We start from the raw sequence: 144179 nt of genomic DNA, 5'->3' as shown, positions 1-144179 counted from the left end.
CTTCAGGATAATGTTCAAGCATCAGTCACAAAGTTGAAGTTACGCAGGGGTTGGATATTCCAACAAGACAATAACCCAAAACACAGTTCAAAATCTAAAATGGCATTCATGCAAAGGGAGAAGTACAATGTTCAGGAATGGCCGTCACAGTCCCCTGACTTGAATATCATTGAAAATCTATGGGATGATTTGAAGCAGGCTGTCCATGCTCAGTCCTGCGGTGGGTTGGCACCCTGCCCGGGATTGGTTCTTGCCTTGTGCCCTGTGTTGGCTGGGATTGGCTCCAGCAGACCCCCGTGACCCTGTATTCGGATTCAGCGGGTTGGAAAATGGATGGATGGATGGATGTCCATGCTCGGCAGCCATCAAATTTAACTGAACTGGAGAGATTTTGTATTGAAGAATGGTCAAAAATACCTCCATCCAGAATCCAGACACTCATCAAAGGCTATAGGAGGCGTCTAGAGGCTGTTATATTTGCAAAAGGAGGCTCAGCTAAGTATTGATGGAATATCTCTGTTGGGGTGCCCACATTTATGCACCTGTTTAATTTTATTATGATGAATATTGCATATGTTCTGTTAATCCAATAAACTTAATGTCACTGCTGAAATACTACTGTTTCCATAAGGCATGTCATACATTAAAAGGAAGTTGCTACTTTGAAAGCTCAGCCAATGAAAAAACAAAAATCCAAAGACCTTTTTGCCCGCGAGCTGAGCTCCATCAAGGTGGGGGATGGGACAGCAGTCTGCTTGCGCTGATCGATGCATTTACTAAACAAAAGACACTGATGGTAGAGGTGTGAAGGGATTTAAGGTGGGCTTTTTCAGGAATTCTAGTGTTATATATTTTCACACATATCAATACAAATGCAACACATTATTAAACATAAAGTTTCATAGCTTTAGTTTTCTTAATAATGGAAATTATAACACCACAAATAACATTGCATAAAGTATTGACAGTTGACAATATATGAGAGAAAAAAATCCATTTTACATAGTTTTGGAAAAAAATTAAAATCTCAAGTCATCAAAAGTGAAAATCCAATCGAGTAAGGCCATTTGATTGCCCAGTTCTTCTGTGGGTATTCTTCAGTTTAGTGAGGTGAACTCATGTGTACATAATTATGGTGTAATCATGTAAATATTCAAAGCTGTATCTTTATTTTAAACTTAAAGTAGTGTAGAAAAGATAACACTGTACAACTGGAGAATAAAGCAAAGCAAGCAATGATTCTACTTGATACAAAGTTAATAAAGTACGTTTTCAGTGTTGTTTAATTGTAAAAAATCACTTTGTTTCTTAGCTAGAAAAGCCAGTTTTTTATAGTGTAATCATAGGTTCAATAAAGTATTGTACAGTGTCAAAGGCAACACACAAACTGTAAGCAGATTCAGCAAAAACTAAAATTCAAGTAGTGGACTATGATACATGACAAACAACTATGTGGTCTAAAATGTAACTATATAGTTTTAAGTTTAAATCCTAAGAGTTTTCTCATATTAACCTGGGATCTTTTGAAAGTATAATTATGTGTATTGCAAAGCATGTTGACGTACGTTTGACCATTTCCTAACATAATAAGTATGATGTCACTCAGCTATTAAATATTAATAACTGGTGAAAAAACAAGAACAGTTGGCTTTTGCAAAGTGTCAGGAGAGATGCTGGGAGAATGCGCTGACATCACGTTGCTACACCCACTACGCGACAACTCATCTGGATTGGGACATGAGTGCAGCGGGTGGCATCTCAACATCACACTGGTGTGAGATTTTTTTTATGATGGTTGGAGTGCCAATCCCGCCAGCAACCCCCAAGTTTTTCCTGTAAATTGGAAGACCTACTTGCTGGGCTGGATGCAGATTAATGATATACCCAGTGTGTTATCGTCTATTTACCCCTTACATGTGTCAAGTTCATTTTTGGATTGGTCTACTCCCGCACCCTAAATAATAACACACACATACAGACCCTAACCACAACAGTGCCCTACAAATGACACGCACAGTTGGCTAACTTTTAGCACTTTAAACCACACAAGTGCTATAAGAATAACACAACTTGTCACTCTCTCAGCACATCAAGAGACTTATTTATTATTGGCACAAACAACGTACGATGTTTTAAATAGATCTCAGACCTAAATATTACTTTTGGTCTCCAAGAAAATATTAAAACATACAAAGACTCAGGATCCTTGACTATAGGCCATTTATCAGCCAAGAATACCTTCTTTACATACTGTCCCCTACTATTGAGTGGAGCTCTCACTTTCAGCCTTAAAACCTTGCAGCACAGAGGTAATGGCAAATCTCCGGGTACACCACGTGCTCAAAGAAATCTACCTTATTATTTCAATCACTCTAGACATTAAGACAAAGCATAGAAAGATGAAAACAAGTTACTATTTATTAAAGAACAATAATAAGAAATAGAAAATAAGAACGATAGTAAAGTCTGGATAAAACAGTCTTAAAATAAAAACTTACTGAAAGGAATCAGTGATGTCAAGGATGAAAGTCCCAGAGCAACATTTGATTTAACAATCAATATTCATGAAAATGCTGTTAACTGATGATCGGATGAAAACTGGTCACATGTGTCTTTGTTTATTTTCTGATGTCGCTCTTCCATCGTCGTTGTTTCTCTTCTTCTAACGTTGCTTTCAAATGGGGCATATTTATTATAAAGTTTCATGCCGTGGTTTCACAACACATGAATGTTCCATGCACCTGATTGGCTGGCTGTCAATATGATGGATGAATTTTGCTCTAACTCTTTAATCTATCTTTTCCCAGATAACAAAGTTCTTTGATATTGCCTCATGTCCTCCTTTCCCAGGCTGTAAACCAAATTGTTGTCCCAGATGTCTATCCATAAAGTAATCAATAGCCTGAGGTATCGGCAAGTCTTCCTTTCCCAGGCTGTAATGCCAATTTAGCACTATGCTCCTACATCTGAATTATAATGCCTCCTACATCTGAATTCATCTTGTTGGGATTGAGAAAAATATAATAATAAAAAAATAGAGAATAATTTGTAGATTTTACACACCATAACACCCAGGATGAAGCAATTGTAGGTTAAGGGCCTTGTTCAAGGGCCCAATGGATTAGACTCACTTCATGCATTTACAGGATTCAAGCTGGTAACCTTCCAATTGGTGGCATAGATCCCTAGCCTCAGAACCACCACTCCATATCAAAGTATGAGGAATGGAAATTAAATAACTGTGTAAGGTCAACTAGATTATCAGATTGTAGTACTTAAACAATACAATTTCTCTGACTATTAGAATGCATAAAATATTCTGTACCATAATTGTAACTTTATAAATATTTGTTTATCTGTATTGGCAGGTCGTATCGACAGCTCTGGCCTTCGATTCTACTACACTCCTCATGTACGTCAGTATGATGCAGGAATTCTAGAAACTGGAGTGGATGTTGACCAAAACTATTTAATTCCTCCTGGAGCAAATATATTTAAAAGCTATGGCTTGTGTAAAACCAGCAAATTTCCTTCTGTGAGTACTCTTAGTGTTTGATAACTTGCTGTGCTGCTTTATCATGACTTATAATTCACATATTTTTAAAAGGCAATGGATAAGTAAAATAAGAGTGAATGTTTTAAACAGATATATTCTAGAAATTCAGCATTTATACCATATGTGAAATTTAGTTGCAGTTTTTGCAAAGGAAACATCTGTAATTAATAAATAACATTTCAAAATTTAAAATGAGGTGTAAACTGTCCAAAGAGACATGCGGATAGTTTGGATTTCAGCAGGGAAACCTTGTTTAACTGCTGTAGGCCACAAGGTGTTATTTAAACTAAAACTAAGAGTCACAAGACTCTTGCATTGACATGCTCACTGACAGAATTGGTTCTTCACTGAACGCCAATTTTCTGTTAGAAGGTCTTTTTATTCAGTTGCACCAGAAGGGTGAAGGTCTGAGATATACAGGAGATGATGTCACTATTGATGTCACTTTCTTTAAGCAGAACATCTTCTATATTAAGGGCAATAGTGAAAAGCAAATCCGTGTCAGTGCAACACATTTTTCCTTTCCAATGTGCCCTCTCAAACTAGTCCCCATAAGATTCCAGGGGTTTAATCTTTTTTTAACATTGTTTATTAGCATACAAAACTCACTTTTCTTGAGAAGCTTACTGTTGTATAAAACTGTTTTCACACTAGAATCCCTGAATCCTCCGAAAATATTTGTAATGCCAGACCACCTTAAACTCCCTTTCACCTCATTGTCAGCGTCTTTATTTTGCAAATGTGTCAATCACCACAAGCAGCAGGCAGCCTGCTCACTCATCCTCCACCAAGGCAGCTGAAGTCAAGTCGGACACAAAATTCTCAGAGCTGAAGTCTGAAGGTGTCTGGAATTGTATAGGGTAAATAATATATCGTTATTTGGAATACTTACATTTCATTTGAGTTCCGTGTTTACAACGATCTGGGTAAATGTAACATAGCAGAAAATGTGAGGCAAGAAATGCTGAACGCATAACTAAAACAGAAACGTTTTTCATATTATAGTAATAATGACAAGATGCTAATGTAAACTGTATAATCTGGGAACTCCAAATATCAAATAAACACTTTCACAATAGGTATAAAAAAATAAGTGGGCTTTTATTCAAGAATATAACCAAAGAAAAGGAATTATTAAATTTACATGTTTCTGTCAATGTGTCAAAATCAAAACTGAAATATACATGTAGATAGACAAAAAGTAGACATGTACACTTTGGTGGTGCAGAGGTAAGAACTGCTGTCTCGTAATCCAGAGGTTGTGGGTTTGATTCTAAGTCCTCTCTGCATTTACTGTATTCAGTAGTGAGCTGCTATTACTATCACCATTACATAATAAAAACATACATTTGATTTGAGTCTGTAACACTCTGTAAAATTTTTGCTACTTGTAAAAGGTAGCTTTTTTTTTATTCAGTTTTATTCTCTCAATCATTTTCACATGGTACAACAAACTTGCCTCTTCCTCTTTGAGTTGATTGCATTTATTTCCATTCTTTTCACAAGAGCAGTGATGACCACAGTTGGTTCTGTGGTTGATACGTGGTTAGAACTATTTTTTGTACTGGCAATCAAAGATATGATTCCCCATAACCGCTAATAGACTTTCATGCGGCATTTGCGCTTTGACAAACAAAGACACCCATGCAGAATGGGTAAAAAAACGACTGTTTTGCTGTGATCTCAGACTATCTAGCAGCATTTTGTTGAGAACTGTGTTTTGAGTTACAACCCCGGGCAACATATTACTGTTGATGACCAACTGTTTTCAACCAAGGTCCATTGTCCTTTCTTACAATACGTCTCAACCAAGCCTGAAAAATTTTACATAAAGTTTTGGATTGAGGCAGATTTGGAGGCAAAGTTCATGTGCAATGCCACTCCTTATTTAGGAAAAGATCCCAGTTGTCTCATGGAAGAAAGACTTTCCAAAGGCTGTGGTTATAAAGCTTATGTAGCTGTTACTGGACAAAGGCAGAACCGTAACAACAGCCAACTTTTTCACATCACTTTCGTTGACTAATAGACTTCTGCACCGCAATACAACTCTGTTTGGCACAATAATTAAAGTGGGACTTCCACTTGCAGCTAAAGTCACTTGTATGTGAGCAATTCTCCATGCTAAAGTTTAGATCTGGCAGTACCATGCTGACAGTGCATGCCCCCAAAAAGAAGTCTGGCGGCATTCTCAGTACCATGCACCATAACGTGAAGATTGGGCAAGATCGAGAAAAAAAATGTTCAAATGACAACTCATGCTCAAATGATATAGCATTTTCAAATAATGACATTTTCATGTATGACTGTGTATGTGTAGAGAGACATAGGTACAGATTTGATGTCATTCGAGTGGTTACTGGAATATAAACTAAACACTTCCACAAAGGTATAATGAAGCAAGTGTGCTTTTATTCAAGAATAAAACTGAATTAAAAAAATTCATATGATAACAAGACACTAAGAAGACATGATTCACAGGCATTTGTGTGTCTGCTTACATCCCTTCAGTGATATCTTTTACAAGTAACAAAAACTTATACTGGGTGTTACAGACTCAAATCAAGTTTATGTTTTTATTATATTTTATTATTTATAGTATTAATAGCAGATCACTACTGAAAACTGTAAAATCAGGGAGGACCCAGGATCAAACCTGCAACCTTTTGATTGCGAGACAGGAGTTCTTACCTCTGCACCAACCAAGTTGGTTATGTTTAGTTTGTGTCGATTAATATTTGGGCTTCATTTTTTAATACATTGACAGCAACATGTAAGTTGAATAATTTATTTTTCTTTGGTTATATTCTTCAATAAAAGCCAACCATTTAGTTATTCCTTTTGTGAAAGTGTTGATTTGATATTTGGACTTCAGTCTTCACATATTATACACTTCACGTCAGCATTTTGTCATTATTACTATAATATGAAAAAAGTTTCTGTTTTACATACGTGTTCAGAATTTCTTGTCTTGCATTTCCTGTCATTATACACTTACATAGAACTTTGTAGACACAGAACACACATGACATGTATGTATTTCAAATAACGATATATTACTTACTCTATACAATTACAGACACCTTCAGACTTCAGCTCTGAGAATTTTGTGCTTGACTTGTCTTCAGCTGACTCGGTAGGGAATGAGTGAGCAGGCTGCCAGTGCTGATTCACACATTTGCAAAACAAAGATGCTGATGACGAGGTGCATGAGGATATAATGTGGCCCAGCATTACAAATATTTTGTAGGCTTCATGGATTCTAATGTTAATTAATTTAACATTTCTTTCTCAGGCATAATATAGTCTGCCTAAATATAATATTTTTAATTTTTTACTGACCTTGTAGTGTTCTAAACTAGTACATACCCCATATGCTTATGTTTGAAAAAAGAAGGCTAGAACTACCAGTAAAGAATCAAATATCAAAAATATTATCAAATTCATAATCCACAAACTCAAAATAGCATTAAAAGGCACTCCAGATGCCTGAATTACCAATACCAATTTTTTAAAGATTTGTGAAAAGGAGCAACTTTTACCCCTTGCATCCCATTAGTGGGTGAATACCTGCCATTAGTTGATGTGTAATGCACATCTTCAAGACTCTTGTAGCTACAGTAGTTTTAAGATGGTCTTTCCTTCCAGGTGGTGAAATTTTTCTTTACTGAGTCTAAAGGCTGATTCACAGTAGCTTATTTCATTCTCTGAAAAGACTCTCTAATATACAGATAAAAAGATAGCATAGAATTTTAATTGTCCCCAAAGGGAAATTTGGCTTTAAAAAATAAATACATAAATAGGTAGTTAAGTAAGTAAACAAATAAATATGCACATACACCTTGGTCTGAACAAACACCATGCAAGAAAATGTAAAAGAAACAAAACTTCTGACTTGGCTGTCACAGTCAAAGTGAAGTATTATGCAGATGTATTGTTATTGGTAGAAAGGAGCCCCAGTAGCGATCCTTGACAAACTTCAGCTGAATAATTTGTTAGGTAAAAGTACTCAGTGTTAATATGATGGAGTGAGGATGTGTAGCATTGTTCATAATTGTTCGGTTTTGTTTTAATTCTGTCCTTCACGACTACCTCCACCGCAGCACACCACACCATAGAAAATCACACTGGCCATCACAGTGTTATAGAAAATATGAAGGATGTTACTTCCCATATTAAAGAAATGTGGTTTCCTAAAAATATAGCCTGCTCTGCCCATTCTTATATAGTTTGTTTGTGTTCCGTGACCAATCCAACTTGTAATTAATGTGGATCCCCAAGTACTTGTAGGAGTGAATAGTGACTCTTTGGTGTAATGAAAGTTAATTCCTTGGTTTTGATGAAGTTAAGATGCAGACACTTCTCACAAACTGTATCCTGCCCATCAGACAGTCCATTACCCAGACACCGTAGACTCATCCACATGCATATCTCTGAGTTTTCAGGTTAACAGAGATGATTGGATAGTATTGAAGGTGCTGGAGAAATCAAACAACATAATCCTCACAGTACTGCCAGCTTTGTCCAGGTGAGAATAAGCCATGTGGAGCAGATAGATAATTGCATCCTCCACTCCTATAGGGAAACTACAGTGGGTCCAAGTGGTCTTCTACAAGAGGACTCATATAGTCTAGGAACAATCTCTCAAAGGTCTTCATGATATAAGACATACGTAAGTAACACTGTCATTAGTCATTAGGTGAAGAGGTGCCTGCCTTCTTTGGAACTGGAACAATGCATGTTATCCATAGCCATGGCACTTTCTGAAGCCTTATTGGCAGACTGAACAGGTGACAGAGGACACCACAAAGTTGGTCACACAGGCCTTAAAAACTCGAGGACTGACTTCATCTGGCCCCGTAACTTTTCCTGTGTGTAGCTTCCTCAGTTGTCTCCTTACTTGGTTTTCAGTTAAGGACAGTCCACACTGATGGTCAGAGGTGTACTTGTCACTGGCTGTTCCAGTTAAAATGGTAGGAGATGTTGATGTAGAAGGGATGGTGGAGGGAGACTGGTCATTGGAAGAACGTGGCAGTGGGAAGGAAAATCTACTTAAAAATTGGCGTTAGCTTTGTCCACATTCCCTTGTAGCACCCAAGCCCTGGATTACCTGAGTCCAGTAATAATACCCAGTCCATTCCAGGCATCCTTCATATTATTCTAAAGTGAGCTATAACTAGGTTATTATCTGGTTTACAGTATCGCTCTATAAGGCATGCCCATCCTGTGAGTGCTGAACTATGAAACTGAGAGCTACTTCACGGGTACTGAGCCATACGAAGGGATACCAGTTTGATACACTCTTCTTAAATAACAAATTTGCCAGTTTACCTTTAGTTATATATTATTATTAATGATTAATGATACTCATCTATGTGAAGACACTGATCACATTTATGATTTTATCAACAATGACTTAACAAGGTGGGACACAGATGATATCAATATTCAACACTTTATATTAATCTCAGCAATTGTTTAAATTTTCGAATGATCACTTCTACAACATTTCATAGGAAATCACCATGTCCCATTTTCACTAACCACCGACAAACCCTTTAAACAAATCATGAACTATGTTGCACCACGTTTGAACAAGTTATCAATTATGTGATGTTTAACAAAAAACTTTAAATTTTAAATAAATCTTGAACTAATGACCAAATCTGCACCATTTTTAATAAAATTATTATATCTGTTACATTTCATGAACACACTTTTGAATTGAACACAATTTTTCAATATTTGAATTCAACCCTTCCATGGCACTGCCATGTTGCCAATGACAACATCAGGTATCTGTTTCTTTGTCAGTGGGAAGACTGGGGTTGCATGCTGTTCACCAGTGTATTGTAATCTGGTGTGTAACTTGACACTGCAAATCTGAGTGAGTCCTGCAGATGTGCATCAGTGAGGTGTGTTCTGTGTTTGTTCTTGATGAAGTTCATGTCAGAAAATGCTGATTCACAGAGATACTGTAGGTTGAACCAAACAGGCTGGCAACCTTCATAGCTGCTATGCATACACCATTGTACTCTTCTGTGTCAACAAGGCGCCAAAAGTTTGGTGCAGCCTGGTAGGCTTTGAGGTGGAGGTAATTTTGCAATATTACATTTTCGATCTCCACTTGTCCAGCATCCAAGTTGAACATTGCACTTAGTTGCTTAGCAATGCATGTTATGTCCATGTTCATGAAAGGATTGGAAATAAATGACACACATGGCTCAAGATGATCAAGGTCACGAAACCTGTTCTCAAACTCTTGCCTTTAAATCACAAGTCTGTTTATGACTTGACAGTACTTTTCTGCAACTTTGTCAAATGTCTTGAATGCATAAGCATTGTCTTGCAGCACCGACTGCTCAGAGAGAAAGTGCAGCACCTTTTTTCTCTGTATAATGCACAGACGAAATGTTCATCTTGGCTTTAAATGCTTTTAAAGTACTTATCATATCAACAACAGTCTTAACCTTGCCTTGCAGCTCGCAGTTCAGTAGGTTTAGTTTCCCAGTAATGTCCTTTAAAAATGCAAGGTCAAGTGTCCACTCTGTGTCCAACAGCGAGACGTCTTCGCCCTTGGACTGCATGAACTCTTTGATTACACCCAAAAATGACAAAAAACGAAGTAAAACTCGTCCTCTGCTGAGCTATCGGATTTCTGTGTGTAGCAGCAGGTCACCATATTCAGCTGACATCTCCTCCAATAGCACCTTGAATATCCTGTGCTATCTCGCTTTGGAGTGGATGCCATTTATGATTTTCACAACTAGAGTCATCACATGCTCCAAGCCGATCACTTTTGCACATATCACCTGCTGGTGAATGATGCAGTGGTAATGCAGAAATTTTGGGAAGTCTGGGTCACTTTTACAGTGAGCAATGAAACCTGTATGTCGGCCGATCATAGCAGGAGCCCCGTCTGTTGTCACCAATACCAGCTTTTCCAATGGAACATTTTTCTGCACGAAAAACTCCTTCACCATGTTATAAATGTCAACTCCCCTCGTAGTCATCTTTAGTGGTAGTAGTGTCAGGAGTTCTTCTTTTGTGGAGAAACCATCAAACAACATCCGGATAAAGACCAACAGCTGACTGGCTAAGTTACCGAACATAGCCGACACCCATCTAGCCATTGTAGATGCCCCCAGTTGGACATCAGAGAGAGAGGAGATAGATTAGTTCCATTTTTCTCATCTTTAAGTACAGTGTTAGCAATTACGAGGGCAATCCCAAAAGTAAGGTTTCCTATTTTTTTAGAAATACAAACAACCGTTTATTTTCTATAATATTTACATCATTTTAAAGGTTAAGGAATTATTTATTTTTCTACATAACTGCCATATCGGTCGATGCATTTTTGTAGACGCTGTGGTAAATTTAGAATGCCCATGTCATACCAGCTCACTGCCATGTCCTTCAGGAAGCGTTGAACTTCATCTTTTACCTCTTCGTCGGAGCAGAATCTCCTTCCAGACAAATGTTCTTTCAACGTAGGGAACAGGTGGTAGTCACTGGGTGCCAAGTCCGGACTATAGGGTGGGTGGGTGATGAAGTTCCAACCAAAGTTTTGCAGGAGAGTGACGGTTTGACGGGCGATGTGTGGACGAGCGTTGTCGTGGAGAATGCTTACACCTTTGCGCAACATTCCTCTTCTCTGGTTCTGAATTGCCTTTCTGAGTTTTTTCAGTGTTTCACAGTACCTGTCAGCGTTTATTGTGGTCCCAGCAGGCTTAAAGTCGACCAACAACACCCACTTCCAGTCCCAAAACACAGTTGCCATGACTTTTCCAGCAGACTGTGTTTTTTTGAATTTTCGCAGCTTGGGCGAAGAGGGATGCCACCACTCGCATGTTTGTTGTTTGGTCTCAGGTGTAAAGTGGAATGCCCAGGTTTCGTCACCCGTGACAGTCGAGTCCAAGAAGTTGTCCTTTTCGTTTGCATAGCGGCGAAGAAATTCACGGGAAGAATCAACTCGTTGCCGTTTGTGGTCTTCTGTCAGCATACGTGGTACCCATTTTCCGCACACCTTCCGATATTGCAACTTTTCCGTTAAAATCCTGTGAATGGTGCTTCGGGAAACCTCAGGAACCAAAATGCAGGGAGCATCCAGAGTGATCCGCCGATCTTTACACATGTTTTCCTCAACCTTCGCGACTGTCTCATCGGAAATTGATGGTTTCCCGCTCCTTTGTTCGTCATGAATTTCAGTACAACTGACTGTAAACTCTTTACACCACTTGCGAACGTTTTTGACATCCATGCACGACTGTCCATACACTTCCTCAATTGGCTATGAATTTCAACCGGTTTAATGCCTTTTGCGTTCAAAAATCGAATAACTGCGCGAACTTCGGACTTGGCAGTAGCGTTCAACGGGAGCTCCATTTTCAAGGGCTGCCAAGCCAAGATTGAGCATCCCAGCGAAGCTGTGCATGCTTGTTTGGGAGTGGAGGAAGCACCAATCACAACAGTGTGGCCAACAGCCGTACGAACAGTTTCTGTATGTCCCTACCGCTTTGGAGACCTTACTTTTGGGATTGCCCTCGTATCATCATTGCTTCTTTGAAAACGTCCCCATCTGAAAATGTCTTTTTCTTATTTATCAGAAAATGTGTAGCTCTAAATGAGGCTTCGGTTGCTTTTTGAGAGTTTTTTGCCGGTCTTGTGAAAAAAGACTGCTGCTTGACCAAAGCTGCCTTTAACTCGCAGGCTTTTGCTGCCCTCCCATTCACTGTGAAAATGACACATTTTCTTTCTTTTTTCTGCCATGTTTTTGGGATAAGACATCGCATTCAGCTCCCCATCTTCACTGCACCAGCTAGCTTACTCTCCATGAATGCTGAAGTTTTGTCATACGCACAATACTGACTGTTGAACTAAAATAGAACAGAGTTTACCTAAACTTATCTAAACTTCATGTAAAATAAACATGTTTTAAATGCTTTTTTTAGATATTGTAATTTTCAAATCTATATAAATGCAAATGTGATTAAAGAAGAATAGCAAAAGGATAAAATTTAATTTTAGACGCTGCTCACTGGTGAATTGTGCTATTTTTAGAACAGATCCGCGGGCGACTCATGTGGTCCTTGGGGGCACCATGTTGGTGACCCCTGCTGTAAACAAATCAAATAAGAATGCTTAAACCAAGACAGACTATTAAACCTTAACCAAAATAAAACAAAGACAATCTGTTAACCAAATCAAGCAATTCCAGTAACGTCAGTTCAGTATTTCAGTCTGTGAGTTCAGCAATTTAATCTATACAAAGAAGTCCATGTATTTTCTCTTGTGTATACACGTCTATTATCGGAATGTCACAATTTAGTTGCAAATTGTGAAAACTTTCAAAATTTTAATTCATATATCAGTAGCCAATCACATTTTCTGACCCATATTCCATTAATGTAGCGTAATATAATAACTTGCTATTTCTTCTTTCAATTCCATGCCCAGGTGTGCCACTGTTTTTTCCAAATCACGTTGATTATGACAAGCTGCAAGGCACAGCTGCATGGATAAATCTCCCATGACAGCTATCTGCAGTAACCAGGAAAACAAATCGCTTTTTGTGGAGTCTATCAGCTATCTTCCTTCCTGTACTGAAATTTTTACCAGCAATTCAAGTCTCTAAACACAGCCTCAGGACTCTCCAGTAATTATTTAGACAAGGCCACCAATTTCATTTTTATTCTCTGGGATGATCAACACTTTCCTAAGTCAGATTGTTGGTCTAATACTTTTTTGGGTTATGTCATCAATATTGCCCTGCACTCTGCGTGCCAACACTGACCTGGAACTGCTGCCACATTAGTATTGCTTCATACTCACAAAATCTATATTTTTGTCTTGATTACAGTCCTGATCCCAAAAATCATCTGTGAATTTACTAAGAATTTTTTTTCAAGTTAAGGGTGTCTCCAATGTGTGAAATTGTTGAACTGGACTACTGAGCCATTGTTAATTTCAAAGGGACCAGACCCCTCCCCTATACATAACTTTGATAGGCCTTTTAGCAGTTTACCTAAAAAGCCTCTTCTTTGTTCAGGTGCTGCACATTGTTGGGCATCCTTTTCTAAGTAGTAGCTTCTGTGTCTTACTTATTGAGCTAACTGAATGTGTTTCCTTAATGTATATTTCTCTTTTCCATATATATTTATTCTCTCAATGTTCAGATTCAGGGCAATAAAATGCTTGAGTTTTTAAGTAGAAAATGTAACAGTGGTGCTAGGCAGAAGTCAGTGATTTGTTAATTATTTCGTCATCAGGGCAATTTAATTTATGTGAACTTTCATAATTGCTTGTGCAAGAAGTTTATTTCTGTTTCTGATTACATTTAAGATATGTACTGAAAAAATAACCAAGTGTAATTATAAAACTGCAGATTGGAACAAGATATAAAAACAGAAGCCAGCCTTAGGACCCATCATGACCTTACTATAAATGCAAACACCCAACTGCTCCATACCTTTTCTTCACGAAGTTACCTTTGCAAGCATGAAATGCAAATCACTGTCTGGTATTTGATGCATACAACAAGCTTTTAACATACCAATGCGACAATATATTAGGTGCCATGTGCTCTATGAAACACCAGTATGGCTTTTAGACCAACCATATGATATCAGCAACAGTGACTGAAGGAGTAGGCAGTGAAAATTGGTGTTAGCAACATAATGACAACAAGATCACTTCCATCAGTCTACAAAGCGGCCCTGGAAAATTGGCCATAAATGTTTGTCCAAACTGGTGCACCACACTTAGCCCGAAACCAACTATTCTTTACTCTTCAGTGCATGTCCATATATTATTCCCTATTTTTTTTTAAAGTAAAGTGGTGGGAGTGCAGTAAAGTAGTGGAGTCCAGGACTGAACTTGGAAACCACTGGTATAGAGAACTCACTGCCATAAAGACACAAGCTGTTCAGATCCCACATTGTACTCCTGCCTTTCTGACAATTCATTAGCTGCTTGTCCACCTTCCTATAACCAGTTCTGTTTCTCCATTGCAGATGATACATTTGATCTTATAAAAAATCAATGTGTGAGGGATCAAGGCATGGAAAAAGAAAGGTTTTAATCCTACCTGAGTATTTGTTCATGGCTTGCCAGCCCCATTTCACGTGTTAGAAAGTTGGGGTTCTCCTAAAACAAAGCAAAAGACATTTTAAGTAAAACGAGACAAAATAAAATCAAAGAGTGCTGCATTTCTCTCTTGTTTCTGGGCTTGCGATGTTTAAAAGTTTGTGGCTCGACAGTGCATCACAGAGGCAGAGCATGGTGGGGCTTGTCCTGTCATTCCCAATAGCCAGTCCATCCCTGTAGGTGATGGAAGGTACATTTGTACAGTGTTAGTTTCATTTTTCTAAAAAGCTATAAAACTGCCATTAAAGAAATTAATCCAATTACTTTCTTCTTTTTTTCTACAACAGGGCTCTATAGTTACTCAAGGCCCATAGTAGCCTATTATTTAAGTCACAAACTTTAAATCACAAATATTTAAAGTATTACTGTGGTATTTTTCTACCTTTGGCTAACATCTTTATCCAGCATAAGTTGGATACAGGATAATAATAACAATAATAATAATAGGGGACTTCAATTTCTGCTTCCAAGTTTCAATTTTTTAAATACTTTAGCCACTTCATTGTTTCTTCTTATAGTTACCTCTGTTGCTGGAATTTGAACAAGAACCACCAGGATGTAGTCTGGGAATTTTAATCAGTAAACCATATATGTAGGCTAACTATCAATGGTCTTTATAATATGCCACCATACAGTATTACCAGCAAAGCTTGCTGATTGAAAAAAAATAGTTTCTGTTTCATTCCTTATTATGAATGCTCTTCCATTAGGTTCTTTATGGATATGCATGTTTGACCATTCATTTGAAATATGTGTGTCAGTTTTTAAAAAGTGACATTTTGTCTTTTTGTCTTCATTTGTTATCTGGTCCCGTTTCTGATCTCAATGTTTTTGCATCATTGCTGCACACCCATCTTGCTGGAGTGGCTATCAGAGTTGGTCATTTCAGGTATGATCCTTGTATTTTATGCAGTACAAATCAGTTTATTTCACTTCTATTACTCCTAACATATTTAGCTTATTTGATTATTTAATTTTTTATTTGCTTTTGTTTATTACAGGAACAAAAGACAGATTGGATTTTTGGGAGTAAATGAAAACTATGATTTCAGTCTACAAAGACTGATATTTCTAGGGCAAACTGCAGTAGTTACAGTAATAAGTACAGCAGATGAACCCAGAATAAGACACAGCAGCTGCCACTCAAATTTTAAGAATATTATATTGATTTCTGATCCCTGGTTGTTCTGGTATTTAAAAAAAGACTTCTTGTTAAAAACATTTCCCAGTAAAAATTACTAGTGTGTGTTTCCCCCTACATTATTTCTTTTGAAATGAAAACATTTTTAAGGTACTAAACATGGTTAAATAAGTTTCTGTTCATTAATTGTATGAACAAATATGCTTTATATTTATTATGAATATATTAAACGTTAACTGGTTTTGAGTACTACCTTGTTACTAAATGTTTGAGAGGTCTTTTGAACTGTCAATATTTTTTCAGAAAGTATACTTTACAAATAAAATAAAAGCTTTCCTATTAGGCATTTTTGGAATTGGACAGGAGCTGATTTAACTTTACTGAATATCTGATAAATTACAGTATACCTTGTAAACATAATGTAGCAAACTTTCCAATAGCCTTAAGAACAAAAATAAATGTAATAATGAAGGTATTTAGTAAAGTTGCAATATAAAACACATAAAATAATAATTTTTCAGAATCTTTCATTTTCCATTGTTATTATGTGATTGATCAATCAGTTCACATCTCTTTAATTTTATATTAAAAATGTGAGAAAAGTGCATACAGTATGCATTGTCCAACATAGAAAAGACCTTTGATTAAAGGTACATAGCAAATTTGGATGTACTGTTAATGAAACAGACAAGAGCTGGTGGTATATAAATAAGTATTAAGAAGATAAATCCCTTTAAAATAATAAAAACATGCATGCATCTCTATGTGCAGTTAATAATTGTCACACCTCTCGTTCATTACATACTGTATACTTGGCTAAATGACATCCCCTCACTGTACTTTTTCTCTATCTTTCTTTATTTCTTGGATGCGTTTCTCCTTTCCTTCTATTGAATGTTCATTGTTTAAATAAAGCACCTGAAAAATTGATTTCCCCTAACAGACAGAAGGCTCTTAAGCTCCATTCTCTCCCATCAATTTTGTAAAGGCATGTTAATGGAAATATGGAGTTAACTGCACTGAGAAAACACATAATACCCATAATAACAAATATGGAAGGAAGGAAATGAAATCATTCACTATGAGGGTCAATTTTCTGTCAATGATATGTTAAAGAATCTCAGACAGCACGCAGTCAGTCAGAAGACGCAACTAGGCAAACTGTATTAGACCCAGAAACTAATAGAATTTTATCATGGGAATGGTGGTTAATTTCAAATTATCAGACATTGAGCAATTATATAAAATGTTGGTTGGCAGATAGGTCTATATTAACATATTACATCTGAATACTCTGCAATTGTCCACTTATATTTTTTAGAATTAGAGCACGAGTAGATTGAGTGGTTTTCTTAGAGTTACACACTGAAATAGGTAGTTTCACGATTTATAATGAAAGGCTGTTGTCACTACATCAAACTACCTTTTAATTTTGTCCTTAGCTGTCTAAGGTGTTGAAGTGGGGTTCTCAAATATTTTTTATATTTTATTGATTAGATCAAAGGGAGTATATACAAACGGTGGTTAATACTGTTCCAATACTACCTTTTGACCTAGATAAAGTAACCAAAGCAGTTCAGTCATTGTCATTGTGAAGTGTACACTTTCTCCCTATTTTTTATAGGGTTTTCTTGTTTCCTCAAACATCTTAATTACCTATGTGTCATGGCAATTGTTAATTTTTAACTGGTCCAATGTGCAAATCCTGCAATATATTATAATTCCTTCTAGCTTACTTCTTACTTTGCACTCTGTGATGCTGAGGAATTCTGCCGCTCAAACAATCTTGCCATAGAGAAAGTGGATGCAGAAGATCAGAGAATACTTACAGAAAATCAAACAGCATTTTATATAGTACATTACACATTAAAATACATGCTGAACTAATTTGCACAGACACTACAACACAAAAGACCTCATATTACTGTACAATTTTGGTCTTATATGAAATTAGTGAAGATTGTCTGGCTTTGATTATTATGTGGGAGTAAGAATTCAGAATGTAATATTTTTCATTTCCAATAGTTCATCCACTAGAAAACTTTGCCTGTCTTATATTACCATCTACAACTCATTTTTGTTTATTTTTTTATTGCACATTGAGTTTATTCAATGTTATATTTTAGGATGATAAAATTGTAGTGGAATGCACCTACAATACAACCAACCGCAACCATGTTACCACAGTAAGTACCATGCTGTAGGCTGGTATCCTCTGTTTTAAGTTTGGTGTTGTTCGATGTATATGCTTTCTTGCTGCTTGTCTCAATTAGCTTCACCTTCAAGTTCATCTCTCCTTACAGTTGGGGCTTTCAACCACCAATGAAATGTGCCTTGCTTTTCTGATGTATTACCCCAGAAACACTATTGCCAACTGTAACAGTGTACCACGGGTCATTTATAACTCAAGGTCAGTAAACCTCTTTTGTAATTGTGGTGTGGGAATAGTAAAAAAAATAATTTGCTAAAACTATTTAGTATACTCAAATGTAATTTGTGCAAAAGTTGAATTGAATCTAAATCAATCTGAACTGCAAGACAATTCAGGAACATTAATGTCCTTTTAGTCTTTTTGGGTCTTCTGTAGTTCTTGAAAATAAAGAATATGTCCACAATGTGACAATAGTCTGGTCATCATTCTATAAACTTTGACTTATCTCCGTTCATGAGTTAGGAAGATTCTCATTCGTTCATTCATTTGCTGCAATGACTGCAAAAGTCGCTGCTATTTCTGGTATTTTAGACATGACTCTAATTTTCATAGTTCAGTGAAGACTTAGTTACAAAGATGTATGAAATTAAAATAAAAGTTTGCCTTTTCAGTAAATGTTTTTTCAACTCAATCTTTCAGCATAATGAGTCAAACAACATCAAATTGGAGCAATAATTCAATTACCTCATTCCAACAGCTGCTTAAAACAAGCACCCAAGCTGTGGTGGTGATCAATCTAACTGTAAGTAGATCTTTTTGCAAGACACATTCTACATAAAATTCTCATACAACAAAAATGAACAAATTATATTATGAATCAGGAATATTTGACATAACTTTATTCTGGATTATAGCGCTGAGTACTGAGAAAAGCGCTATATAAATGTAATGAATTATTATTAATATTATTATTAACATTATTCAATAATAAAATACATACTGTATGTTTTACATATAGCCAAAACTGCAAAAGTTAGAAATTGAAGCAGAAAATGACCGATTTCCACATGTTCAATAATTACAAGCCTTGCATTATATGAATATACTGCATGAAACACATAGAAAGTACTGGGCAAGGCTTAGTGGATAATGCACAGAATTCCTAGTAATCACGGGTCTCATAATAACTATAAATGTGCATACACACAGTTGCATGAAACTGTGTGTAAGCAAAGTTCCACACACTTCCCCTTTACAAATCCCAATCAACATGAATTTTAAAAACACGTGCAAGTGTGCATATTCAAATAAACGTAGCTCTGAGATGAGTCAGAGTGGGGCTGAAGGCACATGCATGTGTGTTAAACTTCATGTTGATTATGATTTATAAAGAGGAAGTTTGTGGAAGTTTCGTTACACACAGTTTTATGCATCTGAATTTTTTTTTGTAATCAGATTTTCCAATTTTGTACACTATGTTTTAGTGAATTCTATGCACCGTGTTATACATGAGGCCCCTAGTGTTATTTAGACAGTGTAATAAAACAGACACAATAAGCAAGGTTTGGGGGTTTTAGCCCCACATACTGCAACAAAAAAAGCTTGGGTCCAATAATATTTCAAAATCATAAGGCAAAAACAGATGGGTGGACGGACAATTTAAATTGGTGGACCGGAAGTTAGAAGTGAGGAATGCTGGGAAAACACAGACACAATAAGCAAGGTTTGGGGGTTTTAGCCCCATATACTGCAACAAAAAAAGCTTGGGTCCAATAATATTTCAAAATCATAAGGCAAAAACAGATGGGTGGACGGACAATTTAAGGTGGCGGACTGGAAATTAGAAGTGAGGAATGCTGGGAAGGCATGGTGGTGTATGGGTGTTGAACGTCATCATTGGGGGACCAGAGGAAAGACAGGAACCCGGAAGTGTTGCTCTTTGGGCTGTCTGAGCAGGTTTATGGCGGCGGCGCTTCATCCTTTCTACGGGGAAAGAGAGAGAGAGGTTAGTACACTGCCTTTGTCGCCAGGCACAATTTGTCGCAGTGCACGTTGGGTCCTTAAGCCGCTCCCCATGCGCTCGTGCGTGATATGACCCCCCCTTCAGCCCAGACCCATCGGGTTGGGCGGCCCGAACTGAGAGGTTGTGAACCCGGGAGAAAGCATCAGCGTTGGCTTGGAGGTTACCTCGGCGATAAGTGACAGTAAACTTGTAGGGCTGCAAGTCCAAAAACCACCTAGTGACCCGAGGGTTTGAGTCCCGGTGCAGAGCCATCCACTGGAGAGTGGCATGGTCCATTACCAGGGAGAACTCTTGACCCAATAGGTAGTACCGCAGGTACGTTACCGCCCACTTGATGGCCAGGGCTTCCCATTCCACCACTGCATATCTTGTCTCCCGGTCCAACAGTTTCCGGCTAAAGTATATGACGGGGTGTTCGACACCATCGATGCTCTGGCTCAGCACGGCACCTAGACCTGTGTCCGAAGCATCGGTCTGGAGGAGAAAAGGAAAAGTAAAGTTAGGTGTTCTCAAAACAGGTGCCGACATGAGGGCCATCTTTAGGTCACTGAATGCTCACTCCGTCTCGCTATTCCACACCACATGAAAAGGGACCCGCTTCTTTGTTAAATCTGTCAAGGGTGCTGCCCTCTCAGAAAACCGAGGTACAAACCGGCGATAATAACTCGCTAGTCCTAAGAAAGCTTGCACTTCCTTCTTGACCATCGGACGGGGCCATTTGAGGATGTCTTTAATCTTAGAACACTGCAGTCTCACCAGTCCCCCACCCACCAGGTAGCCCAAATATTTGGCTTCTTTCAAGCCGAAAAAACATTTCTGAGGGTTGATACGAAGCCCGGCTCTCGTTAGTATCAGGAGAACGGCGTATACCTGCAATACATGTTCCTCCCAGGTGCCGGAAAAAATGACGACGTCATCGAGGTAGGCGGCACAATAGGACTGGTGGGGCCATAGCACTCTATCTACCAGACGCTGGAAAGTTGCTGGTGCCCCGTGCAGCCAAAATGGAAGGACCTTGTATTGCCTGTGTCCACTAGGGGTGCTGAAAGCTGTCATTTCTCTTGTGGATGCCGTTAAGGGAATCTGCAAGTATCCCTTGGTCATGTCAAGAGTAGTCAGATAACGGGCCGTCCCCAGCCTCTCGAGAAGTTCATCTACTCAGGGCATAGGGTAGGCATCAAACTTGGAGACCTGATTGAGACGTCTAAAGTCATTACAGAATCTCCAGGAGCCATCTGGCCTAGAAACGAGGACTATAGGACTGGACCAGGGGCTATGGCTTTCCTCGATAATTTCCATGTCCAACATTCATTGTACCTCTAACTCCACCTCAGCACGTTTCACCTCCCGGAGGTGATAGGGTCGTTCCCTGACTACCACCACTGGGTCTGTCACAATGTCGTGCTGAATCAGCGAGGGCCATCCTGGTGCTTCACTGACCACTTCTGGGACAGACCGAATTGCTCCCTCGAGCTCCTGTCGCTGGTGGGGATTCAAATTGGGACCGAGGTTAAGGTGGGTTTTCTCTGAGAAAAGGGAGCGGGATGGCCCGGGGAGATTTGGCTCCTCCCACTCTCTCCAGGGCTTCAAGAGGTTACCATGGTAGACCCTCTCGCTCGGTCGACAGTTTGGCTGGAGCACCAAATAGTCTATGAGTCCTTTCCTCCCTTTAACCTCATAAGGGCCCTGCCAATGGGCCAACAGCTTGGAATGAGAAGTGGGCACAAGCACCATTACGTGGTCTCCCGGCTGAAATTCGCGTAGGGAGGAATTTCTATTATAGTTCTGGGCCTGCGCTGCTTGAGCCTTAGACATGTGTTCTTTTAGGAGGGGTCGAATTTTCTCTAGCCTATCGCGTAACTGCGCGATATGTTCTAGGATATTGGTGGAGGGAAGAGCCTCCCCTTCCCAACCTTCTTTTAATACATCCAAAATGCCCCGGGGCTGGCGTCTATACAGGAGTTCAAAGGGGGGAAACCCAGTGGAGGCCTGTGGCACCTCCTGGTACGCGAAAAGTACCAGGGATAAAATTTGGTCCCAGTTTCTACCGTCCGTGTTGACTACCTTGTGGAGCATCTGTTTCAGGGTCTGATTAAAACATTCCACCAACCCATCTGTCTGGGGGTGGTACACTGATGTCCTGAGATGCTTAATGTGGAGTAACTTGGCAACCTCCCTGAACGTATCCGAAGTAAAGGGCTACCTTGGTCCATAAGGACTTCTTTAGGTATGCCCACTCGGGGAAAAAAGGGCCACTAGTTCAATGTTTTTCAAATTGGCAGCTCGCAGGGGAACCACTTCGGGATATTGAGTTGCATAGTTGACCATCACCAGTATATATTTGTGGCCTCGTGTCGAAGGGTCCAGGGGTCCTACTAGATCGACACCGATCCTTTCAAATGGCACGTCTATGAGGGGAATCGGGACAAGAGGAGCGCGGTACCTCCTGGGAATCTGGCGTAGCTGACAGACCGGACAGGACTGACAGAAATGCCGGACCTCCTCATTGATCCTGGGCCAGTAAAACCGGAGCTTTACTCTTTCCAGCGTTTTTTCAGCCCCGAGGTGGGCGCCTAAGAGGTGGGCATGTGCTAGTTCACACACTTGCCGCCGGTAGGTCCGTGGGACTAACAACAACTTCCGCACCTCACCTTTGTGTTCCGCAACTCGATAAAGCAATTTGTTATCCAATACAAAGTGGGGTCCCGGTGGCGTGGAATCAGCTAACGATATGTCGTTCATGGACATGATTGCATTCCGGGCAAACTTCAGGGAATCATCGTTCCACTGTTCTCTCTTAAAGGACGCCGCCGTGGACCAAAACTGATACTCCACGTCGGCGAGTGGATAGGGGTGAACCTTGTCTCGACCCGGAACCTCTTCCAGTTGTACTTCCGGGGTGAGGTCTGTGGCCGAAAACGGTTCCCCCGGACCATCCACGTCATTACTAGTCGCCGAAGAGCACGGCGTGGGAGCAGCTGGGACGGACCCTTGCCCTTCCATAATCAGACCCAGCTGGGGCTACGGAGTGGTAACAGTTTTACTGTTGTTACTTTCTGACCATTCTTGTCCCAGTATAACCGGGAATGGGGGTTCGGGCAACACTGCAACAAACATCTCTCTAGGTTCCCCTTCGCATTGTGGAGGACGGCCAGGGTCCATGCCCGGCCAGGACGTCCCTTCTACTTGTATTCCGGGGGAGCAGCCATGGACTCCTCAATACCTCCCCCGGGACGCTTGGTGGCAGCCTCCCTGGTTAATGATGATGCCTCAGTTTCCCACAGGGTTTCATGGGAGATGGTGTTCTTCCCAACCCTGTGGGGACCTGGGATGGCCGCCAGGGGGCGAGGTGGAGATAGTTAAGCCCAGCTGGTCTAATCATTGGGCCCACACGGGAGTGCAATTGGGAACAGGTGAGCAAGCACCAGGAGCACTCCCGGAAGGGCCATAAAAGAAGCCAGCAACTACCACTCAGGGCCAGAATCGGGAGGAAGAGGACAAGGTGCCTGAGAAGAGTGGTGGTGCCAATGGAAGGATTGCTGTCATTATAAAGAGGTACTTTGGGACTGTGTTATACCTGTGGGGTTCATGGGGAAGACTTGCCCCACAGGTGAAGAAAAAGATTTATTTGTGTTGATTGTGTTAAGTGCTTGTGGGACTGTGTTGGGCCTGTGGGACACGGGGAAGACGTGCCCCACAGCTGAAGAGAAAATAAAAAGATTTGTGTACAATTTATACGTGCCTCAGTGTGAATCTGTGCCGGGTCGGACGCTTATATAGCGCCTTATTCACACCAGGTTATGAAGCACTTTGCAGACCTGTACAACCTGGTCTCCCCATGTATACAAGTGACCTTCGAGTTTGGTGCTCTCCACTGTCGCGGTAAAACATAACGGCGAGCAACAATGGTAATGTTACTCCCGGAATTGAATAACGCCACCACCGAGTACCCATTTATTAATACCACTCCCGTTTGTTGACGGCCAGAGGATTAGACAGAGCACAATACTTCTCACCCTTGGTCCAGCTGCAGTCCATGGGTTCTTGGTTGAGGGGATAGGAGCTGATGATATTTCCCACCTCGCCACACTTGAAACAGCACGGCGTGGTGGGCAGCCTGTCCCTTGGTTTAGCCGGACAGTCCGGAGCCCGGAGGGTGGGTTCCGGGGTGGCCACACGTTCCTGTCGGACCCCGCGAGCTGGATTCTCAGACTCTCCGAGTTGGGACACCACCAGCTGTCACTCGAGCACCTCCAAAAGGCCATTCATATCCTTAAAGGGATGTCTCCTGATCTGCTGGGCGAGGTAGTCTGGCATGGCGTATATAAACTTGTCAAGCCTGGTTGACGTCTGGCCATAGCCAGTGCCTGATCTTGCCCCAGCACTCAAAGGCCTGGGCCCGAGCTGGGCCGCTGGGGTTGAATCTCCAGTGCCGCCATTCCCTCACCTGCTGACTGGAGGTTACACCGTAGCGCTTATAGATTTCAGCCTTAAGGAGATCATCGGGAAGATCATGATAGGCCCGCTTCCCCGGGCCTTTTAAGTATAGGGCCAAAATGGAGGCCCACTCCGCCCGCTTCCACTGATTGCGGGTGGTCGTCCTCTTGAATATGGAAAGGTATGACTCAATGTCATCCACCTCTGAGAGTGGAATGATAGGAGGAGGCGGAGGTCGTGCGGGCTCCAGCTTTACCGTCTCTGCCGCTGCCAGTCGTCTCCTCGTGTCTGCGAGCTCCACCTTCGTGGCCGCCTGGTCCATCTTGAGCACCTGGAGCTCATTGGCCAAAGTGGTTAGGATGCTGTTTAAATCCTGCCCTTCTGTCATCTTTTCGGGGGTTCAAAATCCTGCCGACTACGCCACTGTAATAAAACCCAGACACAATAAGCAAGGTTTGGGGGTTTTAGCCCCATATACTGCAACAAAAAAAGCTTGGGTCCAATAATATTTCAAAATCATAAGGCAAAAACAGATGGGTGAACGGACAATTTAAGGTGGTGGACCGGAAATTAGAAGTGAGGAATGCTAGGAATTCGTGGTGGTGTATGGGTGTTGGATGTCATCATTGGGGGACCAGAGGAAAATAAAGGAACCCGGAAGTGTTGCTCTTTTTGCTGTCCAAGCAGGTTTATGGCAGCAGCGCTTCGTCCTTTCTACGGGGAAAGAGAGAGAGAGGTTAGTACGCTGCCTTTGTCCCCTGGCACAACTTGTCGCGGTGCGCGTCGGGTCCTTAAGCTGCTCCTCATGCGCTTTCAAATAACATGTTTTTAAATTTTTTTTTGCTCTCATACATGACCACAATAATAAGTAAAGAATTTAAATGTTTGGGGAATTGTGCATAGTTTTTTCATTTGCCTGACTGGTGCTTTTTCTCTGCTTAGGCTTTTACTCCCTTTAGATATACCTGAATGTAGAGTGGAGTGAAATGAGAATCCCTTGATCTAATCATATGAATTTTACTTCTGTAAAAACAGCACTTTAGCATACACAACAAAAGAATGCAATGGGTAAACATGACAGAAAATACATGATTTGGTCCAACATTGCCATATTATCTTTGCTAAACATTAGATGAGAGTTGATCATTAGAATTAGGATGATTTATTTAAGTAAAAAAAAAAATCTCCTGTGGTCTTAAGCAAGTCCTTAGATGCCCATACATTCCTGAGAACATTTTTTCCAGTACTAGATCACAGAAAGATGGGGTCCCACCCAGGTAGCATCAGAAGCAATGCAGGAATCAAGCCTAGATGAGATGCCAGCAAATTGGAGAGCACATTTATTTTCTCAAAGAGGGTAATTCAGACTTAACCTGCAGATTTTTTGAAAAAAAAAAAATTAGCTTTCATTAAAATTTTATCTTGACTTGCCTTGACTTTTATGCTTTATATTTCCAACTGAGCATATTTTATATATCAGTCATTTGTACTATTTTGTTCAATGATATTTAAATGCAGTCATTACTTTTTATATATTTGTTTTGTAGGCTGGAGTCAATGTGCAGGAAGGATCAATTCTTGACATGCAGCCATCTCTGGCGGCAGACTGCAAATCTATCCCCATTGGCCATGGCAATTCAATTTTGAACAACTATTGTTCTCTACTCTATCTGATATTGTTAATTGTTGTCATATATTACCTTGAAGAAACACTTTAAAGATAACCTACTACATTGAAGTGATATGAATAACCATACTTTCATCTGCCTGCATAACAATAAACTTTAAATAAAAAATAGTAACAAAAGTAAAAGATGCAGTAAGAAACAAAGCTGATGTAGCAGAACTGGAATTTCCCAGAAACAATAGAGATACAGAAATATTAAATATGTTTCCAAAGGTGTGGAATACAAGTCAAGAAATAAGATGGAGAAATAACAATGTACTTACAGAAAATAAATATTTCTACATTGAGCTTTGTTGAAAATTAAAATAAAATGTAAGATATATCTAATTACCTTTGCCTCTTGTCTCTTTCTTGAGATGGTTATGAAAATTATAGTGCTAAAGGTCAATTTGCCATCTTTGGAACACCTGAGTAGTCTTTAAAAAACTCTTATCAAGAGTGAAAACAAAACATCACTCATTTATGTCTTCCTTAAAATGTTTCCAGACTAATTTGTTGATAATCAGCTTCAAGAACCATAGCCACTCACATATAATCAATAAGTATTGGCAAGATCACATTGATTGGTTTTGAACACTGTGAATGAGTGTATTACATAATAATACTCTAAAACCTGCTTAATCCAATGCTGTGTCCTAAAGGAGCTACAACCTGTCTGAGCAGCACTAAGGCAGGATACAGCCCTGGACAGAGCATTGGTCTCATAGGGCCCTCGTTCACATACACTCACATTCACCTTCATAAAAGGGCCCATTTTTTTTTTCAAGGAAAGGAGAGAATGTGCAAACTCCACATGGGCAACATCATTCATGCAGTGGGATACAAACCTAGGACAATGAACCTGTGAAGTGTCAGGGATTGCAGGTTTTGTGATAGTACTATTTGTAACAATTTGACATGTGACATTTCATTGCATCATCTAAAAGGGAACAGTAAAGATAAAGTATTATCAATATATAAAAATACTGCCGGCTGTCCCAGCATAGCAATGCAATAGTAACTGGAAACAGTTTTATGATGAAATGGTTGCTCCCATAAGAAACAAAATGGCATCACAGGACAATAGAAGTATAAAATGAAAATAATTCAAATCAGTTCAACAACAAAATCGAAGGTAAAATATGTGACAGAACTTAATTTTGCGACAAACAAAACCCCAAATGAGAACAAATTGGAATATGATATACCCAAATTACTAAAAAGAAAGCCTAGCTGTATCAAGAAACCATTTCCATATTACACTGCTCCCACTGGCCTGCAACTTTCACATCAAGAAGGTTGGATTCATAGGTAAATGCTGTTTGTGTCAATTCTGAATCTTCCATCGTGTTGCTCAGAAGTTGACATATATCAGACCAGGGAATACTGTTCTATCTTCCAGTTTTCAAGATTATTTGCGGACTATAATTTCATGTTTCTGTTCTTAGCTAATAGGAGTGGCAAAAACTTTGCATTGTTCTTGTTGCTGCAGCCCTTATGCTTCAGGATCCAAAATGTTGTACATTGAAAGGTGCAGACTGTTGCTGTAAAGAACTATTATTGGAGTATTTCTGTGCTTTCTTTTAGCTTTAGCAAGCCTGGTCATTCATTGCTGATTACTCTCATGAATATATATATATATATATATATATATATATATATATATATATATATATATATATATATATATATATATATATATTGTCCACAAAAATGCCTCTCGCTAGATTGTTTGTAAATAAAGTAAACCCAGTATGTTGGATTTGGGTTCTTACTCTAGACCCATGTTACTCGAAGTGCTTTGGACCAAAGACTACTGTGCTAAAGTGAAATCTCCACAACAGTTAATTAAACTGACCTATATATATGGATAACCTGTTGTACATTCAATAGTACCCCAATTCGCAATACAACTTAGTCATTTAAAAAATACCACATATAGAAAAAGAAAAAACTCCTCATGAAATGTATTAGTAAAATATCAGTAATGAAGACTTCATGATCACAAGAAAAAAGGACTCGATGGCAGGTTATAAATAGCATTAAAGCGATGAACATAAAAGAAGAGGATAAACCATAATAATAACTAAATATTACATAGACGATAATTACATGATACTGGAAATATCAACACCATCAAATGCCTACTATATGCCATTCAGCACATGGTTTATCATATAACCAGTCCTGGTGTGCAATCAAAAATTTGCATGAAAGAAAAATAAATTTATAAGAATCACATGATCTCCAGTGCTTTCTTTAAATTTGACCCTATTTTCTCTAGAATCTATTTGCTGGTGTATGTCACATATGCTGTCTGTGTGTGAGCATTGTTGGATATTTGCCTGTTAACAGTTTATTCTCCTTTTATGTACTGTGTATCACTTTTTTCCTTTTTTTCCATTTTAATCCTTAACTTTAGATTATATATAAATTGTTTTCTGCATGTAGGGCTTTGTTCGACATTTAAAAACAGGTTTCTGCAGACTTGGATTAGAAGATCCTTGAAAAAGGGACCAAGAAGGTTTTATTCCTATAATAATAATAATAATAATAATAATAATAATAATAATAATAATAATAATAATAATAAATTTTATTTATATAGCACCTTTCCCATGCTCAAGATGCTTGATCCATTTACAGCAACTATTCATACTTCAAATTCAACGTATATACCCTGGCCTCTTTAGTCTGCAATTTGGAACATTTTTACATTGTCCAGTAGACTTTGTGGGATCCCAATACAAAGGCGGAAACATTTAATTTATACTCATTTTCCAGATCCACTGTCTATTGGATGATTTCGGTAGAATTAGTTTTAGACTTTATTATTTTTCATGGTTTATTGGTGGTGATTGGTAAACCAGGACATATTTCCCTGGAGTATGACATAATCTGTTTGGAATAAATTTGATTGTTTGTCATTAATGTAATGGTAGGGATATTTTTCTGTTTCTTATCCTAATTCTTAATTGCACATCAAGATTAGTTGCTGTATACGATGAACCATAATAGCAAATTGCAAAGTTTAATTGTGTTCCGATTTCCAGTATCCTGTAATTATCTTTTATGTAATATTGTGTTATGATTATTGCTTATGTTCTTCTATGTCATTGCCTTAATGATATTTATGTCCTTCTTTAGAGTTCTCTTTCCTTGCAACTGGTGGAGTCTCTATGTGTGATATTTTGAATAATTCAGATCATTACGTGTTAGTTTTTTTGTATTTGTGATATTTTTTATATGTGATATTTTTTGACTGTGCAAGGTGTACTGTGATGTGGGGTACTAAAAGTCAAATCTAACACCAGACCATCCTGTAGGTGTAATTCTGCATGCCTTTTGTAAAATAAATTTGGGAAAAGTATTTACATGAAAAAAATATTAAAATCCAGTGTTGTTGTATTTGTGTTTCAAAGTTCCGTATTTCAGTCACTGATCCTGAATAGCATCTTAGCAACAAAGATTGGTTAACAAAAGTCAGCCTGTCACCACTGATGCACACATGTCATTAGGAGTATGGTCTGAAAGGGTTGCCTTGAACAGATGTGGGCTCTCCAGGCTGACGTCCAAGTGAATTTTGAAGATAGTCCTGTGCACTGATGGAAATCAGGCAGCATGGTTGCCCAGTGGCAGTGCTGCTGCCTTGCAGTAAGGAGACCTGGGTCCTTCCTGCATGGAGTTTGTATGTTCTCAGCTTGGATTTCCTCTTTGTGTTCCAGTTTCCTCCCATAGTTCAAAGACGTGCAGGTCAGATGAACTGGCGATCCCAAATTGGAGTGATGTTGCTGGGGTGGATGTGTGTGTTCACCCTGCGATGGACTAGCGCCTTCTCCAGGGTTTGTTCCTGCCTTGTGTCCTATGCTTGATGGGAGTGGTTCCAGCAGACCCCCCACAACCCTGCTCAAGACTAAGAGGGTTAGAAAATGACTGACAGACCAATGGAAATCAACTGGATGTTTGAGACAATGAGCTTAAAGAGGTGCTGAATGTACAAAAATAAGAAAGGGTGAGAAATACAGAGGGACAGCCACAACTGGAAAACAGGAATATTACTATTCACAAGAAAGTTTTATATTGTACTCCATGTCTAATGCATGTCTGTATATTCATTTATTAGTGTCAATGGTGGCTAGCAACTTTAATTCTGTTTTGTCTTCCACTTTGTGCTACCCCCTGTGTTTTTCGCTCCTTAAGGTTAGTTTAGATCAATAAAGCTGCCATTTTGGTTACCTTTTTTTTGCCTCCTGGGTGTTGTCTGAGTGTTAAAAACTGCTATAAGTTCTCCCTTATATCTAAATATGAACATTTATATATTAGTATTTTTATATATTGGTAATACTTTATCTTTACTGCTCCCTTTTAGTTGATGCAATGAAATGTCATATGTCAAATTGTTACAAATAGTACTATCACAAAACCTGCAAACCCTGACGCTTCACAGATTCATTGTCCTAGGCTTGTATCCCAGTGCATGAATGATGTTGCTGTGGTATAGCGGGTCCACAGCTCCTGTTAAAAGGGCCACTTTTAAAATAAATAATCACTGCACTCGTGGCTTAGAGAGGGGGCGTGGTGGTTGTGTGGCTGAAGCAGTTCCCGGGATGATTCGTGATGTGGGAGTTTCTCACCTAAGTGCACAGGTGAGAAACCATCCACATCTGTGATTGTTCCCTGGGGCTGTTGATTTCCTACAGCTGCCACATCCTCTTGATAAATAGAAGCACAAGGCGGCTAAAAAGGGAGAAAGAAGAGATGAAAGAAAGAAACAGAGGTTGTAGGAGTGTAGAGGAAGAAAGGCAGGCACAAGATTATTATAGTTAACGAAAACTAAAATCAAAACTGAAACTATTATTAAAAAAACATTTTCGTAAACTGAAATAAAATAATTAACAAAACCGAAATGAAAAACTAAAACTAAACGAAACTATTAAAGTAGCTGGAAAGACTAACTGAAATAAAATAATAATTTACTAAAATATTTTTAGTTGTCGTTTTTGAATGAATATTCTTGCCGTTAGTCTTTAACCCTTGCAAGTTTTAACTCTAAAAGAGAAACTCATCCACCACGAGCCGTCCCCATATTCATCCAGTGAACGGCACGAGTGAGTAACGTTTCAGTTTATTTCTCAGGTGACTGCTTTTTGTTGACAGCAATTCATCTGCCACTTCGCACGGGAGAAATCATTTTTACTTTCTTATATACGAAGTATTGAGAAAGTATAGTAATCATGAAAAAATTCAACCTCGATATTTTGATGAATCTTGAAGTTATAGACCACCCAGAGTACAAAAATACTGTTTTTTAGAATTGTGTGTATGTGCGTGCGCACGTGTGTGCGTGTGTGTGTAAACACGATAACTCAAAAACGCAACTAGATAGATGGATGAAGTTTGGCATGTGGTTGTTACACCACAATTTGCAGATCTGTATTAACTTTTGGGCCAAATTCATCACTCGGAAGTGGTACTTTACCTAAACACATACGATTTTTTTTTATTTATGCAGCTGCAGAGTCCGATTTATTCAACATTACTTTTATAATAATTGTTCAATATATTATTAATTTGATTTGTTGGTGATGGTTCCTTAATGTACATAATATAAAAATATAATCATTGTCTTGCGGTTTACTCCTCAAATATCCATCCCCATATCTGAGTATACAAGAAAGTCGAGGGGAGACCACTCCCGAATTTTTGAAAATAAAACTGCACTGATCGAGAGACTGACAAGGTTGTCATACAAGATCAGCATATTGTTGCTGACCAATCACTTTTGCTTTAAAAACATCGTTTAACAACGAAGCAATACAAACAGAGAGTCTGACAAGTGATGAAAAACTAAACATACTAATGGGTTTTTGTATTTATTCTAGATTTATTCATTTATCTTTTTCAGTTCATATTCACAGCTCAAAATACCTGATATTGTGAAAGTAATCCATTAGCAGAATTATATTTTAAAATTTGTCTCCCTTTTTTCAATGTTTTTCTCTCTCTCTCAAAATAGATATTTCAACTATCATATTCTTTTTGTTCTTAACATCAGCCATATAATACATATTGCATACCAGGGAGTTTTCCCGCCTTACATTCAAACCTGCTGAGGTAGGCTCCAGGTTTCCTGTAATCCTGCTCTGGATAAACAGGTTTAGATAATGTATATATTGTTCTTAATCTCAGATGCTGTCTCTATTGTTTTGTGCCTGTCCGTATTCCTATTACCTGCTCTTGCCCTGCTCATTATGGGTTTACTGTTCTTATGGTAGGCTATTCAAATCTCACTGCCCCTAACCTTCACACTACATGCTTGTTGTTCTTTGTTTCCCTCAATACAGTGTGGAACGAGCCCCGGACACAGACAGGCAGACATGTTTAAAGTCACCACCACACGTTTATTTACAAGTCCTGTTTACAAAGTTCAGTGCTCCACAACCCACAGACTCCCCAAAGTCCAGGCCAACCACACTGCCTTTCTCTTCAGGCCGCCTCTGTGTCTCCTCCTGAGACCTTGTCCACCTTCTCTCCCGATTCCAGCCTCCTTGTGAAGGGAGGCAGCCCCTTTTATCTGCACCCGGATGTGCTCCAGGTGTGCACCGGCAATCTCCCACCGACACGCCCCAGTGTGGCGGAAGTGCCGGCTGTATCTGGGTGTCCCCACACATCTTCCCCCCAGCACTTCCGGGTGTGGCGGAAGTACTGGGGTCCAGGAACCTTCAGGCATGGGGGCGCCCCCTGGCAGTGACCACGGGTCCCTACAGGGCTGAGCTTTCAAGCTCTGTACCCGTGGCCCCCAAAGCAACCAGGGCGGTCACCCCCTCGTGGTCTGGAGGAGGCATGAGCCCTCTTCCTGTCTTCCTGGGCGTCCTGGCTGGGTGCCACCCCCAGCCGCGTGCCACAACAGCTAAGTGGGGTCTGCACACTCATTCAAGTCTAAGAGCCCTGTTTTTGCTAAGCCCTCTGTGATTTTAATGAGAAAATATTTTAAAAATTATACAATTGTGTAAAATTATTCATATTCAATATCTAGTTTTGATTATGCTTGTTTTTATCAGACAAAAAACAAAACCAGATAGTAAACCATGTAGTGTAGTAAGCTTCCGCTAACATTAAACTCATAACCAAATCTGTTAAGTGTATAGTTCTGTCTGATTATGACACAAAACTAACTCCGTAGGTGCTCCATGCCATAATTACTAATTATAATAAAATAGAAATGTTTTTGTGAAATAAAAACTAAACTAAAACTAAAAATACACGATGAAGGAAAACTAAAACTAAACTGAATTTCCAAGTAAGGTCGTAAAAAAATATAGAAATAAAAACTAATATATAAAGGCAAAACTATAATAACCTTGGGCAGGCAGGAAGCAGCAGCAACAGCAGCAGCAGCAGGAGAAAGCCGGTGCAGGAGAGTGAGTGAGTGCAGCTGAGCAGGGAGCTTGGATGTTTAGCCGACACCTGAGGAGCAAAAGTAGTGGTCGCTCCCACTGACTTTACTTTGAAGAGTGGGTGTGACCGCATAAGGCCACGGAAGGCAGCGGGAGTTGGGACTTGGGATGTGCATTCCCCAGTGTGGGCACCCTGGTTGCTGTGGAACCCATGTCGCTGTTTGGAGGAGCCTACTGGAGCCAGGGGTCGGTGAGGCGATCCGATCAGCCGTAGCAGGCAGAGCAGGTCAGCTGCAGCTAGGGTGTCTCCCCTGTTGCGGGGCCAGTTTGGGAGAAGCAGGGGAGCCGCCAGCAGAAGTAGAAGGATGCACCAGATTGTTGAAAGGACTGCTTCCAGCATTGTTTTAACCTCGTTTTAAAGGATTTTTTGTTTTTCTATTTATTGGTATTAACCTCCATTTCACAACTGTTTTTATGGATTATTTATTTGATGATGATTTTGGAAGACACTGCACTTTATTTATTTGAACACTGTTTCTTTTTGTTGTTGCTTTTAAATAAAAGCACTTTGCACTTTTTACACCATCCCCTTGCTCCATTGTTGTGCCTCACTGTGAGCTCATTACCGTAACATTACCGACGGTGCAGGGTTCAAGGGCTCCCGGACAGAAGATAGAAGCATGCAGCAAACCCACATCATCACAGTTGCCCATGTAGAGTTTGCACATTCTCTCCTTTTCTTGAAAAAAAAAGGGCCCTTTTATGAAGGTGAATGTGAGTGTATGTGAACGAAGGCCCTATGATGGACCGATGCTCTGTCCAGGGCTGTATCCTGTCTTAGTGCTGCTCGGACAGGCTGTAGCCCCTTTAGGACACAGCATTGGATTAAGCAGGTTTTAGAATATTATTATGTAATACACTCATTCACAGTGTTCAAAACCAATCAGTGTGATCTTGGCAATACTTATTGATTATATGTGAGTGGCTATGGTTCTTGAAGCTGATTATCAACAAATTAGTCTTCTAATGAACAAAAAAAACATTTTAAGGAAGACATAAATGAGTGATGTTTTGTTTTCACTCTTGATAAGAGTTTTCTAAAGACTACTCAGATGTTCCATCCATCCATCCATCCTCTTCCGCTTATCCGAGGTCGGGTCGCGGGGGCAGCAGCTTGAGCAGAGATGCCCAGACTTCCCTCTCCCCGGCCACTTCTTCTAGCTCTTCTGGGGGAATCCCAAGGCATTCCCAGGCCAGCCGGGAGACATAGTCCCTCCAGCATGTCCTGGGTCTTCCCCGGGGCCTCCTCCCGGTTGGACGTGCCCGGAACACCTCACCAGGGAGGCATCCAGGAGGCATCCTGATCAGATGCCCGAGCCACCTCATCTGACTCCTCTCGATGCGGAGGAGCAGCGGCTCTACTCTGAGCCCCTCCCAGATGATTGAGCTTCTCACCCTATCTTTAAGGGAGAGCCCAGACACCCTGCGGAGAAAACTCATTTCAGCCGCTTGTATTCGCGATCTCGTTCTTTCGGTCACTACCCATAGCTCATGACCATAGGTGAGGGTAGGAACATAGATCGACTGGTAAATTGAGAGCTTTGCCTTATGGCTCAGCTCCTTTTTCACCACGACAGACCGATGCAGAGCCCGCATCACTGCGGACGCCGCACCGATCCGCCTGTCGATCTCACGCTCCATTCTTCCCTCACTCGTAAACAAGACCCCGAGATACTTGAATTCCTCCACTTGGGGCAGGATCTCGCTCCCAACCCTGAGAGGGCACTCCACCCTTTTCCGGCTGAGGACCATGGTCTCGGATTTGGAGGTGCTGATTCCCATCCCAGCCGCTTCACACTCAGCTGCAAACCGATCCAGAGAGAGCTGAAGATCACGGCCTGATGAAGCAAACAGGACAACATCATCTGCAAAAAGCAGTGACCCAATCCTGAGTCCGCCAAGCCGGACCCCCTCAACACCCTGGCTGCGCCTAGAAATTCTGTCCATAAAAGTTATGAACAGAATCGGTGACAAAGGGCAGCCCTGGCGGAGTCCAACTCTCACTGGAAACGGGTTCGACTTACTGCCGGCAATGCGGACCAAGCTCTGACACCGATCGTACAGGGACCGAACAGTTCTTATCAGGGGGTCCGGTACCCCATACTCTCGGAGCACCCCCCACAGGATTCCCTGAGGGACAGGGTTGAACGCCTTTTCCAAGTCCACAAAACACATGTAGACTGGTTGGGCGAACTCCCATGCACCCTCCAGGACCCTGCTAAGGGTGTAGAGCTGGTCCACTGTTCCGCGACCAGGACGAAAACCACACTGTCCCTCCTGAATCTGAGGTTCGACCATCCGACGGACCCTCCTCTCCAGAACTCCCGAATAGACTTTTCCAGGGAGGCTGAGGAGTGTGAGCCCTCTGTAGTTGGAACACACCCTCCGGTCCCCCTTCTTAAAGAGGGGGACCACCACCCCAGTCTGCCAATCCAGAGGCACTGTCCCTGATGTCCATGCGATGTTGCAGAGACGTGTCAACCAAGACAGCCCTACAACATCCAGAGCCTTGAGGAACTCCGGGCGTATCTCATCCACCCCCGGAGCCCTGCCACCAAGGAGTTTTTTGACCACCTCGGTGACCTCAGTCCCAGAGATGGGGGAGCCCACCTCTGAGTCCCCAGGCTCTGCTCCTCATTGGAAGGCATGTTAGTGGGATTGAGGAGGTCTTCGAAGTACTCCCCCCACCGACCCACAATGTCCCGAGTCGTGGTCAGCAGCGCACCATCCCTACCATACACAGTGTTGACACTGCACTGCTTCCCCCTCCTGAGACGCCGGACGGTGGACCAGAATCTCCTCGAAGCCGTCCGAAAGTCGTTCTCCATGGCCTCCCCAAACTCCTCCCATGCCCGAATTTTTGCCTCAGGAACCACCGAAGCCGCATTCCGCTTGGCCTTCTGGTACCTATCAGCTGCCTCCAGAGTCCTGCAGGACAAAAGGGACCGGTAGGACTCCTTCTTCAGCTTGACGGCATCCTTCACCGCCGGTGTCCACCAATGGGTTCGGGGATTGCCGCCACAACAGGCACTGACTACCTTACGGCCACAGCTCCGGTCAGCTGCCTCAACAATAGAGGCACGGAACATGGCCCATTTGGACTTAATGTCCCCCACCTCCCTCGGGACATGGTCGAAGTTCTGCCGGAGGTGGGAGTTGAAGCTACTTCTGACAGGGGGCTCTGCCAGACGTTCCCAGCAGACCCTCACAACACGTTTGGGCCTACCAGGCCTGACCGGCATCCTCCCCCACCATTGGAGCCAACTCACCACCAGGTGGTGATCAGTTGACAGTTCCGCCCCTCTCTTCACCCGAGTGTCCAAGACATGTGGCCGCAAGTCCGACGACACGACCACAAAGTCGATCATCGAACTGAGGCCTAGGGTGTCCTGGTGCCAAGTGCACATATGAACACCCCTATGCTTGAACATGGTGTTCGTTATGGACAATCCGTGACGAGCACAGAAGTCCAATAACAAAACACCACTCGGGTTCAGATCGGGGGGGCCATTCCTCCCAATCACGCCCTTCCAGGTCTCACTGTCATTGCCCACGTGAGCATTGAAGTCTCCCAGCAGTACGAGGGAGTCCCCAGAAGGTGTGCCCTCCAGCACCCCCTCCAGGGACTCCAAAAAGGGTGGGTACTCCGAACCGCTGTTCGGTGCATACGCACAAACAACAGTTAGGACCTGTCCCCCCACCCGAAGGCAGAGGGAGGCTTCCCTCTCGTCCACCGGGGTAAACCCCAATGTACAGGCTCCAAGTCGGGGGGCAATAAGTATGCCCACACCCGCTCGGCGCCTCTCACCGGGAGCAACTCCAGAGTGGTAGAGAGTCCAGCCCCTCTCAAGGAGATTGGTTCCAGAGTCCAAGCTGTGCGTCGAGGTGAGCCCGACTATATCTAGCCGGAACCTCTTGACCTCGCCCACTAGCTCAGGCTCTTTCCCCTTCAGAGAGGTGACATTCCACGTCCCAAGAGCCAGCTTCTGTAGCCGAGGATCGGACCGCCAAGGTCCCCGCCTTCGGCCACTACCCAACTCACACTGCACCCGACCTCCTTGGCCCCTCCCATAGGTGGTGAGCCCATGGGAAGGGGGACCCACGTTGCCTCTTCGGGCTGTGCCTGGCCGAGCCCCATGGGTGCAAGCCCAGCCACCAGGCACTCGCCATCGAGCCCCACCTCCAGGCCTGGCTCCAGAGGGGGGCCCCGGTGACCCGCGTCCAGGCGAGGGAAAACGCTGTCCAAATTTTGTATTCATCATGGAGGTTTTGTTGAACCGCACTTTGTCTCATCCCTCACCTAGGACCAGTTTGCCTTGGGTGGCCCTACCAGGGGTATAAAGCCCCGGACAACAGAGCTCCTAGGATCATTGGGACACGCAAACCCCTCCACCACGATAAGGTGGTGGTTCGAGGAAGGGTCAGATGTTCCAAAGATGGCAAATTGACCTTTAGCACTATAATTTCCATAACCATCTCAAGAAAGAGACAAGAGGCAAAGGTAATTAGATATATCTTACATTTTATTTTAATTTTCAACAAAGCTCAATGTAGAAATATTTATTTTCTGTAAGTGCAGTGTTATTTCTCCACTTTATTTCTTGACAAAAATGGCCATGTTACTTTACTTGTATTCCACACCTTTGGAAACATATTTAATATTTCTGTATCTCTATTGTTTCTGGTAAATTCCAATTCTGCTACATCAGCTTTGTAGAAAATACTGTTTCTTATTGCATCCTTTACTCTTATTACTATTATTTTTTATTTATAGTTTATTGTTATGCAGGCAGATGAAAGTATGGTTATTCATATCACTTCAATGTAGTAGGTTATCTTTAAAGTGTTTCTTCAAGGTAATATATGACAACAATTAACAATATCAGATAGAGTAGAGAAGAATAGTTGTTCAAAATTGAATTGCCATGGCCAATGGGGATAGATTTGCAGTCTGCCGCCAGAGATGGCTGCATGTCAAGAATTGATCCTTCCTGCACATTGACTCCAGCCTACAAAACAAATATATAAAAAGTAATGACTGCATTTAAATATCATTGAACAAAATAGTACAAATGACTGATATATAAAATATACTCAGTTGGAAATATAAAGCATAAAAGTCAAGGCAAGTCAAGATAAAATTTTAATGAAAGCTAATTTTTTTTTTTTTCAAAAAATCTGCAGGTTAAGTCTGAATTACCCTCTTTGAGAAAATAAGTGTGCTCTCCAATTTGCTGGCATCTCATCTAGGCTTGATTCCTGCATTGCTTCTGATGCTACCTGGGTGGGACCCCATCTTTCTGTGATCTAGTACTGGAAAAAATGTTCTCAGGAATGTATGGGCATCTAAGGACTTGCTTAAGACCACAGGAGATTTTTTTTTTTTACTTAAATAAATCATCCTAATTCTAATGATCAACTCTCATCTAATGTTTAGCAAAGATAATATGGCAATGTTGGACCAAATCATGTATTTTCTGTCATGTTTACCCATTGCATTCTTTTGTTGTGACATATAATGAAGCACTTTAGATTTCTAAAAACGGGTAAAGCAGAAAGTATGAAGTACCAGTATGCTAAAGTGCTGTTTTTACAGAAGTAAAATTCATATGATTAGATCAAGGGATTCTCATTTCACTCCGCTCTACATTCATGTATATCTAAATGCAGTAAAAGCCTAAGCAGAGAAAAAGCACCAATCAGGCAAATGAAAAAACTATGCACAATTCCCCAAACATTTAAATTCTTTACTTATTATTGTGGTCATGTATGAGAGCAAAAAAAATTAAAAACATGTTATTTGAAATCATTTTAAATAGTTAACCTGTGTAAATAAGACTAGGGGTCTCATGTATAACACTGTGCATAGAATTCACTAAAACATAGTGTACAAAATTGGAAAATCTAATTACAAAAAAAAATTCAGATGCATAAAACTGTGTGTAACGAAATTTCCACAAACTTCCCCTTTATAAATCACAATGAACATGAATTTTAACACACATGCATGTGCCTTTAGCCCCACTCTGACTCCTCCCAGAATTACGTTTATTTGAATATGTAATTCAATATAAATAGCACCTTCCATTTAGACAATGGCAAAAGCATGTATAAAAAAGAAGAATTTCAGCAAAGTGAAGTGGAATCAAAGAAAAACGTACTTAAGCAGTGGTATAAACAACAAAGGAAAATTGATAGAGTAGCACAGTGTGACGAAGGCACTTAAAAGTTCAAGTTCAGAAAGTTGCACAGTGCCCAATATAAGAAAGAAGTGGTCAGATATCAAAGTCACCATGAAAAGGCGAGTCGCAGCCTACTGTCTGAAAAAAGGTCTATATTAAGATTAAGGTTGAAATGTCGACTGAAATCTTGAAATTTCCACTTTAATCTTATAATTTATTTTTTCATTAAAGTAGAACATCGTAAACTTCATCTTAAAAGCGATGTTTAATTTACTAGAGCTTCTCAAACCCCATCGTATCTAAAGTAGCATGTTAAATGCTTTCTATTCTATGTGTTCCTCGTCCCAGTCATTAATCGCTACATGCTTCTTAAACAGACTTTCTCTTACACCGACAGGAGCGTGCAGGCAGTGATCACCACATAGAATACATTACATTCATGATATGTAATGTGTATACTTGATATAACTTTCATGAAGAAATGCATTGAACATGTGGCGGCATAGTGGCACAGCAGTAACAAAGAGCTGGCACCGCGTCCAGGGATTGTTCCTGCCTCCTGCAAGATGCTTACTGGGACGTGTGTGACCCTGGATGGAATAATTTATTGCAGCAGTACTGTGCCTGTCAAACGTACCAAACCCCAAATCCTGTCCTTCTGTTTTCTGTCTCCACGTAACCAATTTCCACAAAATAAGCTTGTAATAAATGTAAAACCAGCCATAAGTAGAATGCTGATTCTTCAAAGCTTTTAAGGAGCATTGAAAAATCTTCGTTATACATGTTTAACTATTACATCCATCCTGTGTTGCACCAGTCCCAGCAAGCATCGAGGCAGGAACAATCCCTGGATGCCAGCTCATTGCTACCGCACTGTGCCGCCACATTCTTAATTATTACAGTACAGTATATATTATTTAAATTAAGTTAACAATTTATCTGTAAAATGTTATATACATACTTTAATGCATTTCATCATAAAAATGATATCAAGTACAGTATACATCCTAGTATTCTAATCACTGAAGTTTACAATGTTTTACATTAATGACAAAATAAAGTATGAGATTGAAGTAAAAATTTCAAGATTAACATCAACTTTTTTACCTTAATTTTTTACATAGACCTTTTTTTTCTTCATGGTGTCCCTATTTTTTTTTCCCTAATATACTTCCATATGACACTCAGTTATTTGCCTTTTCATGTCGACTTTGACATCTGACCACTTCTTTTTTGAAATTCTTTTTTTTTATACATATTTTTACCATTGTCTTTTAACAAAATTCTGCATGGAATGGGCTATTTATATTGATTGGCATATTCAGCAATTCTGTGAGGAGTCGGGGTAGGGCTGTAGGCACTTGTACATGTGTTAAAATTCATGTTGACTGGGATTTGTAAAAGGGAGTGAGTGGAACTTTGTTTACACACAGTTTCATGTAACTGAATTTTTTTGTGCGTATGCACATTTATAGTTATTATGAGACCCGTGATTATTGGGAATTCTGTGTATCATCCACTAAGCCTTGCCCAGTACTTTTTACATGTTTCATGCAGTATATTCATGTAATGCAGGGCTTGTAATTACTGAACATGTGGAAATTGGTCATTTTGTGCTGCAATTTCTAACTTTTGCAGTTTTGATTATATGTAAAACATACAGTATGTCTTTAATTATTTAATAATGTTAATCCAGAATAAAGTTATGTCAAATATTCCTGATTCATAATATAATTTGTTCATTTTTGTTGTATGAGAATTTTATTTAGAATGTGTCTTGCAAAAAGATCTACTTACAGTTAGATTGATCACCACCACATGTTGGGTGCTTGTTTTAAGCAGCTGTTGGAATGAGGCAATTGAATTATTGCTCCAATTTGATGTTGTTTGACTCATTATGCTGAAAGATTGAGTTGAAAAAACATTTACTGAAAAGGCAAACTTTTATTTTAATTTCATACACCTTTGTAACTAAGTCTTCACTGAACTATGAAAATTAGAGTCATGTCTAAAATACCAGAAATAGCAGCGACTTTTGCAATCATTGCTGCAAATGAATGAACGAATGAAAATCTTCCTAACTCATGAACGGAGATAAGTCAAAGTTTATAGAATGATGACCAGACTATTGTCACATCGTGGACATATTCTTTATTTTCAAGAACTACAGAAGACCCAAAAAGACTAAAAGGACATTAATGTTCCTGAATTGTCTTGCAGTTCAGATTGATTTAGATTCAATTCAACTTTTGCACAAATTACATTTGAGTATACTAAATAGTTTTAGCAAATTATTTTTTTTGTACTATTTCCACACCACAATTACAAAAGAGGTTTACTGACCTTGAGTTATAAATGACCTGTGGTACACTGATACATTTGGCAATAGCGCTTCTGGGGTAATACATCAGAAAAGCAAGGCACATTTCATGGGTGGTTGAAAGCCCCATCTGTAAGGAGAGATGAACTTGAAGGTGAAGCTAATTGAGACAAGCAACAACTTAAAACAGAGGATACAAGCCTACAGCATGGTACTTACTGTGGTAACATGGTTGCGGTTGGTTGTATTGTAGGTGCATTCCACTACAATTTCATCACCCTAAAATATAACATAAACTCAATGTGCAATAAAAAAATAAACAAAAATGAGTCGTCGATGGTAATATAAGACAGGCAAAGTTTTCTAGTGGATGAACTATTGTAAAGGAAAAATATTACATTCTGAATTCTTACTCCCACATAATAATCAAAGCCAGACAATCTCCATATAAGACCAAAATTGTACAGTAAAACGAGGTCTTTTGTTTTGTAGTGTCTGTGCAAAGCAGTTCAGCATGTATTTTAATGTGTAATGTACCATATAAAATGCTGTTTGATTTTCCGTAAGTATTCTCTGATTTTCTGCATCCACTTTCTCTATGGCAAGATTGTTTGGGTGGCAGAATTCCTCAGCATCACAGAGTGCAAAGCAAAAAGTAAGCTAGAAGGAATTATAATATATTGCAGGATTTGCACATTGGACCAGTTAAAAATGAACAATTGTCATGACACATAGGTAATTAAGATGTATGAGGAAACAAGTAAACCCTATAAAAAATAGGGAGAAAGTGTACACTTCACAATGACAATGACTGAACTGCTTTGGTTACTTTATCTAGGTCAAAAGGTAGTATTGGAACAGTATTAACCACCGTTTTTATATACTCCCTTTGATCTAATCAATAAAATAAAAAAAGAAATATTTGAGAAATCCACTTCAACACCTTAGACAGCTAAGGACAAAATTAAAAGGTAGTTTGATGTAGTGACAAGAGCCTTTGAATATAAATCATGAAACTACCTATTTCAATGTGTAACTCTGAGAAAACCACTCAATCTACTCGTGCTCTAATTCTAAAAAATATAAGTGGACAATGCAGAGTATTCAGATGTAATAAGTTAATATAGACCTATCTGCCAACCAAAATTTTATATAATTGCTCAATGTCTGATAATTTGAAATTAACCACCATTCCCATGATAAAATTCTATTAGTTTCTGGGTCTAATACAGTTTGCCTAGTTGCGTCTTCTGACTGACTGCGTGCTGTCTGAGGTTCTTTAACATATCATTGACAGAAAATTGATCCTCATAGTGAATGATTTCATTTCCTTCCTTCCATATTTGTTATTATGGGTATTATGTGTTTTCTCAGTGCAGTTAACTCCATATTTCCATTAAAGTGCCTTTACAAAATTGATGGGAGGGAATGGAGCTTAAGGGCCTTCTGTCTGTTAGGGGAAATCAGTTTTTCAGGTGCTTTATTTAAACAATGAACATTCAATAGAAGGAAAGGAGAAACGCATCCAAGAAATAAAGAAAGATAGAGAAAAATTACAGTGAGGGGATGTCATTTAGCCAAGTATACAGTATGTAATGAACGAGAGGTGTGACAATTATTAACTGCACGTAGAGATGCATACATGTTTTTATTATTTTAAGGGGATTTAACTTCTTAATACTTATTTATATACCACCAGCTCTTATCTGTTTCATTTACATTCAAATTTGCTATGTACCTTTAATCAAAGGTCTTTTCTGTGTTGGACAATGCATAATGTATGTACTTTTTTCACATTTTTAATATAAAATTAAAGAGATGTAAACCGATTGATCAATTACATAATAACAATGGAAATGAAAGATTATGAAATATTATTATTTTATTTGTTTTTACCTTGTAAGAATGTGTTTTATATTGCAACTTTACTAAATACCTTTATTATTACATTTATTTTTGTTCTTAAGGCTATTGGAAAGTTTGCTACATTATGTTTACATATATATACTATAATTTATCAGATATTCACTAAAGTTAATCAGCTCCTGTCTAATACCAAAAATGCCCAATAGGATAGCTTTTATTTTATTTGTAAAGTATACTTTCTGAGAAAATATTGACGGTTCAGAAGACCTCTCAAACATTTAGTAACAAGGTAGTACTGAAAACCACCTAACCTTTAAGAAGCATATTTGTTCATAAAATTAATGAACAGAAACTTATTTAACCATGTTTAGTACCTTAAAAAATGTTTGCATTTCAAAAGAAAGAATGTATGGGGAACTACATACTAATAATTTTCACTGGGAAATGTTTTTTCCAAAAAAAGAAGTCTTTTTTTAAATAGAAAACAAGGGATCAGAAATCAATATAATATTCTTAAAATTTGAGTGGCAGCTGCTGTGTCTTATTCTGCGTTCATCTGCTGTACTTACTACTGTAACTACTGCAGTTTGCCCTAGAAATGTGGGTCTTTGTAGATTGAAATCATAGTTTTCATTTACTCCCAAAAATCCAATCTGTGTTTTGTTCCTGTAATAAACAAAAGCAAATAAATAATTAAATAATCAAATAAGCTAAATATGTTAGGAGTATATACTCATATTAGAAGTGAAATAAACTGATTTGTACTGCATAAAATACAAGGATCATACCTGAAATGACCAACTCTGACAGCCACTCCAGCAAGATGGGTGTGCAGCAATGATGCAAAAACATTGAGATCAGAAACGGGACCAGATAACAACTGAAGACAAAAAGACAAAATGTCACTTTTTAAAAACTGACACACATATTTCAACCGAATGGTCAAACATGCATATCCATGAAGAACCTAATGGAACAGCATTCATAATAAGGAATGAAACAGAAACTATTTTTTTTCAATCTGACAGCTTTGCTGTAATACTGTATGGTGGCATATTATAAAGACCATTGATAGTTAGCATATATGATTTACTGATTAAAATTCCCAGGTGGTTCCCATCCTGGTGGTTCTTGTTCAAATCCCAGCAACAGAGGTAACTATAAGAAGAAACAATGAAGTGGCTAAAGCATTTAATTTGAAACTTGGAAGCAGAAATTGAAGTCCTCTATTATTATTATTGTTATTATTATCCTGTATCCAACTTACGCTGAATAAAGGTGTTAGTCAAAGGTAGAAAAATACCACAGTAATACTTTAAACATTTGTGATTTAGAGTTTGTGAATTAAATAATAGGCTACTGTGGTGTCTCCGTGGTGCACTGTCGAGCCACAAAGTTTTAAACAGTGCAATCCCAGAAACAAGAGAGAAATGCAACACTCTTTGATTTTATTTTCTCTCGTTTTATTTAAACTGTCTTTTGCTTTGTTTTAGGAGGACCCCAACTTTCTAACACGCGGAATGGGGCTAATATTAGCTGGCAAGCCATGAACAAATACTCAGGTAGGATTAAAACCTTTCTTTTTCCATGTCTTGATCCCTCACACATTGATTTTTTATAAGATCAAATGTACCATCTGCAATGGAGAAACAGAACTGGTTATAGGAAGGCGGACAAGCAGCTAATGAATTGTCAGAAAGGCAGGAGTACAATGTGGGATCTGAACAGCTTGTGCCTTTATGGCAGTGAGTTCTCCATACCAGTGGTTTCCAAGTTCAGTCCTGGACTCCACTACATTACTGCACTCCACCACTTTACTTTTAAAAAAATAGGGAATAATATATGGACATGCACTGAAGAGTAAAGAATCGTTGTTTTCGAGCTAAGTGTGGTGCACCAGTTTGGACAAAAATTTATGGCCAATTTTCCAGGGCCGCTTTGCAGACTGATGGAAGTGATCTTGTTGTCATTATGTTGCTAACACCATATTTTCACTGCCTACTCCTTCAGTCACTGTTGCTGATATCATATGGTTGGTCTAAAAGCTATACTGGTGTTTCATAGAGCACATGGCTCCTAATATATTGTCGCATTGGTATGTTAAAAGCTTGTTGTACGCATCAAATACCAGACAGTGATTTGCATTTCATGCAAGAAGAAAAGGTATGGAGCAGTTGGGTGTTTGCATTTATAGTAAGGTCATGATGGGTCCTAAGGCTGGCTTCTGTTTTTATATCTTGTTCCAATCTGCAGTTTTATAATTACACTTGGTTATTTATTCAGTATATATCTTAAATGTAGTCAGAAACAGAAATAAACTGTTTCCACAAGCAATTCTAAAAGTTAACATAAATGAAATTGCCTGATGAGGAAATAATTACCAAATCACTGATTTCTGCCTAACACCACTGTTACATTTTCTACTTAAAAAACTCAAGCATTTTATTGCCCTGAATCTGAATATTGTGAGAATAAATATATATGGAAAAGAGAAATATACATTAAGGAAACACATTCAATTAGCTCAATAAGTAAGACACAGAAGCTACTACTTAGAAAAGGATGCCCAACAATGTGCAGCGCCTGAACAAAGAAGAGGCTTTTTAGGTAAACCGCTAAAAGGCCTATCAAAGTTATGGATAGGGGAGGGGTCTGGTCCCTTTGAAATTAACAACGGCTCAGTAGTCCAGTTCAACAATTTCACACATTGGCAGACACCCTAAACTTGAAAAAAAAATTCTCAGTAAATTCACAGATGATTTTTGGACCAAAATCATCAAGGCAAAAATATAGTTTTTGTGAGTGTGGAGCAATACTAATGTGGCAGCAGTTCTAGGTCAGTGTTGGCATGCACAGTGCAGTAAATATTGATGACATAACCCAAAAAAGTATTAGACCAACAATCTGACTTAGCAAAGTGTTGATCATCCCAGAGAATAAAAATGAAATTGGTGGCCTCGTCTTAGTAATTACTGGAGAGTTCTGAGGCCGTGTTTAGAGACTTGAATTGCTGGTTAAAGGAAGGAAGATAGCTGAGAGACTGCTACTCCACAAAAAGCGAGTTGCTTTCCCAGACACTCTGGGAGCGACCAGACAGGAAGTCCAGTATACAACTGCACATGAGTGATGGAAGTCCCAGATCTACCAGTTTGGAAACCAATCGTTGTGGGAGGATAGTGTTAAACGGCGAGCTGAAGTCCACAAAGAGCAGTCTGGCATAACTCACCTGCTGCTCCAGGTGGGTCAGGACAGCATGAAAGGCTGTGGCCACAGCATCCTCCGTGGATCGCTTTGCTTTTTAAGCAAATTGAAATGGGTCCAGGTCTGCTGGCAGGCAGGCGATGATATGACTCCGCACCAGTTTCTCAAAGCACTTCATGATGACAGATGTGAGTGCCACTGGGCGGAAATCATTCAGATTGTTTGTGATGGATTTTTTCAGCACTGGAACAATGATTGAGGATTTGAGGCAGGATGGGACAGTGGCCTGGGACAGGGACTGGTTGAAAATCCAAGTGAAGATTCCAGCCAGTTGATCCGCACAGTCTTTCAGCACCCGTCCAGCCACACCGTCAGGTCCTGCAGCCTTCCTCGGGTTTACCTTCCTCATCACCCGCTTCACCTCACACTCTTCCACCATGAGTATGTTGCTGTTGTGAACAGGCGGCTGTGATGAAGCTGCTGTTGGTGTCGCCTCAAAGCGGGTAAAGAAGATGTTCAGCTCCTCTGCCAGATAAGCGTCTCCCTCAGCGGCCGAGGAGTTGCTGGATTTGTAGCCGGTGATAACAACAACAACAACAACATTTATTTATATAGCACATTTTCATACAAATAATGTAGCTCAAAGTGCTTTACATGATGAAGAAAAGAGAGAAAAAAAGACAAAGTAAGAATTAAAATAAGACAACACTAATTAACATAGAATAAGAGTAAGGTCCGATGGCCAGGGAGGACAGAAAAAACAAAAAAACTCCAGACAGCTGGAGGAAAAAAATAAAATCTGCAAGGGTTCCAGACAATGAGACCGCCCAGCTCCCTCTGGGCATTCAACCTAACATAAATGAAGTCCTTTTTTGTATTTAGGGTTCTCATGGAAGGACTTAATGATGATGGTCATGTAAACTTCTCCTTCTGTACGCTGCCTTGGCCTCTCGGATGCTTCTCTTCAGGTTCACTCTGGCTACACTGTAAAGAGCCCCATCCCCACACCAGAAAGCAGTATTCCTGGTTTTCAGCAGACTCTGGACATCCTCTGGGCTTCCTGTTAGGATAAATCCTTATGCGTCTGTCCCTGGTGACATTGTCTGTGCAGAACCTGATATAAAACAGGACTGCCGTAGTGTGGTTCTCCAAGCCTTGGTGATCAAAAACCTCCCAATCGGTTCTCTGGAAGCAGTCCTGCAACTGTTGGGAGGCCTCCTCGGGCCATATGGTAACAGTCCTGGTCATAGTGATAGCTTGTTTCCTGAGGTGGGTATATGCAGGGATCAGAAGCAAGGACATGCGATCAGACTGGCCAAGGTGTGCTAGGGGTTTAGCCCTATAGGCCTGTCTGATGTTTGTGTACAGCTTGTCCAGTGTTTTTACTCCCCTGGCTGCACACTTTATGTGTTGATGGAATTTGGGGAGAACTGCTTTCAGATCTGCATGATTAAAGTCTCCAGAAATTATGTTAACAGCCTCAGGATACTTGCTCTGTTTACAGCTTATGGTGTCATGCAAAAGCCCCAGAGCCGAGTTAGCATTAGCACCTGGTGCTATATACACAGCAGTTAGCAGTATGGCTTTGAATTCACGGAACAGCCAGTGACAAGTACACCTCTGACCATCAGTGTGGACTGTCCGTAACTGAAGACCAAGTAAGGAGACAACCGAGGGAGCTACACACAGGAAAAGCTATGGGGCCAGATGAAGTCAGTCCTCGAGTTCTTAAGGCCTGTGCTGACCAACTTTGTGGTGTCCTCTGTCACCTGTTCAGTCCGACAATAAGGCTTCAGAAAGTGCCATAGCTATGGACAACATGCATTGTTCCTGTTCCAAAGAAGGCAGGCACCTCTTCACCTAATGACTAATGACAGTGCCACTTATGTCTTGTATCATGAAGACCTTTGAGTGACTGTTCCTGGACTATATGAGAACTCTTGTGGAAGACCACCTGGACCCACTGCAGTTTCCCTATAGGACAAAGATTGAAGTGGAGGATGCAATTATCTATCTGCTCCACAAGGCTTATTCTCACCTGGACAAAGCTGGCAGTACTGTGAGGATTATGTTTTTTGATTTCTCCAGCACCTTCAATACTATCTAATCATCTCTTTTAACCTGAAAACTCAGAGATATGCAGGTGGATGAGCATATGGTGTCTGGGTAATGGACTGTCTGGTGGGCAGGATACAGTTTGTGAGAGGTGTCTGCATCTTAACTTCATCAAAACCAAGGAATTAACTTTCATTACACCAAAGAGCCTCTATGTGCAGTCACTATTCACTCCTACAAGTACTTGGGGATCCACATTAATTACAAGTTGGATTGGTCACAGAACACAAACAAACTATATAAGAAAGGGCAGAGCAGACTATATTTTAGGAAACTACATTTCTTTAATGTGGGAAGTAACATCCTTCACATTTTCTATAACATAGTGATGGCCAGTGTGATTTTCTATGGTGTGGTGTGCTGCTGTGGAGGTCGTCGTGAAGGACAGAATTAAAACAAAACCGAGTGCTATTATGAACAATGCTGAACATCTTCACTCCGTCACACTAACACTGAGTACTTTTACCTAACAAATTTTTCAGCAGAAGTTTGTCAAGGATCACTACTGGGGCTCCTTTCAACCAATAACAATATATCTGTATAGTACAGTGGAACCTCGGTTTGCGAGCATAATTCGTTCCGGAAACGTGCTCGCAGTCCAAAGCACTCGTATATCAAAGTGAATTTCCCCCTAAGAAATAATGGAAACTCAGATGATTCGTTCCACAACCCAAAGCTATTCATATAAAAATGATTAATACAAAATATAAAGTAAAAATACATAAAACAAATTAACCTGCACTTTACCTTTGAAAAGAATCATGGTTGGTGTGAGTGAGTGAGTTTCTAAACTCTTTTGGGATTCCACCCAATGGGACGACACGGGGAAGAGCGTCCCAAAGCAATCGCAGTCTCCCAGCGCTGTAGCAGTTCACTGTAAAAGCAAATCCGAAAAGATCGCTAACATGCTATAAGCGCCTGCTGTCGATGGGTGATACAAGGAACAAGGAACATTATAAATGCGCAGAGCAAAGTACTACTTGGCCACGACCCTGCCTGACTGCTGTGTCTGTGTATAGGAGAGTGGCAGATCCCGCTACAATAAATAACCACACTGTTGCTGTTTCAAGCTGAATAAAGCTGGTGCAAGACAGGGACAGCACACGCGCACACACACACACACACACACACACACACACACACACACACAGAGTCACAAAGCTGTAGTAAACAGTATACGCTCGTACGGATGTTGACTATATGAGTGAAGCACGCCGATTCAGACGGAGAATAGGAGACGATTGCCCACACAATCCCGCAGCGAGAGAAAGAGAAGAACCATCTGCTCAGTTGTGATTACATGACACTCAGCAGGCAAAGCGTGTATATACTACTCGTATTGCAAGACCTCGCTCGTTTATCAAGTCCAAATTTATTAAAAATTTTAGCTCGTCTTGCAAAACGCTCATAAACCAAGTTACTCACAAACCGAGGTTCCACTGTACTTCACTTTGACTGTGACAGCTGAGAAAGCAGAAAAAACATTATTAACTGTAATGATTATAAGTATCCATCTATCCATCCATTATCCAACCTGCTATATCCTAACTACAGGGTCACGGGGGTCTGCTGGAGCCAATCCCAGCCAACACAGGGTGCAAGGCAGAAGGCAGACCCCAGGCAGGGCTAGCCCACCGCAGATGATTATAAGTATTTAACTCACAAAATACCAATGACTGTATTTTGTATTAATCATGCTGCAGACAGCTATATATACAGTATCTTCGGAGGCATGGGGGGGCAGTCTCGCAGTTTCTCTCTAACTCACCAAGAATAATGAAATTGCTTTTTATTTTATATATTGGGGTCCTTTGTCGTTCCCGACTTACAGCGACCACACAGCCAAGTCAGAAGTTTTGTTTCTTTTACATTTTCTTGCATGGTGTTTGTTCAGACCAAGGTATATGTGCATATTTATTTGTTTACTTATTTAACTACCAATTTATGTATTTATTTTTTAAAGACCTTCAGTAGAAGAGCCAAATTTCCCTTTGGGGACAAATAAAGTTCTATCTGTCTGTTTATCTGTATATTAGAGAGTCTTTTCTGAGAATGAAATAAGCTACTGTGAATCAGCCTTTAGACTCAGTAAAAAAAAATTTCACCATCTGGAAGGAAAGACCATCTTAAAACTACTGTAGCTACAAGAGTCTTGAAGATGTGCATTACATATCAACTAATGCCAGGGATTCACCCACTAATGGGATGCAAGGGGTAAAAGTTGCTCCTTTTCACAAATCTTTAAAAAAAATGGGTATTGGTAATTCAGGCGTCTGGAGTGTCTTTTTATGCTATTTTGAGTTTGTGGATTATGAATTTGATATTTTTGATATTTGATTCTTTACTGGTAGTTCTAGCCATATAAGAGCCTATCACAGAAGGTTAGAAATGACAAATTTCAAACATAAGCATATGGGGTATGTACTAGTTTAGAACAGTGCTCCGCAACCTTTTCTCACCTACGACACACCAAAGTTCTTCCTAGAATTCCGCGGCACGTCAAAAGCTAAAATATATAGCAGTGGCGTAGCTTGGGTCCGTTCCGAGCGGCAGCTATTTAGGGGCGTCCAAACTACGGTACTTTCCTTTTTTTTTTTGTTCCTTGAGGAGGCGCAAAAAAAAAAATTTCTTTCAGCTTTGGGGCGTCAAATTTTTCACCGCCCCGGACAACATGAACTCCAATTTATTTTTCAGCTTTAGGGCGTCAAATTTTTCACCGCCCCGGGCAACATGATCTCCAGCTACGCCACTGATATATAGATATTCATTTAATACACAAATTTTACAATAAATTTTCATTTTTTATTATAAGTATACATTTATTATAAGTATACATACATAAAAACTATACTATATTAACTTTTATGAAATCTTAATAATTATTATAACATAATGACTGATTAATGTGATACCTGCGCTTGTTTCAATGAACACAAAAGTTTTATATTCGGCTCAATATTTGACAGCGCAACCCGAAGTTCTTGGTCAAGCTCTTTTAAGCATGACCGCTTATCATTTTTAATTAACACAAGAGTTGTTTGTCTTTTTTGGCGTAACTGGGATGGTTTGAATTTAGATGGCGATTTAGTTTACTGGGTGCCATTGCCTCGTTTGATAGCTGATCACCGCAAATGATGCATTGTGGCTTTGGAGCCGTTTTGTCACCACACCACGAGAATCCATATCGAATGTAGTCTTCGTTGTACTTCCTTTTCACAATCTTCTTTGTTTTTTTTTTTTTGCAACACTTGTGCTGGGTTCTTCATAATCTGTACGTGAAGACGAATCTTTTCCACGTAAAAATGTATCCATATTTAAAGGGGTATAAAGCTAAATATGAATCACACGAAGAACGTTAACCATACACAATTCAGCAACACAACCAATAGTAATGAATGATAACTACTGTCGCAAGACGAGTGAATGCGACGTAGCATGACTAATACGTCGGCTTGAATTGAATCTAGGTGAGGGCACGGAGCGCTCTGCCTATCAAAGCATACTACGGAGTTGTCTGGCGACTACGTAGGGCCTACATCGTAGGCGACAGGCGCCAGGCGATGGGATTTATTATTTCAGAGAAATGACACATAAAATTATGAAACCTTTAAAAGGCTATTTACGCGAATATTTCATTGCACGTATTCTCGTTATTGTGTTTCTAAGGAGGACCGTTGAAATATTATTTAGTTAGAAAATTGTCTTATTTGACCGTGTCACACCTGTATCGGCTCAAGGCACACCAGTGTGCTGTGGCACACCGTTTGCGGAGCACTGGTTTAGAACATTACAAGGTCAGTTAAAAATTAAAAATATTATATTTAGGCAGACTATATTATGCCTGAGAAAGAGATGTTAAATTAATTAACATTAGAATCCATGAAGCCTACAAAATATTCGTAAAGCTGGGCCACTTTATATTCTCATGCACGTCATCATCAGTGTCTTTGTTTTGCAAACGTGTCAATCAGCACTGGCAGCCTGCTCACTCATTCCCTACCGAGTCAGCTGAAGACAAGTCAAGCACAAAATTCTCAGAGCTGAAGTCTGAAGGTGTCTGTAATTGTATAGAGTAAGTAATATATCGTTATTTGAAATACATACATGTCATGTGTGTTCTGTGTCTACAAAGTTCTATGTAAGTTTATAATGAAAGGAAATGCAAGACATGAAATTTTGAACACGTATGTAAAACAGAAACTTTTTTCATATTATAGTAATAATGATAAAATGCTGACTTGAAGTGTATAATATGTGAAGAGTGAAGTCCAAATATCAAATCAATACTTTCACAAAAGGAATAACTAAATGATGGGCTTTTAGTGAAGAATATAACCAAAGAAAAATAAATTATTCAACTTACATGTTGCTGTCAATAACTGAAGCCCAAATATCAGTCGACACAAACTAAACATAACCAACTTGGTTGGTGCAGAAGTAAGAACTCCTGTCTCGCAATCAAATGGTTGCAGGATTGATCCTGGGTCCTCCCTGATTTTATCGTTTTCAGTAGTGTTACTATTATTAATTTACTATAAATAATAAAATATAATAAAAACATAAACTTGATTTGAGTCTGTAACACCCGGTATAAGTTTTTGTTACTTGTAAAAGATATCGCTGAAGGGATATAAGCAGACACACAAATGCTGGTGAATCATGTCTTTTTAGTATCTTGTTCTCAAATGAATTTTTTTTATTCAGTTTTATTCTTGAATAAAAGCGCACTCGCTTCATTATACCTTTGTGGAAGTGTTTAGTTTATATTCCAGTAATTACTCGAATGACATCAAAGCTGTACCTACATCTCTCTACACATACTGTACACATTCATACATAAATATGTAATTATTTGAAAATGCTATGTCATTTGAGGGCGGCACGGTGGCGCAGTGGGTAGCGCTGCTGCCTCGCAGTTGGGAGACCTGGGGACCCGGGTTTGCTTCCCGGGTCCTCCCTGCGTGGAGTTTGCATGTTCTCCCCGTGTCTGTGTGGGTTTCCTCCGGGCGTTCCGGTTTCCTCTCACAGTCCAAAGACATGCAGGTTAGGTGGATTGGCGATTCTAAATTGGCCCTAGTGTGTGCTTGGTGTGTGGGTGTGTTTGTGTGTGTCCTGCGGTGGGTTGGCACCCTGCCCAGGATTGGTTCCTGCCTTGTGCCCTGTGTTGGCTGGGATTGGCTCCAGCAGACCCCCGTGACCCTGTGTTCGGATTCAGCGGGTTGGAAAATGGATGGATGGATGGATGTCATTTGAGCATGAGTTGTCATTTAAACATTTTTTTTTCGATCTTGGCCAATCTTCACGTTATGGTGCATGGTACTGAGAATGCAGCCAGACTTCTTTTTGGGGGCATGCACCATCAGCATGGTACTGCCAGATCTAAACTCTAGCGTGGAGAATTGCTCACATACAAGTGACTTTAGCTGCAGGTGGAAGTCCCACTTTATTTATGGTGCCAAGCAGAGTTGTGTTGTGGGGCAGAAGTCTATTAGCCAGCAAAATTGACGTGAGGAAGTTGGCTGTTGTTACGGTTCTGCCTTTGTCCAGTAACAGCTACACATAAGCTTTATAACCACAGCCTTTGGAAAGTCTTTCTTCCATGAGACAACTGGGATCTTTTCCAAAATAAGGAGTGGAATTGCACATTAACTTTGTCTCCAAATCTGCCTCAATCCAAAACTTTATGCAAAATTTGTCAGGCTTGGTTGAGATGTATTGTAAGAAAGGACAATGGACATTGGTTGAAAACAGTTGGTCATCAACAGTAATATGTTGCCTGGTGTTTTAACTCAAAACACAGTTCTCAACAAAATGTTACTAGATGTCTGAGATCACAGCAAATCTGTCATTTTTCACCCATTCTGCCCGGGTGTTTTTGTTGTCAAAGCGCAAATGCCGCATAAAAGTCTGTCAGCAGTTATGGAGCTATATCTTTGATTGCCAGTACAACAAACAGTTCTGACGATGTATCAACCACAGAACCAACTGTGGTCATCACTGCTCTTGTGAAAAGAACAGAGATAAATGCAATCAAGTCAAAGAGGGGGAGGCAAGTTTGTTGTACCATGTAAAAATGACTGAGAGAATAAAACGGAATAAAAAAAAGCTACCTTTTACAAGTAGCAAAAATTTTACCAGGTGTTACAGACTCAAATCAAATGTATGTTTTTATTTTGTAATGGTGATAATAATAGCAGCTCACTACTGAATACAGTAAATGCAGGGAGGACTCAGAATCTAACCCACAACCTCTTGATTACGAGACAGCAGTTCTTACCTCTGCACCACCCAAGTGGACATGTCTACTTTTTGTCGATTTACAGTATATTTCAGTTTCAGTTTTTACACATTGACAGCAACATGTAAATTTAATAATTTCCTTTTCTTTGGTTATATTCTTGAATAAAAGCCCACTTATTTTTATATACCTATTATGAAAGTGTTTATTTGATATTTGGACGTCAGTATTCACACATTATACACTTTACATTAGCATCTTGTCATTATTACTATACAGTAATCCCTCCTCCATCGCGGGGGTTGCGTTCCAGAGCCACCCGCGAAATAAGAAAATCCGCGAAGTAGAAACCATATGTTTATATGGTTATTTTTATATTGTCATGCTTGGGTCACAGATTTGCGCAGAAACACAGGAGGTTGTAGAGAGACAGGAACGTTATTCAAACACTGCAAACAAACATTTGTCTCTTTTTCAAAAGTTTAAACTGTGCTCCATGACCAGACAGATGACAGTTCAGTCTCACAATTAAAAGAATGCAAACATATCTTCCTCTTCAAAGGAAGAAACAAATCAATAGGGCTGTTTGGCTTGTAAGTATGCGAAGCACCGCGGCACAAAGCTGTTGAAGGCGGCAGCTCACACCCCCTCGTCAGGAGCAGAGAGAGAGAGAGATAAAAAAATCAATACGTGCCCTTTGAGCTTAAGTATGCGAAGCACCGTGCAGCATACTTAAAAGCTGCACACAGAAGGTAGCAACGTGAAGATAATCTTTCAGCATTTTTAGACAAGCGTCCGTATCATCTAGGTGTGCGAACAGCCCCCCTGCTCACACCCCCTACGTCAGGATCACAGATAGTCAGCGCAAGAGAGAGAGAGAGAGAGAGAAAGAAAAGTAAGTTGGGTAGCTTCTCAGCCATCTGCCAATAGCGTCCCTTGTATGAAATCAACTGGGCAAACCAACTGAGGAAGCATGTACCAGAAATTAAAAGACCCATTGTCCTCAGAAACCCGCGAAGCAGTGAAAAATCCGCGATATATATTTAAATATGCTTACATATAAAATCCGCGATGGAGTGAAGCCACGAAAGGCGAAGCGCGATATAGCGAGGGATTACTGTAATATGAAAAACGTTTCTATTTTAGTTATGTGTTCACCATTTCTTGCCTCACATTTTATGTCATCTTACATTTACCCAGAATGCTGTAGACACAAAACACACATGAAATGTAAGCATTCCAAATAATATTATATTATTTACCCTATACAATTCCAGACATCTTCAATCTTCAGCTCTGAGAATTTTGTGTCTGACTTGACTTCAGCTGCTTCGGTGGAGGATGAGTGAGCAGGCTGCCTGCTGCTTGTGCTGATGGACACATTTGCAAAACAAAGACACTGATGACGAGGTGCAAGAGAGTTTAAGGTGGTCCGGCATTACAAATATTTTTGTAGGATTCAAGGATTCTAGTGTTAAAACAGTTTAATACAACAGTAAGCTTCTCAAGAAAAATTTGTTCTGTATGCTAATAAGCAATGGTAAAAAAAGATTAAACCCCTCTCAAACATGTAGGCCCGGAGTCTTATGGGGACTTGTTTGAGAGGGCACATTGGAAAGGAAAAATGTGTTGGACTGACATGGACTTGCTTTTCACTACTGTCCTTAGAATAGATAATGTTCTGCTTAAAGAAAGTGACATCATTAGTGACATCCATCCATCCATCCATTTTCCAACCCGTTGAATCCGAACACAGGGTCACGGGGGTCTGCTGGAGCCAATCCCAGCCAACACAGGGTGCAAGGCAGGGAACCAATCCTGGGCAGGGCGCCAACCCACCGCAGGACACACACACCCACACACCAAGCACACACTAGGGCTAATTTCGAATCGCCAATCGACCTAACCTGCATGTCTTTGGACTGTGGGAGGAAACCGGAGCACCCGGAGGAAACCCACGCAGACACGGGGAGAACATGCAAACTCCACACAGGGAGGAACCGGGATGCGATCATTAGCGACATCATCTCCTGTATATCTCAAATCTTCACCCTTCTGGTGCAACTGAATAAAAAGACTTTCTATCAGAAAATTGGCATTCAGTGAAGAACCAGTTCTGTCAGTGAGCAAATCAATGCAAGAGTCTTGTAACTCTTAGTTTTAGTTTGAATAACACCTTGTTGCCTACAGCAGTTAAAAAAGATTCCCCTGCTGAAATCCAAACTATCCGCATGTCTCATATGGACAGTTTACACCTCATTTTAAATTTTGAAATGTTGTTATTTATTAATTACAAATGTTTCCTTTGCAATAACTGCAACTAAATTTCACATATGGCATAACTGCTGAATTTCTAGAATATATCTGTTTAAAACTCTAATTTTACTTATCCATTGCCTTTTAGAAATATGTGGTGTATAAGTCATGATAAAGCAGCACAGCAAGTTATCAAACAATAAGAGTACTCACAGAAGGAAATGTGTTGGTTTTACACAAACCATAGCTTTTAAATATATTTGCTCCAGGAGGAATTACATATTTTTGGTCAACATGCACTCCAGTTTGTAGAATTCCTGCATCATACTGACGTACTTGAGGAGTGTAATAGAATCGAAGGCCAGAGCTGTCTACACGACCTGCCAATAGAGATAAATAAATACTTATAAAGTCACAATTATGGTACAGAATATTTTATGCATTCTAATACAGTCAGAGAAATTGTATTGTTTAAGTGCTACAATGTGATAAACAAAAATAAAGTTGACCTTACACAGTTATTTAATTTCAAGTCCTCATACTTTGATACAGAGTGGTGGCTCTGAGGCTAGGGATCTATGCCACCAATATCAGCTTGAATCCTGTAAACACCTTACGTGACTCTAATCCATTGGGCCCTTGAGCAAGGCCCTTAACCTGAAATTGCTTCATCCTGAGTATGACGTTAATCTGCATTCAGCCCAGCAAGTAGGTCATCCAACTTACAGGAAAAACTTGGGGGTTGCTGGCAGGATTGGCACTCCAACCATCATTCATACCAAAAACCATTTTTTATTTTTGTTATGATATGGATTTTTCTTATACCGCGGGAAACTGTTTAAAGGGGGACCTTAAAAACTGCTTGACCGCTAAACATGCATGCAACTGAGTACATGCGTTAGCGGAGGTATTGAACGGTGAAGATGGACAGAAAACATTCTGAAACTGAAGCTGTAGCAGGCGATAATGTTGAACATGATGACACAGAAGAACTTTTGCCAAAAAAAGGAGCCATGTCTATTGTCTGGAGATATTTTGGTTTTAAAAGGTTGAATGTGAACCATTATGTTCAAATGTGTGAATGCTGTTTCTATACTACTGGATAATACTGCAAGCCAACTTGTACTTGTTTTATTTTTTTTCAATACTGTGTAGTGTACCTGGGTACTGTGTAATAGTGTGACAACATATTGACTTTATTCTCGACATTTCCACTTTAATCTTGACACTTATGACGAGAATAAAGTCGACATATTGACTTTATTCTCGACATTTCTACTTTATTCTCGCCTTTTATGTCAAGATAAAGTCGACATGTTGACTTTATTCTCGTAATTTGTCATTAAAGTAGAACATCGTAAACTAAACTTTATCTTAAAATTAATATTTAATTTACTAGATTTCTCAAACCCCATCATAAGTTATGTAGCACATTAAATGCTTTGTGTTAAGTGTTCCTCGAGCCATTTTAATCGCTACATGCTTCTTAAACTGACTTCCTCTTGCACTAAGAGGAGGTGCAGGCAGCGATCACCACACAGAATACATTAATTTCATGATATTCCTGCTCCCTGAACATTTAGAATGCTAAGATAAATACTTGGTATAATTTTCATGATGAAATGCATTAAAGCTTCACAGCAAGGAGGTCCCTGTTGTTCCCTGCCTTGAATTTGCATGTTTTTCTGGTGACTTTACTTGGCGCTCCTCAGTTTACTTTCAAAGTCATGTAGGATGTGGGGTTTTGTTATGCTATATTGACTGTAGTGTATGTATTGCTTGTATTCACCCTGCGATGTGCTAGCACCCCATTCAGGATTTGCTCCTGCTTCACACACAATGCTTGCTGGGATGGGACACAACCCTGAATGGATTGCATAATTAAACATGTATAATGAAGATTTTTTTAAAGTTCTGAACATTCCACGGTCTAAGTTTATAACTAGGTTTAATTTCACAAAGATGTTTATCGTGTGGTGATTGGTTATGTGGAGAAAGAAAAAGGAAGGATAGGAACTGGGGGTTTGGTACGTCAGACAGAGACAGAACGCATACAATAAAGAAAGCCCGTTCTGAAGAACATCCATTGAATTCTGTGTTTGTGTCTCCGACCACAAGCTCACGAACCCAACATTTACACAATATTTAAGTTAAACCTGTGCGATACCCAGTCATACATCCAGTTTTTTGGAGCCTTGTCACACCTGCCATAAAGTTCTCTACACTGAACGTACACCTGGGTACCTCTTACTTTGAGTGAGCAGCACTACCGCCACACTACCGTGCATGTTTAATACCTGCTTTAATGCATTTCATCATGAAAATGATATCTAGTATTTATCTTAGCATTCTAAATTTTCAGAGAGCAGGAATATCATGAAGTGAATGTATTCTGTGCAGCGATCGCTGCCTGCGCCTCCTCTTAGTGCAGAGGAAGTCAGTTTAAGAAGTGCATAGCAATTAACAACTGGGTCGTGGAACATTTAACACAAAGCATTTAATGTGCTACATTAACTTATGATGGGGTTTAAGAAAATCTAGTAAACATTGACTTTAGGATGAACTTTACTTTACAACATTCTACTTTAATGACAAAATAAACTATGAAAATAAAGTGGAAATGTCAACTTTATTCTCAAAATATAGTTTTTTTTTCTTCACAGTGTCCATATTTTTTTTTTCTTTACCATGGCCCTAATACGCTTCCACAGGGCTATACCGCAAATAGCATTATAAATGCAAGTTGCAGTTTTATTATTTATGTATATAGCTGAGCTTGAAGCAAGGTCCATATTAATGCAATTTGCCTTAATGATGATTCAGTTGGTAAAGATGTCATCACCAAGTTGCACATGTTTTATTTTATTTTATTTTTATTTGGTGAATACTGTGTAATGCACCTGGGCTTGAAGTCTTGAAGTAATAGTATTATTACTGGAAGTTGCACTATTATTTATTTTATTGTTATTATTTGTTAGTTTAAATATTATGCAGTTTAATGATGGTAAAGTTTTTTAAAAAGTCACATTAACGTGTCAGTGGACAGAGATTGTTAACATTAACAGAAAGTGTAGTTGGTTTACAAAAAATATTTACTATTTATTCCTTTTCTAAGACATGTTCAGTGCAATACAACTTTTGACAAGCACCTCTGGATATTTTACTAAATCTAAATTCTTTTTTGGATGGTTGAATATATGTTGTCAAAATTTTAGTTTAAGTTGTTTGCAAAATTTGTTCAATAAAAAGGTTCTATATTTTGACTGCAACTATCAGCTGTATAGCGCCCAGACTCTGGAATGACCTACCAAAATTAATCAGGTCAGCTGACTCCATGAATTCTTTTAAAAAACAACTCAAAACTCATCTGTTCAGGAAGGCCTTTAGCTCTACTTGACTTTATTACCTTTCTCTCAGTTTACTTCTCTGTCAAGATGCCAATGTAACCTGTATGTGTGTGCTAGACCATCAATTATGTTGTCTGGTTTTTTTTCAGAATTTACTGTCTTAATCTTCTTTATTTATTTATCTGGTTTGTACAATGCTATATACTGTATATTCTGCCGTTCTTTATTATATTCTGTAAGTGCCTTGAACATGGGAAAGGTGCTATATAAATAAAATGTATTATTATTATTTATTATTATGCAATGTGATTCCTTCTCTTCATTAGTGCCACCCCCTTGAAAATCATCATTTATCAGACCATGCAAACGTGTATTAATACTTGTATGCACATTAAAATGTTTTTTTGTACAATGTACAATGCTCATGATAGTTGAATAGGTTATTCTTAGCCAGTTTACTGCAGTAATTGCAGTGCAAAATGTGGTTAACATCCACTTATGCATGGGAAAAAAATACCGCTGAATACCATGAAACCGGTATAATTTTGAAAAATATCGTGATATAGAATTTTGGTCATACCACCCAGCACTACCAGTGTGGTGCTGAGGTGCCACCTGCTGCACTCAAGTCCCAATCCAGATGAGTTGTCGCGTAGTGGGTGTAGCAACGTGATGTCAACGCATTCTCCCAACCTCTCTCCTGACAATTTGCAAAAGCCAACTGTTCTTTACCAGTTATTAATATTTAATAGCTGAGTGACATCATACTTATTATGTTAGGAAATGGTCAAACGTACATCAACATGCTTTGCAATATACATAACTATACATTTAAAAGATCCCAGGTTAATATGAGAAAACTCTTACGATTTAAACTTGAAACTATAGTTAAATTTTAGACCACATAGTTATTTGTCATGTATCATAGTCCACTACTTGAATTTTAGCTTTTGAATCTGCTTACAGAATCTGCTGTAGAATACTTTATTCAGCCTATGACTACACTATAAAAAACTAGCTTTACTAGCTAAGAAACTAAGTAATTTTTTCACAATAAAACAATGCTGAAAACGTACTTTATTAACTTTGTTTCAAATAGAATCATTGCTTGCTTTGCTTTATTCTGCGGGTTGTACAGTGTTTAATTTCTAAACTACTTTAAGTTTAAAATAAAGATACAGCTTTGAACATTTAAATGATTGCACCATAATTATGTACACATGAGTTCACCTCACTAAACTAAAGAATACCCACAGAAGAACTGGGCAATCAAATGGCCTTACTCGATTGGATTTTCACTTTAGATGACTTGAGATTTTAATTTTTTTCTAAAACTGTGTAAAATGGAGTTTTTTTCTCTCATATATTGTCAACTGTCAATACTTTATGCAATGTTATTTATGGTGTCATAATTTCCATTATTAAGAAAACTAAAGCTATGAAACTTTATGTTTAACAATATGTTGCATTTGTATTGATATGTGTGAAAATATTTAACACCCAAATTCCAGAAGCCTACGAAAAAACTTATAATCCTGGTCCACCTTAAATCCCTTCACACCTCTACCATCAGCGTCTTTTGTTTAGTAAATGCGTCGATCAGCGCAAGCAGCCTGCTGTCCCATCCCCCACCTTGACGGAGCTCAGCTCATGGGCAAAAAGGTCTCCCAGCTCAAGCCAAAGCTCCTTATCTGCGTGTGGGGTGCCTGGAGTTGTTTAGGGTAAATAATACAATATATTGCTATTTGGAATACATGCATTTCATGTGTGTTCCGTGTCTGGGTAAAGATCTGGGTAAGTGTAGGATGAAAGGAGATTGAGAAATGCAGAACACATACCATCCATCCATCCATTCTCCAACCCGCTGAATCTGAACACAGGGTCACGGGGGTCTGCTGGAGCCAATCCCAGCCAACACAGGGCACAAGGCAGGAAACAATCCTGGGCAGGGTGCCAACCCAACGCAGGACACACACAAACACACCCACACACCAAGCACACACTAGGGCCAATTTAGAATCGCCAATCCACCTAACCTGCATGTCTTTGGACTGTGGGAGGAAACCGGAGCACCCGGAGGAAACCCACGCAGACACGGGGAGAACATGCAAACTCCGCGCAGGGAGGACCCGGGAAGCGAACCCAGGTCCCCAGGTCTCCCAACTGCGAGGCAGCAGCGCTACCCACTGCGCCACCGTGCCACCCACACATACCTAAAACAGAAACTTTTTCCATGTTAAATTAATAATGATAAAAAGATGTATAATGTGTGAAGACTTTAGTCCAAATATCAAATAAACATGTGAGGTTTTATTCAAGAGTATAACCAAAGGAAAAAAAAAGCATTCGAGTTATATGTGGCTGTCAATGAGTTAAAAACTCAAGCTCAAATGTCAATCAACAGGGAGTGTGCAGATATTCTTGAATAGTGTAGAGGTAAGAACTGCTGCCTTATAACCCAAAGGTCCTGGGTTCGAGACCAGGTGCTCCGTATTTTGAGTAGTGAGCTGCTATTATTATTATTATTTCTACAATATAATAAAAACATACATTTGATTTGAGTCTGTAACACCCGGTGTAAATTTTGGCTACTTGTAAAAGTTAGCGCTTGTTTTTTTATTATTTAGTTTTATTCTCTCAGTGAAGTTCACATGGTACAACAAACTTGCCTGTCCCTCTTTGAGTTGATGGCATTTATCTCCATTCTTTTCACAAGAGCAGCGCTGTGACTGATGCCTGCTCAGAACTGTTTGTTGTAGCGGCAATCAAAGATACGATGTCCCGTTACAGCTATCAGACTGGACAAAGGAAGGACCGTAGCAACAGACAGCTTCTTCTCAGCGCTATGGTCAGCTAATAGACTTCTGTAACGCAACACAACTGCTTGGCACCATAAGTAAAATGGGACTTACACCTGCAGCTAAAGTCACTTCAGTACGCGAGCAATTTGCCACGCTAGTTTTTAGATCTGACAGTGAATTTAAAACAACTAAAAAGTGGGACTGATTAATGAAATTTGCTTCAGAGAGTTTAGAAGCAAAATAGTTGACTTTGACCAATTTATCCTTTAGCCAGATCGTTTTCCAAAAGACATACATAGGTCTAGGATGAATGGGAGATATAACTCTGTGCATTTCTTTGAAAAATGATAATATCAGCATCAACGGCGTAGCAAGGTTCACAGGGGCCCGGGTGCAATCATCATTGAATGGGCCCCCAAACCTGCGCGCTTCGTGCACTCGCGCTCCGGAGGGGGGGGCTCTCGCTGCTGAAATGCTTGAAGACAAGATAGATTGAGAAGGAAACCATTAAAAACGATGTTCGGAGAAAAATATAGTTTTGTTTTATAAAGCGTAAAAACAGACGTGTGTTGGCGACTTGGCATTATTGCCTAATAGTGTATATACACTGTACTCGTCTGTACTCCTCCTCTTTCTTTTTCCTTCTTTTCACTGCACCACTCTCGTGTTTTGGCATTTTCCAAGGACCCAGAAAAATCTACGAAATGTAAGAATCCGTTAAGTAGGCTATTAACAGAATTGTACTTTCTGTGCAGAAAACCTGAATCTGACGCTACAAAATACGTTACGGTTACGCGTGCACTCAACCTGCGGAAGTGAAATCTAAGAAGAAACAATAGGCTAAGCCGCCAAGTGGCTAGGCCTAAGAGCCTAAGATTCACTAATTTGGCAGTTGGCACACGGCATACATGATTGCGCTGTTCGACATACGGCCATTTTGATGTTGATCGATTCACTTACCTAACAGAACTGACTGAGAAATAGACGGAAGCGGGAAGCCGTCCGTCGACGATCGTGGGAAGCTGCTTGCCTGCTTCATAACTAAGCTATAGCCTTTCGGAGAATGAAGCGAACTTGTCGCTTTGTTTTTAGCCGCCGCCGTCTGTACACAATGTGCCGCCCCGCCCGGCCGAGTCGGACGGCGCTAATGAAAATAATGTAATTGTGGGAAAATGTAAAAATGCTGACTGATGGTGGCTAAAATCGCTAAATACGGACATGTGAAAGTCCTTACTACAAAGTTACTTAAATTAATAAGCAATACGATCAGTCTAACTAATTTGACTGTGACTGATGGTCTGATGCCCTGATCACCTGATGAGAGCGCCGCAAAAAAAAAAAAAAAAAAAAAAAAAAAAGAGGCCTGATGGGCCCTCCCGAGGCCCGGGGCCCGGGTGCATTGCACCCCTTGCCCCATTGTAGCTACGCCACAAATCAGCATAAAGAAAGGATCTATTGAATGTGCTGTGTTATGATATTGCATTAATTGAGGAGTAGAAGCAGATGCCAGTGGTTCAAGTGTGAGATTCAAAAATAGTGAGGAGATACTGCATCCCTGTCTGCCACCTTTGGATATAGGAAATGGATAAAAGATTGCCCCTATTGTCATTATTAGTGTTGTTACCTGTCAGAATTTCAGTTGAGAATGTCCTTATTTCTTTAAATTTTAGATGTAAATAATGGTATTATTTTTGTTGTAATTTACAGACTCCAAACTCAACATGCTTTACCTAACAGAAACCTGTCAAAAAGCAAATGATTTTACATCTCTCATGGAGGAAACACCATTTACTTTGCAGAACCTCACAGCTCAAGACAAGAATAAGGAGTCTCAATAATTGTTAAAACTAAACTAAACATCAAAAGAATCTCAATTGACTACCCATTGTCTTTCAAGTGTCTGGCGCTCTTAAGCTGATAAAGAAATCAAGTCTTGTCTTACTCATTGTTCTCTATTGCCCCCCAAAATACAATGCATCTTCTTTATCTGATCTGGTTGAATTATTAACCCACTTAAGTTCCCTTTCACAGAGAGTCATTCTTCTTAGCAATTTCAACATCCATATTAACATTACTACATGCAAACTGAGAAATGAATTCCTGCCCTTACTGGACTGTTTTGACTTGGTGCAACATGTTGGTTTTCCTACTCACTCTGGTGGTCATATATTGGTCTTGATCTTCGCAACTGGCTTCTCTGTCTGTAACACTTATAGCTATGATTTTGGACTCTCTGATCATAAAACAGTGCTTTTCACTGTCTCATTACCTCTCCCTCCTCTTACCTGTAAACATCAAATTTCTTTCACAAATCTTTAAAATATCTGTCCTTCTATCAACTTGCTAATTCTATGTCGGATCTTTTCTGTCTTCACCTATTCCATCAACACTAGATAGCCTTGTTAATCACAATAACACAGCCCCTCTTTCAGCACTAGACAAAACAGCTTATTTAAAGCATAAGGAGGTTTTGTTTTAGCACTCAGCTCCATGGCACATTTCAGAGTTACGGTGTCTGAAAATAGCTGGCCGAAGCCTTGACAGAATGTCACTTAAGACTGGCCTCACCATGCACATCCAGGCTTTCTCTGACCATCAAAGGGCTTAAAGGCAGAATAATAGAACGTGCTCATGAAAACCCAAGGGTTTTTCTTCTCTGGAGTTAATAAACTATTTCAGTCTGCATCTGTCCGAATTATTTCCTCTATCGAAGTCTGTGAAAAATTCCTGCACTTTTTCTGCAACAAAATTAAAGATGTAAATAATTCAACTAACATAAATCCATCATCCATTTATATGTTTCCCTGTCTTCCCACTCCATCCAGCTCTTTTTCTAAAATTTCACCAATCACATCTTCATTTGTTAATGACCTGCTTTATAAGATGAGGCCCACTACCTTTGTACTGGACCCTATCCCCACTACACTTCTTAAATCATACCTTCATGCCATAATCCCAATGGTTACGGCAATAATAAATACATCCCTGGACACTGGCTTTGTTCCAGCCACTTTTAAATTTGCTTCTGTAACCTCAATGTTAAAAAAAAATCTGGTCTTGATGCTGACAATCTTAACAATTTTTGGCCAATTTCTCATGTGCCTTTTCTGCCGAACATTTTTGAGCGTGTTGTAGCCTCCCAACTCACCAATTACTTAACCTCTAATAAATTGATGGAACCAATTTCAGTCTGGTTTTGGGGCACAGCACAGCTGTGAAACTGCTCTGATTCGGGTAACTAATGATTTTCTTATGGCTGCGGACTCGAGACAAACCAGCAAATTAATTTTGTTAGATCTTACTGCTGCATTTGACATCGTTAGACATGACATTCTACTGTCCAGAATGGAGAACATGCTGGGTATCTCTGGCACTGCCCTCCAGCAGTTTAAGTCCTATCCGACTGACAGGCAAGAGTTTGTTAGTCTTGGCAACAGCATATCCACCTCAGCGCCGGTCACACAAGGAGTTCTTCAGGGCTTTGTCCTCGGCCCTGTGCTCTTCTGTATCTATATGCTTCCCTTTGCCCATATCATTCGTAGCAATGGACTGGGTTATCATTTTATGCAGTTGACACTCAACTCTATTTCAATCTTAAAAATGAAACTGTATCAGGGCTTTCTCAGCTCACAACTTGCCTCAATGAAATTAAAATCTGTTTGGAGCAGAACTCTTTAAAATGAAATTGCAACAAAACTGAATTCCTACAAATTGGCACTAAAGTGCAGCTTATGAAAATGAGCTCCTTCTCAGTCACTCTTGATGGAGATCTCATCAGAACTTCTTCTAATGCAAGGAACCTTAGTGTCATTTTTGATTCCTCTTTTTCTTATTCTGCCCTCACAAACCACATTAAGAAACCTTCCTACGTTCAGCTCTGTAACATATCCCATGTCTGCTCATTCCTCTCCTTTTCTAATGCTGAGAAACGTTTCCATGCTTTTATCACATCCCACAACTCTCTACTGGCAGGTGCTCCTTCTAATTTTATATCACAACTCCGGCTGATTCAAAACTCTGCTGCAAGAGTCTTAACATGAGCCAGCAACAACAAGCACATAACACCCATCTTGCTTCACTTCTACTGACTCCCTGTGTCTTACAGAATTTGAAAGTAAAACTCTATTATTAACTTACAATGGTTTAAATGGCCTTGCACCGCACTACATCAGTGATCTTCTCCATCACTATGCTCCTGTTCGCCCACTATTGACCTGTGATTCTGGCAATCTTATTGTGTGCAACACTAACATGCACTCTATGGGTGATAGGGCCTATAGCTATATAGCACCCTGATTTTGGACGCTCAGTACAATTTGAGTGTGTGTTATATGACAAATGATGTTATTTGTTAGGCTTTTGTTTAGTATTAAATGTATTATTTTACTCTAGTTTATTGTCTTTTATTCCATTTAAGGCCTTTGTATGTCCTGTATCTATCTGTTTCTAATGTTCTATTTAGGAAACAAAAGTTTGATATGTAACTATGTTACATATACCTTCTGTTTCTTTATGAGACTGTGTGAAGTGCCTTGAGCATGTGAAAGGCGCTATATAAATAAAATGTATTATTATTATTATTATTATTATTGTTATTATTGTGAACAGTATTATCATTTGTTTATCACATTTTCTTGGTTGCCGCTGTTTCACATGTTATTTTTTATAGGTGACTCAATGTTGTTAGTGGGTGCAATGCCTGTTGCTAGAGACGTGTGCCAGTGGCAATGTTGAGTGTGAGATCATTGTGCCATTGTTATGAAACACGGTGATACTCACTGATTGGTATCCACATTTCCCTTAAAATAAGGAAATTACCTTGCCATTGTTAAAGACAGTATCACTTGAAAAAATAAAAGAAAGATTTTTTTTTTTTGCTTTAGCTACCTAAAGAATTTAGTACTAGGGTGTTGTACCATGTTAGTCGTTATGAATGTAGTGAGAAGTCAAGTAAATGACACCTTTTATTGACTAACTAAAAAGATTACAATGTCCAAGCTTTCGAGGCAACTCAGACCCCTTCTTCATCTTGCCTGAAGGTCATTTGGTCATTTTGGTCATTTGACAAAACTCATGAATCTCTGATTTTCAGATCCCAGACCTGTTTGAGCACTTTGCCCAAGCCTAGTCACCTGACAACTGTGTCGTAGCCCAGATCATTGTGATCCGTTTTATGATCCTCCAACAGTATAACAAACTGTCTGTGATTTAATGCCCTAGCTCTAATGAAATTAGCTGCTTTTGCAGTTTAGCTAACAATTTCTCTGCAGTCCTCACCTTCTACTCTTCAGAAAAATTTATTTATTTTTCAGTGTGCTTGATTTTAAGTGATGGCTCAAATTGAAGTATTTAAATGCAGCAATGCGATCTTTACATGCTAAACAGATTGCTTCACCGCTAACGTTTGTGAAAAATACTTGGGAGTCCAGAATTTGTTGAATGATTTGTTTTCTGCATCAACTTTTTGTTTTTTTACCACTTTCTGTTTTGTCTTTGCACAAAATGCAGATGGGATGCAGATTAACACAGGTGCCATCTTCCTTTATTCAGTATAACATGAATAATCTCTGTATCACCTCTTTCTCTGATGGAATCTCCCACAGTTTTCCTCTTTTATATCCCATCCTTTCTGACACAATCTCCCACAATTTCCCATACATCTCAATTCTGATCTGCATCTGCACATCTAGCTGTGATAAAGACTGACACACCCAGACAAGTATTTCCATCTGAACCTTCAATGGGCCAAACAGAACCAGACCACGGGCTGCATTCAGCCCACGGTCCATGGAATGCCCAGGTCTGCTCTACACCTTACCTCTACTGGGAGAGGCTGGTTAGGCCAGGCACATTGTTCTGCCTCAGCTGCTATGTCTGCATACTTATACATAAGAATTTTGTATTCATATGCTTCATCAACTGCTGCCTCCCATGACACATTTAACCACAATAAACAAGAACTTTTGCAAGGTTGACCATAAGATCAGGTTCGGCCTAAGACTAGATGCAATAATTTCTGGTAGAAAAATGAGCTTCTGATTTAGATCAACTTGCATCTTCCAGTCCCAGGAAGTCCCCAGGAGGGTCAGTACCTTTCTTGTACGTGGTTTCACTGGAGGTTGTTCTGCATTTACGAAGGGTAATTGCCAGTTGTTGTAGAACTTGTTTGTGCCTCCAGGTATAGCGGCGTTGGGACAGACTGGTTTTGCAGCTGGTGAGGATGTGCTTTAACGATGCTGGGGTTTAGCATGATGGGTCTTCTTCAAACCATTAATGTAGGTTCATGGTTGTGGGAAGAACATTGTAGGTGGCTTTGCCAATGAAGCTGATGTGACTTCCATTTCCTACAGATCCCTCCAGGTGAGCTTCCAATGCTCCATATTTTCCCAGCTAGTCCACTGGACCTGTTTGCACTGTGAGGCTGCCCTTACATGTTTCTTTTCCTTTTCTTGCTGCCGGACTTCAGTAACCATCAGCTTTCTTCTCTGGATAGTTGTTGCCCTATGTCATGTGGGTTGACTTGTCCCTAACCCAAACCAACCTTTTCCTTGTTGCAGCTGTCCCACAATGTCTCTATGGCTAAGAACAGATATTGCTGACTGTACACCATCAGCTGGAGTCTATTTCCTCCCAGTTGCCTATCTAGGAGCAGCCACTAATATTGTAGCATCTTGAGACTCTGTAAATGTCATGTCCAGTCCAATCTGCAGTTTTCCTAAGCATTCTTTTAGGTTTGTCTGCAGGAGGTCGATGCCCTCTTTCTCCTCCAAAAAGGATTTCTACCATCATTTCCTCAATACCCTTCTCTCTTTGATGAGGCACTCAATTTCTTGTTGCCTTGTAGACTTAGGAGGGATTGCTTTTTTCTTTTCTGGTTCTTTTGTTCTGAATCTTTCTGCACCATAAGAATATGTCATATTGCCCATTTGGTCCAGTTTCTTCTCCACTGTTCCTCGGAGATCACTCAAGTTCTTGCATAGGTCTGTGTCTGATATCCATTCTTCTTTGCTGCTGGATTTTGGCTACTTCACTTGTGGTCTGTGGCCTTGGAAGTTCTTCTCCAAAGCAAACTGCTTCTGGCTGGGTTCCAAGTTCTCAGATGTTGTGCTTACATTACACTCCTTGGCCACGGGAATATTGATGCTCAGTGGACTATTGATTAAATCCTGTCACTGAGCTTGATTCAATTGACTAACCTTTCTCTTAAGAGATAATGGTCAAAGAGAGGTCCTGGTCTCAGGGACAGGGACAATGCCGTTTATCAAGCATATATTTATTGTGTGCTGTAAGGGCCAAACAAAACAAAGGAAGGCAGTTTTTCAACAGACTGCTTGTATTTGGATCTGCAAGGCAATTGTAGTTTAAAGTTTTCCTTTTAGAAACCAGCTATTAAATTTCCTGTTCTGTTGCTAATTTTAATTTATAAAACTGCAGTTTACAATAAGTAACATGTTGCATTACGATGTTTTAGACCTGAAGTTGACTACTTCATAATCAAGTTTACAAAAGAAAAAATAAATTAGTATTAAATTAAATTAGTATTAGCTAAAATTGTGTCAGACAGTTCATATTTGTAATTTGTCATCTCTATCTATATATAAAATCCAACGTCTGTCTGTATGTCTGTCCGCTTTTCATGAGAGAACTACTGATTTAGATTGGATTTTTTTCTATAACTTACTTGAACATTCCTGTTGATTTTGTAACCTCCCTCACTGTGCTACGTATCATAGTTAGCTTGCGGTACCAATTTATTTGCACGAATCCAAGAGAGAAGCAGCGGGCCGAGGGGAGGGGGAAGCGTGACATTAAGAGAGGGGAGTCGGTCGACCTCTGCATTTTGGAGTGTACCTTGCCTCCGCTTAGCTAGCAATACCTTTTTGTTTATTGATATTTAAAGTTTGTCCTGTTTCACTACTATGCAGGCGAAGCCGTGGGGGGCGGCTAGTTCTAAATAAAATTTTACTTTTCTGTATATGTTAATATGTTGCATGTTTTTTCCTTAAAGTTTAATATTTGTTAGTCTATGTCTGCTCTCTTGAGACTGTTCTCCAAGAATTCAGCTATTCAAAAAGTAAATCACTATGTAGTGGGTCAGCACCTATATACTGTATATGGAAACACTTGTGAGGTCCTAAGCTCATTGTCAACCACTCTGCTTTGTATCAAATCTTAGTCCAGACACTTTTAATGTGTAGTTCCTGGCTGGTGGAATGAGTTGTCCACCTCCGTTCGAAACTCTGACACCATCAGTGTATTCAAGAAGTGTTTGGAAACCCTTATTTGCTGAATTTCTGTCTAACTAAAAGCTATTAGATTTTGTAAATCTGGTAATTGTAACTAACTTATATTATGTTTTGAGATTTTCACTTGTAGAAATTTAGTGCTCTTGTCTTGTAACTCTTGTTCTCAATCAGTTCCCAGACTGATGTTACTTAATTAGGTTGACCTCTTTTGTAAGTTGCTTTGGATAAAAGTGTCTTCTAAGCCAATAAGTGTGAATGTATACACAGTGGTTACACATGCAAACAGTTCAAGCTGTGTCTTGATAATCTTCTGAAACCTGCCCATGTTGAGACATGGAGAGTAATAAGCAGATTCAGCTAAGCTGAGCAATATCTTCTTTTGGTGCAATGCATATAATAAATTAGAAGTTTCTAGCATTTAAATGCTTTTGTTATTTTGTAAGGTCAGTCTTTATAATTTATATTATCTATTAAATCCTTATTATAATTACAATCTATTATCATAGTATATTACACAAATACAATGAATTTCTTACGTGTGTCACTGTAGAACAATTCATAATAAATTATCAACAAATAGGCAAACACACACATAAACACAGACTCAAAACGAATAACTGAAATACAGTACATGGTAGTTGAAGTATACAAGTAAAGACACCTCAGCTTTGCTTCCTCCCACTGCCAGTGCTAGGTTATTTTATGCCCTATGCCAAGCCTATTAATGCACCAGCCTGAATGTTCAGTTGCTAACCCATGGGACTAGGTTCTCTCCCATTATGATATGAGCCCTAGGTGAATTCCTAAGTCAACATAATGATGGTGCCAGCCCTGCTTCCACCATTAGGTCATCATTCAGACCTTCAATTTTTTTTATTGTCCAATGTCTAGCTATCTGTCTCTAAATGTAATATCTTTTAAAATTCTTGAAAATATTAAAATATTCATAGTTCAGCATGAGATAATACATGACAATGATGTTTCAGTTGAAAATATGCAATAATTAAATTTTTTGTGAAGGAGGAATTACTGTGGGTGACACACACAGACAAATTAAAAGTGCATGTACTGTTGAGATCCCATTATGAAAATTAGCAGGGACATATGATTTATTAAAGTTCTTTAATGTTGGGAATGCAGTGGATCAGTCTCTAGTGAATGACAGCAACAAAGTAGAAAGCTGAATTCATCAGACAAAACTGATGTGTGATAATCTGAAATGACAGTAAGGACTGGTAATAGGCCACAATGTACAGTAGACTGTTTGCTTATGCATGGATAGAGTGAAGTTCTTCTAAAAGAGAGTCTAGAACAGTGACAAACAAGTCTCAATCCAAGTGAGTATTTTATTGAAAATTATATAGATTTGATTATCGTATGATTATAAGTTAAATGAGCATTAAAATACACATGCACACTAATTTTTATATAATCCACAATTAGTTTGCAGTCACCATAAGTATGTTTAAAAGTCACTGATCTTCGAGATGGCAGATATTCAAAATAATTCCATAGAGTATTTTATTTTGTGTGGTCTAACTATCAATTTGTGTAATAAACATTTTTTTCTTTATCCAAAGAGCCTCAGTAAAGCACAGTGAGTAGAAAGTATATCTCCAGTATAGAGAATTACCTATCCTTGTGATAGTGGCATGCCATAGATTTGTCAGATTCACAATATGAACATTCCAATACATTCATATGGTGTATGTCCTACTGTATATGATCCTAACATACAAAACATTAATGGGTCCGATCGTGACATGAGAAAATTGTTCAGCCATTATGTGTAGTTTTTCAATATTGTCCTTCTCCTTTCTTTTTTTTTACCAGAACACTATTTATGAGCATTTATGCTTTGAAAAAATACATCTACTTTAACTTTTTTCCAAATGAAAAGCAATAATTTGGTTTTGTCTCTACACATTATATTTTTTACATTGTTAAATTATCATGGCAATAAAGTATATAAAGACAACTGGACCACATTGCCTAACATAAAATTAGCCGTAATCATTTGGAAAATAGCATAACATTTTCCAAAGCCCTTAATCCAATTCAGGGTAGTGAAGTGCCAGACCCTACCCCAGCACTGCTGAACACTAGGTTGGAAACAGCCATGGACAGAACACTGCCCAGTACACACAGGTCAGGCTGAAATTGCCAATTCATGTCTTTAGGAATGTGAAATGAAAACCTTTGTAGACACAAGAAGAACATGCTAACTGCACACAGTTGTTTACCTGGCATGGGATTTGGGACCCTGGATCTGTGAGTTAACAACACTGCCCAATTGTGCCACCATATCAAATTTGGGAAAGCAATCATTGTACTTAAAAATATTCAGTATTGCAATGTAGCTTTGGCTCCTGTCAGGTCAGACTATACCAACATAAAAGAATAGTACAGATACCTCGCAGTGAAAGTTTTTTAGGGAAATTTACTGTGCATTGAGTCTTTTAGTGTTGTAATAATTGAGAGAGTTTATGAGCACAGAGTTGATTTAGGACTTGACAGCCCTAAGGAACTCCATTGTGAAGTTAGCATGCATTTCCTGCTAATTTCAGCCACCAATTGAATCTTGGTTGATTAAGAAAGTGAGTTGGAACAAACACTTACTGGCACAATGGCTCTGTAGCCAGGAATTTGGAGAGGAAACCAGTGAATGCTGGTAGCATGTTTTTGGTTAGAGAAGTAGGTGATTTATTGTACTGGTTAGATAGGGACACAGTTCTGTGTAGTTACGTCCAATAAGACATCAAACTTTTGTTATACTCTGATACTCTTACCTTACTCTCCCTGTATTCAGCTTTGTCTGTATGCTGTCTACTTTATTAAAAAAATAGAATAAATTGGAGCCTTATCTGATACCTAAATCCTAACTGGTGCTGGCCTGGGAGACACTGCATTTTATTATTTAATAACCTCAGCTACATTTTCAACTGTTGACATACAGTATATTGCTAACCATTTCTGTACTTTTGTATTTCCACTTTTGCCAAAAAGCAATTACGCATACCTGGAAAGAGGTGGAAAGTGGGGGAGAAAGATAAAAAATAATCTTTTACAGCACATTCAACTTGTTCAGTAGGCTAGCATCTTTTAAACTGTGTTTGTTTTTAAATAGTTCTTGAAACAGTGTATTTTTCAAAACCTGTGTCAATGTTAAGAGTTGGTACAATGATTTTATTGATTTTCAAACAAATGCACAACAGAACAGCTACAAACATACCTGCTATTGTAAGAACATACCTGAAGTAGCCAGTGGGTTATTATAGTGAATCTCCAAACGAAAGTACAGGGGGTCCTGACTTGTACCGACAGAAATTCCTACATTGGCAGGGAATTCGAAGGCCTGCAGAAAAAGTTGATAACATGTACAGAGTGTGTGAATTAAAATGTAGTAATTAAGAATGCAATCATTAAAATACATACCTTAAGTGTATCAATAAATATTAAAGTTACAACTGAACCAGACTTATATGAAGAAAGAAGTGCATTACAAATTACTAATTACTTCTCTCAGATTATAACATGTTAGTTTATTCATTTGGAAAAAATCACATTACTAATTAGTTACATAGTTTTATGTTACTCCCTAAACTTTTACAAATATGTACCCGGTTGAAACTACAAGTATGGACCCAAATATCCTTCAGTATTTTAATAAGGAGGAAATAACTAGTATCACAGAACTTGAATTCAGCAATTAAATAAGTAAACGTAATGATTCACATTAACACTGTGAAGTTTCAAACACATGGCCATACAAATAGAGGTCTTTGGCTCATAAAAATAATTCTTAATGATAAATAAATCATAATTAAAAATTAAACTGGCTTAACCACTGTTAACAACTGCAAAACTAGAGCCAATAAACAGTAAAATTATTGCTACTGTAGTAGCCAGCAAATGAGAGACTTGCAGATCTGGTGGGGCCATCTACCTGCAGTGTTAATAAACATATTAATTTCTGTGTGTCTCTCCTGTATTTCTGCTCTTTAAAAGTGGCAATAAAAAATAACGTGTTTAAACTTTTAATTAACTTATATTCAATAACAACTAAAGTAAAGATTCAGTTTAATTACTTGCAAACAGACTTCTCTGTTTTTGCCTTAACGTTAAAGACATCTAAATGTATGTTGGGTTTTGGTACCACGTGAAGCATATAGCATCTTCCTTTGATTGAATATTAAAGACTTTTTATCCTTTGTAAATCTAACTTCTAAAATCTAACAAAAATATTAATATAACTATTTCATGTTTAATTACAATAGTTCTTGGAATTAAAGTCTCCCTGTTAATCGTATTCTTTTAATCTGTTGCATAATTGAAAAACTGTTACTTTTCAATGTGAAATTCAAAATCTTTATTTGTTGATGAAGAAAAAGCCAACTTCAATACAATCCCAAAGTAAAAATAGCTATCATCCATCCATCCATCCAGTTTCCAACCCGCTGAATCCGAACACAGGGTCACGGGGGTCTGCTGGAGCCAATCCCAGCCAACACAGGGCACAAGGCAGGAATCAATCCCGGGCAGGGTGCCAACCCACCGCAGATAGCTATCATGTAATGTAATAAAATAGCACACATATTCAGTATAGCTCTGACAACATTAACATTATAAAATTCTATATACTCTATGTGTAAAAATGCTGTGTATATACCGTACTGTGTATATACAGTGCACATCAAACAGGATATATATATATATATATATATATATATATAGTACTAGGGTGTTGTACCATGTTAACCATTATGAATGTAGAGAAAAGCCAACCAAAATGACACCTTTTATTGGCTAACTAAAACGATTACAATATGCAAGCTTTCGAGGCAACTCAGGCCCCTTCTTCAGGCAAGATGTAGAAAGCTTGCATATTGTAATCATTTTAGTTAGCCAATAAAAGGTGTCATTTTGCTTGGCTTTTCTCTCTCTCTCCCTCTCTCTCTCTATATATATATATATATACTAGCCATGTGCGCCCAACTACGTTGCGCGTGTTAAAGTTGTCTGTGAAGGGCTCCCTGTTTAAATGCGGCTGCCACTCGTGAACTGGGCCCTTCATCGCACAGCATTATGATTTTTTATAAGGGAAACAAAATTACAAAAGAATCACTGTCCGAGTAGTAATTATGTGGTGGTGTAGGAGCATTTCTGCTTCTCTCCATTCACAGTTCGTCTCGTTTTCACGACGCTGTCGTTTCCTCTGACGATCTCTTCTCAACCTTTCTCCAATCTCGCAGGTTGCTTTGTGGCACTCCAAAGAGTAAGGCAATATACACGGAGCAATGGTTATAAAAGGGGGACACATAGGTATCCAGGCTCTTTAAAGCATAAATAGGGATCACTTCACTGACATGTGAGCAAGCCACGGTACAACTGTGAGACGCGCAGCACTCGCCGGCTACAACGTAACAATAATAATTTCCGGAACGTGCTGTTACGTTGTCATTCATTTTACCCACAGTCTTTCTTTCATTCATATGTTACGTAGGATCGTACCTTTTATCTTCGGCAATCTCATTCTCTAACCAGGCCTTAGGAGCTAACCAGCGTAACACTGTCCACCACCACTTTCTTTATTCCGGCACATTGTTGACATCCGTGAGTAACAACAATGTACTAAACTGGAAGGTGGTCTACACATGCATGGAATTCGCGGACAAACAAAGATCAAGATCCAAATGAAGATTATATATAAAGATTAGTTAAAGCGCAACAATTTGTTTAGTTTGAATGTCTGTGTTTTGAGGTGTGACTGGAGTACTACAGTCTTCAGTAGTATAAGCCTGGAGGAGATTCTTAATGCAATGCCTATGTTTTAGCTGTCTCTCTACTGCCATCTAGTTCTTCTTCTTCTATTTCATTCGCGGACAAACAAAGATTAAGATCCAAATGAAGATTATATATAGATATATATATATATATATATAGTAATATAAGATGCTATATTGCACTCGACCAGGCACAAACTTGACACTGGAGGCACGTATAAAATACAAAGACTTTTATTTTTCTTCAGCTGGAGGGCACGTCTTCCCCGTAATCCCTCCAGTCCACAACACAGTCCCAAGCAACGATAAGTCACAACACCACTATCCTCTCTCTCCGACCACCACTCCCGTACAAGCTTAGTCCTCCTCCTCCCGACTCTGGCCGCCGAGTGGTGGTTGCTGGCTCCCTTTTATCAAGCACCCGGAAGTGCTCCAGGTGGTTGATTAGCGACATCCGACTGCACTTCCGAATAAGGTGAAACCAGTGCCCAAAAGTGGCCAGCCGCTCCTGTTGCAGCACCATCCTAGCGGCGCATGCAGAACTCCACAGAGCTGCACAGAACTCCAACCCCCTTGAAGCCATGGGGGTGTCTGAGGCACCACTGCAACCCAGGGATGCTGCCCTCTAGCGTCCAGGGGGAGATACTAGGCTTCCCACCCTTGTCCCCCTGGCAGATGTGGTGAAGGGGCGTCCCGGCCAGTAATGGGCCCCGGACATATGTCACAGTATATATATATATATATATATATATATATATATATATATATATATATATATATTGTCACACACGTGCGCATGGGAGGCAGCTAAAGGGCTTGAGTAAGGGCCATTCCAAGACATACCGGGATGTGGCAGAGTGCACTGACTCTTTTTCTCCCTTGCCTGCAGACCATTCACGGGAGATCCCACCTGGTCCTCTTGACGTCACTTCCGGGACCGAACCAATGGAAGGAGACCTTGCCGGCTCCGGCCCCTGTGATGTCACGTCCGGGCTCGCACCAATGACAGAAGACCTTCATGAGCCCGACCCCTTTGACTTCACTTTCTGTCTTCCCCTTTAAAAGTCTCCACCTTTTCCCTGTTCCTTCAGTTCTGTTTTGGACTCGGTTTTGTGCACATCAGTGCTATATCTATTGAAAGCAACTTTGCAGCCAGGAAACCAAATTATACGGGTGGCTGCCCCAAACCTTTCCATGACTCTTATGTGTGGTTTTTGTGACAATATATATATATTGTCACGCACGCGCGATTAGGGAGCAGCAGAACGACCCAAAATGTGACGTGAAACCGTATGTCAGAAGGGAATGGCGGGGTACTAACCTCTCTCTCTTTATCTCTGCAGAAAGAAGGACACACCGCCGCCATGAATCTGCCCTGAATACGTGAATCCATAACAACACTTCCGCCTTCCCTCTGTCGCACCCCGAAGAAGTCAACAATCCCAGCATCCATCATGGTTCCTTCCCAGCAGTCCATTCTCCTATTTCTGTTCCCTCACGATAAATGTTCCCCTCTCCGCCATCACGGCGGCTGTGTTTAAATGCCGATTCAGAAACTTTTGTTTGTAAAAATCTTTGTAACAGTATACGGGGCCGGAAACCCCAAACCTTTATGCGCTTTGAGTCATTCTTTTACAGTGGCGTAGTCGGCAGGATACAAAAGAGTCCAAAAAATGTCAGAAGGGCAGGACCTGAATGACGTTTTGACAGGGATGGCATCCCAGATTCAAAACTTGCAACATTCACACGCCGCGACGCAACAAGAGTTGGAGGAAACCAAGGCCATACTAACCGCAGTGGAATCGGTAAGACCAGAGCCTGCTCGACCTCCGCCTCCTCCAATTGTCCCGCTGTTGGACGCAGATGACATTGAGTCATACTTGGGCATTTTTGAGAGGACAGGATCTCGGAATCAGTGGCCGGGGTTGTGGGCCCGAGTCGAAGAACCAATAGCGGCCCCGAACACACTGACCCCTTGGACACTATGAATCACCAGTTCATATCTACACCCGCATCATTTAAAAGAGAACAGTGGAATGATGATTCCCTGAAATTTGCCAGGAATGCAATTGTTTCCATTGATGGTCAGTTGGCAGACAGTTCCTTGCCACCGGAGCCCTACTTTGTGTTAGAAAATGATCTGTTATATCGGGTCGCGAGTCACGAAGGCGGAGTGCGGAAGTTGTTGTTAGTACCGCGAACTTTCCAGCGGGAGGTTTGCGAACTAGCACACGCCCACCTCCTGGGTGCCCATCTGGGGACCGAAAAAACGCTACAGCGGATTAAACTGCGTTTCTATTGGCCGGGAATAAATGAGGAGGTCCGACGTTTCTGTCAGTCCTGCCCGGAGTGCCAGACCCGTCAGATTCCTAGGAGGGACCGTGCTCCTCTGGTTCCTATTCCCCTCGTTGACATTCCCTTTGAAAGGATCGATATAGCTCTTGTTGGACCCCTGGAGCCTTCAAACCGTGGCCAGAAATATATATTAGTCATGGTTGATTATGCGACTCGGTATCCAGAGGCGGTGCCGTTGCGCTCCGCCAATTCAAAAAATATTGCACGGGAATTGGTCAAACTTTTTTCTAGAGTGGGAATACCTAAAGAAGTCCTCACGGACCAAGGTACTCCCCTTGCTTCAGATACGTTCATGGACGTAGCCAAGTTGCTCCGTATTAAACATCTTAAAACGTCTGTCTACCACCCGCAAACCGATGGATTGGTAGAGCGCTTTAATCAGACGCTAAAGCAGATGTTACGTAAGGTAGTCAGCGCGGACAGTAGAAACTGGGACGAGCTTTTACCTCTCATGCTTTTTGCTTATCGGGAGGTGCCGCAAGCCTGCACGGGTTTCTCCCCTTTTGAGCTTCTATATGGGCGCCAACCCCGGGGACTTTTGGATATTTTAAAGGAAGGCTGGGAAGCGGAGGTTCTTCCCACCACTAATGTGTTGGAATACATCGTGCTACTGCGTGATAGGATGAATAAGATTCGGCCTATTCTAAAAGAACATATGTTTCGTGCTCAAACAGCGCAAGCCCGGTGTTATAGTCGGAATGCCGTCCTCAGGGAATTCCACCCCGGGGACTGCGTGATGGTGCTCGTACCCTCCTCCCATTCCAAATTGCTGGCCCATTGGCAGGGCCCGTATGAGGTAAAGGAGCGAAAGGGGCTGGTCGACTATTTGGTGAAACAACCGGATTGTCAGCCGACCGAGAGGGTGTACCACGTGAATTTACTGAAGCCGTGGAGAGATCGGGAGGACACTCCACCCTCCGGTAAAGCCCTCTCCCTTTTCACAGAAAAATCAGCCCTTAACCTCGGTCCAGACATAACACCGTCCCAACGGCAGAAGCTGGAACAAGCGATCCGGGCCGTCCCCGAAGTGCTTAGCGAGTCACCGTACTTCACTGATTGAGCATGACATCATTACCGAGCCTGGGGTGGTAGTCAGGGAGAGACCCTATCGCCTCCCCGAGGCAAAACGTATGGAGGTGGAGCTCAAAATCCAGCGGATGTTGGACATGGATATCATTGAGGAGAGTTATAGTCCCTGGTCCAGTCCTATCGTCCTCGTTTCCAAACCAGATGGTTCCTGGAGATTCTGCAACAACTTTAGACGTCTGAACCAGGTCTCCAAATTCGATGCCTATCCCATGCCTAGGGTGGATGACCTACTTGAACGCTTGGGTAAGGCTCAATATCTGACTACACTTGACATGACCGAAGGGTACTGGCAAATTCCCTTAACGGCTTCCACAAAAGAGAAAACAGCATTTAGTACCCCTAGTGGACATTGGCAGTATAATGTCCTCCCATTTGGACTGCACGGGGCTCCCGCGACCTTCCAACGTCTGGTAGACAGAGTGCTCCGGCCCCACTAGCCCTACTGTGCCGCCTACCTGGATGACATAGTCATTTATTCCAGGACCTGGGAGGAACATATACTGCAGGTGTACGCCGTCCTCGCAACGCTAGCGAAGGCCGGTCTCCGCATCAATACCCGCAAGTGTTTCTTTGGCTTGAGGGAGGCCAAATATTTAGGCTACCTAGTGGGATGGGGACAGGTGAAGCCACAAAGTTCCAAAATAAAAGACATCCTTGAATGGCTCCGTCCGAATACCAAGAAACAGGTGCAAGCCTTCTTGGGGTATTACCGGCAGTTTGTTCCCCGTTTCTTTGAGAAGGCAGCACCCTTGACAAATTTCACAAAGAAGGGAGCCCCTGGGTATGTGGTATGGAACGATAAAGCAGAACAAGCATTCAGTGACCTAAAGAAGGCCCTGACATCGGCACCTGTATTACACACTCCAGATTTCTCTCTGCCCTTTGTTCTCCAGACTGACGCTTCGGACACAGGCCTGGGTGCCGTGCTGAGCCAAAGCGTTGATGGTGCTGAACACCCTGTAATATACCTAAGCCGGAAACTGTTGGACCGGGAAACTGGGTATGTGGCAGTGGAGAGGGAAGCCTTGGCCATTAAGTGGGCGGTGACTAATCTGCGGTACTATCTGCTGGGTCGCGAGTTCACCCTAGTGACAGACCATGCTGCTCTCCAGTGGATGACCCTGCACAAGGAGTCGAACCCCCGAGTCACCAGGTGGTTTTTGGACCTGCAGCCCTATAAGTTTACCGTCACTTATCGCCGGGGTCACCTTCAAGCCAATGCTGATGCCCTCTCCCGGGTTCACGACCTCTCGGTTCGGTCTGCCCGACCCGATGGGTCTGGGCTGAGGTGGGGGTCATGTCACGCATGCGCGATTAGGAAGCCACGGAACGACCCGAAATGTGACGTGAAACCGTATGTCAGAAGGGAATGGCGGGGTACTAACCTCTCTCTCTTTATCTCTGCAGAAAGAAGGACACACCACCACCATGAATCTGCCCTGAATACGTGACTCCATAACAACACTTCCGCCTTCCCTCTGTCGCACCCCGATGACGTCAACAATCCCAGCATCCATCATGGTTCCTTCCCAGCAGTCCATTCTCCTATTTCCGGTCCCTCACAATAAATGTTCCCCTCTCTGCCATCATGGCGGCTGTGTTATGAATGCCAATTCAGAAACTTTTGTTTGTAAAAATTAATCTTTGTAACAGTATACGGGGCCGGAAACCCCAAACCTTTCTGCGCTTTGAGTCATTCTTTTACAATATATATATATATATATGGAAGAGAACATCTGTGATACGGTTTGCATATTTGCAGCTGGAGATCCACAAAGGGAGAAAAAAATGAATCACGTATCATAAAGTAGTTTTTATTCCTGAGCTTTCAACCCCTGCCAGGGGTCTTCATCAGAGGATAATGCTTAGACTTACAAGAATCAAAGGCAATATATAGCAAAACATTACGTGGAGGGGGTGGGGGGGTGGCTAAGTCAGTGTGATGGGGGGGAGTGGGTGTTGGGTGTACAGTTTATTTATTATGAACATGTTCTTCTTAAGTTTGCATATGCTGGATTTATGGCCAAGTGTCTGTTGATGGCGTTCTCATTTGATAGCCAAGATTTGGCCAGCTCTCTGGCACTTTTAGTACTGGCCTTAAATTTTACTTCTACATTGTCCCAGTTAAATATATGTCCTGTTGATTTAGTATGCGTGTAGATCAATGAAAGTGAGTCCTTTCTTCTGACGGCGTTGCGATGTTCCTGTATACGTGTTGCGATTCTTTTTGAAGTTTGTCCTATGTATACCACTGAGCAAGAACTGCATAGAATGCTATAAACTGCGTTTCGTGTTTCTGCTATCAATTTCTTGTTTTTAGCATTAAACAGGACCGTGTGCAAATTGTTCGTGGGTTTGTATGCTATTCTGACTTCACCAGCAACCACCCGGTATCTCATAAACGGAGCTGTAATAAAACTCTATTCAGAAGAGTCCACACCCATTGTAATACGAAGGAAACAAAAATGAATGAGAGACGCTATCTCTTCCACCTTTTCACTTCAAACGGATACTCAAAAACATTCATTAATCGGAGCTTACACAGAAGACACCAAAAAACTCAGCAAACAATCAAACTGAATCAGAACCCCCACCCCACCTGGCACTCACTCCCTTATCACCACAAGGTGTCTGAAGGTACAGCGCGCATTCTGGCCAAGTCAGGCGTCAGAATAGCACACAAACCCACAAACAATTTGCACACAGACCTGTTTAATGCTAAAAACAAGAAATCGATAGCAGAAACACGAAATGTAGTTTATAGCATTCCATGCAGTTCTTGCTCAGCGGTATACATAGGACAAACTTCAAAAAGAATCGCAACACGTATACAGGAAAAACGCAACGGCGTCAGAAGAAAGGTATGAGGGGCCAAACAGGCCATAAATCATATATTTTTGAATGTATCCTATTGGTTGACTCGTGAACACTATTGGTTTATGAATATTTGCTATTGGTTTGCGTATGTGCAATAATGGTTTCATTCATATGAACTGCACTGGTTCGTGTCCGTATATTATCAGTTTGTGAATTGCATTGGTTTGTGTGCGTATGCAATCGGTTTGCGTATCAACTATATTGGCTTGTGTTCGTATACTACTGGTTTGCTTACGTTTAGCACTGGTTTTTCATATGCACTATACTGGTTTCACGTGGGTAATATATCGGTTTCGCATATGAACGCTATTGGTTTTGTGTATGCACTACATTGAGTCCTTGTCAGTCTTCTACCTGTTTTATGTGTGCGTACTATGCCGGCTTTGTGAAAGTAACATGCTAGATTTATGTGTGTACTATATCGGTTTTGCGTATGAAACATACTGGTTTGCGAATGCACACTATTGCAATGTTGTGTATGAACTATATTGGTTCTGCGTGCAAACTATATCAGTTGTTCACATGATCTTCAGCGGAAATGGGCGGGGCAAGAAACAGGAACTCAGGGGCCGGTAGTGTCATGGAGCGTGTAGAGAAGCTGACAGGAGACGGATCAGGGTTTACTTTAAACAGCGCCGTATTTTTTTCCGCACAATAGGTTTGGGAAAGGACTTGGTGGTAATTATTACTATTTAATAGAATCTGCCATTGAGTGTGTAATGAACACAAAGCTGAAGTTAAGTACGTATTTGGTCGTCTTTTTATTCGCTTCCAGCTACATGCTCGCTTCCAACCTGCGACTGTACTTTTTCACAGAGCTTTTGCAAACTAGTTACTTATTCTAAAGGCAAAATATTCTACATTTACGACTGACGCCTTTATCCAGTATAACATTTAGTTACTACTGGTTACATTTCTTATGCCCAGCGATCCCGCACCATGCCGCCTAGACAGGTGAAGTGACATGCTCATGGTCACACACTGTCACTATCAGGACTTGAACCGACAAATGTAGGGTTTAGAGGACAAAGCCCTTACCACAATGCCCCACTGTTTGCACATCTGCAACGTGCATATTATTTGACATGATATGATCGTGTCCATTCTTTGAAAAGCTAAATGTTCCATATTTAGGAACAGTATATGTGAGTTACATCATATTGGGCCACCTTATGTTTCACAGTTTTGTGACAAGGCATATGCGTTTTTTAAGATGCAGCCGAGTTTTGCCCTGCCAGGTACGAGTACCTGCGTATTTCCACTCCAATATCTGATAAATAGGATTTACTGTGCTATTTAATGTGCACTGTAAAGTGTTAAATCACGTTCGGCCACCTTAATTTTCACAGTTTTGTGACAAGACAGATTCCTTTGTTAAATTAAAGTTGTGTTTAACATTTTTGACCTGTGCAGAACCAAAATGTGGAATATTTATTTTTTCAAATAATTGATCAGTTTGTAATGATTCTGATTAATGTACACGCTGTAGAATATTTTACCATGCTGTTAAAATAGAATAAGAAGCTGGTGTGCAAAAGCTGTATGAATAAATAGCTGACTGCAAGCATATATTGGATGTAGCTAGGAATGTATAAAAAGCCAGCAGAATGTGCACCTAACGTCAGCCCCGTGAATATTTCAGAATTACGGGAAAATACTGTTAAAAATAATAACCACCAAGCCCTTTCAGAAACATACAGTGACATGCAAAAGTATTCAATCACTTTAAAAGTCATCCTAATTTTCTGTATGACAAAAGATTTTTCCACGTTTATTCATTCATTCTTTTTAATGTAAACTCTTGTGCTGTAACAATACATTTCCAAAGTCTAAATAAACCGTTTTCTGTAGAAATTTAACTGAAGAAGAAAAACTCCAAAGTTGGTGTTTGCATGAAGTATTCAAGCCCAACACATTCATACTTTGTCAAGAACCCTTTTGCTGCCGTAACAGCCTTTGTTCTTTTAGAAGTAGGCCCCAGTTCTGCACATTGCTCTGGAGTGATTCTGCCCCTTTGTTCTTGGCAGGATTTCTAGAGACCCTCTATGGTGGTGAGATGGCACCTCTGAACAGCAGTTTTCAAACAGTGCCACAGATTCTCAACAGGGTTAAGCTTAGGGCTTTGACTTGGCCACTCCAAAACATTCTTTCTGTTTTTGAGCTATCCCAGTGTCACATTGGCCTAAAGCTTGCATGTTGAAAGATGAATCTTCTCCTGAGCTTTCATAGCAGACTAGAACAAGTTCTCTTGCAAAATTGTGCAGTATTTGTGTCCATCCATTGTCCCTTCAACTCTGACAAGATTCTCAGACCCAGCACATGAAAAACATCCCCATAGCATGAGACTGCCACCACCATATTCCACTGTAGGAATGTTGTTTCTTGAGGCCTGGGCAATGTTAGTGTTACACTTCACATACCTCTTAAGTCTGTCCAAAAACTTCTATTATGGTCTCATATGACCATAAAACCTTCTCCCACATTTTAACTGGGTCTTTCTCATGCTTTGTGGCAAATGCCATACGTTGTTTTATGTGGACCTTCTTAAGGAATGGCTTCTTTCTTGCTACTCTCCCATAGAGGCCTGTTTTATGGAGAACTCTTGAAATTGTGGACCCCTGCACCTTTACTCCAGCTAAAGATCCTCGCAGACGTCTGAGAGTGACAGTTGGATTTCTAGTCATCTCTCCCACCAGTTGATGTCTCACTCTGATGTTGAGTTTTGAGGGACAGCCTGTTCTAGTCAGAGTCCGTGTACTTTGATGAACCTTCCACTTTCTGGTGATGAATTCAACAGTGCGCAGTGGGACATTCAAACTCTTTGATATTTTTATAGCCATTCCCAGTCTTGTGCATTTCAATAACTTTGTTTCTCACATCAGTAGAATGCTCCTTTGTTTTCATTTTTGCAGAGACTGTCCACCAAAGATTACAGCCCTTACAAAGGGGGCTGTTTATATCCAGAGAGACAGAAAGGACTCACAAGTAGCACCTCATCATGTTTAATTATGACTGTTAAACGACTGTCACCTTTGTAATTAATTTGTCATTGGTGTAATGATGGAGCTTCCAAAGCATAGAGGTTTAAATACCTATGCAAACATTAACTTTGGAGTTTTTCTTCTTCAGTTAAACGTCTACAGAAAATGGTTTATTTTGTCTTTGGAAATGTTTTGTCACAGCATAAGAAAAATACTGCATGAATAAATGTGTATAAATTTTTTGTCTTGTAGAAAATCATGACTTTCAAGGGGATTGAATACTTTTGTATGCCACTTAATGTTTGTGAAAGGGCTTGGTGATGATTAACGTTTAACATCTGAAATGATCACGGGACTTAAGTTAGGTACGCATTCAGGTGGCTTTTTATTCACTCCTAGCTACACATATGCTTGTAGTCAGCTACTTATTCACAAACCAGCTTCTTCTTCAATGTTAAGTGCATGGCAAAATATTATACAGCGTGTACATTAATCTGCAAACTGATACATTATTTGAAAGAATAAATATCCCAGATTTAGGACTTGAACGGGTTGAAAATGTTACACTCAACTTTAACAAAGGAATCTGTCCTGGACAAGATTATATTATGTCAAATAATATACACATTGCAGATGTGCAAGCATTGGAGCATTGTGGTAAGGTCTTTGTTCTCTAAATCCTACATTTCTCGGTTAAAGTCCTGATAGTGACACTGTGTGACCATAAGCATGTCACTTCACCTGAATAGGCGGCATGGTGCGGGCATAAGAAATGTAACCAGTAGTAATTAAATGTTATACTGGATAAAGGCATCAGTCGTAAATGCAGAATATTTTGCCTTTAGAATAAGTAACTAGTTTGCAAAAGCTGTGTGAAAAAATACAGTCGCGAGTTGCAAGCGAGCATGTAGCTGGAAGCGAATAAAAAGACGACCAAATACCTACTTAACTTCAGCTTTGTGTTCATTACACACTCAATGGCAGATTCTATTAAATAGTAATAATTACCACCGAGTCCTTTCCCAAACCTATTGTGCGGAAACAAATACTGCACTGTTTAAAGTAAACCCAGATCTGTCTCCTAGCCACTTGTCTTTACACTCCATGACTCTACCGGCCCCTAAGTTCCTGTTTCTTGCCCCAACCATTTCCACTGAAGATCATGTGAACAACCAATATAGTTTGCACGCAGAACCAATATAGTTCATACACAGTTGCAATAGGGTGCGCACGCATAACCAGTATGTTTCGTACGAGAAACCGACATGGAACACACATACAACCAATAGAGTTCAAGAGCAAAACCAATATGTTACCCACATGAAACCAGTATAAGACGTGCATGAAACCAATATAGTGCATACACAAATCCATCGTTAGGCCGGCGCAGAACGCAAGCCAAAATAGTTCATACGGAAACCGATAACATGCAAGCATAAACCAATACAGTTCACAAACAAACCAATAACAAAGATACTGGAACCAGTGATATACACACGCAAATCAATATAGTTCATATGCAAACCAGTGGTATGCACGTACAAACGGATATAGTTCACGCACAAACCGATAATATATGGACATGAACCAATATAGTTCATATGAATGAAACCAGTATTGTACGCACACAAACCAATTAAGTATGCACGCAAACCGATAGTAAATATTCATAAACTAATAGTGTTCACACGTAAACCAATAGATTACACACAGAACTATATGATTTATGGCCTGTTTGGCCCCTCGTAGAAAGGACTCACTTTCATTTATCTACACACATACTAAATCAACAGGACATACATTTAACTGGGACAATGTACAAGTAAAATATAAGGCCAGTACTAAAAGTGCCAGAGAGCTGGCCGAATCTTGGCTATCAAATGAGAACGTCATCAACAGACACTTGGACATAAATCCAGCATATGCAAACTTAAGAAGAACATGTTCATAATAAATAAACTGTACACCCAATACCCCGCCCCCCCCCCATCACACTGACTTAGCCACCCCCACCCCACCCCCTCCACGTAATGTTTTGCTATATATTGCCTTTGATTCTTGTAAGTCTAAGCATTATCCTCTGAGGATGACCCCTGGCAGGGGTTGAAAGCTTAGGAATGAAAACTACTTTATGATACGTGATTCATTTTTTTCTCCCTTTGTGGATCTCCAGCTGCAAATATATATATATATATATATATATATATATATATATATATATATATATATATATATACTTGTGTAAGGAAGGCGATGTGGGCTGAATGTTTCAGAATTAGCTTCGTGGAGCCACGTGGGGCAGTGCCAATCAAAACAAACCTTAAAGGGTTTATATATATTAAACCTTAAAGTTCATCAAGGCTCTGGATGTTGTAGGATTGTCTTGGTTGACATGTCTCTGAAACATCGCATGGACATCTGGGACAGTACCTCTGGATTGGCAGACCGGGGTGGTTGGTCCCCCTCTTTAAAAAGGGGGACCGGAGGGTGTGTTCCAACTATAGAGGGATCACACTCCTCAGCCTCCCTGGAAAAGTCTATTCCGGGGTTCTGGAAAGGAGGGTCCGTTGGATAGTCGAACCTCGGATTCAGGAGGAACAGTGTGGTTTTCGTCCTGGTCGCAGAACAGTGGACCAGCTCTACACCCTTAGCAGAGTCCTGGAGGGTGCATGGGAGTTCGCCCAACCAGTCTACATGTGTTTTGTGGACTTGGAAAAGGCGTTCGACCGTGTCCCTCGGGGAATCCTGTGGGGGGTGCTCCGGGAGTATGGGGTACCGGACCCCCTGATAAGGGCTGTTCGGTCCCTGTACAACCGGTGTCAGAGCTTGGTCCGCATTGCCGGCAGTAAGTCGAACCCATTTCCAGTGAGAGTTGGACTCCGCCAGGGCTGCCCTTTGTCACCGATTCTGTTCATAACATTTATGGACAGAATTTCTAGGCGCAGCCAGGGTGTTGAGGAGTTCCCGTTTGGTGGACTCAGGATTGGGTCACTGCTTTTTGCAGATGATGTTGTCCTGTTTGCTTCATCAGGCTGTGATCTTCAGCTCTCTCTGGATCGGTTTGCAGCTGAGTTTGAAGCGGCTGGGATAAGAATCAGCACCTCCAAATCCGAGACCATGGTCCTCAGCCAGAAAAGGGTGGAGTGCCATCTCAGGGTTGGTAGCGAGATCCTGCCTCAAGTGGAGGAGTTCAAGTATCTCGGGGTCTTGTTCACGAGTGAGGGAAGAATGGAGCGTAAGATCGACAGGCGGATCGGTGCGGCGTCCGCAGTTATGCGGGCTCTGCATCGGTCTGTCGTGGTGAAAAAGGAGCTGAGCCGTAAGGCAAAGCTCTCAATTTACCAGTCGATCTATGCTCCTACCCTCACCTATGGTCATGAGCTATGGGTAGTGACCAAAAGAACGAGATCGCGAATACAAGCGGCTGAAATGAGTTTCCTCCACAGGGTGTCTGGGCACTCCCTTAAAGATAGGGTGAGAAGCTCAGTCATCCAGGAGGGGTTCAGAGTAGAGCCGCTGCTCCTCTGCATCGAGAGGAGTCAGATGAGGTGGCTCGGGCATCTGATCAGGATGCCTCCTGGACGCCTCCCTGGTGAGGTGTTCCGAGCACGTCCAACCGGTAGGAGACCCCGGGGAAGACCCAGGACACGCTGGAGGGACTATGTCTCCCGGCTGGCCTAGGAACGCCTCAGGATTCTCCCAGAAGAGCTAGAAGAAGTGGCCGGGGAGAGGGAAGTGTGGGTATCTCTGCTAAAGCTGCTGCCCCTGCGACCCGACCTCGGATAAGCGGAAGAGAATGGATGGATGGATACAGTGCATCCGGAAAGTATTCACAGTGCATCACTTTTTCCACATTTTGTTATGATGCAGCCTTATTCCAAAATGGATTAAATTCATTTTTTTCCTCAGAATTCTACACACAACACCCCATAATGACAACGTGAAAAAAGGTTACTTGAGATTTTTGCAAATTTATTAAAAATAAAAAAATTGAGAAAGCACTATATATATACCATTTTCTAAGCCCACTTAATCTTGAGAAGGGTTTGGGGTGTGGAGCCTATCCAAGCAATCACAGGGTGCATGGCAAGATCAATTCCTCAACACACATGGCTATAAAGAATAACGTTTTCTTCCCAACCTCAGTGGGCACAAGAGAGAACCAGCCTAGAGCAGGATATTAAATGACTGTATGGCATATTTAGTTACACATGGTTCTTCAGACAGGTTTAAATAACAGTAGTTTTTTGAAAAACATGCAAATTATAGAAGACACCACACCCCAGAACTGAAATTGACCCCATTTCCCATATTATATATAGTCAGGGCCAGCTCTATACATAGGCTGAATACTTATCATCCCTAACTCCTTTTTCGTCAATTTCAGTAATGGATCTGAACATGTGGATCTAAAAGACGGACTCTATTTTGGGGATCCCAGTTTGAGCTCTTGCCATAGGGTCTACCTAGCGGCACAATGTACCCTTAAGCTGGCCCTGTATACAGTGACTTTGCTTGGTGAAGAAATATGCAGGTGAGAATCTGCAAGGGGATAGAGGTAAGTGTGTTGGAACAGCATAACAAAAGCTGCACTGAACAATTGAAGGAAAATGTCAACCAAGACGAACACTGCAAATTAGCATAGAAAATGGCTGTATTCTCCTGAGGCATAAGTAGGAATTGGTTATAGGTCCCCATCACCAAAAAGCCTATAAATAGTATTTCCAACTGTTAACAGCTGCCATTGTCTGTGCGTCATTATACTTACCCCTCCACCAACAGCCCATGCTGCAAAAACAACTTGGCATAGGTGAAATGTAGTGCTCTTTGGGCTAACGTAGCATTCACCATCGAGATATATCATCTTGTCAAAGGGGCAGGTATAAAGTAGCATGTGATGAACTAAATCTTCATTGCCTTTCTGGATCAAAGGATCAATCTGAGGATACAATAAAGTCTGAATTGAAGTTCCTTTAAACTTGATATCACGTTTCTGATAGAACAATAAAAGTAATATCAAAGAGGAGAACTGTCTCTTTTTCCATAAACACAAATTACAGATCAAGTGAAAAAAACACTGTAAATTTAAATATACACTACAATGCAAAAAATAAGTAAAAATATATTCTTTTCATTTAACTTTGTTATATTGGTTTCATGTATTACTTTGTTATTAATTGTAGATACTGTTTTCATTTGCCGCTACAAAGCATATTTAATTTTCTTTCTCTTCCTGGCATCTTTGGTGAAATTAGCTCTGCCTTTGACTGAATGTGTTATTATACATGATGCACAGTACAGTTCAGTACCTGTAAATATTGTAATCAAACTATATGGAATGTATGAGATCTATGCAGTCTGACTGCTTGGTCAGAATAGAAGTCAGGTATCAGGAGAAGAGTGTGAGACAGTACCTCATTTTACTTGATCAGCTACATGAGGCAAACTGGGTAGTATGTCATTATATAGGCTGTTTGTGTCCTTTTTGCAAATCCATATCAGGACTCTAGCATCACACCAGCCTGAATTGGATCAAGTTAGATTGAGAATGTTATGTTGTTTTTGCACTATGTACAAATAGAGGTAACTCATCCAGTTTCTCCTTAAACTTAATAAGCTTTGATTGAGAGTGACTATTTCTAAATAATCTCAGTTCGGTTTCATGGGACTGCCCAGCTTACAATGGGTTGCCAGGAGCATAGAAACCACTACCATTAGATAGAACTAGAAACTACCTGATGACTCCAGAAGAAAGAGAGAGACAGGGAGAGAGACACACACATACACCGGAGCAGAAAAGTACTGCGTTGAGGGAATGAGCCACTAGGCGAATGTACAACCTGCATTAGGAAGGGGTAATGACAATTAAGAGACAGTAGCTAATTGGCTGTAAGCATGCAGAGGCTTGCTCTCTGAATTAAAAGACGCTGAGGCTAGTGAAGCAATACTAAAGATGACAATTCGCATAGATACAGCCCATAGAAGGTGCACAGTCCCAGAAGGAAAAACATGACCCATCTTGTCCCTCTGAAAGAGCCTGCATAACAGGAGCTGCCTTCTCTGGTTCTAGAATTTCTGTTTTTGCTGTTTTTAATGTTTCACACTTTTTAGTTTTGCATTTTGAATTTTGTAATTTTGTATATTGTTGGAAATAGTTTTTTAAGTTTTCTTCTTAATTATTTAGGTGTCAGGGTCTCCTGTCTTGAATATATTTCTATTGTTTTTTTGTAAGGAATCCATTGGTTTAGTTTATTTTTAAATACTTCTTACGGTTTTCATTTTGATTTTTGATTTGGGCCAATATATTGCAGTCATTTTAACAAGCTACTGTTGATTCCTGATGTCAGAACCATTGTAAAGTAGACATGTCACCAGCAGTCATGGCCCTGTTAATCACGATACCACAGGATTAAAGTTCATCTAAGGGTGTACTTGGATGGACTACATGGATTCCAAAATCCTTCAAAACTTTTTGAAAATTTTCTTTCTTTTGTTTCTCGTTTTTGAACTCTTTCAAATCCTTCTGACTTCAATTTTTTCTTGTGGTTCATAGCTTTGGATATGGATAGTTGTTCTCCTGCTTTTCAAAACCATGATTTTGAAGGTTTTCCCTCCCTTTATGAGATAAAAACCAGTAACAACAAAATGTGAGTTGCCCCAGGGAGAGGTTTGGAAATTCGTAAGCTAGCACACTTTGACAAAAAAAAATCATAGTTTAATGCCAACAATGCTTTAGTCATAAAGTAATAGCACACAAAAATGTGTGGAAGTGTCATCTTCATTCAAAATACATGCTTTTACTGTAAACAGAAGTCTTAAAATAAATTGCCTTGTAGGGATTTCAGTTTTAGATATTTAATAAACTTGCGAACCTTTCTTAAGGCATGTTTTCAGTTTGTCATCATGGACTATAGTGTAGATTGATGGATAAAAATTGGACATTTATTTATTTAAAATGAAATGTACATCACAATAAACTGTGCAAAAAGTGAAGGGGTCTGAAAAATTCCTGTATCCTCTGTGTGTGTCTAGAGGAGTAGCAACTCTATCACAGTGTATCAGCTCAGCCACCCTAAGAAAATACCTAATTACTTCCACTTGTACTCACAATCTTATTCTTTCAGTTCTTTCAGTTCTTTCAGCAGGTTAGGTGGATTGGTGACTCTAAATTGTCCCTAGTGTGTGTGCTTGGTGTGTGGGTATGTGTATGTGCATGCCCTGCGGTGGGCTGGCGCCCTGCCCAGGGTTTGTTTCCTGCCTTGCGCCCTGTGTTGCCTGGGATTGGCTCCAGCAGACCCCTGTGACCCTGTAGTTAGGATATAGTGGGTTGGATAATGGATGGATGGAGAAAGATGTAGACTGACTGGTAAACCAAGAGTTTTGTCTTTAGAATTGCTCCTGCTTCATAACTATGGATTGGTACAGTGCCAGTAGAACAGATGCTATTGCAATCCACATTTCTATCTCACATTCACCTTTTACATCTCTCATGAACAAAATCCCAAAATACTTGAATTTGACCACTACAGGCATCTGTACACTGGAGAGAGCCTGGAGCCATGAAGAGAAATGCACTCTTTTCCAAGAAAGAACTACTGTATGACATCAGACTTGGTGGTGCTGATCCTCTTCTCAGATGCTTTTGTATTCAACAGCAAATCACTTGAGTGCTTGCCAAAGGTCATAATCAGAGTAGGCAATGAGGGCAACATCATCTGCATGAAGCAATGATGCTACCCTTAGCCTCCCCAATTTGCACATTCTTGGCTGTGCCTTGATATCCCATTCGTGAAAAACGCATACTGGTAGTGGTAACAAATCACAGCCTTAACAGAGCCCAATACCCACAGTAAATAAATTCAAATTAACTTCAAAATGGCACACAAGAGCTGTTGTGTTACCATATATTATGCCAAAAATAAGAGTTGGCCTGTTCCAGGGCCAGAACTGAATCCAAATTGTTCCTCCTGTATTCTTGGCTAAACTGTCTAATGGAGTCTTCTATTTAGCATTCTTGCATATGCTTTACCTGGTAGGCTTAGAAGTGTGATCTGTTTGTAGTTGGAGCTCCCTATCTGGTCACCCTTCTTAAATATGGGGACTACCTCACCAATCTGCAATTCCAAGGGTGCTTTACCTGCCTTCCATGTGATATTGAATCAAAACATTAACCACGCTATCCCAATGATCTTTCCTTCGTCTTCTGTTTAGGTGTTTCCCTCCTGTGCCTACCACTAAACTGGCATTGCAACTGTCTCTTACCCTTCTTCATGGTGAGCCCAAAAGCCTATATATGGTCTATGAATAAATACAACATACTAGCCAAAAAAAAACTTTGAAAATTTAATAACTTAGGGAGGCTCCTTGTTCAGTAATTGCTAAGACAATTTGTCTAGAAGGTTTGTGTATTTTACTAGTTTTTCACTGCCTGCCTTTTCAGGGCTTGACCCCTTTCACCTCCATTGGTTCTCTGTGTATATGTATCCTGAATTTATCTGTTTTCTTATTCTTTGAGTATTCATCAGCTGAATTGTATAAAATTGCATAAAAGTGTATTACAGTACAATATTCCTCATTTATTACCTAGAGAAGATAGTTGCCTGTAAGATGCAGAGTCATTCTGTTGTTTTTAGTGGAAGACAGGAACATAATGTAGATAGTGCACAGGTTTTTCATGAAAAACAAATTTCTATTCACACACACTGGGCCAGTTTGGAGTTGAGAATCAACCTGAATCAATATGAGTTTGCTAAAAGTACTCCATGTTAGTATGTCAGAGAGAGAATATGCAAAATTGTTCATAAAGGGTTTTTGTTTTCATTCTATCCTTTGCTACTACTTCCAGGGTGTCCAGAGTGTATCCCTTAACTGAGTCTCTGTCCTTTTAATTATCTTTTTGATTAAACGATAATAGAAACATCTTTATTATCATATATTCACAAAGCTATGGACTTGTAGGTGAAAGTGTAATGTATAAGAACAAACAATTAAAATTAGTTAAATCTTAATACATAATTCGCCTGCCTCCTCACTCACTAACTCACTCACGTCCGTCCAAAGCAGAATGCGCAGTCGCCTTCTGCGCAGCTGCCCGAAAAACCTTACGAGACCGACATTCAACCCCAACATCACGGCAGCCGGTGGATTTACGGCCGCAAAAATTCAAAGAGAATGGCGACTTCGATTAAAGCTCTAGAGGCCTGAAAGGCGATTTTGACTACAGCTCGAGTCCTAATTACGCATTCTGATTCAATTACGCATTCATTCAATACACCTATATCAGGTTTGTGGTGCTTATACTTATTACTATTCCATATTGTACTGGAACATTCATCATTCAATATTATACTACAGGCCTGGAAAATTCATCAACTAACAGTACAAGCCTGTACGGTAATGAGTAAAGCGGACTACAATCATTACAAAACAACTTCTTCGTTACTTATCATTTGTTCTTCATACACTGCTGACACAAACTCGTGCCCATTTCATCTTACGTTGTCGAAATGGACTCTTTGTCTAGTTTAATTATAAAATGTAATTTTAGAGAACTTCATGCTCATTGTATGGTGTCTTACTTTTTAATCTATGTTAAACATTTTCCTGCCTTCTTTGACACAGTCCTGTATCCTGTATAATGTTTCTCATAATGGAGAACACAATAAAGACTTGTCTACCAGTGATCTATTACTTTTTTTGGTTGCTGTTATGCATTCTAATTCTGTGCTTTACTGGAAAAATAAATAAATAAATATCACAAAATGCCCAACAAAAGACTTGGCTTTAATAGTACACCTACTCACCCGAATTATGTGATTTTTTTGGGAAAAGGAAGGGAGTTGGACTATTTTGCAGTAGTAGAAGGTTGTCAGATGTGGGACTGTAAACTGCAAAGAAAACAGAAAATGGTTTTAAAACTGTTAAACCTGTAATCTTTATGAACAAAGAGCTTATTTCTAAAGAGAAGACATTTCTTTCAAAAGTCTTTGCATATCAGTCAGACTACTGCCTCCAAGAGAAAAAAGTTGTTCTTCATGAGGGTATCTCTGAGATATGTATCAGTGTTAATTGGATACCATCGTACAAGAGCAGGACATCATGCTGAGTAAGAAAATATACTTTCTGAAAATCCAAAAATAATAAACTGTTTAGCATTATTCAAAACAGAGAACTCAATACTGAGAAGTAGTTTGGGTTTTTGTATGATCATAAAATAAGTCAAATATACTGTGCAAAAATTGTTTTGATTATTTCTTCTGTTTTTAGACACTAAGTTAAAATCTGAACATCCTTCTTCTCAACGTAAGATTTTTTTCACAAAATTCATTTAGAGCTGTCAGTTACAGCTTTTTAAAATTGTTTTCATACTAAATTTATTATTGAATATCAATATTTTATTTTAATAATGATTTGTTTGAATTCGGTTTTTACAATATTAAACACTTTGTTTAAAATAAAACAGTTATTTTATTCTATTATAAGGTCAGAATATAGGTGGCATTGAACATGGTGGTGAGTCATAGCAGCAAATTTGCAGCATGTAAGGCCACTTAGAGACATGTCTGGGAAAAAAACTACAGATTAGCTCCAAAAACATCTTCAGATTTAGCTTGGTTTAATAAAGCTGTTTGTTAAAGACCTATCAAAAGATGGAGCCTGTTTTATGTAATTGTGCCAAACGTTTCTTGGTTTGCCTGAAGCTAAAGTAAAACAGGGAATTTTTGCTAGAACAGATATTAGAACACTGATTTCTCATGCGGAATTTGATGATGTGATGACCAATGTGGAATGAGAGACTTAGGCATCATTCAAAGAAGTAATTTCTAAAGTTTTAGGTAACAATCAATATCCAAATTATAAAGAAACCACTAACAGCACACTGCACGATAATGTGCAGTGAATACACTTGACTTGACCATTCCTAGTTTCCATCCTCTTTCTCTGTATGTTTAGCATTTGTTTGCTCAGCGGTTGATGTGCTTGCTGCTTCCTGAGCAGCTCTTCTTTTCTTCACTCTAGCGGCCCGCTGCTTCTCTTCTTCGTTGTCATCTTTTCATGTTAAAATTAATTAAGTTAGATTTTGTGTTGCAATTACTTAGTGTTCCATCTGCCTCAGGAATGATTTAAGATATGAAGAGGTAGGGGAAGTGACCGTGAAGGAGCTGCAGGGGTGTGCAAAGTCATTCCTGGAGGGCCGCAGTGGCTGCAGGTTTTTGTTCCAACCCAATTGCTTAATAAGAAGCACTAATTGCTCTAGAAACACTTCTGCTTCATTTTAGTTATCTCCCTCGTTAAGATTTTGAACCCTTATTGCTTATTTAAGTCTTAAACAGCTGCATTCTTGGTTTGTAATTGCTCCTTATTAGCAATAAGATGCAAATGACAAAAGAAACCAGCAGTTATCCATTTTGCTTGTTACCCTTTACGCCTGTGTGTATTTATCAGGCACTATTTGGTTTAATTAAATACTTGGAAGGAAAGAGAAGAGAAAAAAGTGAAGGATTGAGAATTACCCATCCGTTTTACACTTCAAAATATTTGGATGATATCTTTAGAATGGAAAAAAAAAATCTAGGATTTGAGAATGACTTGACATAGCAGAGTTAAAGCACTAACAAGCCATGAAATGTAATTATTGGCAAGGATTGTTTTCTAATTAAACAACTGGGTTGGAACAAAAACCCGCGGCCACTGCGGCCCTCCAGGAATGACTTTGCACACCCCTGAGCTAGGGAATGAGAACAATGCGTGTACACATGCGCCACACGGCCGCCTTGCTGTGCTCTGCTGAGAGTTGATTCTACAATAAAATAAAATAAAAATAAAAAGAATAATAAAAATCATCACCATGGAAGCGGGTAGTAGACATCACGTAGTAGATGTGTACCAAATTTCAGGTCAATAGGTGAAACGGTTTGCGAGCTACAGGTGATTTAAAGTCCTGGACAGACAAACGAACAGCCACGGTAGCGTATTATATAGAAAGATTGTGAAAAAAATATTAACTTTAAAAAATTGGGTTGCAATATGAGTCTCAAAGTCCACTTTTTGGAATGACATTTAGATTTTTTCCCTGAAAAAGTTAGAGAGGCATGTGATGATCAGGGTGAAAGATTTCATCACACTATCAAGGACATGAAAATAAAGTATCAGGGACATTGGGATTTCAGTAGGATGACAGATGAGTGCTGGATGATTCATAGGAATGTAACGGAAAAAGTGTACAAACGACAAACCATCAAGTGAAGCTTTGCATCAAAAAACTAAGAAGAGAGAAAGACTAGAGAAGATGTGAACAAACCAATGAATATGTGTTGTTGCTTTCTTTATATTCCATAGCACTGCAAGGAAAGTAAACATCAAGGTGGTAGCAAAATACATTCTGAAATAGCAGACTTGTGAAATTCACAGTAACACCAGCATTGGAAAGATAACAAACATCAGGACCGAAAAAAAACACACAGACAATCTTCTAAATTGATATAAACTTTGAAATTACAATTTATAAATAAAATGTGTGACACTGATGCATTTTGTTGCACTTCTCTGCACAGCTTCTAGTGCTGCTATGTCAATTTTGTAGTGTTTGTCCAGACTCAGACTCCAAACACCAGATGCAGTTTTACTAGTTCGTTATATAGTCTGAAAATAACATCTCTCTTTATTAGAGGTCCTGTAAATTAAAAATAAAAGCAACAGCTTTTAAATGCTACAAAATAACTGTTTTGAGCAATTCCTTACTAAAAGATTATCTCTATGACTAAAGGTATTTACCATGCAGTGTATTTCTAGCCTATAAACACAGGTTTATAGATGTAACAGTTATACACATAACAACCCTAGAAGCTGCACAGAGAAGAACAACCAAATATATTCTGGGGCTAAAGGGCTAAATCACACTGGGTAAAGGAATTAATCCTCTTTAGTTTTGAGCAGTGAATGATGCAAAGGGGACCTAATCCCTGTCTTCAAAATTTTCTCAATTTTCAAGAACAATAATGGAAATAAGGGGAAATGCTTTTAAGACAGGCAAGATAAGCACTTCTTAAAACAAAACATAGTGGGAAACTGGAACAAATTACATCAGTAACAGTATTTGAAGCAGAAACTATCACATCATGTTTAATTAACAAGATGTTATCAGTATAAGACGAGACATTTTGTATGTAAAGTGATGAAGTGCAACTTACGAAGTATAGAAAGGCATGCAGAGATCATAACACTACTAATGTTGAGGCTATTAAAAACAATCAGAACTCTGAACTTTTTATTTTTATTGGTGGAAGGGGAAATCCAACGGAGTAATCAGAGAGTCTGTTAAGAAATTACAAAATCACTAAGGTAACCAAGTCCAAAGGGGAAAGATGAAAACGCAAAACATAAAAAGCATAACAAAATTGATCAAGAGGTTTGTATCCTTGATGAGACTTTTCTTTTGAGAAACAAAACACAGCGGCCAGATACTGTAAATGTATCTTGATATTTTACAGCAAGCTTAACAAGATGTAATGCATACATTTATTCTAACAATGTGCAGCTCTGTATGTAGCGAAGCATAAAATGGTACCTACAATGACAACATTGACATAATTATAAATAAAAAAAGAGAAGAAAATTATTAAAATCTAACAGAAACCTTGACAATTTCTAAAATTTATCTGGATGACATGTTGGGACAACTTTTTTAATAGCTAAGCAAACAAACATAATATACTGAATAGTTCCTCTTGTCTGTTCACTTTTTTATATACTTATCCCATAAATGGTAAGCAGTTTTTCAGTTTGTAAAGCATATTAGGTGATGTTTTTGTTGTCTGTTATTTGAAAATGGTCATTGGCTTAAAAGCCAATTAATTTTCTTGGGATGAAAACTGATCCTTTGGAAAGGGGACTTGTGCAAAGGAGTAACTACAAGTGCCTCAAGCTTCTGCCCCTTTCCTCTCATTGGTCCAAGTAACCAAAGAGCAAGGACCTAATCAATCAGTTCCAAGCACAATTGTCCCCCTCCTTTTATTTGTAAAGAAACAGAGAAAAAGCAGTGATGAGCAATATGCCTTGCTAAAGCTAGGTATGTACTATCCCATATGAAATAAAGTAAGGTGTGACCATAAGGGGGCACCACTGAGCCCCAAGTCCCAGACACAATTGGACCTGACACAGTTCCAAGTTCAAATAAAAGTTATTTTATTAATCACAGTACATTCTTTTTTGGTGTACAAAGTCCAAATGCCACAATCACAAATAGTAAACATTCCTTCTCACCTCCTCCTGGTGACTGTTACCCTCTGCTTCGTCTTCCATTTCCACGTCATGTGAAAGCTGGCCAAAGTAGGGAGACCTTTACCTGGCAGTGCCCCCTGCTAGCAGCTAGGAATCCCGACAGGGTTGCCCAACCAAACTACAGGTCCCATAAAACCCTGTGGCAGTCTAAACTGTGACCACACCAGACTAGCACTGCCACCTTTCACACTGGGGGATAAACTATACCTGATAACTGGATTTCCCCCACAGGATTGGAACCTAAATCCATCCCAGCTTAGCAAAGCATTTTAAAACCACAGGCCTATGTTACAATACATCTCTATTACCACATGTATGTCTGATTGCTTCAAAAGAAAACATGAAAGGGGCAGATTTGGGCAACACCATTCAAGAGCATTCGCGCCAAGTCTACTGACAGAGCTGAGAGTCTTTCATTCATACATCAATTCAAAGAATAGTGCTCTAGTAAATTAGCACCAGACTCTTTGAACATCATTGGAGTGTTTCCAGCACTGTTTAATTTGCTGAAAATCAATGCCACATTGATGATATCAATAGAAAGGGATAAACAAAGCTATTCCAAGCTAAGTTCTTTTAAGTCTAAACTCAGAAAACGGTATGTACAAGAATTACATTCTGATATTCTGACTCTGCTGAACAATATACTTAACTAAAAGGAAGTCATTGCAATCTGTCAGAAAATGGGATCCAAAAGAAAAATTTTGCTCTTAAACCCAAAAGCTGACAACACCTAGAAAGCAAAAGGGTATTATGTTTCTGTTATTGAAAGATCTTAATTCATATTGTACTGCAGGGTCCTGGAACAAAAAAGGCCCAGTGAAAAGCACTTCTACTCTTCTGATCCACTACACTACACTACACACTTCATTGCTTTGTTCAAAGTCAATGTTCAGAAAAATGCCCTTAAATAATTTTTAATTGCAAGAACTTTAACTTACTTTTGTTGCTGTCAAATCAAAATAACTATAGTTGACTGCAGATTGCACACTGCCAGCATAATTAAGCAAATTGATGACCTTGGCACCTCGTGATGCTCCGTGATAAGAAATAATATCATTTGATCCATATGCATAAATCAGTATCATTGGTGTTGCCTGTAAAAAATATTGTAGAAATATTAAACTGCAATTTACAAACCTTACATGCTTAAAGTAGAATTGACTAATGTTGCTAATTTCCATTCATGTTTTTTAATCTGTGGTATAGCTTTTTTTCTAGCAGTCTTGTGGTAGCATCTATCATATCAAAATTAAAATTACTGCATGAGATGTCCAGAATTAACCGAAAATATATTTTATATTTAACATTGGTTTCATTTTTAGATGTATGATACTGCAAATCCTATAGTTACCCTGTATAAATGTATAACTGCACTTTATATAACTGAGTGTTAAAGTCAAAAATGAACTTACTGTGATTGGCAGGTCATCAGTATCACATGTCTGAAGTTGCCTGCTAAAAGTCATCGTTGTTGTGCTGCCACTTTCCTTCAGATCTATCAAGGTGTAATCTTGTTTTGCATCAACCAGTGGTAGTGTATTTCCTGTTGCATGTCTATCCTGTCACAGAAAAATCAGAGACATTCAGATCCAGAAGAAATAAGAATAAGTGATTGCGGAATAAAATATGATTTCTTCATCCATATCATGGAATTAGTCCATCTGTACTGAAATGAAAGTTGTATATGCAAATACAATTGTAACACTGTGAGGATCTCACACATTTACAATCAATTATAAGAAGTCTGCAAAATTCAAAGTCTTGTAATAATGACAAGCCAAATTAACATCTCGGAACATCTCAATATATGTTTCAAGGTATGTGGAAAGACATTTAAGATATCTAAAAATGAATTACAGATATCTGTAAATATGTCTGTTTCAAGAGATCTTGAAATTTTATACTGCATTTGAAGATGTCTCAAATGCAATTCAAGATATCTTATAATAAGTTGGTACACATTTTGATATTCTGAAATTCAACTAAATCTAAGATGACCTCCTATATTTTCCATGGAAGTCCCTGTCTATTTTAAGATATTTTGAAATTAATTTGATATATTTCAAAGTGAGCAGTAGATTACTTTGAAATACTGTATGTTGAAATGCATTGTAGATACCTGGAAATGGACAGGAAGCTGTTTTTTGAGGTACCTCTACTTTTCCTATTTAAAATTTCTTTTATTAAGTTATAGTGTCAGTTTGTATACAATGTTTGGAATAGGATTCTAAACAGCAATGTTAATGTTTGCAATGTGCCCTCTGCTGGAATGGAATATGTGATTCATATTGTTACAACATGCATTATAAAATAATTCCAATAGATGGCACTTTGCAAAAGTTAATATTGAATAGGCCCAACATAGTATAGCTGCAGGATGGAGAAATATTGACTTATACTGAAAAGGCAAAAAAATGGATTTTAGACACAGTTTATATTGTATTATGTTGATTTAATTAGATTAAGGCACTTTTGTTTATTGTTTTTTTATTTGTTCTGTAATGTTGAATGAGTTCTGTGTGTTTTTTTTTTTTCTTACAGCTTCTGTAACCCTGCAGTTTGCCCGTGGGTTCAATTTAATGTCTATCTATTTATAATGACTTGAATGTCAGTGGCAATTTCTTTCATAAACACGAGGGACAAAATGAGTCAGGTTGAGATTTAGAACATTATAATGTTTTGTTATAATGTTTTTCATCCTGACTAGAAGGCTTTGGTTAAATGCAGAAAAAGCCTAGAGTTAGAAAGGATATTTAGAAGAGTTTGCATATTTGTTGTATGTCATATACTAAAAATAAGAAGTTTAAAACACTTACAGCAAAGTAAACTGTGCCATCTGGATTTACACCTCCAATTACAACGTCTGATCCAGTCATGCTTCCACTGGGGCTAAATCCAAAGCCAACCCACCCAGTAGTATTGGCAACAACTTGAAATGTGATTGGTCCCCCATTGTTATCAAAGCCCCAGCTGATAGACACCAGGTTGGCTGAGTCAAGATATTCTGTGAAGAGCAATGTGGTGGCAGAGAAACACACAGAGCAGCACCAGGCAAAAATGCAGAGTAGCAGGTCACCACACTTGCTGATCATCTTTACTGCTGTAAAAAGAAATACATAATACAGTGACGAGTACTGTTAAAAGAATTGATGAGCAACTGCAGATTGGGGTCAACAACATTTTCTTGTATTATAACTTTGTGGTGACTAATATTGAAAAATTGTGAAAAACACACTACAGTATATGGTAATGTTGCATTTTATGTTGGTGGAGTATAAATTATGAAACAACTAAACACTACATTATTTTGATTTATTTAAATCGTCAAAGTCATTATCTTAAGAACACCAAATGGTAAGAGGTTAGTTAACTAAAACTGAAAAAATTCAATGTGTGGAAGTTTCATGGACTAAAGTACTTAAATGAGGCCAGGCTCCAGCACAAAACAGAGCTGTATTAAGTGTGTATGATAAACATTAGATGTATGTATGGACAGATTGATGAATGAACGGATGGATGGTTGTGTATTAATATAAAAACATAACAAGTAGAATATATTGAAATATTGGACATTTTAGCAGTCATGGCTTTCCCCATCATAGTCCATTGTATCTGGAATGTACTGTACTTTGCTCTGAATAAGTGGTTACTTGATAGCAAAACAGGTAGCTATCACAAGGCGGTAAACTTACACACTTCTAGCTATGTCATTATTATCTTAAACTCAGTAAACTGGCTGAGCAAAGGCCTTTAAAAATAAGCCAATAATCACTGGAAAAGGTTATATAATTTGATGCCTGTGTTCTGCCATTTGTTGTTACCCTATCACATTTTGCTGCCATAGAGGTCAGAAGTAAGGGAAGCAAAATGTGATACATGTAGCTATTGTATTATGCTTCCTATCCAATTTTGTTTTTTTTTATAAAAAATAATAGGAAAACTGAAGGTCAAGAAATCACAATAAAAAAATAACCAACAAATGACTTGAAGGGTATGATTTGAATTAAAAGTGATAAAGGACAATCTTAACATGGGAAATGGTGTAAACACATAAATGCAACATTCGCTTCAGACAGGCATGTCAGAGAGCTGCCTTCTTGGAGTGGTCGACCACTCATTTTAAACGCATATGGGTGAATCAATTTTATCTGTGACTTTGACAGAAAACCTCATAACTGTGCAGTCTGTGCACACAAGTACAGAAGAAACCGGCAGACAAGACAGGAAAGGGGCATTTTTCACAACAAGGCGCTCTTTAATATGTGTTTAAATTTTATTATAGTTTGTATTTTTTATAACCAGAATTCCCTATTTAGTTCTTTTTGAGATTATAAATTCAGGCAATTATGTTCAGTTACATTTGTGTAAATGTATTCATGACAAAATATGTATTAAATTACAGTTTCTTGTTTTGACATAAATAATTAATTTTCATGTTATTATATTTGTGTGCTTAATTTTACAGCTATCATGTATATTTACAAATTATCATTAGTATGTGCAAAATAATTTTGTTAGAAGGATATTAATGCTCATGAGTTTGTATAGAGTTGTATTTAAATTACTTGCCCAAAGTTTGGAATCAACAATCTGTCATACTCCTGTGCTTGGGAGACAACTTGAGGTCTTATCTAATGGTAATTCCACCGCGAAATTTAGAAAAGCACTGGGCACCTGCAAAACAGAGAATTTGCATTATATTGTATGGTGTTGTGGTTGAATTAAGACTATTTTCCACATGGTTTCTTTTAATTAATTAATCTCATGACCTGTTATTGTATGTATTTTGTATTGGAGCTTTTTCAGTATACTGAATAGGTGTTACTGTATTGCCTGTATATTCCGTTAGAGAAAACCAAACATATTAGGTATTTATTTATTTATTTATTTATTTATTGTGGTTTATACTGTCACTTCTTCCTGCAGCTTTTAATTAACAAAGTTTTACAAATAATTTACTAGGTAAAATGAAAAATTGTATACTAACATGTCTTAAAAATAACAAAACAAATTCTATAAAAATCTATTGAGAAATAAGAAAGGTTTACAAGTGGATCTTGACAGCTCCAATATGGTCGATACATTGATGTATCCCAATCAATGCTGCATTGTATGTATATTTATGGTTGATTTATAGTTGATCTAAGCCTGGCTATTTACCCAGACTCAGCAGTGGCTTTGGTCACATACTCTATCCAGTAGATTTAAGCAGAGGTGCAGATCTCATAAGAGTTACAATTACTGCTAAGTTCTTGATCATTTTTCATGCTTTTCTTCACTCTCTTGCTGTTGCATACAAGCAAACAATAACATACACAAACACACCATCTGTATGAACTCTTTCATTGCTAGCTTCCCAGGAGAAACCAGTCTCTTTCAGGCTGTAGGCACTAAGACACACCAGAATTTTGATGTAAAAAACACCACTGCATTTTGAAATTTTAAATTTGCATTTTGAGGGACAGTGGAAGCAACAGCAAACTGTACTATTCCTGTGGCTTCAAATGAGAGCTTCTGACAGAAAGAATATATGTTCCTTCTAAACAACTCAATAATGCAGATCTAATTCAAACAGTTATCAGTTATTTGCAGTATCAAGTCTACCTGTTGCAAAATGATGCAGCTCACTTTCACTGTTAAATGCTTACTTCCTTTGAGCCCACTTAGAACTGACAGAATATCATTGAGCTGCACATTATGAAACATATTCGCCAAAGCACTAAATGTCAAGTGCAAAACACTATTATAAAACAATACTACTCTTTAAGTCTGACATACTGAGAAAGGCAATTTAACAGCTGAAAATATAATTAATTTATTAAAAATAAAGACCAGAAATGTAGAGTCAGTAGGGTTTTGCAGGTTTAGTTTTATTTTCTTTATGTTAACTTTGGCTTTCATTCTGTTTCCTTTGGGAATAGTATTGATAGAGTGATATTTTCAAAACACTTTAATTTAATTCAGATGTAATTAGAAAAAATAAATCAGAGAGCACTACTTCTGTAAAATTTGGAGAGATTTCACTTTTGAAGGTTAATTTATTCAGGCAAGGCCTTTCATTTTTAAAATAATTTGCAGTATGGTATTAACTTATATTACATAAGCAAATGCTTTTTTTCATAAAATTGTCTTGATACAGCATAGTTCTATTCTCATTTCATAACATGTCTTTTGACATTTAATTCATAATTATATATTAATTTAATAATAATGTTTACCGTATATACTTGCGGATAAGTCGGGACTTCATTTTACAGTATAATTTCTGGTATATTTTATAATGTTGATCGTATAAGTCGAACACGGAAACCTCACGCTATTGGTCCAAGAGATTATGATATGCTAATGCCCACATGAGGGAGTAACCTGGGAGCACATTGCCTTTTCTTCTATGTGGGTGTGGCAACGCGCTGCCCTCCTAACCTCTCTCGCTCCATTGTGCCTACGTGACCACTTGGTAATACCTGAACTATTCCGAAGCAAGGTTTGCACTGATTTGTGTTTTTCATATCTCACACCCTCATACACCTTTATCATAAGAGCATCCCTTATCTACAATGGAGCTTTCGATCAGAAGAAATGTGAGGATGGTTTTAAATTAAACGTCATTGAAGTAGTAAAAGACATTGGTAACAGCGCTGCTGCAATAAAGTTCGATGTGTCTGAGAAACTGATGCGAGATTTGAGGAGGCAAGAAGATTTAAAAAAAAAAATTAAGTGTTCCATTTCTGATTGGGCATATAAGTCGGGGTCTGATTTTATGATCGGTTTTTCGGGTTCCAAGACGGTAATGTGTATTCTTAATCTCTAACATTTGCATTTAAACTTTATGCTAATAACATTGTTTGAATATATGTATGTACTGTATAGGGCGGCACAGTGGTGCAGTGGTATCACTGCTGCCTCGCAGTTAGGAGACCTGGGTTCGCTTCCTGGGTCCTCCCTGCATGGAGCTTGCATGTTCTCCCCGTGTCTGCGTGGGTTTCCTCTGGGTGCTCCGGATTCCTCCCACAATCCAAAGACATGCAGGGTAGGTGGATTGGCGATTCTAAATTGGCCCTAGTGTGTGCTTGGTGTGGGTGTGTGTGTGTGTGTGTGTTCTGTGGTGGGTTGGTGCCCTGCCCGGGATTGGTTCCTGCCTTGTGCCCTGTGTTGGCTGGGATTGGCTCCAGCAGACCCCCGTGGCCCTGTATTCGGATTCAGCGGGTTGGAAAATGGATGGATGGATGTACTGTATATCTGAATATGTTTACATGCAAAATGCAGTTAAATTACAGGTTTTTTGGGTAGTTGTTGAATCTTGTTTTTAGTAGTAAGCTGTTTAAAATAATAAAATAATAATAAAAAATAAAAATTAGATTTCATCGACACTCAAGAGTATTAAAATGTTAACACAAATGTATGTTACAGACCAAGTCACACTATCCTCAGGAACAGTTTTCAGTCTTTCTGAAACAATTCCTTTTATTCCCGGACCAGCCAAAGAAGATATAATCCCTCTAGTTTGTCACGGGACTGTCCCTGAAACATGTTGCAATGCATGACATGCCACATAACTTCTAGGAATAGTTGGGGGATATCCTAACCACATGCCAAGATAACCACAAATGTAGCAATTCTACTCCAAGACCCTCCTGCATTGGCAGTCACTTTTGTCACTGAGGAACCCAGTGCAGAATCCTTGTTGTGGCCACTAGTGACGATAATCATATGTCATTTGTCACTGCTTATTGCTCATGACTTTAGGTGAGAATATGGATATAGACTGATTGGGATATTAAAACTTTTCTGAGGACTCAGGTTTAACTCTCAACTGTTCATACTGTACTGATTTGCTGTTCAGTCTCATAATAACCTTTATCCTTACTTGTGGACAAATGCCTGAAATATATGAACTCCTGCACTTGGGTCAGTTTCCTCTTAGTAACTGCAGAGAGCAAACCACATTTTTTTCCACAGAGGATATAAATGAAGGAAATAATCCTAATGGATGTACTAAGTGGTGTACATTACACTTGGCTCTAAACAGTGTGAATTTGGGCTGCAGATCACAGTCTGATGATGAGGTCAACAAGAAAAAAACATTTACAACTAATTGGCTATCAGCTGTTAAATTCCCAAACTGGATACTTTCTTTTGTGTTTTAATGGTTTTCAATTGGACCAAGATGATTTTTTTTATTATGCATGCTTGTCTGCTCCTTTATTTTCAATATGTAATTTAATTTTTTACTGTTATGTTTTGTTATTTTTAACACCACCATTTTGGTTCTCTTGGACACTGTCATTTTGTGTCATTTAGTCTCTTTGTTTTTGGCAATGGCACAGTTGCCACTCATGTGACTAGGAAGTCATGTAATGTAAGACATCATCATGCCCTGTCTAACTAACCATCGACTCACTGCAATACGTTAAACAAGAACAATGACTGGTGTGGCATGTAGACATAGATTTATGATACTCTTTCACAAAAGCAGTGTCTTTATTATCACACTAGCTGTGCTACCCATCTGAGACAGGTTGAAATCTAACAAATCAATACAGACTCAATAATTAACGTTTGCAGGGTACCATTTATTATTTTGTAATGTATGTAGTAATAAAATGCATTGAATATGTCATTCCAACAGATGGTGCATCACAAACATTTGTAGTAATAAAACGCATTGCATTTTGTCATTGCAACTGATGGCACATGACAAACATTAGCAGTACTTTTATGAATCCCATTCCAAACAGCATATAACAGGGACACAGCAACCAGACAGACACCTGTTCTTTTATTAAGGTGAATAAGGGCCCCAGAGTAAAGCAGGTTAAAGAAAGAGGTACCAAATAGTTGTGTGGAGTACAGGGACAGTGTCGCTCTAGCAAATGACATGTCCAGGATTGTTTACTCCATTGGTTGTCCAACATTTATTAGATAAATAATACAAAATCACCAAGTGCTAGGCTTACACATAGAACAGGACACACAGTATATGTTTAACTGGTAAACATTTGAATTTGTATCTCCTGATCACAATGTGTCTAGGTAATGGAAGAGCACACAATTAATTTGAGGCATTGTAAATTATTCTAACAAATTAATTTGACAGACTAAAGAATAAACATTTGCTACACATAAAAATGTGAGATAGTGACCAATTCAAATCATTTTTGACTGCATAATATCTAGGATATTATATTGATATTTTCCTTTCTAAACTCTAGGTCTTCATTTATCTTTTTTCTTTACTTTTTTACCCACAAAAGCTCTAAATGCCAGTGTTTTCCTCTTCTCTGATGAACAATACTCTAACAAATTCATCCTTAGCTCTTTCTGATAATGTCCTTTCCTCTTTCTATTCTATCTGCTGAATCATAACAAACAAAAAAAAAACTCTACCAGTTACCAATAAACAACAAAAGCAATACATTGCTCCATCAATGTGATCTAATAAAAAGAGTAATTCATGAAATCAATAGTACAAACCTACAAATGTTAATTTGGAATGTCATTAATTTTTCTATAATTATTAAAGGATACATTAATAAATATCATTGTAAAACTGTTGTTATAAGACATTACCTAAATTAAATAAATATTACACATTTCAAAATAAAGTTTAATTATCACACTCAATAAATGTTTAGTACACAAGGAAAATTCAATGTGAATTTTTGTACAGTGGTTGGTCCTTTAATATTTAGTGGTCCTTGTAGTACTGTAACCCAGTCATCAGTGAAGAGCTCCATATAAACTGGAAACACTTGCTTTAACATCATAAATGTTTTTAATAAAATACTGGAAGCAGCACAATCTGTAGGAAAGAGAACTTCCTCCACTAGTTATACTTTTACACTATTAGCCAACATTATTCTTTTTGTTATTGTTGCTTTTTAATTTTTTTCTCATGGTAAATACATAGTACATACTGTAAATACTGTGTTAACTAAATTGTCAAGCTAGTATCTAAACACATCAGCTTTTGTTACCAATATATTTTGGTGACAGCTGCAGTTTTGAACCTTAGATAGACTAATAGTTGGGGAAATGTTGCTGTACTTTTAGTAGCTATTGAGGACAAGATTATATACAGTAATTAAAAATGTTTATAACATTTACAGTAAATAGTTAAAAAGTGAATAAAACTTAAAAGAGATCATTCTTAATGTTTAAGAGTGAGAATGCGGTTTCAGTTGATTGACAATTGATAGAATAAAAACTATGAAAACAAACTTACATATTTCAAATGTCCTCTTCTCAGAGTTGCTTGTAATCGCAGATGAATGAGGACAGCATCAATCTGTTCACGAACACTGCTTATTTCCAACCTACAAAAGACATTTATTTTTGGAGAAGTGACCAAACCACACGTGATTTTTTTTTTTGTGTGTGTGTGTTGGTTGCAACAGCTTAAATTCTTTCAGACTGATTTAATGTAAAGGGCCACACTCAGGAACTAAGAAAGGTATTACTCTGACAAATCCATACATGAAGATATACTGTATATAGATGAACTATGTACCCTTTGACATACATTTTTTTTTTGACCCAACAGTCAAATACAGTGTGTACTGTTGAATCCATAACTTAAAAAATAAAGAAAAGGCAAGGGATTACAGAAGAAATTTCAAAATAAAATCCACAGAACTTCTTAGTACTCACAAACGTTTATTGGGAAATTGATTTTCTTTGTAATATTTGCCTTTCTAATCATTCTTTCTTCCATTTAGTTAAATTTCTTAATTCAGTTTTAGGATTGAAGGGAACCTAGAGGGCAGATTGGTCATACATACACCAGGCTGCACTCCCACATGGCCAATAGCCAGTTTTCAGTTACCTTTAGAGTATGGAAGGAAAAATGGAGTACAAGGAAAACAAACGACACCAACACTGAGAAAACCTACAACGTTACCACCTACACAGTGCCAAGGCCAGGCTCTATGTGTCATCTCCTTTAGCTATTATGCAGCAGTTGTCGGAAAATTCTTTTATTAATATATTTGATTTGTTTTAAAACAATTATGAATGTAAAATAACTGCTTAAATAATAAAGTTAAAATAAATATATGTACTTACAAATATTGAATATATGGAGAATGTAAATTAATAGTTCTATTATGCCATTTTCCAAGCAACCGGCAGGAGAAAACCATTTGCCTTTTTTTAACATTTTATTGATTTTATTATTTATGGAATGTTATCAAGTAACATTCCATGCAAGCAAGTCAAGTTTAACAAAACTAGGTTTGAAACAAGTCAATCATTTGCCTTTCTTCAATAAAGTGATATTACATTCTATCTGTACTACAGATACAGCATATTGTATTTGCTTTGGAGTGTTTGTTAAAATTAACAGAAAAATAACTATCATCAACAATGTCTGTTTAAAAAAATCATTCTGTCTTAGTAACTTTAATTTAATGGAATGAAGTACACCAAATGTATGATCATAAAGTTCAGTATCCACATTGTTTTTCTTTAAACACAAACTGGCAGCTACCTGTTCCACCACTCCAATTATGAAAACAATTAAGTAATATTGTACATGAAAGTCATAGAGTGAAAAGTAAGTGCTTTATCAGTTCTGGCTAGCTTGAAAATACTAGTTTTTGACTTGCTAGATGAAACTCTCATTAACCTTACAGTGCTGGAGAATGGTGACATTTTACAGGTTTTTCTTTACAGACATCTATGGTGTTCTGTTTATAATTTTGTTTTCTTTTTGTTGCTTGTGCATTCAGTTAATTTAAATATATTTATATGTATCTTTTTAAGCACTAGAACAAGTATATAAAATTTGACTTGTAGCATATTAAATATGGAGCACCTACCATCAGTTATAATCAGATAACACAACCAACATGACTCAGCTAAAAATAACCAGGCAAAGTGACCCAAGAAATGGAGGCAATGGGGAGGGACACAAGTAAGTGCAAAACATTTCAGCAACTGACCTCCTCTTGTCAGCATTGTCTTTGGCCAACATGCAGTCGCTGAATAATAAAGTAGACAATATTCAGGGAAGACCATCTATACCAACAGACATCAGATCCTATTATTATTATTTTTACTTTGTTTGTTTCGCTGAAATGTGCCTAATTGCAAAACAGCCAGATGTCTTCACTGGACTGAATTATAAAGCAAGGGAGGAAGCATGTTTATTATAGGGAACAACACATGGCACATGAATTTTATAACTGATCACAATGAACTGGAATATTTATTGATGATACGTCATCTGTTTTATCTTCAGAGGAAGTTCTCCAGGTGCTTTCCTGGTTGATGCTTATATAATTGATTCAGAAAGTATTCAGATCCCTTCTATATATAATTTTTCATATTGTGGATTAAAATTAAATAGATAAATTTACCATTTTTGTACATCAATCTACAGTAATCCCTCCTCCATCGCGGGGTTGCGTTCCAGAGCCACCCGCGAAATAAGAATATCCGCGAAGTAGAAACCATATGTTTATATGGTTATTTTTATATTGTCATGCTTGGGTCACAGATTTGCGCAGAAACACAGGAGGTTGTAGAGAGACAGGAACGTTATTCAAACACTGCAAACAAACATTTGTCTCTTTTTCAAAAGTTTAAACTGTGCTCCATGACAAGAAAGAGATGACAGTTCTGTCTCACAATTAAAAGAATGCAAACATATCTTCCTCTTCAAAGCAGTGAAGCAAACAAATCAATAGGGCTGTTTGGCTTTTAAGTATGCGAAGCACCGCGACACAAAGCTGTTGAAGGCGGCAACTCACATCCCCTCCGTCAGGAGCAGAGAGAGAGAGAGAGAGAAAAATCAATACGTGCCCTTTGAGCTTTTTACGTATGCGAAGCACTTTGCAGCATGTCGCTTTACGAAGCAGCTGCACACAGCAGGTAGCAACGTGAAGATAATCTTTCAGCATTTTTAGACGAGCGTCCGTATCGTCTAGGTGTGCGAAAAGCCCCCCCTGCTCACACCCCCTACGTCAGGATCACAGATAGTCAGCGCAAGAGAGAGAGAAAAGTAAGTTGGGTAGCTTCTCAGCCATCTGCCAATAGCGTCCCTTGTATGAAATCAACTGGGCAAACCAACTGAGGAAGCATGTACCAGAAATTAAAAGACCCATTGTCCGCAGAAATCCGCGAACCAGCAAAAAATCCGCGATATATATTTAAATATGCTTACATATAAAATCCGCGATGGAGTGAAGCCGCGAAAGGCGAAGCGCGATATAGCGAGGGATTACTGTATACTCAATAATCCATAATAACAAAGTGAAAAAATACTTTAAGAAAGGTTTGCAAATGTATTTAAAAATCAAAAACTGAAATCCTTTTATGCGAATATTCAGATCTTTTGCTGTGGCACTCCAAATTGAGTTCAGGTGCATCCTGTTTGTTTTAATTATTCTTTGATGTGTCTAGAACTTGATTGGAGTCCACTTGTGGCAAACTGAATTGATTGGATATAGTTTAGAAAAGCACACACCTGTGTATATAAGGTCCCACAATTCACACTATTTAGCAGGACAAAAAACAAGCCATGGAGTCTGAGGAACTCTCCGTAGACTTCTGCAATCAAATTGTGGTAAGGCATAGATCAGAGTAAGGGTATAAAAAAATTCCTAGAGATTTGAGTGTTCCCAGAAGCACAATGGCCTCAACAAGTGTGAAATGGAAGATGCTTGGAATGACCAGGTTTCTTCCAAAAGTTGAAGGTCTGGCCAAACTGAGTAACCAGGTGAGAAGAACCTTGGTCAGGGAGGTAATCAAGAACTCAATGGTCACTCTAACAGAGCTTCAGAGGTCCTCTGCTGAGATTGAAGAAACTGTGAGAAGGACTGCATTCTCATCAGTACTCCATCAATCAGGCATTTATAGTAGACTAGCTAGATGGGAGCCATTTTTAACTAAAAAGCATATGACAGTTTATTTATTTAATTTTATTAATTTTAACAATCAATTTTTACAAAAAATAGGATTGAAAAACAAGTCGACCCCCACCCCTGAGAGAGAGAGCATGGCCAATGGGGTAAAACTTAAGGCTTGTAAACATACCTAAATTGATGAGTTTAATAGGCCAGTAGAGATGAATGGAGAAGAAAAAGAAATACAGAAATAATTGCTTCCTCAGTGCTTTAAGAGCTTATTCTAAAATTTTATTGATTTTATCCTGCCAGGTTTTAAAAAAATTCTGTTCAGATCCTCTAACTGAAAATTTGAGTTTTTCCAATTTCAAATAGTATAAAACATTGGTTACCCACTGACTTAAAAGAGGAGAGTTAGGATTCTTCCAGTTTAGCAAAATAAGTCTGCGTGCCAAAAGTGTAGTGAATGCAATCACAGTTTGTTTGTCCTTCTCCACTTTAAACCCATTTGGAAGAACACCAAACACAGCTGTTAATGGGTTAGGAGGGATTGTGACAACAAGGCTGTCTGAAAGGCACTTAAAAATTTTGGTCCAAAATGATGTTAATTTGGTGCAAGCCCAGAACATGTGACCCAGTGAGGCTGGGACTTGAGGTTGGATCTTGCCCTGGAAACATTTTGGACAGTTTTAGGCGAGACAGATGTGCTCGATATATAATTTTGAGTTGAATAAGTGTATGCTTTGTGCATATGGAGCTTGAGTGAAGTCTCTCCATTGCTACTTTCCACTCCCTTTCTGATATATTGATTAAGAGATCTTTTTCCCATTGTCCTCTTGGATCTTTGAAAGGGAGGGACTGTAAAATAATTTTATATATTGTAGAGACGGTGTCTAAGTCCTTGAAATTGAGCAATATGACAGTTTAAAGACTCAAATGAGGAAAAAGATTCTTTGGTCTGATGAGACAAAAATTTACATGGTCAGACCAGTATTTCAAGCATCTGACAAAGACCAGGCACTGCTCTGCACTTACCTAATACCATGTGGTGAAGAATGGTGGTGGTAGCACCTTGGTTTGGGGTTGCATTTTAGTGGCAGGGGCAGGGAGGTTGGTCGGAATTTAGAGAATAATGAATTCAGCTAAATACAGAGAGTTCTTTGAAGAAAGCCTGCTCCAGAGAGTTAAAAAACCTCAGACTGGGGCAATAGTGACCTGATGCATACAGCCAAAACAACAGTGGATTTGAAGAAAGTCTTGGACTGATGTTGAATGGTCGAGCCAAGGCCCAGGCTTAAACCCCATTGAACATCTGTGGAGAGACTGGAAAATGACACCTTTTAGCTGCTTCTAATCAAATGTAAAGATTTTGAGAAAATCTTCTGGGAAGAATAGGATAAACTGCCCAAATCCAGGTGTGCAAAGCTTGTACAGACTTACCAAAGAAGACTCAAAGCTGTATTTGCTGCCAAAGTGGCATCTATAAAGAACACAATTCGTGATCTGAATACTTTTAAAAATAAGAGATTTCAGTTTTTGAATTTTAATAAATTTGCAAAAATTTCTGAAAACGTCTTTGCTTTGCTGACATACAGAGTGTATACTGTGTGCTAATGACATCCCTGCTATTGAATTGTTGTGTGTTTTGTCTGTATGTGAAACTTATTTAACATTCACTCTTTGGACTTAAAACTTCATTTTTGTTCACCATAAGGGATTGGATAGACCTTTTCCAGTTTTTGTTGTTTAATCAGCTATCTAGGAAAAAGGCAAGTGTGTTTGGTGTATTCCAGTGCATGCAGAAGATGAACTTCAGTCAAGTGCAGTAAGTAAATAATTAGTTGGCTTTTTTTAAGTAATTAAGAAAGTAAAGGATTACTAGTTAACTTGAGTACATTATGCACAAGCTCATTTTAAAAAGAGGCAGTTTAAATAGCCATAATATTTATAGTTGCATTGGAATTGGTGAAGAGTGTTTCCTAGGGAAACAAGTAGGCTTATGGGGAAGTCTAATAAGAAATAAGAACACATTTAGCAAGCAGCTTTAAGTGAGACAGCAGCAAAAAGTGTTTAGTGGTGATAGCACCTTAAAGAGTTAATACAGGGGCTTAGAGAGGGTCAGTAAGTATTAAACAAATCCTGTAATTTGTGAAATGCATAATTAAATTGTATTCAATCTTAAATGTTTACTCTCACCAAATCAATCTGTTATAATGAGGCTAGTAATCGCCTCAAAGTCAGGCCCCAAAAAGACAGAAGTGATGATACGCTGCTTACCTGTTTACATCTAAGTTCCGTTTTGTAAAGTCTGAATGCTGCATACATGATGTTTGTTTTTATGTAATGCCAAGATGACCATCACCAGTTCTGAAGACTATTACTTTCAACTGTACTTAGTGCATTACCATGACACAAGACAACTCGCTGCAGCTCCTTAAAGATTTTCTTCCATTTTCGATCCAGTGAACACACTTTTAGAGTCCTGCATTATAGTTTTGAAAGCACATAAAGCACATGAGAATCTGATTTTCACAAGGCCCCTGAATATTTCACTTCACAGTTCCTTCAAGGAGTTTGCCAGCAGTTTGCTCACGACAACTGTAGGTGACACATATTTGTTTTCAGGCTTTTAAAAACTCCATTTTACATCCAGGTGGTAGTGTGGATGTATGCAGAGAGTCTCATATGGTGTGTTACCTTCTGGGTACACAGGTAAGAGATCTCCCTGGAAGAATGGATAGGCTTTTTGCTGGAGTAGCGGTGATGTAGTTGTCTTTGTCAGTGTAGGAACAAATGACACACGTAAGGAAAGGCTGTCATTTAAAAAGTTAGGAACCAAGATGAGAAGCAGAAATTACAACAACAACAACATTTATTTATATAGCACATTTTCATACAAAAAAGTAGCTCAAAGTGCTTTACATAGTGAAGAAAAGAAAAATAAAGGACAAAATAAGAAATTAAAATAAGACAACATTAGTTAACATAGAATAAGAGTAAGGTCCGATGGCCCTAACCCTACAAGGTAGTCTTCTGTGAAGTTCTGCTTATGCCAGTCCAGGTAAGATTGAGTTACGATTGAGGAGATTAGAACGCTTAATGTAGGATAGAAGGGGAAAAGTTTATTGGGATTCCTTCTAGAACAGATGGGAACTGTTTTGCCTTGATAGGCTACATTTTAGCAGAAAAGGTACTATTGTATTGAGGAGGTGTATAAGTAGGTTAGTTGAGGATTGTTTAAACTGTGGAATGTAAAGGCAAGGAGTTTAGGACAGGCCAGGTTTTCGAACTGCACATGAAGTGACAAACAGTAGTGTGAAATCTAATACACATTTAATCTTAACTCTTAATCTTAAACCCAATGTTAAATTGCCATAGTAGAACAATTAATACACTTAAAATGCTTGTCTAAATGCTACAAATGTTAAGAGTAAAATAAATGAGCTGGAATTATGTATACCTACAATTAACTTTTATATAATAGGAATAAAGAAACCTGTCTTAATAAAAGAGAGGGACAGTATAACAGGGACAGATATGCATTATTTAAGGAAAACAGGCAAAAAAATATAGGAGTCGCCATGTATGAAAAATGGAATTTGAATGCAAGTTAGATGGGGAACATCAGCTTACTGAGGAAGTTTGGATTCGACTACACAGCATTATGAGTTGAGGCCTTATATTAGGAGTTTATTTTAGACCCCCTAATGCAGACAGCAGTTTAAATTCAAATCTTTTTAATAGTATTTAAAAGGCAAATTTGGAGCAGGATATTATAGTGATGGGGGAATTTAATTGCCCAAATATAAACTGAGCTATCCTTAAAATAGCAGAGCCCAAGAACAAGACTTCTTAAATGTAAGCAGTGATTTTTTTTTAATACAGTGTGTTTGAAGCACTAACTGTTTAGATTTAGTACTCAGTAATTATCAGGATAGAATTGATGGGGCAAAGGTGATTGAACCACTTGGTTCAATTGAACATAATAGATTTCACAGCGTTTTGACAGTATGCATATTAAAAAAAAAAGCAGTTACATTGTTATATTTAATGTTACTAAGGAGAACTTTGAGCAGATTCGGCACAGCCTCAGTAAGATAATTAGTGATAGGCTTATTACTGTGGAGACATATTTAGAAGAAGAAAGAAATAAAAGAAAATTCCAAGGTGGATAAATAAGGAGATAAAAAATGAAAGCATAAGAGCAATGGTTATAAAGAGTATTAGGAAAGGAAAAAGTCAGTTGGAGAAAAACATTGCAAAAAAGGTGGAAGATAACCCAAAGATATTCTTTCAATATTTTACTAGTAAAAGTGAAGTTGAGGAGCAGGTGAGGAATATTAAGAATGGTAAAGGTGAGCTAGAATATACAAACAGATACAGATATTGAAGTTTATATGTGTGAATAAAATCAGTAATCTCATAAAAGTAACTGGAGGTACTTAATGACTTGGAATTTGTAGTGGGGGAAGTTTTGCTTGGATTAAAGACTGAAATCTAACAAATCACCAGGACCAGATAACATTAATCATTGAGTGGTTAAGAAAGTTAGTGAGTACATATATAAACCCTTGGTAAATATTTTTTTGAAAGTCCATACACCCCGGGGAAATTCCTAAAGACTGGAGGCTAGCAAATTTTATCCCCTTGCATAAAATAGGTGATCATGCTGATCTAAGAATAAATAGGACAGTAATCTTAACATGCATTACAGGTAAATTAATGGAAGTAATTATTAAGGAAAAGATCAAGCAGCATATGTCTATAATAGGTTTATTAGGACACTCAACATAGATTCAAACAAGGAAGATTGCGTTTCAGTAATATACTGAACTTTTTAGGAATCAGGAAATGTTAAACGTTTTGTCCCTCAGGTAATAGGGCAAGGGCTGCTGCTCTGTTTAATATACACAAACAGTCTGGACTAAAATACAATCAACAAGCTGGTTAAGTTTGCAGATGACAATAAAAGAGGCTGAAAGGGCATATACGGTAAACTCAGCTAAATTATTACAGAGGGACTTGGATAGTGTGGAAGAAGCGTGTTAAGGTGAGACAGTGACATATATTTTTATTACAAAATAAAAAAAAGACCATAGGGGTATTCACATGCTATGAATGCATGTTTCCCATTTTGTGTATGTCGCAGGATATATTTTATAATACAGCACAAGCTGGTCCATAGCAAGTCCTTTACATAGACCCTTCAGGCAATATTACATTTTGATCAATTGAATTACAGATCATTGTTCATATCAGTAAAAGGTGGATTTGTATACAAGCTTATGGGGGTTGTCTTTGAGAAGGAGAGTTAAATAAACTGATGAATAAAACCTGATAACATTAAAGGTTGCCCAAGCATTTAAATCAAAGAGCTACAAAAATGTAACCAAACTTGCTTCACAGACTGAACACAATATTTGGTTCAAGGTTGATTTTCATTTACAATAGTATGCAGGTTTGGGCAGGTTTGTGCCAGATGAAATAGTAGGTCTGTAACTTGAAAGTACACCGTATGAAAAGTTATCTAGAAGTCATAGTATGCTCATCACCATCTAAATCCATTTATTGTATAGAAGCGATCAAGAAAGCTAATAGGAATATTATATTACTGTATATGTTACAGGGTGTGGAGTATAAGTCAAGGGAGATTATAATAAAATTATATATTGCAATAGTGAGTCATCGCCTGGAGTTCTGTGTTCAGTTTTGGTCTCCATGTTACAAAAAAAAGACACAGTAGTGTTAAAGAAACTACAGAGAAGAGTGACTAGGCTGATTTGGGGACTAAGAAAGATTTTGTCCTGCCTAGAAACAACCAGAAAGCAGATGTGAATGTTATGGGACCAGGAAATAAAATATAGTAAAAAAACCCAAAAAAAAACACAAAAGCTTAAACCAGAGATGTGTCCTAAATTTTACTTAAGCCCAACAGAAACTAAAATTGTTTGTCAGCACCCAAAACCCAAGATCAGTACACTAAGGTCAAAAAAAGAAATGTATTTTCTAACTCTCAGGTTTATCTGTAATCTCAGATGACCATGAAGTGAAATTGTGGTTACTTTTATACAGTCATGCTAGTGAATCACATGTCACAACCTCCAACATGTTCCCTAATAAGGTATTAAAGAAACCACAAATTGGCAGCAGCTATAAAAAATGGCATTGGAAAAGACACAAAAATAATTTAATGACTAAAATGGGCTCAAACCAAAAATAAAATTTGTTGGATACCTGAAATTACACACACTTTTTTTATCTACATCTCCAAGAAGACATAGGAAGAATTAAATAAAAATTCTCTTAAGAACAACTAGAGAACAAGTATAGCAGCTATAATTTAGTGCAAATTCTGGAAGGGATTAGAGAGGCTTAGAGACTAAAAAGTAAATACTAATCCAATCTTATCTACATTTTTCATCCTTGGTGAACTTCATCCTTTCTATGCCTACTTTGACTGCAATAAGGAGCAGCAGCACATGATTTAGTTTACTTTGTTTCTGTATATGACATAAGGAGGACATTTAGACAAGTTAATGTCATCTTGCCTGGATGGAATTTTAGGGTTTGTTGTAAAACCTTTCTGCAATCACTTAACTGATGTCTTCACTTCTTTAATGTTTCTCTGACAGATCTGTGGTTACTGTTTGCCTTATAAATTCAAAAACTATCCTTGTACCTAAGAAAACAAAATTAGACCCTGAATAACTACAGACTAATGGCACTTACTCCAAGGGTGATGAAGTGCTTTGAGAGACTATTGTAAGGATGCATTATATATAATATATATATATATATATATATATATATATTATATACATATATATATATGGGTGGCACAGTGGCGCAGTGGTAGTGGTAGTTTGCATGTTCACCCCATGTCTGCGTGGGTTCCCTCCGGGTGCTCCGGTTTCCTCTCACAGTCCAAAGACATGCAGGTTAGGTGGACTGGTGATTCTGAATTGTCCCTAGTGTGTGCTTGGTGTGTGGGTGTGTGTGTGTGTGTGTGTGTGTGTGTGTGTGTGTACGTGTGTGTGTGTGTGTGTGTGTGTGTGCCCTGAGGTGGGCTGGTGCCCTGCCCAGGGTTTGTCTCCTGCCTTGCGCCCTGTGTTGGCTGGGATTGGCTCCAGCAGACCCCCGTGACCCTGTAGTTAGGATATAGCGGGTTGGATAATGGATGGATGGATATATATATATATATATTCCAGATAGTCATTGCCATCTATAGTTTACATATGATTACAACTGCTTCACAGAAGATGCCATATCATGTGTACTTTATTCAAGGTACAAATACAGCATGACATTACATATGAAATGTGAGGAGGAGTATGCTTACAGTACACAAGCAAGGTTCTGCATATGGGTGCTACAGCTCTGTTATGTCATGCTGGCCTTGCAAAACCTCATGGGACACAGGGAAAAATCAGGTGATTTTTCATGAAAATATTTGGTGAAGAAATTCACCAGAGAACACAGCATACTCACTGCGATAGATGCTTTGGTGTGTTTAGTATTGCTGCTTTAGAAGTGCATGAATCCAGGGTTGATACTCTCTGTTACTCCTGATAGATAGATAGATAGATAGATAGATAGATAGATAGATAGATAGATAGATAGATAGATAGATAGATAGATAGATAGATAGATAGATAGATAGATAGATAGATAGATAGATAGATAGATAGATAGATAGATAGATAGATAGATAGATAGATAGATAGATAGATAGATAGATTGTACTTAGAGGAAATTAAGGGGAAACTAAGACTTTACCTATCTCAATAAAGAACTTGTTATGCCAGAGTCCTGTTTATGCAGTACAACTCAGCATTTAACACTGTTCTACCAGCTATGCTCACCAGCAAACTCCACAATTTTGAACTTAGCACCACCTTATGCAAGTAGATTTTGGACTTTGTAAGCAACAGACCTCAGCATATGCAGATTGACAACATCACATCTCCACACTGATTTTTCAACATGGGTACACCACAAAGTAGTGTGCTGATCACCCTTCTGTACTCCTTCTTCATGTATGACCGCATGGCCAGTCACAGCTCCAACACCATCATTCAATTTGATGATGACACTACTAATATAGGCCTGCTCATCAACAATGATGATACAAATTACAGAGAAAGCGCTTACTTGCCAGAACCGCCATTAATGTTAGTACAATCAAGAAGATGATCACTTACAGTACTTCAGGGACCACTTCCAGCCATGAGAGGGTGAGCACATTTAAACTTCTTGGAGCAACTATCACCCTTGAACTGACGTGGGCACAACACATTTGTTTCATGTTAAGAAGGCTCAGCAATGCCTCTACTTCCTCAGGCATCTGAAAAAAGCTCACATTTCTCCATGGTTTCTATGTCAACAGATGCAGAGTAGAGTCTATCCTAACTGGTGGTGTCACATCCTGCTATGGCACCCCCTCAACTCAAAAGCATAAAACTCCGCACAGACAGGGTGGTGAAACTGATGCCGAATATTATTACCAAGATGCCATCTATTCAGTAACACTTGCTGCCTTAAAAAGCAAATAATGTTATTAAAGAGGCTGCTCCTATCCACAGGTTCTAAGGTTTCTGAACAGCTAATCATAACAGCATATTGTAACATAATATACACTGCAGACACTGTATACACACACACACACAAACACCTGCAGTTTTACATGCTATGATACTTTTTTCTTGCTTTTTGTGTCTGTATATTTTTCTTGGTATTGTATGATTTGCAACTGCTTTGATGAGACATGCAAATATGAATGTCATTATACTATGTACAAATGAGAGGAAAGAAACAACAGCATAAAAAGCATATTCTAATAACAAGGACACTTTGAATGAGAAGCTACATCAGTGAACGCAGTATGATTATATGGTTAGAGCATAGGTCAGAAACTTTAACCAGGTACAATCATGAACTCAACAGTATATGAGTAACTATTGAGCAGCCTCATGACCTGAGGATAAAAACTCTCCCCGAATCTTGTAGTGCAAGTGCTAATGGTTGTGTGTCATTTTGGCAGAAGAGAGGATGGAGAAAAAAGCCTATGCATGATGGCTAAGTTCTTTAATACTATTTTGAATGCAGCATGTGATGTGAACTGTATGTCCAAAACCCAATAAAGCTGTGCTCCAATAATATTATGTGCTGATCTCACTAAACTCTGTATTCCTGAGCTAAACACATGCCCTTGCAGAGTGTTATCCAGCCAATCAGGATGAATTCCCTAGTGTACAATTTGTTAGGCATAAATGAAGACACCTGAGTTTTCTTTAAATCTTTGAAAAAGATAATGCGTTGGTGAGCCTCCTGGATGATAGCTTAGATGTCTGTGATCTCTTTAGTTTTTCATACCACTTCACCATGAATATTGACAGGAGCATGGCTTGCCTTTTGTTTCCTGATGTTTACGTTATAGCAGAACATAAGAGCAATATTAGGACTAAATCTTTTAAACATCCTGTGTCTAGGCACTTCGTTACTAATAATCACAAATTTTCAGACCTTAGATTCACCATCCATGAAGTAGTAAAACCTCACCCCCATTGGGGTAACTTTGATAACATTTTGTTATGTAGGGAAGCACAATGGACTTTGCAATTGAAAACTTTACATCCCATTGGTTCTTAAGGAATCACTTGATTGGGTGTGTTTTCTGTGATATACCCCTTAATGTCTGCTATTTCCTGCTTTCATTTCTGTTTCGACAGTTGCTGACTGCTTTCCGCATTTTGATTGTGTGAGGTAAATTGTGTTTTCATTAATTTCATTCTACATGTAATTTTTGTTTGTGTATGTTATTAAGCGTGCATTATGTTTGGTTCTTATTCAGCTGGGTACATGCACTTCAATTTAGATTTTTTCATTATTTACTTATACATCAGTGAGGTAAGTTGTTACCTCTGGTTAAATAGTTTTCTTCCTATTGGCCTGTACATTTAATTTTATTGATTTATAAATACTGTTTATTTTTTTCATACAACTTTCATTTTCTGGACAGTTAATTGATGGATTTACCTCTGTGAGCTACTGTCCTTATACATTAAATAGTACTCTATTTTTTGATGTGTGGTGTGAGATGTATATGTGAGTAATCAACTCACTGTTTTATTATTTTTTATTTTATATATATATGAATATATTATATTTTATATATATTTCTGAAGTTAATATTTTGTTGCTGTGCCCTGAAGAAGAGGTTTTCTCCTCGAAACATGTCAGCCAGATATATGCTTTACCACATGTAAAAGGCACATGATTCCTGTGATACTGGTGGACAGGATTCCAGTGACACGTTGTTTGCCTCAATACAATGCCTGAATAGGCTTTCTGATTTATTTTTTACATTTGGCTTCTTTATAATTTAAACTGATTAGTTCATTCTATTTTGCTCACACTGTTTTTTCTGATTAATCTGTTTGTTCTGTTTTTTCCTATTGTATTGATTGTCTGAAGATTATGTGGTTATTTTTTAAATCTATATATATATATATATATATATATATATATATATATATATATGTGACACAGAATTTTTTTGGAAATTCTCATACTACTATGTTTTCTTGTTTTGGGGCTGTTTTGTTGGTTACTAGACACGTTAGATAATCTAAGAAAAATAAGGGGATAGTACATAATTTCTTGGTTTTACCTTAAATTCTGTATTTATATATTACATTCATGTATAAATATTGTTCATTATAATTATTTGAGGCTGCCTCCCTCCAGTAGACGAACCGGACTTGGGATGAAGAAGACAGAGCTTGGGTGGAGAGGAGTAAAGGCGGTAGAAGTATTGAGAGATTGAAGAGACTGGTTGATTTAAGCATTGTGGTGCTGTTTATTATATAAAATAATAAACCTGTGTGTTTGGGGACATTCAGTGTCTGTCTGTCTCTGCCCGGGGGCTGTCTTTCCACAACATACTCATTATTGTTGAGGATCCGGCCTATCATATGGTTATCATCAATTGGATTAATGTCTGGCTATACAGTAGTAAATGAAGAATGAATACCTTAGTGGGTTCAACACACTACCTGTGTTGAGGATCAGTATGGAGCAATGCTTCAGAATCTATGGATTTATTAATATAAAACATCTTAAGTTGGCAAAAGAAACAGAGGATCACTGGGTTTAATAATCAGGATATACTATCAAAATATAATTTGTGGCTTTTGTCATTTGAAAAATTTCAAGCTACTAATACAATCTGAATAAAGTTTTAATAAATGTGCGCTACACTGTAAATTAGAGCTCAACGTCTGTTTTGCTTTAAACTAAAGGTCATGGAACAGTAGATGCAAAATTGTCATGCAGCTCAGTTTTTCTGTATTATTTACAGTATTTGTTTTGTAACCCAGCCACAGGGGATGAACAAACCAGTGTGTTTCTTCGTGCCGGTACCAAGGCCGGATAAATGGGGAGGCTTAGGAAGGGCATCTGGTGTAAAATTTTTCCAGATCAACATATAGACAACAATACAGATCAGTTCGGATCCGGATTAGTTGAGTCCCGGGTTAACAACGGCCGCCACCAGTACTGTTAACCAACAGGTTGCTGGTAGAAATTGGGCTACTTGGCCAAAGAAGGAGAAGAAGAGGGGGCAGTCGTGACCATAGGAAAGAGGAGAGGAGGAAGGTAAAGAGAGCTTTGAATGTTGGTATATGAATGGTAAGGGGAGAAAGTTAGCTGATATGATGGAAAGAAGGAAGGCTGATATATTGTGCGTGAAAGTGACTAAATGGAACGGGAGTAAGGCCAGGTGGATTGGAAGTGGATTCTAAGTGTTCTATCATGGTGGGGATGGGAGTAGAAATTGGGTAGGGGTTATTCTGAAGGAACAGTATGTCAAGAGTGTTTTGTAAGTGAAAAGAGCGTTAGACAGTATAATGATTATGAAGCTGGAAATTGGAGGTGTGATGATGAATGTTGTTAGTGCATATGCCCCACAGGTTGGGTGTGCAATTTATGAGAAAGAAGATTTCTGGAGTGAGTTGGATGAAGTGATGAACAGTGTACCCAAGGGACAGAAAGTGGTGATTTTAGCGGATTTTAATGGGCATGTTGGTGAAGGGAACAGTGGAGATGAGGAGGTGATGGGTAGGTATGGTGTAAAGGAGAGAAATTAAGAAGGTTAGATGATAGTAGATTTTGCGAAAAGGGTGGACATGGCTGTGGTGAATATGTATTTTAAGAAGAGGGAGGAACATAGGGTGATGTACAAGAGTGGAGGAAGATGCACACAGGTAGTGTATATCCTATGCAGAAGACTCAATTTGAAGGAGATTAAAGAGTGCAAAGTGGTGGCAGGGGAAAGTGTATTTAGACAGCATAGGATGGTGGTCTGTAGGATGATGTTGGAGATCAAGAAGAGGAAGAGAGTGAGGGCAGAGCCAAAGATCAAATGGTTGAAGTTGAAAAAGGAAGACTGCAAGGTTGAGTTTAGGGAGGAGGTAAGACAGACACTGGGTGGCAGTGAAGAGTTACCAGACAGCAAGGCAACTGCAGCAGAAGTAGTAAGGGTGACAGCTAGAAGGGTGCTTGGCGTGAGATCTGGACAGAGGAGGGAGGAAAAGGAAACCTGATGGTGGAATATGGAAGTACAGGAGAGTATACAGAGGAAGAGGATGGCGAAGAAGTGGGATAGTCAGAGAGATGCAGAAAGTAGACAAGAGTACAAGGAGATAAAGTGCAAGATGAAGAGAGAGTTGGCGAAGGCTAAAGAAAAGGCATATGATGAGTTGTATGAGAGGTTGGACACTAAGGAGGGAGAAAAGGAACTGCACTAATTTTCTAGACAGAGGGATTGAGCTGGGAATGATGTGCAGCAGGTTAGGGTGATAAAAGATAAAGATGGAAACATGCTCACAAGCAAGGAGGGTGTGCTGAGACGATGGAAAGAGTACTTTGAAAGGTTGACAAATGAAGAGAATGAGAGAAAGAGAAGATTGGATGATGTGGAGATAGTGAATCAGGAAGTGCAACAGATTAGCATGGAGGAAGTTAGGACAGCTATGAAGAGGATGCAAAATAGAAATGATGTCGGTCCAGATGACATACCTGTGGAAGCATGGAAGTGTTTAGGAGAGATGGCAGTGGAGTTTTAAACCAGATTGTTTACTAGAATCTTGGAAAGTGAGAGGATGCCTAAGGAGTGGAGAAGAAGTGTGCTGATTTTTAAGGATAAGTGGGAAGTGCAGAGCTATAGTAACTATAGGGCAATTAAATTGATGAGCCACATCATGAAGTTATTGGAAAGAGTAGTGGAAACTAGGTTAAGAAGGGCGGTGATGATTAGTGAGCAGCAGTATGGTTTCATGCCAAGAAAGAGCACTATAGATGCAATGTTTGCTCGGAGGGTGTTGATGGAGAAGTACAGAGAAGGCCAGAAGGATTTGCATTGTGTCTTTGTGGACCTGGAGAAAGCATATAACAGGGTGCTTCGAGAGGAGTTGTGAGTATTGTATGAGGAAGTCATGATTAGCAGAGAAGTATGTAAGAGTTGTACAGGATATGTATGAAGGAAGTGTGACAGTCTGCGGTAGGGGTGACGGATGCATTCAACATGGAGGTGGGATTACATCAGGGATCGTCTCTGAGCCCTTTCTTATTTGCACTAGTGTGGGACAGGTTGACAGATGAGATTAGACTGTGATATTTTTTGATGACATTGTGATCTGAAGTGAGAGTAGGGAGCAGGTTGAAGAGACCCTGGAGAGGTGAAGATATGCTCTAGAAAGGAGAGGAATGAAGGTCAGTAGGAACAAGAAACAATACATGTGAGTGAATGAGAAGAAAGTCAGTGGAATGGTGAGGATGCAGGGAGTAGAGTTGGCAAAGGTGGATGAGTTTAAATACTTGTGATCAACAGTACAGAGTAACAAGGATTTTGGAAGAGAAGTGAAAAAGAGAGTGCAGGCAAAGAGGAATGGGTGGAGAAGAGTGTCAGGAGTGATTTATGGTTTTCAGCATGAGTGAAAGAGAAGGTCTACAGGATGGTAGTGAGACCAGCTTTGTTATATGGGTTGGAAACGGTGGCACTGACCAGAAAGAAGGAGACAGAGCTGGAGGTGGCAGAGTTAAAGATGCTAAGATTTGAATTGGGTATGATGAGGATGGACAGGATTAGAAAAAAAGTACATTAGAGGGTCAGGTCAGGTTGGACGGTTGGGAGACAAAGTCAGAGATGTGAGATTGCGTTGGTTTTGAGATGTGCAGAGGAGAGATGCTAGGTATACTAGGAAAAGGATGCTAAGAATAGAGCTGCCAGGCAAGATGAAAAGAGAAGGCCTAAGAGAAGGTTTATGAATGTAATGAGAGAAGACATGCAGGTGATGGGAGTGACAGAGCAAGGTGTAGAGGACAGGACGATATGGAACAAGATGATCCGGTGTGGCAACCCCTAACAGGAGCAACTGAAAGAAGAAGAAGAAGATTTACAGTATTTGTTTTGTAAAAGAGAACCAAGGTGGAAATGTAATTGCAATGACAGTGCCATAGTGCAAGATAGGAATCAGGCTACATGAACCCAGCTGGCAAGTTCATTGACAATGTTAGTGAGAATAGGCCACCATCACTAGGGAGTACTGTACCCCAGTATTTTCTTTGACCTCATGAAGAGAGGCATCCGAGAGGCCAAGGCAGCATACAGAAGGAGGATAGAAGATCATCTGAGGAGTAACAACACCAGGCAGGGTGTCCAGCACATCACCGGTTACAAATCCAGCAACTCCTTGGCCGCTGAGGGAGACGCTTCTCTGGCTGAGGAGCTGAACATCTTCTTTGCCCGCTTTGAGGCTACACCAACAGCAGCTCCATCACAACAGCCTGTTCACAACAGCAATATACTCACAGTGGAAGAGTGTGAGGTGAGGCGGGTGATGAGGAAAGTGAACCCGAGGAAGGCTGCAGGACCCGACGGTGTGGCTGGACGGGTGCTGAAAGACTGTGCAGATCAACTGGCTGGAATCTTCACCAGGATTTTCAACCAGTCCCTGTCCCAGGCCACTGTCCCATCCTGCCTCAAGTCCTCAATCATTGTTCTGCTGCCGAAAAAATCCAACACGAACAGTCTGAATGATTTCCGCCCAGTGGCACTCACATCTGTCATCATGAAGTGCTTTGAGAAACTGGTGCGGAGTCATATCATCGTCTGCCAGCCAGCAGACCTGGACCCATTTCAATTTGCTTACAAAGCAAAGAGATCCACGGAGGATGCTGTGGCCACAGCCCTTCATGCTGCCCTGACCCACCTGGAGCAGCAGGGGAGTTACGCCAGACTGCTCTTTGTAGACTTCAGCTCGGCGTTTAACACCATCCTCCCACAACGACTGGTGTCCAAACTGGCAGATCTGGGACTTCCATCACTCACCTGCAGTTGGATACTGGACTTCCTGTCGGGTCGCTCCCAGAGGGTCAGGCTGGGTCTCCACACATCCACTGCCCTCAACCTCAATACTGGGACGCCGCAGGGTTGTGTGCTCAGCCCACTCCTCTACACCCTCTACACATATGACTGTGTCCCCACTCACCATAGCAACAAGATTATAAAGTTTGCGGATGACACGATGGTGGTCGGACTCATCTCGGGCAAGGAGGGTGAGCTAGCATACAGGGACGAGGTGGAGCGACTGTCAGAGTGGTGCACAGTCAATAACCTGCTCCTCAACAACAAAAAAACAAAGGAGCTTGTTATTGACTTTAGGAAAAACAAAACTGACATCCAGCCACTCATCATTGGCGGGGCATGTGTGGAGAGGGTCCCGGTGTTCAGGTTTCTGGGTATGGAGCTGGAGGATGACCTGACCTGGTGTGCCAACACCAAGGAGCTGCTAAAGAAGGCACAGCAGAGACTGTATTTTCTGAGAATTCTCAGAAAGAACCACCTCCCAAAAAATCTGCTCCTTGCTTTTTATCATTGTTCCATTGAGAGTGTGCTCACGTACGGACTGTGTGTGTGGTACGGCAGCTGCACTTCCTCAGAAAAGAAAGCGCTACACAGGGTCGTCAGGATAGCGGAGAGAACAATTGGTTGTACCCTCCCCACTCTGGAACAAATCTACACCTCCCGAAGCCGCAAAAAAGCAATAGACATTTCACAGGACTCATCACATCCCGGTCATTGCCTCTTCCAGCTTTTGCCATCGGGCAAGAGATACAGAGCTATGAAAACTAGGACAAACCGCCTTAAAAACAGCTTTTATCCGAAAGCAATCATGGCCCTGAACTCAAAATAAAACTGCTCCATATTATTCTTCCAATGTGCAATATAGACCATAAGTCAACAAGTGCAATTTGTATATTTATTATTATTCGGTTTGTTATTATATTCTGTCTTTTTGTCTTTTCTTCAATTTCGTTGTTCCTTTGTAAAAGTGACAATGACAATAAAGATCTATCTATCTATCTATCTAGAATGCAAGTTTCTGGACACCACTATTTGTCCAGGACACTGGGAATGATGTGAATCATACCTGAAATCCTCCATGCCTGTAGGAGGTAGCAGGAATGCTCATTATCTAATTTATATTGCCCTATTTTCCAGTATGATAGTCAGATTGTCAAGGTACTGCCTGGCCCTTTAACATAAAACTGGCATTTAGCATAGCAGAGACACACTGAGCTTTTAGGGTGAGTTCTGATAGGATGGCCCCAGGAGTTCTCTAACACTTTACTGGCCTTGGAAATCTTAGCTGGGTCTTGCCCAAGCAGTTCCACTGAAGAACGTATGTTGTAAAAAACCCTCGAGAACGATGATTGGAGACTGAGACATATCGACATCATCCTAGCAATAGGAAGAGGAGAAGTGCTGAGTGTCTGTGTTACTGTGGTCTGAAAAGTAATTAAAATACAAATTATACTCCAGAAAACTTTGTTTTTTGAACGCCGCTAAGAAGAAGACATTTTTAAAGCTTTTTTTGCTGTTTAAAAGGGTTTGTTTGATTTTTTTCTCTTCCTCACACGAGCAAAAGTAGCTGAATGTTTGTAAAGCATTTTTAAAAAGTTACTTGTTGCTTGCACTTGTTTCAGTTACTTGGATTCAAAACTAGCATCGGCAAGGAGAATTGAAGTGAGGCAGTAGCTGAAACGGACAATTCTGTAATTAAATAACTGGCATCGCAAGAACAAATAGTTAAAAGTATCAGAGATTCCTTAGTGGGAAGAAGTTAAGTCATATAAATAGTAATTGGATAGAGCACTATACAGCACTAACAAGCTTAAGTGTTAACACTAGTAGAAAGCACATGTGCTCATAAGTAATAAAGCATTTATCTTTAGTTCAAGTAGGCCTGTGACCTGTAACCGGAAAAGAGAGGGTCTCTGCAGTATGTAGACAGGCATCTAGGGAGGAAAAGATAACCATCATTAGAAACAAAGCAAATAAGTAAATAGCTACCGGCCGATATTCAGTAAGTGAGTTTTCATAGTGAAAAGGAGTACTGTGTAAAAAGTTTTACTGGATAAAACTTTTCTTATTAGTTAGGAAATTAGAGCAAACGAAGGCCACAGCAGCAGTGTAAGGATTTATTAATAAGGAGTTTAACCTTTGAAAACAGAGAGTCACTGAAGTAAAGTAGTAATAAGAGAAGCAGAAGTTATGAAATACAGACAGGGAAAAGTAAAGTTAAGTTCTAAGAAGGACAAACAGAAGATGGTCGAGGAAGAAGATATTACAGGAGCTTAAAGATCTAGAAGGAGTAAATATTGCTTTGACACCAATGACCATGAAATATTGCTGATGCGGCTTGAACATCTTGTTGGGCTTAAAGGGGCTGCTCTTAACTGGTTCAGGTCATATTTAACTGGAAGACACTTTTCAGTGACTTTTAATTCCTCTTCTTCATCTACTGGTCCTCTTAAATATGGTGTTCCTCGGGGATCCATTTTGGGTCCTATTTTATTCTCCATATACAGTACCTTCACCCTATTGGAGCAATTTTTAGGAAATTTAACATTTCTTTTCACTGCTATGCTGATGATACTCAGGTTTATATTCCTGTCTGCAACTCTACAACAAATCAACTCCACAACTGTCTGTCTGAATTAAGATCCTGGATGGCTAATAATTTTCTTGATCTAAATCAAAGTAAAACAGAGGTGCTTATAGTGGGTCCATCAGATAAAGCCCAAATTGGTCTTGGTCTTCTTGGCTCTTTCTCTGTCTTTTCCAAACCTCAAGTCCGCAATCTTGGTGTTGCCTTTGACAGTAACCTCTCTTTTGAGAAACAAATAAATTCTGTACTCAAGAGTTGCTTTTTCCAACTTCATCTATTAGGTAAGATAAAGCCTTTTTTATCTTCTAGGGATCTTGAGATAGCTACTCATGCGTTTATTTTTTCTCGCCTCGATTACTGCAACTCGCTGTATTCTGGGATTAACAAATCCTTGATGCACAGGTTACAGTTGGTACAAAATGCTGCCGCTCGCTTTCTGGTTGGGGCAAGAAAGTATGATTCTGTCTCTCCTATTTTAGCTTCTTTACACTGGCTGCCTGTCAGTTTTCGAATTGATTTTAAAATCCTGCTGCTAGTTTTTAAATCTTTACATAGGCTTGCTCCTGCCTATTTATCTGAACTGTGTGTTTTACATCAGCCATCTAGAGTGCTTAGATCTTCTGGTCAGCTGTCTCTGGTTGTCCCTCGTACCAAGTGTAAAACCAAAGGGGACAGGTCTTTTGCAGATGTCGCACCTCGCCTTTGGAACTCTTTACCTCATCATATAAAGGAGTCGTCTACAATTGAACTGTTTAAAACAAGATTAAAGACTCATTTCTACTCACTTGCATTCAGTTACCTTCAGTAATACTGATGGCTTCCTCTTTGTGATTATATAACATTACTTATATTTTTTAGGTATATACCATTACTTCTATTTATTATGTATTTTATTTTATGTTCATATATTTTATTTCTATTTATGTTTTATGTTAATTTGTTCTATTTTTGTAAAGCACTTTGGCTACAGCATTACTATGTTTGTTTAAATGTGCTATATAAATAAATTGACATTGACATAAATAACTTTTAGTTCTTTCATTTATTATTTTATTAGAATAATAATTTAAGGTAACTAATTTAAATTATATAAAAAAAGGTTTGAGCAGCTTTTGTAAACCAAAACCTAATTTTAATAATGAGGCCCGTGCAATGATAGTCCTGTTGTATGTTTGACATTTTAGGGATTGTCTTGGAGGAGCCTGTTTTTTATGAAGGCTACATCTGCAGGACATACTAGCTGATCCAGCACCTCAAGCTCAGGATTGCTGAACTAGAGGAGGAGTTGGCTGACCTGTATTGTTGGAGGACATGACCCACATTTCCTTTAGAGAGATAGTGTATTCCCCTAAGGTGGTGCACGAGAAAACTCCAGGCCACACAAGTAGAGTTGCTGTGTCATGGTCACAATGTGCAAGGCAAAGCGTGCACACTGTCCGGAAACATCAACCCTAGAATTGCAAGTGTCAAACCATTTTAAGATCCTTGCAGAGCTGGACGGTGTCTCTAAAGACTCTGAGGTGGTTGGAAAGCATGAAGCACCCAAACAGGCCACTTCAAATCCAGTACCAAGAAAGAGAGAAGTTGTGATAGTGGGGAATTCAATCATTAGGGGGACTGATGTGCAGGTTTGTTGCCAAGACAAAGAGTCTCACACAGTGTGTTGCCTTCTGAGTGCCCAGGTTGGAGACCTCCCTGGAAAGGTTGATAATCTCTTGGCTAGAGCTAGGGTTGATCCAGTAGCCAATGTCCATATAGGAACAAATGACATACATAAGGGTAGTTTAACAGTTTTGTGATCCAAATTTGAAGTTGCTGAGGAGCAAAACAGAAAAGACAGACTTCTCTGAAGTATTTCCTGTGTTATGCACCAGTCCAGGTAATACTGTGGAGATTAGAAGACTTAATATGTGTCTCAAATCATGGTGCAGAAAAGAAGGGTGTACAAGGTTTGTGGGGCATTGGGACTCATTTTGGAGCAAATGGGACCTGTTCCATCCTGAAGGGTTACATTTGTACTGGAGGGGCACCAATGTATTTGGGAAGTGTATGAGTAGGTCAGTTGAGGATTGTTTAAATTATGGATTGGGGCACAGGGATTTTAGGATAGCCCAGGTTCAGAAGTGTACATTAAGGAATGAAAAATGTTGTAAAAATACAGTTAGGTCTACAAGTATTTGGACAGTGACATAATTTTAATAAACGTAGCTCTATAATCCACCATACTGTACTTAAAATGAAGAAATAATTACATAATTTAAGTGTAAGCCTATCATTGCCAAAGTCTACAATCAAGGGGCAAACCAGTGGTAATCTTCAAGCATAGCAAGGACAGATTAGACTTTGTCAGAAAATATTTTTAAAAAACCAGCCCAATTTTGGACCAGTTTTCTTTGGACAAATGAAATTAAGATCAGTATGTACCAGAATGATGGACAGAGAAGAATATGGAGAAGAGTAGGAACGGGCTCATGATCTGTAGCATACCTGTGAAACATGGTGGAGACAGTGTTATGGCATTGGCATGTGTGACTGCCAGTGGAAGTGAGTCACTGGTATTTATTGATGATATGACTGCTGACAAAAGTTGTAGGATGATTTCTGAAGTGTACAGGGCTATACTGTCTGCAAAACCGATAAGACGTTCCTTCACAGTATAGATTAACAATGAGCCAAAGCATACTGTGACAGCAAACTAAGTGCTTTTCAGGGCAAAAAAGTGGAATATTCTTCAATGACCAAGTCAATCAACTGACCTCAACTCAATTGGACATGTATTTCACATACTGAAGATAAAACTGAAGGCAAAAGTCCAAGAAACAAGCAAGCACCTGAAGACAGCTGCAGTAAAGGCCTGGCAAAGCATCAGTATGGTGGTAGCCCAGCACTTGGAGATGGCTATGGGTTCCAGACTTCAAGGAGTCATTGACTGCAAAGGATTTTCAACCTAGTATTGAAAATGATTGTCACATTCATGATTATGTTAGTTTCTCCATATACATTTTGAGCCCCTGAAAATTGGGAGACCATTTGTTAAAATTGCTGTCTTTTCTAAAAGTCTCACAAAATGTTTTTATTAAACGCCTTAAATTAAAAACACAAGTCTACACTTCAATCACATCTTGATTGGTTCATTTCAAATCCAAGTGGTGGTGCACAGAGTCAAAACTCTGAAAATTATATAACTGTCCAAATACTTATAGACCAAACTGTACAAATGCACAGTAACACAAATTCTAACCTAAAGTTTAAGTGTGAAAGTAAAATAAGTAACACATTAAAAATAGATTGTCTTAATGCTAGAAGTACAAAAAATAAAGCAAGTGAGTTGGAGTTGTATGTAGCTGAGCATAATTATGATATTAAAGCAATAACAGAAACCTAGCTAAATAGCAAGTTATAACATAGTTGATTACACTTATTTTTAATGAAGGATAGGCAGAACAGAAAAGGAGGAGGGGTTGACATTTATGTCAACAGAGTTGAAAAGAATCTCTTCTTCAGTTAGATGATGAGCCACATCTTAGTGAGGACATCTGGATTTGTCTGTAAAGCATTAGAGAAAGAGCACTTATTTTAAGTTTGTTTTAGGAATGTGCTATAGATATTCAGATAGTAGTTTCAATACATGTCTTTTTAGTAATATTAAAAATGCAATTTTGCAGGGGGATATCATAGTTATGGGGGACTTTAACTACCAGGGCCCAGTTGTTCAAAAGTAATTAAATGGGATTTGGGATAACAGATTGGATTGAATCTTGAAAATGGGTTGTTCAATGGGAAAAGAGGGATTCTGAAATCAGATCAGATCACCTAATCCAATCTCATTTTTAATCAGGATCAAACAGTCTTTTGTGTTGTTCAAAAGTTTGTGTATGAATTGGAACACATTTGATCCCAAAAATCAGGATAATCCTGATCCCAACACAGAGGTGGATTCAGTGTGGATTTCTGGCACACAATAAAATAAAACTTGAAAATTGATCAAAAAAGCTATGTTTGCAGGTGATGTATACATCTATTTATATTTTGTACAATTGTTGAACTAGGACAGTGACAATGTAAATAAAGTAGGGAATAAGACATGAAGCCTTTTGGTATAGTCAAAGGAAAAAAATCCCTGTGAAATATCAGTACTCAAACAAAAACTCAAAGCTCAAAAAGCTCTACTGTCCATTGCATTTTAATGAAAATGACAATTATTATTACTCAAGTCATCAGTCAGAAGTAATGTGTTACAATTGCATCCCTGATCACACGTTCAGTCTGGCCCTCATTTGGACCGAACATTGGAGTTTGCTCTGGTTGCACTTCATCAGGCTCAGGTCCATCATATATGTCATCAAGAGGAACATTATGCCTGGTGGCAATGTTATGCAAGACAATACAGACTAGTATTATATTGCATGCCACCTTGGGTTCCACCTGCAAGTAGTTAAGGCATGCAAAGCGCCTCTTCAGGACTCCATTTAAGCGCTCAATTGCGCATCTTGTTTTGCAATGTGCAGAGTTGAAGCCTGCCTGCTTAGGTGTGTTTGCAACTGGAAAAGGGGTCATCAGCCATGGTAGGAGTGGATAAGCACTGTCTCCCAATATTATGCCATTTGGTCGGTTGGACTGGAGCTTTCTGTATATTGCGCTCTCCCTCAGGATATGTGCATCATGGACAGACCCTGGCCACTTGACAACACAGTTTGTGATGACGAGGTCAGCGTTGGCCACAAGTTGGACATTGATGCTGTGCCTCCCTTTTCGGTTCACATACTGCCACTCCCTTTCATGAGGCACTTGAATGTGCACATGAGTACAATCAATAACACCAATAGTATTAGGCATGTTCCCCAAAAGAAAGAAACTTCTCTTATTTTGTGCCATCTGGTCATTCTTGGGAAATGAAACAAATTCATTGACCAGACTAGCCAATTCAACTGATACAGCTTTCACCACATTACTAACAGTTGATTTGTCCACTCCCATATTGTCACCAACAACCTGGTAGAAAGTCCCAGTGCAATTAGGCACTGTTCCTCCACAGATACAGCATGACTCCTTTTGGTTTTGTGCTGTAACTTTGGCCTGACAAGGTCTGCAATGTACTTGATATCATCCCTCCCAAAGCGAAAACGGGCATACAGTTCCTCTTTAGTGTATTGTGCAAGTGGTTTGGCACGCTCAGCATACATTCTTTCACGGTATTTTCTCCTTCCCAACCTGTAGTAGCGATGAACAACACCTGCCATGCCAATGCCTCTGTAAATCTATGACCGAGGTGTGTAAGAAATTGGTGATTTTATTTGGTCACTCACCAATTAAGCAACAACGAGCTGACTGGTTTGTCATGTGTTGAATTACCCCAATCAAGCACAGGGCCTATAAAATCAGTGTTAGCTACACAAAAGAGATGGAACCATGAACTCAAAAGGGCCTAATTTCACAGTGGCAGAAAACCATGCACTGTTGGAGGGTGTTTGGTGCCATTATTCCTCCATAGTAGGACACTTCAGTTCATTAAAGGGGAGAGAAGTGACCAAGAAATGCACAGAACATTTGGGAGGACATCACTAAGAATGTGAATGCTATAGGGGCTGGTCAGAAAAGGACCACAAAACAAATCATATTAAGATGGAAGAACCTTAAAGCCAAGGCAACAAAGGACCTTGCTGAGGCCAAAAACCCCAGAATGGGTAACAAGCCTTTCAAGAGGGGTGAGTATACTGACATTATCCTTGACATTATTGGTGGTTTTAAATCAGAAGCTCTGCATGGAATTGATGGTGTTGAAGTCGATGGTGAGCCTACAGTTAGAGGTGGGTGGGCGTGGTCCTCCTAATGAAGAGGAAATATTTGTCCTCAATCTCAGTCAAGTGGTTGAGGAAGAAGGTGGATCCTCACAGACAGAGCCAGCTGTTGTCACAGAACCTTTAAAAAGAAAGCGTAAGCATTCTCCAAACCTGGATGGTGACGCATATGAGGTGCTTCTTACAAAAGAAAGTGAAAGAGCAGAAGTGCAGATTCTTCTGGCAAAGGAACGACTCCTCCTTACCCAACTACAACAAACTAAAGTCAGAATGGAAATCCAACTCCTAACAGCAGAAATTGAAAGAGCTGGTCTCTGTACCAATGAGGAACTGTAAATGTTCCTTATTTTATTGAGTATTGGACTTTTTTGTTTTACAATTATATAAAAATAACCACAGTGCATATGTGGGGAAATATTTTATCTTTCAGTCATTCATTCATTTATTCTTGTGAGATTGAAATGGAATCTGGCTGTTTATAAATGAAATGGAAAAATATTTGTTTATTGTGGTGTTTTCTGTTTCTTCCAAGTAACACACATGATGGCTATTTGGCTACTGGTATTTTTGGTCCGCCTGTTGTTCTTTACATAGCCAGTAGGCTACACTGTGGGTTCCATTTAAAGCACTAATAAATCGGATTTGGTAATCCTGAATATTCTGTATCTGGATAACAGTGATCCAATCTAGTGTTGCTTTGAAAAACCAGCATGAAAGTAAAATGAATTACCAGATCCTGGATAGCAAAACAAGGGATTTCAAAATCCAGATCATTTTTATCCCGATTAAATAGTTTGAACAACTGGGCCCTGGATATTAAGTGGGCTAACTTTGCAAATAGTGGAGTACAAGCATAGGAGTTTTTAGATGTAATTCAATGACTGTGTTTTAACACATTATGCTAAAACACATACGTGGGGAAAGCCTGGCTAGATTTAGTGTTTTGTAATAATCAGGATATAATTGAGGGTCTAAAGGTGATTGAACCACTATGGTCAAGTGACCAGAATATGATACAATTCTCTGTATTTAGGAAGAGCATGAATACAAAGACAAAACTGTTAAGTTTAACTTTTGGTAAGGTCAATTTTGAACAGATATGTCTAACTATAGAAGGGATAACCTGAGATAACAATTTAAGTGTGGAGACAGTCAAGAAGCAGTGGAACAGGTCTACAAAAGTTTTACACATAATGCAGAACAGGTAAATCCCAAATTTTTAAATGAGTGGGAAAAATAAAAAAAAAACCCTCTGTGCTTAAATAAGGAGTTGGAAACATATTTGCATAGGAAAAAAAAAAGGGGTTGAAGGCGTATAAATCTGATAATGCTAATCATGGGGCATAAGAGAACATGTGGGTAACCACCCAGAAGGATATTAGGGAAGCTAAAAGACATTTATCGAGGAAAATAGTAGATAAGGAAAAAGATGACCCAAAGAGATTCTTACAGTATTTCAGTAGGAAAAGAACAGCCAAGGAGAAGATGAAGTGTATCACGAATAGTAAAGGGGAACTAAAATATACACACAATGAAACAGAAGATGCTCTAAACTTAACTTTTTCTGAAGTCTTCACATGTAAGGAAGTGGATAATTTCCCAGTGGTAACAGAGACAACTAAGGAGGTACTGAGGGATTTGGAGATTGTAGAGGGAAAAGTGCTGCTCATATTAAATAGGCTGAAATCAAACAAATGACCAGGACCATATATTTACCCTCAAATTCTTAAGGAGGTTAGCAAGTACATATATAAACCCTTCATGCATATTTTTAGGCGGTCACACTACACACTGCGGAAATTCTGAAGGACTTTAAAATGGCAGATATTTATTATCCTGTTATATAGAAAGAGTGATCAGGAATATCCAAGTAATTATAGACTAGTAAGCTTAACATATATCACAATAAAATTAATGAGAGAATTGTTAAAGAAAAGATTGAGCAACACATAGCAAGAAGAGGAGTTTAACTGAACAGTCAGCATGGGTTCAGACAAGGGAGGTCATGTTTTAGTAATATGCTAGAATTCTATGAGGAAGCAACAAAAGGATACAATCAAAGTGTTGCATACCATATTTGACCCCCACAAGATGTAGGATTTCAGGGTGTAATGTGTAGAGGTCAAAACACAGGAGGCAGAGGGTTACGGTGCGAGGAACCTTATCTGAATTTCGTGATTTGATTAGGAATATAAATACCAGGCTAATTAATTTTAGAGATTATACCAAGCTAGTTAGATTGGGCAGATTTGTGGCAGATATAATAGTTTACATTTACTGACATTAAATTTCATCTGCCACAAGTCTGCCCAGGCCTGTATACTGCCCAAGTCTCTCTGTAATGATTCAGTGGATTCTAGATTATCTACCTATCCACCTAGCTGCAATCTAAAATCAAATATATGAATAATATTCATTACTTAATGAATACATAACATAAAAAAAAACTTTTACACGGGTGTTAGTCATGTTTAAAGTATATATAGAAAATGTTGTCAGACAACTCCATAAATAGTTTGTGAAGAGCGCAACACCTAAAAACTTTAGTTCAATTTATTTTATTTAATACATCATACTTCAAATTGCAACTGACTCTTAATACTGTACACATTAAACAGAATGTAATACAGATTAAAAACAAAGCACACATTAATATATGTACACTACTAGGGGGCTTTGCCCCCTACTCACTTCGCTTGCCAACCCCCCAGCCTGTGCTACGTGCCAGCCACTTCGCATCTCTGCCGCTCGCGTTTGTGGATTTCACTTTCACCAAACTTTCACCAAACTTCACTTTCACTCTATCCAGTCTTGCATTCAACACTTTAGAAATTTTAATCCTGTAGCAGAACAAGAAGTCTTTACTTTTTTCCTGTATCCACTGCCAACAAAACTAGTAAAAGGTGCAATGGATGTTGTCGCAGCAGCTATTCTTAGCATTATTAATAGCACACTATTTGTTGTACCTGATGTACTAAAAGTGTCAGTCATCAAACCATTACTGACAAAGTCAGACCTAGACCTACATATACTTAAAATTATAAATACATTACAAATTTACCCTTTCTCTCTTAAATACTTGAAAAAGTAGTTGCAAATCAGCTTCAGTCTCACCTTACACACACAATTCATTTCAGAAATTCCAATCTGACTTCCACACTGGTCGTAGTACAGAAACGGCACTAACACGTGGTATAAATGACATTCTGATATCCTCTGATAAAATAAGTTCCACGCTAATCATGTTATTAGATTTAAGTGTAGTGTTTGATACCATTGACCGTTCTGTTTTCCTACACAGCTGGAAAATGACTTTGGGATAACAGGCAATGTCCTTGCCTAGTTTGGTTTGACTTGTTTATCAAGTCAATTCCATTACGTTCAGAAATGTGCTCACAGTGATGGAGTCATCATTATGCACAAAAGTGTACTGTTTTTACCTGCTTCCACTGGGATCTATCATTAGAAAACATAACATAAATTTTCACTCATATGCAGATGACACCCACTAATAAATTTCTTTTAGACCAAATGACAATTCTACAATTGTTGTCCTTAATTAGATGTGTTAGTGAGTTAAAAGATTGGATGGATGAAAACTACTAGTCTTTGAACACAGAGAAAACAGAAATGTTAATTATTGGATGGAATAGTGCTAAACTCAGCAATATTTTGTCATTATTTAACTTGCTTAATGTTCTTAGTTTTACTGAATCAGCCAGCAATCTAGGCAATTTTGACCCTAGCATGTTTTTTAAAGTGTAAATTACAAAACTGTTCAAAGCATGTTTTTTCTATCTTAAAAATATTGGAAAATTTTCTAAATATGCAGGATACTGAGAAATTAATTCATGCATTTATTTTAGTTAGGATTGACTACTGCAGTGTGGTGTTCACTGGCTGTTCAAATTGTTCTTTATATAGCCTTCAGTTAATTCATAATGCTGCTGCAAGAATTATTACAAGAACAAGAAAATACAAACATGTAAATCTAGTTCCTAAATCCTTACACTGGCTCCTGGTTAAATTAAGGGTTTCAAAATCCTACTTTTAACATATAAAGCCTTAAATGGCAAAGGTCTTGCTTGCTTATCTGAACTTATCATTACTTGCAAACCAGAGCGCACATTAAGATCTCAAGATGCCGGTCTGCTTATGATTCCAAGAATTAATAAAATAATAATGGAAGGCTGAGTTTTTAGTTACAGGGCCCCAAAGCTGTGGAATGCTCTACCTGCTACTATAAGATGTGCCCCTTCAGTCACAGCTTTTAAATCCCAGCTGAAGACTCAATACTTCAGTTTAGCATGCCCTGAGTAGCACTGCTAATTAGCTGTGCATACTGCATCTCAGTGGTTAGGCATTAGTATTGAAATATAAGTAATATGATATTTATAAACTGTTGCTAATGCTCACTTACTCAATTTCTCTTTTTGGTTCTCACTTGTGGCAGTTGGTGCCACTGCTCTACTGCCAAGTTGTTTGCTTTCCTATGGAAAAATCATCCCTGATTAACTGGACTCATCAGGTAAAAGGGTCCTTTCATCAGACTGGCTGGCCTAGCACTGATTCAGCCGTGGAATTGCCAGTAAGGGAGAGGCAGCTAGTTGGCTGAGGTCTCCAGGACTCTGAATGAATCTGTATCCTCATATGTGATATGTGATTGTTCTGTATTTAATGAGTGATATAATCTTTTCTTGCATTATGCTTTGTAGGTTGTACTATTTCTATTATTGTATTGTATTCCTGAGGTGGCAATGATAGTATGGCTATCTAGCTCTGTGAAGAGGATTATTTGTGTTCTATTTTGTGTATTGTATTTACCCAATTATTTGACACCATTTGTACACCCAACCTACCTGGAAAGGGGCCTCTCTCTGAATTGCCTTTACTCAAGTTTCTTCCATTTTCTCTGATGATTAGGACTTACAAGAACTGTTAAAATATTTAAACACTTATATATTAATTTTTCAAATCAGCTTATAAATGTTCAGCGTTGTGATAGTCAG

General features: G+C 39.1%; 1 protein-coding gene and 1 long non-coding RNA gene across 2 annotated transcripts; one reads left to right on the top strand and one right to left on the bottom strand.

Moving 5' to 3' along the window:
• Positions 1–17566: 17566 nt before the first annotated feature.
• On the top strand, positions 17567–26242 carry LOC114658009 (uncharacterized). Its single transcript, XR_003717283.2, has 4 exons — positions 17567–18025; positions 18143–18249; positions 18691–18793; positions 25999–26242. It is a non-coding gene; the product is annotated as an uncharacterized LOC114658009 (long non-coding RNA).
• Positions 26243–38084: 11842 nt separating this feature from the next.
• On the bottom strand, positions 38085–111836 carry LOC114657590 (DBH-like monooxygenase protein 2 homolog). The gene is made up of 14 exons (XM_051931752.1): positions 111740–111836; positions 104331–104614; positions 102927–103073; positions 102453–102608; positions 97035–97118; positions 92000–92170; positions 75399–75501; positions 57966–58132; positions 44731–44822; positions 44512–44608; positions 42296–42355; positions 42100–42206; positions 41554–41656; positions 38085–38583 (listed from the first exon to the last, which is right to left on the bottom strand). The coding sequence occupies exons 2-14, from the start codon at positions 104604–104606 to the stop codon at positions 38413–38415; spliced, it is 1734 nt and encodes a 577-aa protein (XP_051787712.1). The 5' UTR covers positions 104607–104614; positions 111740–111836; the 3' UTR covers positions 38085–38412.
• Positions 111837–144179: the final 32343 nt, after the last annotated feature.

Source organism: Erpetoichthys calabaricus, chromosome 9 (genome assembly GCF_900747795.2).
Source record: "Erpetoichthys calabaricus chromosome 9, fErpCal1.3, whole genome shotgun sequence".
NCBI lineage: Eukaryota > Metazoa > Chordata > Cladistia > Polypteriformes > Polypteridae > Erpetoichthys > Erpetoichthys calabaricus.
Note: the sequence above shows the minus strand (reverse complement) of the source record. Positions and strands in the feature narration are given on the sequence as shown.

What these genes read in the sequence shown, in the direction of transcription:
- LOC114657590 (XM_051931752.1), bottom strand. Translation starts at nt 104,606, where the DNA reads ATGATCAGCAAGTGTGGTGACCTGCTACTCTGCATTTTTGCCTGGTGC. An exon ending in CTGATGACCTGCCAATCACA is followed by an intron (nt 102,609 to 102,926) that starts GTAAGTTCATTT and finishes TATTTTTTACAG; the next exon opens with GCAACACCAATGATACTGAT. An exon ending in TGGTGGTGATCAATCTAACT is followed by an intron (nt 38,584 to 41,553) that starts GTAAGTAGATCT and finishes TTTGTTTTGTAG; the next exon opens with GCTGGAGTCAATGTGCAGGA.